The sequence below is a fragment of the Etheostoma spectabile genome, chromosome 17, assembly GCF_008692095.1.
Source record: "Etheostoma spectabile isolate EspeVRDwgs_2016 chromosome 17, UIUC_Espe_1.0, whole genome shotgun sequence".
Classification (NCBI taxonomy): Eukaryota; Metazoa; Chordata; class Actinopteri; order Perciformes; family Percidae; genus Etheostoma; species Etheostoma spectabile.
Genome location: NC_045749.1, coordinates 20,219,677 through 20,359,334, shown reverse-complemented (window position 1 = coordinate 20,359,334; position 139,658 = coordinate 20,219,677). Strand labels below are relative to the sequence as shown.

The 139,658-nt window shown below is 40.7% G+C and overlaps 2 protein-coding genes and 1 long non-coding RNA gene across 5 annotated transcripts; 1 reads left to right on the top strand and 2 right to left on the bottom strand.

Moving 5' to 3' along the window:
- The first annotated feature begins 625 nt into the window (after positions 1 to 625).
- Positions 626 to 26,035, top strand: LOC116705446 (uncharacterized). Its single transcript, XR_004335938.1, has 3 exons — positions 626 to 636; positions 9,648 to 9,653; positions 25,956 to 26,035. It is a non-coding gene; the product is annotated as an uncharacterized LOC116705446 (long non-coding RNA).
- Positions 26,036 to 66,454: 40,419 nt separating this feature from the next.
- LOC116705424 (cilia- and flagella-associated protein 46) lies at positions 66,455 to 124,696 on the bottom strand. 3 transcript variants are annotated; one of them, XM_032541600.1, is made up of 53 exons: positions 124,588 to 124,696; positions 120,864 to 121,010; positions 120,588 to 120,687; positions 120,099 to 120,197; positions 119,474 to 119,664; positions 118,637 to 118,862; positions 118,096 to 118,213; positions 116,060 to 116,189; positions 115,348 to 115,472; positions 115,077 to 115,201; positions 114,452 to 114,564; positions 112,735 to 112,947; positions 111,747 to 111,948; positions 108,750 to 108,893; positions 106,866 to 106,976; positions 105,236 to 105,417; positions 104,722 to 104,853; positions 104,413 to 104,578; positions 103,036 to 103,108; positions 102,523 to 102,658; positions 102,247 to 102,430; positions 101,629 to 101,782; positions 100,644 to 100,867; positions 100,392 to 100,508; positions 99,926 to 100,087; positions 99,278 to 99,426; positions 98,569 to 98,667; positions 98,419 to 98,479; positions 97,771 to 97,923; positions 97,305 to 97,505; positions 97,121 to 97,227; positions 94,784 to 94,966; positions 94,080 to 94,218; positions 92,260 to 92,457; positions 90,430 to 90,618; positions 89,113 to 89,235; positions 85,825 to 86,010; positions 85,296 to 85,469; positions 82,996 to 83,093; positions 82,562 to 82,635; positions 81,775 to 81,953; positions 81,469 to 81,575; positions 81,169 to 81,239; positions 80,118 to 80,291; positions 77,025 to 77,104; positions 76,576 to 76,627; positions 76,416 to 76,448; positions 73,165 to 73,267; positions 72,923 to 73,035; positions 68,067 to 68,148; positions 67,703 to 67,839; positions 67,489 to 67,587; positions 66,455 to 67,265 (listed from the first exon to the last, which is right to left on the bottom strand). In XM_032541600.1, the coding sequence occupies exons 1-53, from the start codon at positions 124,641 to 124,643 to the stop codon at positions 67,153 to 67,155; spliced, it is 7,107 nt and encodes a 2,368-aa protein (XP_032397491.1). In that variant the 5' UTR covers positions 124,644 to 124,696; the 3' UTR covers positions 66,455 to 67,152. The 3 variants fall into 3 exon arrangements, with proteins under 3 accessions (XP_032397491.1, XP_032397492.1, XP_032397493.1); XM_032541601.1 differs by having other exon boundaries at positions 85,825 to 86,007; XM_032541602.1 differs by having other exon boundaries at positions 120,864 to 121,007.
- A 9,684-nt stretch (positions 124,697 to 134,380) lies between these two features.
- On the bottom strand, positions 134,381 to 137,828 carry LOC116705492 (cilia- and flagella-associated protein 46). The gene is made up of 6 exons (XM_032541692.1): positions 137,399 to 137,828; positions 137,141 to 137,265; positions 136,402 to 136,533; positions 135,986 to 136,050; positions 134,994 to 135,155; positions 134,381 to 134,534 (listed from the first exon to the last, which is right to left on the bottom strand). The coding sequence occupies exons 1-6, from the start codon at positions 137,445 to 137,447 to the stop codon at positions 134,381 to 134,383; spliced, it is 687 nt and encodes a 228-aa protein (XP_032397583.1). The 5' UTR covers positions 137,448 to 137,828.
- Positions 137,829 to 139,658: the final 1,830 nt, after the last annotated feature.

The window sequence follows — 139,658 nt, the reverse complement described above, 5'->3', positions numbered from 1 at the left end:
TTGATACAGGAAAACGGGTCAATTTGACCCGAGGACACATGAGGGTTAATCTATCTACATCTGACTTTTTGTCGACCTGTGCGCATTCCCCTTTTGCTGTTAAGCACCTTTTAAATGCTTCTTACCTCACATGCACAGTAGCCCTTTTTGTAGCAGAAAATCTTCTAGAACTTAACTTGTAAATTTAACTTAATTTAAACGTGAATTCTATCAAATTGGAATGCTGTCCTTCTAGCTTTATTTAAATCCTTCTAATGTTAACATTTTACTATTTTGCAGGGTGTACACTATTACACTACTTTGTGGTACCCCACATTGCATCATAGATCTCTTAGAATCTATACCATCTGTTTTCACATATTGGTCTCTCTTAAAAAAACATAAATACTAATCCAAATGTATGCAATTTTGCAAGTAACATGATCAACAGCATCAAATGCTTGAAAAAAGATGCAGGAAAATACCCCATGTTAAGTCTTTTTTTCTAAGGCAGTAGGAATCTTCTCCACTAGCTGTAAATGAGCCATTTATGCCAAGTGATTTTTGTGGATTCAAGTAATTGTTTAGGTTTTTAAAATGGCAACATTTCCAAGAATTCTCTGCTTTCTATTTTTCAGATTCCAGATCAGGGTTATTGTTCTTTTCTCCTTTCAAGTAATTGTGTACTGAGTCTGTTTTATGTTGCCAGACTGTCACACAGATAAAAGGGCTGCTCTGTGGGGGCACTGACTGAGCTGTTCCATGGAAGTAGTTGAGATTTAGTGCCTTGCTCAATGGTCTTTGTTGATGAGCAACTCTGCTGCTCTCAAGTGGTCTTTCTACCTCCCCTACCCACTGGAAGATTTCAATCCCTCCTTTGAAGCCATAGTGACACCAGTGACTCCATATCCATCATGCAGATGAAATATTTACAAAGATTGTCAAACCACAAGCCATGGATGACAGCTCAGATGAAAGTGTTGGTGGAGGCAAAAACAGAGCAGAGGAAAGAAGAGGATGACACAACACAGTAGCAGAGGTTACGATCTCAGAGATACAGGCAAATGTAGCCTAACTGAGAGGTCTAGCAGGACCAATATCACAGGGCTTTCCAGATGTTAGCTAGTGATTTACATAGGTTACCACTTGACTCATTTATAAACTGGAAATGTAAACTAAATTGAAATTCTACACTGAAAAGCACAAGATGAATTACAAAATCTCTACTTACCTTTCTTTGACATGCAAATTCAGTGTTTTTTTTTTTTTTTTTTTTTTTACACAAGCATACTGCCCACTGAAAAGTACAGACATGTTGGTGTGAAGCTTTAGTGCAGTTTTTTATATGAGGCAAAGATGGGAAGTAACAAAGTACAAATACTGTGTGTGTGGCATTCACTGGTCCACACAAAAGGCCGGTTTGGGCTACACAAGTGAGTGAGAGGGGCTACCACCACAGAAAAGTTTCGGCAGAAACATCGATAATACCCAGCCATTCCTAGGAACCGCCGAAGCTCACGTCTGGTCGTGGGCACAGGGTAAGACAGAATGGCATCCACCTTTGCAGACACAGGGCGTACCTGCCCTCCGCCAACCTGCTTCCCAAGATAGGTCACGATGGCCTTCCTGAACTCACATTTGGCCAGGTTGAGGGTCAGAGAGGCCTGATCTAAACGGGCAAACACAGTCATTAATGTGGCCATGTGGTCAGACCAACAGGAGGAGTACACCACAACATCATCCAGGTATACATAGCAATTAGGCACATCACCAAGTACCAGGTTCATAAGCCGTTGAAAGGCCGCGGGCGCGTTGCACATTCCAAACGCCATTACTGTATACTGGGAGAAATGGACAGGGGTGACAAAGGCAAAGATCTCAGATGCTCTAGGGGTCAGCGGAACCTGCCAGTACCAATACTTGGTTACTGTACTCAAGTAGATTTTTCTAATCTTTTTATTTTACTATTCTTTGTGGCAACTTTGAACTTTTACTCCTTACATTTTAACACGAATATTGGTACTTTCTACTCCTTACATTTTAAAAATGTGACTCGTTACTTTAATTTTGTAGATCTTATTAACCCTCTGAGCCCGAGACACTCGCCCACGAGTAAAAAAGTACCTCTGATTGATAGATTAATAACTTTTGAACCATACGAGCGATTTACTCACTTTCGGTTTCGTTTGAATCCTGACGTTTTCGGCTTTACGGCGGTCTTTCTAGCCTCTACAGGGGATTTTCTATCCAGCCTCGAACTTCAGCCTCTTTGGGCTTTAAATCCATACTGTTATATCCAAGATTGGTCCACTTTATATCCATAATTCATCGCGTTTTGGCTCATTTTCTGCCGCTTATCGCTCTTCCGTCTCTCTCTCTGTCTGTCCTGTGTATTTTTCAGGAAGTACATGCCCATATATGGGAGATAAAGTTACCCCTCTTGTATGGAAGGCCAGAGGGGACAAAAATGCCTATAGACTCTATGGAAGGCAAAATAATGCAATATTTAGACACATATTTGCTTGTATAACATTGCTGTGGGTGTAATATCAATAAATATGACATTGTTATTATTGGCATAAGTAAATGTCATGAGAGCAAAACGTCTTGACTTTTTTGGAAAAAATGCATGTATTTTGTCAACTGTATAAGTTAGGGTTATTTCTTCACAGTGTGACTCCCAAGACATATGAGAAGTGTTTTAGAAAGGAAAATGGCTTAGGTTTTACTTATGTCTGTGATATCAATACATATCTGGAAGATTCATTCATTTATTTATTTATTTATTCATTCATCTTTAAGGCCCTACAACCATTTTTAACATGCAAGTGACCTCACTGCAACCCCAAATATTCCAATAACCCAGTTTGTCCTAAAAAAAATGATGTTCATATCTTGACTGTAGACAAGAGGGTTGATGTTTTACAGGCTTTTATATAAAATAAATCCAGACGGAATTTAAACTGTAAAAATGGCCTCAGGGCCCAGAGCGTTAAGCTGGAGTCCCAGTCTCTGTCACAATAATCATACATGTGATGTTTTAGGCCAATTGGGAGACATCCATTTAAAAAAGGTAGCCATGGCATATAAAGAGCCTTTTTCCATGTCCCCTGAAGTTTCTCAGCTTGCACTCTAGTAACATGTGTGTAGTCCAGGTAGCTTTGCATAAACAATGGCTACTTTTACGCTTTAAGTAGATATCCAAACCTGTGCTTAGTTACTTTTACATGAAGAAGCTAAATCAGTACGTCTACTTTTACCAGAGTATTTTTAACACAAGTATCTGCACTTCTTGTTATGGTTTAAGGAAGGACGACCCAAATGCAGAGTGGTAGGAAGCTTCAACAAAGGCTTTATTAACACAGTCCACAAACACAAGGAGCCAAGTGCGGAATCCAAAAACACTGCACAGTCAAAGAGCAGGAACTGGAGAGGGCGAGCCAAAACACAGGGAAAAATATGCGGGGAAAAACTCACAGGGAATAACTGGACTGCAAGCAGGATGACAAGGACGGAGGGAATAACAGGACACGCTGACGAGGCACGCAGGATAGGAGGGCTGGTAGATGAATGAGAAATCACGACATGAACACAGACTGGAAAGACAGACAGGAACACTGCGACTGGACCGCCAAACTGACAAAACGATCTGACAAGAGACAAAGGAAACACATGGGTTAAATACAAGAGGTAACAAGGTAATGAGGAACAGGTGAGACGTCAGGTGAATCACATTAGGGCGGGGTAGGACAATCAGACAAACAAAGTAAAGCTAGACTAGACAAGACAAGACAGGAAGCTGACTACCAAAATAAAGCAGAAAGCAGAACAAACAGACACAGGGAAACATAAGACAGAATCTACAACACCAGGGGCCTGTTGCACGAAAGTAGAATAAAGATATCCAGGATAAGTGAAAAAGCGCAGCTTGACTTAGTGTGACCTGCTCATCCCGGCTTAATCGGTTGCACGTTTGCCGAGCCAGGATAAACAGGTGGAGCTATGTCAAGCCAGGTGTAGATAGCCAGGATAAGTGCACGTTCACTGCTTTCTCAAATAGACCACGTTATCGATCACAGATTTTTCTGATGCAGAGATGAGAAGACGCATGCGCCAAATGTTTCACCCAATGAGCAGCATCTTCTAATGGAAAATAACGAGGAGGGAAGAATATAGAAAAAGGGAAATACGGCTCTTATCAAACGGAGAAAAAAAGCCCAACATGGCGGACCCTACTGAATGTGTGGGGGGTTTAAAAATATCTACTTTGCCTCAAAAGTGAGCAGAGGGAACTAATGTTCCTCGGGAAATGGACCCTAGGGACTTTAGGCTTAATTTCAAACCCTTATTCACAACGTGAGAACATGTTTTACAACCATGCCCAAATCTCTATAAGCTATATCTAATTCTTTGTACAATTAATGTTCATACAGAACAATCAGAAAGGGACAACAACTAGAAAAAAAAGTAAGTGACTTCAATACACGCTGTGAGCATATGTAAAACAATATTCATGTTTTTTTATTCTTCTGACAAGTGACCGCACCAAAATAAAAGCGATTAAGAAGCATTGTGGTGTTCCCAGTGTGATGAATGTAAACTACACTACATACGTGCTGTATATCGACCACGTTATTAGTCCGGTGATGTGAGACTTATTAGGAAGGTTATGAAACCAATGTAAGCTATAACAAAAAACAATAGGCCCACTTATTAAGGAGTAACACAAACTACCCTTTATTAGAGAAGGACAAGCAACAAGAAAATGAATCATGAATGTATTGGTCTCTGACCAGTCTGCCATTATTATCATCTGGGAATATCGCTACATCAATATCGTCACACTTAATCTCCGGAGCGCGTCCTGCAGAAACCTGAAGCTGAGACCACGGACGCTGCGCTGCTCATCTCTACTTTTACAGAGAGAGTGGACACTGACACAACTCGCAAGTCTGCTGGCAGGCAATAGGCACCGGGCAGCAGCCACCGGGCAGCGGCCGCACGCCAGGCAGCCTCGACACAGTACCGTCCCACCGAGAAAAGTCCCACTCCGCATCAGGGTGCCAGTGCAACCATTTCTGACCATCTAAACAGCTGTAGTAGGGTTTAAATCAAACTCGCGAAAACAAAAGTGACAAGTAGGCTAATGTATGTTAATAAAAATAAAGCAGAACACATGCAGAAGACAACGGAATCACTGTTAAACACGTTTATGTTGGATCAGACGGCAGCTGATTTGACACATGAGACTCCAGGATTAATCTTAGCCTGGCTGTTAGCCTGCTCTGGACCAGGCTAGCCGCAAAGAATAAATCTCCATGGTAACTTGGCTGGGCTTAATTCAATCTGGTTTCGTGCAACCGAGTCCAAGCTAAATTCATCCAGGATAACTTGAATATCCCGGCTTAATCCCTTATCCTAGTTTCGTGCAACAGGCCCCAGATCAGGGAGACAAAAACACAGGGAAGGCCAGACGGGAAAATAACCCCAAACAAAAACCCCAAACCACAACACTTCTACTCGAGTACGGGGAGTAAGTACTTTTGCCATCTCTGATATGAGGTAAGTAATGCGTTTATATTATGCGTTTCATATTATACAACTATAATGTCATAAAACACAGCACAATTATTGATAGACAAAGCAAAAAACAAACAAAAAAAAACGAAGATGTATAAAAACGCTTGCCTCCAAATAATTAATCTACTTTTAAACCTCTGATAAACCATTATAGGTGTTCTTGCTCTCATTTAGTAAAAAAGATGCATTTCAATCACCTGTTTTATGCGCATTGTCAATTTGTGCATAAAACAATCCGAGTGGAAATCCCAAGTTGCTAAATTTGTAACTAGTCACTTTTTGAAATAACATTGTTTATTGGGTCTGAAAAGTCACTAAACCTAGCGTCAAAGTCGCCAGGTTGACAACACTGCACGACTACACTGCTATGTTCAGGAGATATGGGGAGAAAACATGCACAAGGGCATGGGCTTTTTTACAGGTCAAAACATTTGACACACAAGTATTCTCTTCTTGGACTGGATGCACCCTTGAGTCTGTCAAGACCCAACATCAAATACCTCATCATTGAACAAGTGGACTCCCCCTGCACACAAACTGCTACCTATTTTGTGATTGGTCATCCACCATGAGACCAAATTGGACAGCATGGAGAAGTCAAAGAGAAAAACGGTATATTTAAACAAAATCCAGCCATGGTGAGATCATGGTGTTGCAAAACTGGGGCACTTAGCAATAAAATCAAACAGTAAAAGTGGAATGTTGATTTTAGGCAGAGAGACAGCTTTACATTGATAGCCCAAAGAGAAAGAAAATGACACATTGTTACAGGGCTTTCCTATAACAATGGACTGATAGCTCTATCAAGGCCTTTGTGTGTCATCATGCTCTCAGTGGGAGCCCAAAACGATCTAACTGAGCGCGTCTCTAATGGCATGAGCCCGGATGCCGCATACCTAGCCTTCCTTGTAGCTTGCAGGGATTTAGGATCCCTTTTGTTCCTTCTTTCTCCAGATTTACCCTCTTAAGAAACTGACAGAGGACAAATGGAGCTCAGAGCAAATTCTTTCAGGAAAACTTCTAAATAACTTCAATATGTCTTCTTAAAACTATTCAGCTGTTGAGGTGTTGTTTTTCAGTAAACCAACAAAAATTCATGATCCAATCCGAGCACGACATCCTGCTTTAAATGACTTCTCTTCTTGGCATCAGCTGTCTTTTCAGGCAAACATGCAACCCTCCCCCTCCCCTTCCACTTCTGGTCATCATCAACCATGGCAACTTGAGTGTTTTTCCGGCTGACAGTTCCTTCGTTTGGTCTTCGGGTTCCTTCTCCACCATCACCATCGGGGGAAATATATCTGGATTCTCTACCCATTTAAATATCTATGACGATGAAGTCTAATCCCCAAAGACTGTACATTTCATATTATGCTTACGTACAATAAATATTTGCATATCTGCAACAAAGTCTCTCCTGACTGAAAGTGTATTGCCTCCTCTAGTGCTGTGAAAGCACATTCTTCCTTTTCTTCTTCTTCCAATGAGGCACTTGGGGAAGTGATGACAGAGTGCTGCTCATGTGTCAAGGAGGGCATCACTCACAGAGCAGCAGAACTGTGGTGACTAGTGTGGAGAATGAAAATTGGGCCAGTATTAAGACTGTCAGCTGTAACAGACAATGTGCATCGTCAATTTGGTCCACTAAAAGTGCTTTTCATGCCACTGACAGCGTCAGATTATTATTGTAAGTGGCTGACAACAATATGGAAAGGATCCCTACAGAGATAGGCCTTTTCAAAACCTCCAACCTGATACAGCTCTGAGGTCGCCATTGAAAAAAGCTAAAATTTTAGCATTTCTAGAGCCAACTAATTTTCCATGTAAATCGGTCAATTGAGTTTTTATTTCAACCAAATCTAGAGTTGTGATGATTGGAGAAGTGGAAAAATGACCCCAAAACGGCTTTTGTTTCTGCCAACTTTGAATGAAGTTCGCTCTTCTCTTGCGCCTGTCCGCAGAAGAATCCAGGCTTCCCTCGGCGGAATCGGACGCTCCTTTGAGAGCAACGTAACAACAGACTATCAGACACTGGGAACTAGCGGCAAAGAGATCGGGTCCCAATTCTCAGTGTTTAACTTTCATTACTTGCGTTTTTTTAACAGAAGAACTGCTTTATAACTTTCAACTTAAGTAGAATATAGTACTAATTTACAAACTGTCTGGTCTGGTTCCATTTCTTATCAGTGGTAAGGAATTTTGCTGGTATAGTAGTTTGTAAAACTGACACACCAGCTCCCGGTGTGTGACAATATTACTTGGAATAAATGAACAGATATTAAAGTATACTTGGTTCTCTCTTTACTTGTTGAATTTAAAACAAATGAATGGAAATTATTTCTAACATTCTTTTATTAAACTATGTGAACATTGGATTGGCAATAACAAGCACCACTAAAAACAATGACAGTTACACTTTATTGTGCAGTTCTTTCAACTAACACAAAACAATCTTGTAGGGTCTGTTGAAATATGTTATCTACTGTATTTGGCACCAGTTAATATTGCGATGACGATAAAAAAGATCTATTGTGCAGTCTTACTATAAGTGCAATAATTTACTGTAGTCAAGTTTGAACAGTCTTAAGGAGCAAAATTCAGCCACAGCAAATGGATCTCACTTCACCGCTAGGTCAAAGTGACAGTTGCAATGATTTTATTTCCCACGGTGCTCTTCGTGACTTTTTGGCATTCTTGTCTGTTTGTCTCCATGTAGTGAATGCCAAACACTTAAACTGGGCCTACATTACTGGCAAATTACATTTCTATACTAATGAGTACATTTATAAATCACTTTATTTTTATAAATGTAGGCACTAATGGTATAATTACAGTGGGGCTCGAAAGTTTGGGCACCCCAGGTAAAAATTTGTATTAATGTGCATGAAGAAGCCAAGAAAAGACGTTTCTAAGCTGTGATACTTGCCAAAGAGGGCAGTGCAAGGTAATAACTCTGCAGGGTGCCCAATCTTTTGAAGACGCCATTTTTTTGTTTTCTGTTATTTTGAAAGTGTAAATGATGGAAATAAAATCTAACTTTGTGACATATTATACAGATGTCTAATCTGTCATTTGATGCCTTTTGGAGATTTCTTGGCTTTTCTTATGCACATTATTACAAATTTTTACCTGGGATGCCTAAACTTTCGAGCCCCACTGTATGGCCAGCTGGCAAAATAGGCCTCTTACACTCTTTTCTATTGTGCACACAACTCCATCCCTTTTCAGATGTTATGTATAGTACAGTATAGAACAATCCAACAAGCATCCCAAACTACAGCTTCAACTATTTAATCAGCACCTCTCTGACACAAACTTGAAAATGGTGAGCTTCACAAATATAATATTTATTACAGGGGTACTGCACATTGCATTCTCTTAAACAGGTGTTGCATTTATTTTGTCAAGCACTTGTAGTTTATGTCTAATGTTAGGATCACATTCCCCTAAATCATATGCATACATAAAGCAGTACAGTTTTATATGGGGTCATGTGATGGTCTTTTAGTGTAGTTCCAATAACTAGCAATATCAGCTAGTGATGCATTCATTCTGATCTCATTTTGGACAGTTTGAGGTATAATTGTAAATATTAGTGGTTTTAAAGGAAATTATGCAGGTCCTGTTAAAAACGTACCGGTTCAGCTTTCTCAAGAACTTTATACTTGATACTGTGCTTCCTTGGGTCCTGAGCAATACAACTGCCATGACATACTGTAGTTGCGTCCCATAGCAATGCTAGCTACGTCATTTGCTAACCGCTAGCTATTTGGGACCAGGCTATTTTCAGGAACAAAAGTGTTCCTTCCAAAAGTTACATTGCTGATGCTTAAAATGAAGCTTATTCAGGAAGTCTTCTATGCTTCACAGTTCTCTCTCTCACAGACTGATCAGCTGCATCCTCATCAGCTAAATGTGGGCCTTTGCTCCTTCATTTAAACCCTCCAGATTTGCCACAATCTCTGCAACCTTGTTGTTGCATTCACATTCCAAATCTGTTTAACTCTTTGCTGCTGTCAGTTGTCATTCCAGGCAAATCAATGCAACCCTCCTCCACCCCATTCACATCCAGTTCTCATTTCCCAGAGCCCAGGGTTCCTCCATCAGAAGTCCCGCTCCACATCACATGCAACCAGGTCTTCACGCTTCCTTTCTGCCTTCATCACCACCACCAGTGTCTAGACTCGATCTGGGGGGGATGGGGGGGGGATTCCAATACAGCCACAGCCTCTATTTCTGTTATAATTTAACATTGTGAGTCTCGTCCCCGTTGACTCTAACATATGAAGCTATCATGCACCGTGTTCATTAAACTCATTTTACTCTTAAATGAAGTCTCTCCTATTTGAAATGTTTGCGTGTCACTTTATTAATCTCCTCTTAAGTGTACTGTAGTGAGTGTTGAGTCACTCTCCATCCCTGTACCCAGCATGCCGCTCAGCAGTGTAACAGTTAATAGGGGACCCCGTTCAGTACACTACACATTGTGTACGGTCATGGTAATTTACATTTTTCCACAGTACATAATGGACTACTAATAAATATGTCCCGCAGATCACAAGAGCTCTACACCCGCCAAGTGTGAAGTTGACTGGATGAACGGTTATCAAGAAAACAAAGGACATACAGACAGATACTCCTTCCATTTTATTAGAGTTCACCCAATTAAAATTTTGGCTTAGTGTATCAGCTGAAACCCTGTCAACACAGCACAATCAACATAACACCCATCAAATTGTCTGGCACAGTTCCATGTCAGTCTTCTTAACACAGCTGCAGTGAGTGTAAAATGGATCTTCTGAGCTCTAATACGAGTTTTAAAGACATAAAAAAGCACTATAAACAGAACCCAATGAATAACTTACATAACTCATGGTAACACAGAATACATTATGTATTTCCTTATGTGATATGTACTCTTGAATCTCTCTTCCCTTGTTGATTAGCTGCCTTCATCATGCCCATGGAGATGGAGTAACATTTAACTGCAGAACTGTTAATTGTGCATTAACTTTTTGTTTTTTTGGCCACCTGGAGGCAACAAGGGGGAGACACAGCATTTAAAAGGACAAATTCGGTGCACTTCCTAACTTCCTAATAATCCTAGTCATCTGGGCATGGGCAAAGTAAAAAGAAATCCCTATTTTGATTACCACTAGCAAATCTCAAAAAAAGAATACCCCACTTCCACGGTAGTATAACGAGGGTCTCTGTATTCAAACCGAAACATTGAGAACTTTGTAGGTGTGCAGAAAGTTTATTAAATATAGTTTAGAAAGACACGTCACATGTACAGGCGGGTGTCGTCTTGGGAAGAAAGTGGAGCTGCAGCGATGTGCAAAACAAAAATATGGTGTACGTTAGCAGCTGTGGTATTTAAATCTGCTTTCAAATTCAACAATCCATATTTGGCCATTTGGGGCAAAGTCAGGAACATTAGCAACAGAACTGTCAAAATCTTGATTTTGTTTTCTCCATAACTCCACAGTAGATATGGACATGTTGGGCATCCTTAAAAATGTGAGTAGCTGTAGCATTTGAATCAGCTTTTAAATTCAACGGGAAACCATATTTGGCCAAATTAAACCACATGAACTTATTCTTTTACAACCTCTAAATACAATTTTGAACCGTAAATGAGCATAATATACTGTAAGCACTTTAATATTTGATGTTTATTTAAGCTACTTCAGGGTGAGTGCCTTACAAAAGATAAGTGAAACATGGGAATCTCTTTGTGCAAATTATGTCATTTCCATAAGTCAGAAACGGAGATAGCCCAGCTGTACAAAACAACACTATGAATGCCGTTTTCACATGATGATTGATTTGTCGGAGCTGGTACTCTTTAAAAAAGGCTGGGGTCTAATTGCTGGTGTATAAATATTCCCCATCTTTTCCCCAGATGAAAAAGGACATTAAGACTTTCTATTTCCCCCGCATCTTTAAGTCCATCATTAATTGATAAGATGTCATCATTTCATCAAGGCTTCAGCGTTAATATTTTATTCTGGGAAAAAAGGTAAAATTGTGAACCAGCCTGAATGGAAGGGAGTCATGTTGTTGCTACCTTTGGATGATTCCGATGGAAACTAAAAATAAATCCAAATGTCAGTGATAGATTTTGGGCTGGAGTAGAATTTAACCACTTGCTAAATTGGGCTCCTATAATTAGTGTTGAGAGATTATGTGGACATTCTCTTTCTCCTGTTGGGGGGTGAGTAACACTTTGGCACAGTATTCTACTGGATCAATTCCCATGATCTGGATATATTTGTGAATGTTCCAATCGAGGGATTGCAGAATACAAAGCACATTATACCTGGTAAAACATTTGTTATTCATTTGAGTATAATAAAGTTAAATTATCTTTTTGACTATAATAAAGTTTGAGCTGGAAAAAAAAAAATCTCAAACTTCATCACTCTGAGCACATCATGTTTGTAGCTCACATTTATTATCACCCAATGAATACACTGGCTTATCTGCTTAGACTTTCAGACTGTATCAGGTAGACCTGTTTAAATACCATTTTACAGCTCCTTGCTGCCATTTTACAAGAATTCAAGTTCTCTTTTGCTACGACAGATTTTCGTCAATTTGATTTTAGAAATGCTATCTGAGATTGATGCAGAGAGGGGGTGGGGGTGGAGTCTCTATCACTTTTTCTTATCCTAAGGCAATTACAAATATTAGGTATCTTGCATGAATCTGAATTTTGTGATATTTAATGTTTACAGTCCTAATAGTGTTTTTGAGAACTTCCTGTGTCTCAATTAGTGACAGCTCAAGAAGATGTGTCAGCCATGAGTTTTGCTTTGTTTATACTGTAGCCTAGCTACATGCTTGTCTCATTAGCCTTAAGAACGGTCTTAACGTTTTTGGAGTATAGTGACACAATTGAGATCTCTAGGCCAATTGGTTCCACTAATTGCTGCCTCTATGATCATGCTCGACACCCTCTGCTACAATTCTCCAAGTCTGTCTCACTCTCTTTCTTTCTCTCACCCCCAACCGGTCGAGGCAGATGACCGCCCACCCTGAGCCATGGTTCTGCTCGAGGTTTCTGTCTCTTAAAGGAAGTTTTTCCTTGCCTCTGTGGCCTAGTGCTTGCTCTTGGTGGGAATTGTTGGGTTTCTGTAAATAACATCCTAGAGTTTGGTCTAGACCTGCTCTTTTATAAAAAATCAATGAGATAACTGTTGTTGTGATTTAGCACTAACAATAAAATGTAATTGATCAAAGGTAGTACAAAAACCAGGGAAATCCAGGAAGCACAAAACTTGGCACAAACTGACAGGAGACACGACAGGACCAAAAACTCAATGATCTGACCCAGGACAAGAGGAACACAGAGACTGAATACAGAGGGTCACGACGTAACAAGAGGCAGGTGACACAAGGGCTGGGAAACAGGTGAAAAACATCAGGCAATCACAAGAGTGGGAAAAACCAAAAGACATGTTGTAAAAACAAGACAAAGCAAGACAGAAAACCAGACCATCAAAATAAAACCGGAAAAACAGACAAAAAAAAAGACGAAACACCCAAAACCATAACATCACCAAGGTGGCTGAGGCAACAATCAAGCAAAGATGGTGAGTAGATCTGGGGAAGTACTGAGCTTGATTGTAGATGGCTGGGAGGTGTGCGTGGAGGGAGAGGTGATGGTGGAATGTCAAACAGGTGTGCGTAGTCAGCTGGCAGCAGTAGGCAGGAGGGCAAGGGGGGAAACACAGGAACTAAAAAACAAAAAAACTCACAGCCATGGAGAGAGGAGCTGTAGTGACGGATACAACGACGGTGAAATTGCAAAGCCCAAAAAAATCCAGCAGTTGTCTAACAGAAGTGGGTTTGGGCCAGTCAATTATGGTTTGGATCTTGGCCTGGTCAGTACAGAGCCGCCCACTCTCAATTATGAACCCCAGAAACTGTACGGATGGGACATGGAACTCACATTTTTCTGCCTTGACAAATAACCTGTTCTCCAGAAGCCGCTGCAGCTCTAAACGGACATGTTGGACTGGGTCGCAGGAGAAGATCAGATGTGTTTGTGCTATGATGCACAAACAGCCTTGTAGACTATTTTGATTTCACAGTTACCAAAAGTAGGTTATGACTGCATGTTGATCTAAAACAATCATGCAATTAAATAAACCTTGCTATAAAATGTTAATTAATTTCATGGCACAAAATTCGGAACCAGTTTCCTTGCATATCAGCGTCATGATTTGCGTGCGTCTAATGGTAACCACTCTTTGGCAAGGCCACTAGCCGTCATGGATGCGTAATTGCTAAGCTAAGACACAGACGTGTCTGAGAAAGGAAAAATAAATGGAAATGGGCTTGTTTATTAGAAACAGAGGAGATTGGTAAGCCATACTGCTCATTATGTAAAAAAAAAAAAAGAATGCCAGGGGTTTGCTTTAGTGTGGTTTACTGCAAAAAAACTTTATATGGAAGCAATGGGAAAAAGGTTTTAGCCCGCCACCAGGCTAGCATTCAAGCTCTTCAGCGTACATCATTCCTACCTGGTGCAACTGCCACCGCGTCAGAGGTGCGTTTATCTATGCCTGAGTGTGTTTTGCGCTCAGAAAGTATGCATGCTCTTTCACAGCGGAACACAACCTGTCCCTCACCATATCGCAACCTCTTGTCACACCCTCTCCAGATTGTCATTATCAAATGCACAGACCTCCTACATAAGCACCCACGTCTTTGCTGCTCATTGGAAAACTGATTTGTCTGTCAAACTCCAAACTGCCATGTTGTCTTTAAATGCTGATGAAGCAAGAAATGGAAATATGGACAAGATCTTGAATGTTCTGATTTGATAATTTGATGAGGAAATGGGAAAACGTGTCAACACACCACCTGGCTTCAAGCAAAGTGAACATCGCAGATGCATCAACCCTCACTCACACATTGACTGATATTCTCTAGTCTAAACTGGAATCAGGTTGTTTCCATATTGTTGGTGATGATGATAATGATAAGGAAAGGGTCTGGGGTAGAAACCAAAGTCAGGAGAGAAAACCCATCACTCCTCGACATGGTTCATATGGTGTCCATTAGAGCCAAGGAAATTTTGAATCCTTTCCAAGGATTTGTGGGATTTTGTTCATATATCTACTGACAAATAAAAATTCCCCCAAACAGAGGTAAAGTTTTGCAGAGCTCAAAACTTTACTTCATTTGGAAAAGAAGATTCTAATCTGTCCCATCAGCCGGAAGTTTTATTCAAATGCTGGAATTGTGCAACAAAAATAAAGGACCTTTATCAGAAGAAATTTAGCAATTTCTGTTGCCTTGCTTTTATCTTAATGTGTAGGCTCTTTGTTTTTTACGTACAATGGCTTTCAACCAGTTCTCCCCACAGTACATTTAAAAAAACCCGGATTTTCTTTGAAAGCAAGAAAAAAAAAAAGAAAAAAGAGGAAAAAAAAAGGGAAGCCCCAAACTTTATACTTCACAAAAATTTTAAATAAGCAAAAAAATTTTGATTTTTTTTAGATGTCGAGGTTGTTCAGTTTTTTTTTTTTGAAGAAGAGATTATATGTTTTTTTAAAAGTGTTTTTGAATTTTTCCTCAAAATGAAATCTAAGATAAGGGGGGTTAGAAGTTTTAATTTTTTGAAATGGGAAATTTCGTAACATCTATGCAAGGTAATTTAAATATGCATTTAAATTTTTAAATCAGAATTTAAGTCAGTTTTTAATAAAAAGGAATTTTAAAGTTACGAATTTGCCAATTTTTAATAGAGGCCCTTTGTCTTGAAAAAGCCCTTTTAAAAGTCAAACTCTTAAAAATTAAATAAAAAATGAGAACAAGAGCATGCTTGTCTTTACACTAAAAATTTTCAATAATTTTAGATTTTATTAAAACCTGGTTGGCGTGCAAAAAGGGTATGGTGCATCAATGTACAGTATGTGTCAGGGGACTTTTTTTAACGTTTTTTTTGTGAATTTCGGTTTCTTCCCACTTTCCCGGTTTTCATGAAAGTTTTTCAGCTGAAAAGCCTTGACCATGTCTGCAGGGGAATGGGGCTTGGGGCAGAGAAATTTTTTCGGTTTTATGAAGCCTGAGGCTATTTTTTGGTGTTAAAGCTTTTGGAATTTTTATCTTTAGAAGAGGACCGAGTACCCCGATAAAGAGTCTTGGGGAGGTTTTTAGCTTTTAGAGGGGCCCAAGGGAAAAAAGGCCTTGGGGGAGGGGTTTCAGCTCTATCCGGGGAGCTGCAAAGGGAAAACATTCCTCCCAAAAAAACCCTTCCCTTTAAACAGGACTTTTCTCCTCTTTTTTGCACGGCACCATCAAATTCAGGATCAGTCTGCGTCATAAACACCTGGGCGGCCTTGCCAAAGCGGAGTTGATGGCTAGGTCAAATGGATTAAAAAGGGGAGAGCCAACGAGAAAGATGCAGACTAGGAGGCAATTTATTTTTTAAATGGTGGGGTACAATATTGCCGTGAAAAACACCCGATGGGGGGTGAATTTCCTGTTTTTGGGAAAATTGGTTTAAGGGTCTTCCGTCTTTTTTCAACTTCAAAGTTAAAAATTTTAATAAATCTAGAACAGAGAGGAGGAAGCTTATGGAAAAATGTTTCTTTTTTGTTTAAATGACAAAGTAGATTTTAAAAAAGTAGATTTCGATTAAAAACGCTTCATGTCTTATTGGCTTTTCATTGGGGTTTTTCGCGGGGCTATTTCCCTTTATGATCTTAGCACTTCCTCATTTCCGTTTCTAAAGCCAAAACACTGACGGTATAAAAAACATTATTTCCCTTTCAAAACACATCTTACAAAATAAAAAAATGGGCCCAAAAACCCAACGGTCCTACAATCTTTTCACGCAGGTTGCTTGGTCCCTGATGACTGAGGGTTTTGGGAGGTGCCTCTAAGACTATTAAAATTGCACCCCTTTAGGAGCTAAAAAAACCAAAGAGAAAGGGAAAAGTGGGGCAAGAAGATGAGGACCCCAAAATGTCAGTCATACAATAAGTGGCCCTTGACAATGTGAAATAAATCCCCACATGGCGGGGCTCAGGGTAAAACTCTTTTTAAAATCAAAATAACGAGTGTTTGACTTGATGGAATTCTTTATATAATTTATTTTAGGATCTTTTGAAAGTGGCTCTTATTATAGAGAGACCCCCCCATCTCCCCCCTTCAAGGGACGGCTACCAGACGGCCCCAAAAATAAAAATAACGTCCACAGAGTAGAGCAAATCAGCCCAGGGAAGGCGAAGGCGGTCCGGAGGAGGAACAACTTAAGTCAACCAAGGAAGGGCAAAGAGGGGACAAAGACAGAAGACGGACGCAGAAGAAAGCAGGACTTTGGAACAGAGAACTGAGGGCAACAGGAACCGTGAACAGAGGACGTGGGAAAGGCGGAACCCCTCAGACGGCCAACTAGAACGGCGAAGTAGAATCCTTGTAAACCAGGTAGACGAAGGAACAACTGCGCTGAAGCCAGGCGACAGGTCATCTGGGCTGAAGACAGGTGACGGATCTGTTGGTCTAGAGCCAGGTTTAGGGACAGCTGGGCCAGGGTCTGGCGACAAGGCAACAGGAACATGAGTCGGCCGACTGAACATGAAGAGCAGGAACCAAAATCATATTCGCATGAGCCAACACGGATACTATCCCCGAACACCCTCTGGGTCCGGACCACAAACAGGTCTTAGCACAGGTTCTTCCCACCCCTCCCAACCCCCAAATTCCAGTCAATGTGAGTGTTAAGTTTAAGGAGCCATGGAAACCCAAGGATAATCAAAAATCATATCTCATCATATTATCTTAGTATGTTGATCAAGGAAAACCAGGGTCAGAAAAGTGGACTGATGAGTTACTGAGTTAGCGCTGTGGCCCTCAATGGTGCAGGCAGCGTAACAGTTCAGTCCCAACCCTCTGGCAAGGGAAAAGTCCTTGAGGCTAACATTGCCCCGGAATTCACCATCACCACTTGAGTACTGGAGACCCCAAAGGGAAACAGAGTTCCAGTGAACATGGGGCGAGAGAGACCGCCAGAAACTGCAGCATGGCCCACCATGAACCTTTCCCTCACTTGCGAGTCCCTCCTTCTTACTGACTGATGAAATTACCCAGCTGGCTGCAGTAGATGCAAGCTCCTTCCCGGATTCTCCTCTGTCTCTCATCAGTTGCATATGCTCCTCAACCGTGGAAGCTGGAAGTGAGCTAAGTTGAAAACGCAAATTGATGTCACGCACGGGCCCTGTTCATGTTGCACAGACATTTTAATTGCATTTCGTGTCTGTTGAGAGGCACAAAGGCACTCTAAAACTTGCCCCGACGACTGCCGTTTTAGCTCCGTGGAAGCACTCAGAGGACACCGAGAAAGAATTCCGAAATGGAATCCAAGATGGCTGCGCCCTGTGTGACTTGAAAGTATAAATCATTCTCATCAATTTTAGACCGCTTTGGTTGTTTAAATGACTATTTCAATCACTCGTATTACTGCAATACCTTACTGTGTATCCCTGCCTGTGGGACTGGGAATCGGTCTTGAATACTGAATGAAGACTTGTTTCAAACGGGTGTTACTAAACGTGGCTAGCATTGCTAACAGCAGATAAACTAAAACATGAAACAAGTAAAAATGTCAGATGTTCAAATGGCTACATTTTGATAAGGTGGGGTAAAAGTTATTATCATAATCAAAAAATGTAATGTAAGTGCTAGACGCTTGTAGGATTGGCTTGCACCTAATTCATTTTAACCTAATACCGTGTAGCCTACATAAACAAACTCCGGTTGTACTAGAAAAGTGCTAAGGTCAGCGCTGACGCAACAACAGCTTTCCTGGTGGTGTCCATGTTTTTTTCTCCAACTCGGACGCGCAAAACATACCAGAACATTTGATGTGTGGAAGTGACGTCATATCCGTTTTTTTTTTGTTTTTTTTGTAACTTTGGTCTCCAGCAATTAACTTGCTTCATAGTCATAGTATGCATGTTTACACAAACACCACCGCTCTAGATTATTATGAGTAGTAGTAAAAATAGTTTAGAGTTTTGATTGCCAGCACAAGGTGTGGGACATCTGGCCAAAAATGAGGGACATCTGGCGGACTACCAGTGGCACCAGAGTAATCCCCAAATGAATCATCGTCAATGTGAACAATGGATTGTGTAACCTTTGTGATAATGCATTTTCTTTAAGTATGGGGGTGTCATGTGTTTAGATGATAAAGAAATAAAAAGTTGACAGAGCAATGTAGGCTGAGGGCATACATATAAATCCAATTAGTCTGGTTTAATAAAATTCCTCCTGTGCCAGTGTGACTGTGATTTTTCCTTCGGCACTGCAGCCAAAAAGGCCACCAGGTGATTCATTTAATCTTCAATAATAGTAAATAAAGCAGACAGAGAGATACTCTCACAGAGTAACTATATTTTCTTATTTCTATCTCACTCTCCAACCTTCTCTATCAATTGATTTGAAAAAAAACAACCAAATATAATACACTAATTTAGTTTGGCACTGTACGGCTCTCTGGCCCCCAGACATTTTGATAAGAAATCATGACCCCATTATTTTGTGCTAGCGTTTTGGAAATGATTGCATCCCGAATGACCTACTTTGCATTGCCTGGACCCATAAATAGCTAAGTAAAAATGTAAATGTAAACAGGTAACTCATTCACAGCGTGCTTTCTTTGGAATGTTTAAAGTGTATAGTATATTGAGAGCACAGGGTGCTCCAGATTAGCCTTGTGTCTCCATCTGTTGGGTTCACTCTCTTTTTCAGGGAGTACAATTCCCAAATGTAGATATAGGGCTACAGTTAAAGGAGCAACCTTTGTCCTTGAATTGATAATACCTGGAGCTGTCTGAATACATTTTTACATGTGTTTTTGTACAGCAACTGAAACACACTAGGCTGGGCTTTTTTACTGGTCCAGCTGGAAGAGGTGCAAACGGGGGAATATTTCACAATTGTCTTAGGTTAGGTACACAAACATTTCTATTCAAAAGTGCAATCATGTAACACAGATATACACTATGAGGACCATCTTAATGTTCCGAACAACCCTGCATTCCACTTTGTAAGTAAAAAAGAAAAAGGTGCTTGTTTTAACATAGTTTATATATTCATGGGGGTAATTGCAGCCTGGGGGAAAGCTAGACAACTGGGAAAATCCGGGTTGGTAACTAACTATAGCGCTGTAGCACTTTGAGATTTGTTTAAATGTAAAGTGCATTACAAATAAAATTTATTATTATTATTATTATTATTATTATTATTATTATTATTATTATTAACTAGTGTATTACTTTTTGTTATTTTAACAGTCTCTCAAAGTTTCCCTAAGCAAGGTTTACTTAAGTTTAATCAGGAGCCGCAAGGTTAAAGATATTTTTTAAAAATCAAGACGTTTTACAGAGACTCTAGACAAACAAGGCAGTGTACGCTTGTCTGAGGATTTTATATTTTGTGTTTCTTTCTAGCTGATCATACAGAACAGTTGTTATACAGTCTTACTATTTTTCATTTGTTAGATCGAAAGCCAACGCTGGTTCCAAATAATTACACACACTATTTCCCATGTGTGTGTGAGCACTTTCCACAACATTTAATGGGTTAGCCATGCTCTCGCAAATGTACAAATGCTTGCCTCACAGCTTGCTAGCCGGCTTACCTATGTTCCACGCCTTGTGTAATGCTATCTTACCTTCTCTGTTTCATCCAGGATCTTTCTATAAGTGAAAGAACGAGCAAGACCGGTTGCTTGTGTGAGTAATGTTTAGGGTAATTACTTTTTTTTTGTTTTCTATTTTCAACTCTTATGTCAAACTGAGACTTTCAAAATTATCTTTTAAATTGACAAATACATTCATGGCTCAATTTAATACATACATATTTTCTCCCATGGCGGCCCACTGGAAGGGGAATGACTTTGCCTCTCTATGTGACAGTTCTTTTTTTTTCACACTTAAACAGTGGCTGTATGTTGCCACTGTGCAGCACCTGTGCTGTGTTTTCTTCCTGTGATCTCACAGTAGCTCTGTGTGACTTTCAAGTTGTGTTTGGACAAAAGCAGTAGTGTTTTTACTACACCTGCTGTCGTAAAGCTCTTGTATTCAGGGTGCTTTATTTCCCACTGTATTAAAGAGTTAGTGTTACGGGAGGAGCAATGAATGTTTTGCTCTGACCGAAAATCCTTCATTGACAATACAATAATTAGTTACAGATGCATCGTTGCATTTCAAGTGTTGCATATGGTAACTTAGCCTACTTTGGATGTCTTGTTAGCTAAAGCGGATAACATTACACTGTAAAAAATGTAATGTAAAATTTACAGTAATTTACTGGCAACAATTGTCTAGCAAGTTACTGTGAATTCTTTTTACAGTAAAGGTATTGTACTTCCATTTGCAGTATTTTATGTATTCACTGTAAAATAAAAAACAATTAAACACAACATAAGATAAAAAAGTAAAAATACAGTAGCTTACTTTACTATTTACAGTACTATAGTGGCTGTATTGTGATTTTAGAACATCAATGCTTTGACTGCTGGGATTTCAACTAATACTTAAACTACTGTGATTTTGTCATGTTGACAAGGTTGTAATGTAAACTTTACAGCATTCTACTGTAAAAATCATATACAATAGTGTTACTGCAAAATCAAAAGTAAATAACTGTAGATTTCACAGCCATTAGTTACAGTGTAACACTGTCACTGTGTCACGAGCCAAAGCATCAAGAGTAGGAACGTAATAACTTAGATTAAAGTAGCCCGTTACAGAGGGACAAGGGATAAGAAAATAGTAGGCCAAGGACTAAAAAGATTAAAATATCCGTGTCAAATAGAAGGGGGATGTATTCATCGTTGAATACTGACATCTAACCACATCATGCATTGTAAAGTTATTTTATGAATTAAATTTACATATGACGTACCAGAGGGACAATTGTAGGTGGGTTTTATATCACTTACAATCCCGTAATTGTCTCCATCTGTTGATAGCCCGACCCAATGTGACTTGAGTTATTGCCTGTAATCTAAAATCTCCTGCTTCTTTTTACCTGACTCAACTTAATTCGCTAACACAGGCTTTCCATGTTCTAAAGAAATCTGTGACCCATCAGAATTTGTTTCTTTTGCTCCGTCTGCCTGCCGCAAACCCTGGCAAAGGCCTTACTAAAAGCTATATAAAAATGGCACTCTTTTTACTGTTTGTTGTCACTTAGACCATTGTATGAAAAATTATAGAGCTTCAGAAACATTAAGAAAGGTGCATATAGTCACTTTAATTAATTTGTTATCTGGGTGTGTTTTGGAAGGGGATTGGGTCATGGTTCTTCACAGACCAATAGGACATTAAGGTATGTGAAAGACTGTGAATGTTAATAAATAAGACATGTTGTGCCTCATGCTTGACCTCACTTTTGTCTTACTAATTCACTTTTTCAGTATTCAACTAATACAGTTGCCTATATTAAGCTACATAAAAAGGTTATATCATGCTTTAGTTGCACAACTGGAAATACACACAAAGATACACACTCACATAAGAGCACCTGCTGCAGATTGTTGTCCCATCAATCATTCTGCCATGGAGGAGGGCAACGTTTGACAGTAACAGCAAACACTAGTTCCTAGAGAAAAACAAAGGAAGTGAGGAGAGAGCGTATTGACGAACCACTAACAGTGTTAGTGTCAATTTCCCACCAAATCTGCAATAAAAGTTGTAATATTTCTAAGGACTTTGTAATGATAAAAAAGACAAAATTACCTTTGACTTTCAAATATGCAGATTTTGAAATTCATCTTGCCTTTACTAGTTCAAACGGACCGTGATCCTGGTAATCATTACTAACGTTGCGAACAACAAGCCAAATACAACTGTGAAGTGGCATCTTGTTTTCATGGTGATTATCCATTGAAGTGTACATTTATCAAACGCTGCGCATGAAAGCTCTTTTTATCACACTAGACACCACACAGAATATATTTACAACCTACATGCTGTGTTGCATTTTGGTAAGTCTGAATAAACACAAGCAGAGTAATCCTGTGACCGGGCTGGGAGCCTCAGTCTACACCGCAACGAGAGAAGATACATTTTCTAAATTGCCAGCAATGTGTCACATGCTTTTATTTTATACTTTCTAACACTTATTTGAGCCCTGCAAGTTAAAATAGTGAGAACCTAAAGTTCCCAATGAGAATAGTTTCAGTTTTATTTAATCTTAATACAATTACACAAAGATTAGGTCAGACAAGGTTGAACACCTCAAGGCAAAGTCCTTAAAACAGTGTTTCACTTGTAGGACTGTACAATTTGAATTCAAGTTCATTAAAGTTTGAATTTTTGATGCATTTCCCCATATTTGAATGAAAAATTTAATCAGTACAGTTTGCATTTTTGTTAGAAAACTTATGATGCGTACTTTTTATTATTCAAACTGTTTGCATACGAATGCCATATTATACTGATCACTCTGAACAAGATAACCATGGAGCCATCGTCTGTCCTTGTGAAAGGCCCAGGATGTTTCTGAGGGCAGAGCAGGCAGAGGAGATTCACAGATCCAATGAGATAAACTGACAACATTTTCTTGCACCTTTGATCTAACTGGTACTTTTAAAGTAAAGTCTCATTGGTTGTAGTATAGCTAATAGTAGGATGACAACTCAAACTGGAAATTGACTTAGAACCTTGTTGGTCCTCTCAGGTCCAGGTGTATTTAACCTGAAATCACTTATTGCACATTGGTTGCACAGACAGAAATTATGTGATTTCCTAAAACTGAGGGAAAACACTCGTGCAATTGCAGTCTTAAATCCTTATGGCATTAAATGTCACTGTCATTCATTCAAAGGCACAGCTTTGGCAAGTTAAAGACCATTATAAATACGTTCATTTATCTTAGTCCAACTGACTGTGCTTGGCATTACTGCCTACTTTTGAATGTGCAAAATGTACATACAATCCCATCCAGAAAATGAGCCACCATACAGAAAAAAACTCTGGCAGCAGATGGTGACTATTACCCAAAGTGATTTGCATGATATCTGCAGTGCAAAGTGAAACCAGAGGAGTTGAATTTCAGAGCAACAAGGGAGCAATTTTCAGGAATGAAGACGTGATGTTACCTACTACTTCCCTTCTCACGCTGTGTTCTAGTGACACAAAGCCATGCCTCTTCACAGCTAATGAGGCGCTGCAGCTGTCCAACAGCAATGCTACTGCAGAGCAGGGCAGAGTAAGAAGGAAACATTTCAAAGGACAGATTTAGCCTTTAGTTAGTATTCAAAACTGCCCTAATTAAGGATCATGTCTACATGGAGTAGTATTCAGTAACAGCAAAAAGTCCTTTTGTTTCTGACACTCTATAGCTACAATTTATAAACTAATGACAACATTACACTGTCTTGCTTAAATATACTGACCAAAATTATAAACACTTTGGTTTTTTCCCCCTTTTTTCATAACCTGAACTCAAAGATCTAAGACTTTTACTATGAACAGAAAAGGCTTTGAACATTATTGTTCACAAATCTGTCTAAATCTGTGTTAGTGAGCACTTCTCCTTTGCCGAGATAATCCATCCACCTCACAGGTGTGGCATATCAAGATGCTGATCAGACAGCATCATTCTGCATTAGGCTGGCCACAATAAAAGGCGGGGGGGGGGGGGTAGGGTAGCCCGGCTCCACCCTCTTGCGTACTTCCGCTCCATTTTCATTTTCCTTTAGTACTCAGTCTGGGTTTGCGGTGTATTTGCGGGTTTTCTCCGGCCGAATATTTGGCTGTCCAATCAGCGAACAGAGGAACGATGACGTTCCGTAATAATGTCGGCGGAGAAAAATGTGAGCAAAGCCATTCAAGCTGCTGAATGTCCAGAAGTTAAAGCCCAAGCAAGAACAATCTTTGCTGAGTTTTGTTGGTGGCCATGATGTTGTGTCCTCCCCACGGGGTTAAGGAAAAGTTAGATTTTCCAGCTGCTCCATCAATGGTAAAGGAGTTAGCTAAGGCTAATGCTAGCGATGCTAAGTCGACGTCATGACCAAACTTTAGCAATTGGTTATGGCATATCCAGAGTGGTTCTGGGCAGAGCCAATAGTTATACTTCACAATGTCAGAATGTTCTGGAGGTATGTTCCTTGTGAGAAATGGGTCCATTATCTACTTAGGGGCGGCTGTGGTTCAGTGGTAGAGCGGTTGCCTGCCAATCGGAAGGTTGGTGGTTTGATCCCCACCCCTGCAGTCATTGTCGAAGTGTCCTTGGGCAAGACACTGAACCCCGAGTTGCCCCCGGTGCTGCGCATCGGAGTGTGAATGTGTGTGATGTTTATCTGATGAGCAGGTGGCACCTTGTACGGCAGCCCCGGCCACAGTGTATGAATGTGTGTGAATGGTGAATGTTCCCTGTAGATGTAAAAGCGCTTTGAGCAGTTGTTAAGACTGGAAAAGCGCTATATAAATACAGCACATTTACATTTACATTTGGTGACTATGGGGTGAAAGGATTGCTCATATTATGTGTTCACGTTCACGTCTCCCTTTGGAATCAATAGTCTCGGAGCTGCCGCTAGTCTCCTAAAGATGCTAGCGGTGTGGACATAATCAAAAAATATCCATAACTAAAGTGCCAAAAGAAAAGCTAGAGTCAGTAACGTAGACTGCTATAATAAATACAGCGTGGAAGGACTCTGTTCTGAATAAGTCTAAAAGCATCAGGCACTCGCTCTGTGAAAAGCGTGGTACATGTAGATGCCCGGTGGCTGTCTACGTATTCATATAACTTAATACATCCTTAAACTGGCTGGAATCCTTGCACGCATCCTCTCCAAGGAGTGCACCGGCAGTAAAACTGCCTAAAGGAAGTTCATGCAGCAACTGGCAAAGGACCGGCATTGATGACTCCGTGGAAAGTGTCTGACGATTGCCACTGAGGTGTCAATCCGTGGTCTGCACATCGATAGTCTGTGGCAGGAGCCAAGCATTGGCAGGTGATCTGTGGCACTCGTCGACACCCATCAGCAAACTTTCCGAGCTGAACGGCACCACAGTTTGACTACCTGTCGGCAGTTTATAAATATATTACATATATGCCTGGTTGTCCCTCAACTGAGGGGTGGTCAGCTGCTGTAAATCTTTTTTTTATGGTGAAAACTAAACAGGAAAGCTGCCTTTTTTGTCTCTGCCATCTCCTTCTCCTAGGCTCCACGCCTCCTTGTTTGGGTTTGTTTCACCAACTAAATAAACAAGATAACTATTTACAAAAGAATCATGACAGGTGTGGAATCAATGGTATCAGTAGTGTGTGGTGTGTGTGGATAAATGACAACTGCAGTAGAAGATGTGAAACAAAACCCAACCAGGAGCTGTGGAGCCTAGGAGGAGGAGAAGACAGAGACACAACAATGAGACATGACTTGCATAAATAGTCTTGGTTGAGGCGTACCCAGGTGTCCACCAATTAGCTAACAAACACTCCAAAACTGACAGTCAGGAAAACCTGAGAAGCCAACAGCAGGCAGCAGGTCATAACACTAAAGTAGGCTGAATAAGTTTGATCTGAAACTGAAATGATGGGGATGTAGACAGAAAATTGTAAAAGTGTAAAAACTCTGCACATTTCATATAGGCCTACGTTTAAGCGTGTGCCTTGAGAAATAACGTTAATAACAGCCCAAAAGGAGGGGTCGTAACAAGTCACACATAACAAATGTGTCCATTCGTTCATATAACATGTCAGTTGTAGTTGATGACTGGGTCGGACTCAGGGCTTTCATGTGGGGGGGGGGGGTACAATTCTGAACAAGAATTTTCAATTTAATCTTGTAATCCTCCGACACCTCAGTGGCAACCATGGTCGTCAGACGTCAGAAATCGCCGATCAGTAGTCAGCGCATCGTCGAGTCTGTGGCAGTCTGTTGCAGGAGCTAAGCACTGTTAAAGATTCACGCAACTGACCACCCCCTAGATGATGGACAACCAGGCAGACATGTAATATATTTATAAACGGCCGACAGACCGTCACACTGTGGTGCCGCTCAGCTCGGCAAGTTTGCTGACGGGTGTCGATGAGTGCAACAGATTGCATGCCAGTGCTTGGTTTGGCTTGCAGACTCGTTGATGCGCTGACTGCTAATCAACGCATCAGATCAGACACTTTCATAGAGGCATCAATGCCACTCAGAGGATCTCGGCCCTACTGGTCCTTGAGTCCTTGGAATTCCGGCACTTCAAGACCTTGAGTATATAATTCCATACCTAAGATTTGCACAATTTACCTGCATTGCAACGGTATTCAACAGCAAGTTGCAGTTATAATTGTCAATCCCTCCCTTTTTATTTATCACATGAAATCGTACGAGGTACAATTTCAGTAAAATTTGTTTTTTTTGCGCCTGCACTCCAATTCAGCCAAGTCTCGGCAAAAGGACGCCACAGCATGAAGGCCAGCTCCCGGTCCAACGCCTGCACACATGATGCTCAGCAGCGAAGTGCCAGTTGGTGTTTAACTCCACGCTTGCCTCAGTGCCTCCTCTGATGTAGAGATGTAGATAGTCTTGCTTGTCTGCGTAGTTGGGTTTGTAGTAGTGGTGTGCAAAAAATTGGTATTGATCCGATACCAAGTAAATACATGGCCAGGTTTACTGACACTGATACTTTTTAATAATTAAGGTGGATGCGTCATCAAATTGCTAAAGCTGAATGAATGTTCATGACCTTTAAGTGATCTTGTGATTTTTCCTTTGGATTATCAATAAGTTAAAACCCAGGACCGAATTTTCATGTGGAAAAACTACTGTTTGTTTATCCATGATATCCGCTGAGTTTTTGAACTCAGAGAAAACCTTCATCCTTCAGCCTCCTTTTTTTCCTAGCATTACAGTCACAGCCCCAAATTCTGACTGTGATCGCCGCCTGTGTTAAAATGCATGGCCAGCCAAGGTTTTTACATGACTTCCCATGCCCTCTTAAAGAGTAAGTAAAGGTAAGACTAGCCTGCTTGCCAGCACCTGGTGTCTAAGCCCCAGAGGTGTGCCACAAGTGCTGCTCTTTGCCTTAGGGGCACTCTTACATCCAGTGTGTTTCTCTACATCCATGACTGACATGCTACTAGCTGATCAATAAGTGAGACTGACCCAGCCCGCGGTCAGCAGTGCTTGGGGGCCCTCATCACCACGCTGATGCAATGAGATCTTGTCTGTCTCTCTCTCTCGATTTTTTTTTTCTCAGTTAAAAACATGGTAGAAAGGTTACATTTTCCCCCTGAAACTGGTATAATGGATGGCAGACGTTAATAACCAGAAGGTTACATACAGCTTCAGGACAATCTGGGGCCAGAGATGGGATCATAGACAGGAAACCAAATGTTAATCTGAAAAATTAAGGTAATTCTTTGCTCCATATGTGTTCCCTCCAATTGTGCCACCATTCAATTCCCTGGCTCATTTCATTGGCATTGTTTGAAATAAATCATAGATAATTTCAATGAAAACATGCATTTTGGTCTCCTGCTCGAGAAAAGCCAATTGTGTTTACTTTTTGATCAATCTTGGAGAACTATTCCACTTTTCCACATGGCTGGTCAACTGCTTCCTGCTTTTTGCATGTGGAAATCATTTAATATAGAAGATCAGTTCTCTTCAAATCTGAATCAGATTGGTTGGGATAGATTCTTTTTAGACTTTGATTACATAAGGAGTACAACAGGGGTCCATCTTTGGACCAATTATTTTCCCCTAAAGACAGTATATTACAATTAGGTCATGCTGGAGGAAAAAAACAAAGTGGAATATTTTTGTCAAACCCAATCAGATTGCCTGACCAAAATGACAATACTACAGTTTTCTTATTGACGCTGTCTTTAATAAGGGTCCAAGTGCTGACAGCAGGCCCTGTTGAAACCGAAGGAATTATTATTCCTTTGGCAAATTAATCGCCTTTTTGAGGGGCTTAACATACTCAAAAACTCTCCAAAATTGGCGGTCACATCAAGTTTTGTAAAAAGTTATGTATTTTAAGAGTTTCAGGAATAGGTGCACCAAAATGGCTCGCTAGCACCCCCTACAAACCTGCCATTTTGAACCTTGACCGGCTAGGTTACCAAAGTCAGCAAGAGACTGACAAGTTGATTGTCCACGATGAGGGACTTATAGCCTGATGTTATTACCATCCAACGTTAAACACATAAAGCACCCCTAATAGTAAAATAGACAATTCAGCATATTTTTTGTGGAACTGAGAGGCCACTGGAAAGGTCTGTGGCATCTAGAGCAATATGTACAATATATTTGTTACACTATATAACAGTAGTAATCCAAAAATTGTTTTTTTTTCCCTCATGCGAATCGATTTGACTTTATGATAACTGTTTGTAGTACCATGATATCCGCTGAGTGTTTGAACTCAGAGAAAACATTCATCCTTCAGCCTCCTTTTTTCTCCTAGCATTACAGTCAGAGCCCCACAATTCTGACTGTGATCGCAGCCTGTATTAAAATGCATGGCCAGCCGAGGTATTCACATGACTTCCCATGCCCTCGCAGAGAGATAGGGGTGAGACAGTGGGGTAAGACTGGCCTGCTTTCCTGCACCTGGTGTCTAAATCCCCAGAGGTATGCCACAAGTGTAGCTCTTTGCCTGAGGGCCACTACTCCATCCACATAATGTCGACCACAATCCATCAGTGTGTTTCTCTACAGCCATGACTGACATGCTACTGGCTGATTAATAAGTGACACTGACCCAGCCCGTCGGTCAGCAGTGCCTGGGGGCCATCATCACCACGCTGATGCAATGAGATCTTGGCTGTCTCTGGATATTTTTCTCAGTTAAACACAATGGTAGAAAGGCGTATTCCTTTCCCCTAAAACTGGTAGGATGGATGGCAGACATTGATAACAAGAAGTTTGCATACAGCTACAGGAGAATCTAGAGCAAGAGATGGGACCATAGACAGGAAGCCAAATGTTATTTCTGACCCAATTAAGGTGATTCTTCACTGCACCTGTGTCGCTCCAATTATGCCACCATTTAATTCATTGGCTCACTTGAATGGCAGTGTATGAAATCAAATCAATTTTAATGTGAGATTTCAATGAATGCATTTTGATCTCCTGCTCAAGAAAAGCCAATTGTGCCAACTTTTTAATCAATCTTGGAGATCTTTTCCACTTTATAACTGGTCAACTTCTTCCTGCTTTTTGCATGTGGAAATAATTAAATATGGTCTTTAGTATCCTTAAAAATAAATAGGAAGGGAATAATAAGTTGGTACTGTACTTTTGGGTCTAAATCAAATCTGAATCAGATTGGTTGGGATAGATTATTTTTAGACTTTGATTACGTGAGGAGTACAACAGGGCTCCATCATTGGACCAATTATTTTTCCCTGAAGACAGTATACTACCATTAGGTCATGCTGGCTGAAAACCCAAAGTGGAATATTTTGGTCAAACCCAATATGATTGCCTGACAGGAACGCCAATACTCAGTCCCTCCAGGATTTCGCAGCCTTTTTTGAGATTGTTGCAGCCCAAATGCCTGATTTTGGGGAAACTTTTGTAAAAAATTGCAAAAAAAAAAAAAGACAATGAAGTTGCAGAAAACCTTGAAAGTTGCGAAAAAGTTCTTTTTTTGGTATAGTTCTTTAAAAATAAAAAGGAAACTTATTTTGGGGGGACTAAAACTACTCTGGGCGGAGTTTCCTAGTAACCTCACCAAAAGGCTCAGGGTGCTGCAAATGTTGGCATAATATCAAATTGTCTGGTGGATTTAAGACAAAAAATAAATTTGTTGAATGAATCAAATTTGAACATACATTTTGAACATGCATAGTGGCTTGTTGATCTTTACATTGTTAGTTAATTACCTATCCCAACTTGGGCCAAACCACACATTTGTACAGTTTGATAAAGTACATATTGGACTTTAACTTATTATTGCATAATAACATAACTGTCCTCAAATTAGGTCATCCTGTACTACGACTCATCTCTGTTGTTTTGTGTATCCACCGTGTGTGTGCAGCCCCCGCCCACTGCAGATAGCAAACAGGATTGAAACAGCGGCACATTTCAGCAACTTTAGAGTTAAAAGTCATTAGAACGTACATTGATGGTAACATGTACACAGGTTGGCAGGATGGTCTGAAATGTCTTTCATTGTATGTTTTGTTGCTAAATGTGAGCTGTTCAAGTCACACACGTCTCGTCTTCCTATCAGAAACACAGAAATGAATTTGACCTGTTCTCACTCTCGATTGGTCAGTGGATCTCAGAGTGCATGTGGGACCCTGGGGTTGGTTGAAGTCGTGGGAAATTTGGGTTATTGGACAAATTTGCGGTGATTGGTCAAATAGCGAGTTGCAACAAAGTCACGGTGATTCGTTGAATTGGCGTGACTTGGCGAAATCCTGGAGGTACTGAATACTGATCGATTCTACAAAACCTCTCAGTTTTTTAATATCAAAGCAAGACTTTTCTGTTTGACGCTGCGTTTTATTAAATCCAGTAACTGTTAATTCATTACATTGGACAGTAACGTTTATTCTTGCATGCTACACTTGTCTTGTTTTATTATAGCTTTTTTTTTCTATTCTCTTTACTGGATGCTTTTGATTGTTTGACTTGATCATTAATGTATTATATAATATATATGTAAAGCCCTTTGAATTGCCATGTTGCTGAAATGTGCTATACAGGCTACATAAAGTAGCTTTGTCTTGCGTTTTAAATCATCTCTACTGCAACTTAATGAATGTTTTGCTCCACTGGTTTAGCTAAATGGTTTGTATGGCTATCAGTCTTTCTTCATGAATCAGTGTTAATTACAATTTTATATTGTACATTCTTTCATGCACCCTGCAAGTCAGCATCTGTAGAGCATTACAGAGTAACAAAAATGACCCTGCTGCCTCTCTGATATGTTTTATTTGGATGGAAAATCATTAAAGAAACACATTAGACAAAGAGGCACATATGTCTACATGTCATATGTCTAACATCAGCAGTACTATACCTGCAACCATTAGGGTTTACGGACATACACCACACATCTAGAGCTCAAATGGATAAAATGTAAGGGAAAACACAGCAGACCCCTGCAGCCAATGGGGTACAGTTAAGAAAAATTAGAAAGAAATATCCGCACTAGGCACAGAAAAACTGCCTGCAAATGAACTGATTTTATTTGACTAAGTACTAATGATAAAGATTTAATTTGGCTCAGCCCACTCAATCAGAATCAAAATTTCCCAAACACACCCTCAGTGATAAGAGAGTGGTGCGCTAAATCCCATCCATCCATCCATCCATCTTCATCCGCTTATCCTGTATCGGGTCGCGGGGGCAGCAGCTCCAGTAGGGGACCCCAAACTTCCCTTTCCCGAGCCACATCAACCAGCTCCGACTGGGGATCCCGAGGCGTTCCCAGGCCAGGTTGGAGATATAATCTCTCCACCTAGTCCTGGGTCTTCCCCGGGCCTCCTCCCAGCGGGACGTGCCTGGAACACCTCCCTAGGGAGGCGCCCAGGAGGCATCCTTACCAGATGCCCGAACCACCTCAACTGGCTCCTTTCGACGCGAAGGAGCAGTGGCTCTACTCCGAGCTCCTCTCGGATGACTGAGCTTCTCACCCTATCTCTAAGGGAGACGCCAGCCACCCTCCTGAGGAACCCATTTCGGCCGCTTGTACCCTGGATCTCGTTCTTTCGGTCATGACCCAGCCTTCATGACCATAGGTGAGGGTAGGAACGAAATTGCCCGGTAGATCGAGAGCTTTGCCTTCTGGCTCAGCTCTCTTTTCGTCACAACGGTGCGATAAATGGAATGTAATACCGCACCGGCTGCTCCGATTCTCCGACCAATCTCACGCTCCATAGTCCCCTCACTCGCGAACAAGACCCCAAGGTACTTAAACTCCTTCACTTGGGGTAAGGACTCACTCCCCACCCGAAGAAAGCACTCCATCGGTTTCCTGCTGAGAACCATGGCCTCAATTTAGAGGTGCTGATCCTCATCCAGCCGCTTCACACTCGGCTGCGAACCGATCCAGTGAGTGCTGAAGGTCACAGACCGATGATGCCATCAGGACCACATCATCTGCAAAAAGCAGCGATGAATCCCGAGCCCACCGAACTGCAACCCCTCCCCGCCCCGACTACGCCTCGATATCCTGTCCATAAATATACAAACAGGATTGGTGACAAAGCGCAGCCCTGGCGGAGGCCAACCCTCACCTGGAACGAGTCCGACTTACTGCCGAGAACCGGACACAGCTCTCGCTTTGGTCATACAGAGATTGGATGGCCCTAAGAAGGGACCCCTCACCCCATATTCCCGCAGCACCTCCCACAATTTCTCCCGGGGGACCCGGTCATACGCCTTCTCCAGATCCACAAAACACATGTAGACTGGTTGGGCATACTCCCAGGCCCCCTCCAAGATCCTTGCGAGAGTAAAGATCTGATCCGTTGTTCCAAACGACCAGGACGGAATCCGCATTGTTCCTCTTCAATCCGAGGTTCGACTATCGGCCGAACCCTCCTTTCCAGCACCTTGGAGTAGACTTTACCAGGGAGGCTGAGAAGTGGATACCCCTGTAATTGGCACACACCCTCTGGTCCCCTTTTTGAAGAGGGGAACCACCACCCCGGTCTGCCACTCCTTAGGCACCGTCCCAGACTTCCACGCAATGTTGAAGAGGCGTGTCAACCAAGACAGCCCCTCCACACCCAGAGCTTTCAGCATTTCTGGACGGATCTCATCAATCCCTGGGGCTTTGCCGCTGTGGAGTTGTTTGACTACCTCAGCGACTTCCACCAGGGAAATTGACGACAATCCCCATCATCCTCCAGCTCTGCCTCCACCAAAGAGGGCGTGTCAGCTGGATTTAGGAGTTCCTCAAGTGCTCCTTCCACCGCCCTATTACCTCCTCAGTTGAGGTCAACAAGGTCCCACCCTTACTGTATACAGCTTGGATGATTCCTCGCTTCCCCTTCCTGAGGTGGCGAACGGTTTTTCCCAGAAGCACCTTGGTGCCGACCGAAAGTCCTTCTCCATGTCTTCTCCGAACTTCTCCCACACCCGCTGCTTTGCCTCTGTCACAGCAGAGGCTGCAGCCCTTCGGGCCCGTCGGTACCCTGCAACTGCCTCCGGAGTCCTCCGAGACAACATATCCCGAAAGACTCCTTCTTCAGTCGGACGGCTTCCCTGACCACCGGTGTCCACCAGGGTGTTCGTGGGTTACCGCCCCTTGAGGCACCTAAAACCCTAAGACCAAGCTCGCCGCCGCAGCTTTAGCAATGGAAGCTTTGAACATTGTCCACTCAGGTTCAATGCCCCCAACCTCCACAGGGATGCACGAAAAGCTCCGCCGGAGGTGTGAGTTGAAAGTCCGTCGGACAGGGCCTCCCCAGACGTTCCCAGTTTACCCGCACTACCCGTTTGGGCTTACCAGGTCTGTCCAGAGTCTTCCCCCACCCCCTGACCCAACTCACCACCAGATGGTGATCAGTTGACAGCTCTGCCCCTCTCTTCACCCGAGTGTCCAAAACATACGGCCTCAGATCAGATGAAACGATTATAAAATCGATCATTGACCTTTGGCCTAGGGTGCTCTGGTACCAAGTACACTTATGAGCATCCCTATGTTCGAACATGGTGTTTGTGATGGACAATCCATGACTAGCACAGAAGTCCAACAACAGACAACCACTCTGGTTTAGATCAGGGAGGCCGTTCCTCCCAATCACGCCTCTCCAAGTATCTCCATCATTGCCCACGTGTGCATTGAAGTCCCCCAGCAGAACTATGGAGTCCCCTACTGGAGCCCCATACAGGACTCCATTCAAGGTCTCCAGAAGGCCGAATACTCCGAACTCTTGTTTGGTGCTATGCCAAACAACAGTCAGAGTTTTCCCCCCCATCACCCGCAGGCGTAGGGGCGACCCTCTCGTCCACCGGGTAAACTCCAACGCAGCGGCGCTCAGCCGGGGGCTTGTGAGTATCCCCACACCCGCCCGGCGCCTCACACCATGGGCACTCCGAGTAGGACAGAGTCCAACCCTATCCAGGAGAACGTTCCAGAACCGAGACTGTGCGTAGAGGTAAGCCCCACCAGATCTAACCGGTACGCGCTCCACCTCCCGCACAAGTTCCGGCTCCTTCCCCCACAGAGAGGTGACATTCCACGTCCCCAGAGCCAGCCTCTGCCGCCCGGTTCTGGTCCGTCGAAGCCCCTGACCTTCGCTGCCACCCATATAGCAGCGCACCGACCCCTTTGGATCCTCCCACAGGTGGTGGGCCCATGGGCTGGAGGGAGAGGTGCCACGTTGCTTTTTCGGGGTGTGCCCGACCGGGCTCCGTGGCAACCCGCCACCAGACGCTCGCTCACGAGCCCACCGTCTGGGCCTGGCTCCAGACGGGGCCCCGGCTTCCTCCGGCGGGGGCTCTCTATCCCTTCCGTGCTCAACCATCGAAGTCTTTGAAAAATGCTAAAATCCCAAGGTGAGCAATCTAAAGGTTGCTTTTGGAGGCCATTAGGAGAGTGACCGCATAGTACAAAAGTCTAAAGGCTAACATATTAGAGCATCTGCGCTAATGCAACAGTTCAATAAGCTTCCCTTTCGTGAATTAGCAAGATATATTGCAGGCCATATCATTATGTATTCTCCAACTATACTAATACTGAGGCAATATTTGAGTAAACCTATGTTTTGTTCATTTCTGAAAGGAACTGTTTCCATTTTGTTTACATGCTATATCTCCCATGTCTCACTGCTATTACTTTTTACTGTCTTTTATCCACTGACCATGTGCTGGCAGTGCTCTTATGTGAGCCATCTCTCTGTAAGCAGAGCTAGGGCAGAACAATGCCCGGGTCCTTCTTAAAATGGCACTCCTTACCTATGCTTCTTCGTGCCCAAATTGTGTTAGTTGTCTTTTGAAAAACCTTTAGGGGTATTTAAAGAGCATACTAAGCGCTGAAAGGGGAAATTGAAGTCAGTAAGTGAAAAAACCCTTACTACACTCACGCTACCATTACCCCCTGACAAATAATTTTTTGATGGTGGAAAAGAAAATCGTAAAAAAAAGTGGGAAAAAAGGAGGGGAACTTGTAAAACCCAAACTCATTTCCATTCTATTTGAATGAAAAAAAACACTTAAAGTTTTAACCCCTTTTTGCACGAAGGTTTTAAAAATTTTTGTTTGGTTTATTTTTTTTTGTCAATAATTTCAATTTTGGAAATCCCTTTTCCCCAGTTAGGGAAGGATCTCGTCCCCACGAAAATAACTATTTTTGGGGGCAGCTTTAGGTTGTTTTTGGAAGGACGCTTTTCCCTTTTGTTGGATTTTTGTGAAAAAGGTTTAAATTACCGTTTTTTTTTTAAAACTTTCCCTTATTTTTGTGCCCAAGTGACGCCATTGTTTTTTTAAAAACTAACCAGTAAATTTTATTTTCATCAAATTGGGTACTTTGCTCTTTTTCTTCACGGAATAAATTTTTTTGCACAAGTAAAACTCTCCCCTTGGGCCCCAGTGTGCCACATGTGCAGGGGGAAAACCCTTAAAAAAATTCGCGGGGAAATCATCGGATCCCCCATGTCTGGGCTCCAACCCGATCATCTGCCTTTCCGTTTTTTTTTAATTTGTCAACCCGACACAAGGTCTTCCGTATTTTTGCCCCTTTTTTTAAAATCATAAACAAAAAACAAAAAAGCAAACAAAAAAACTCACAAAAGTAGGGCTGTTTTTAATGTAAACGTGAGTCTTTGGTCTTTTTTGTTGGGGTTTGGGGTTTTGTTTGAGTTCGCTTTCGTTTTTGGCCTCCTTGTTTTTGTTTTTGTTTTCTCCTTGGTCTTGTTTTTTTTTGATTCTGTTTTGGGGTCCTTTTTGTTTCTTTTTGTTTTTTTTTCTCCCTTTTTTGGGGTAGTATTTTCCTTTTTTTTGTCTATCTTTCAGTTTTTACGGGGGCTTGTCTATTTCCACCCCGCCCTTGTGCTTCACCTAGGGCTCACCTTTCCCCATTCCTCTTCCCTTTTTTTTAAAACCCCCCTTTTTTTTTTTCCTTTGTCGACCCTTTCTCCTTCCCAAACCGTCCTGTTGTGATTTTGTTCGCCTCCCTTTCCCCGTTTGTTTGTTTATGCCCCGTGCTCCATGTGGTTGTCCTCCCCGGCCTGATCCTGCTTGTTTCCCTTTTTCCTTTTGTTTTTTCCCCCCGGGTCCCCTCCATCCCCGGTGTCTTCCCTCCCCTTTTTGGGTTGAATTTATGTTTGGTTTTCGCCTTTTACATTTTTTTTAAACTGTTGGAAAAAAAACCCCCTTTGTACTGACTTTCCTGCCCCCACTCCTGCTTTTTGGGTCCTCCTTCCTGTCCCATCACAGTTTTGATTTTTCCCCCCTGTCCCATCTTTAAAATTCACCCCAAAAACCCTTTCTCTATCCTGTTCCCAAAATTAAAAAAACACTAAAACCACCCCTGTCTTCCCTGCCCCTCAGGGAAAAAATAACTGCATTATTATTTGATTTTGGGCCTTTAATTTTCCCCCCCAAGGGATCCCACCAAAAATTTTAAAAAAAAACAAGGCACCCAAAACTTTCGTAAATTTCTCAACAAAAATTAACTGGAGTACAACTTGATCTTTTTTCCAAAAAAAAAAAAAGAAAACAACTAAAAAAAATAAAGGGAAAGAGACCAAGGGACTCAAGCAACCCCAAAGGAATGGGTTTGCAAGTAGGTTTTTTTGTTTCGAAACTTTCGGATAAATAATAAAAATTTAAAAAGGTTTAAAGCGGATTTTTAAAAATTGAGTTTTGTGTAAAATATTTTCAATTGTTCACCCAAAGTCATTTTTTTTTCTCCATTTGAACCCAAAATTAAAACGTTTTCACACTTTAAAAAATTGGGATTTTTTTATCGTACATGATCCGTACTGGAAACACCCAAAAATTTGGGTTCACACAAAGAAAAGAATGTTCTGCGTTTCATGTCAGAATTACAAAGTACAAATTTTTCACTCCTTTTAACCCTTTGATCAAAATTTTTTACTGGATGAATCTCTTTTCCCCCTCTAAAAGTGAACTCTTAAAGAAAAAACGGTTCTCACTTCACTAAACAATTGTGGAAGATGTTTTCTCTTGGGTCAAGGAAGCGACCCAAGTGGGACTTTCCAAAAATGATTAAACTTTTTTTTTATCTAAGGTTATATCATTTATGTTTTTGGGCTCTTGGGAATACCCCCAGATTTGTTACTCCCTTTTCCTAAATGCCCAAAAAGCTTTGGGATTGCTTAATTACGTTTAAAATTGCCTCCGGCCATCAAACTTTTACCAAATTACAAATGGAACACCCCAGACCCCTTTCCCATCCTTCACTGTAAAAAGGGTTTTTTTCTCAATTTTTCTTCTGTTTCCCTTTTTTGGGGCTGTGAGGAGAAAAAGTTTATCTATATATTTTTACTATATGTAATGAGTTTCCATTTTTGGAACCGTTATGGAATTTAAATAGGGGTTTGGAAAGTCCATTTCAATAAAAAATTTTCCCCAAAACTTTTAAAGATTTAAAAAGGGGAACAAACCAGAAATGATCGCCTTTTAAATAAAATTTTTTAACCATTTTGATTTGATGGACCCTTCATTTGGGGCAAATCAAAGGCATTAGCCCCCCTTCTTTGCAGTTCCCATTTCGCTTTTATTTCATGATATTTTTCCATACAAAATTTAAAATCTTGATTGATCTTCTTAATTAATTTGTCGGGTGTACCAAAGATGGCTGGGAAGGTAAGACTTGACAAACTTTTTCATTTTATAGTAAAATTCTCCAAAAAAAGATATCTTTTAAGCCATCTTTTTTTTCTGATTTTTTTTTATTTTTATTTGGATGTTTCTTTCTTTTTTTTAAAATTTTGGAAATTTAAATACCTAAGTACTGACACTTTTCAACTGGGATATTTAAAAATTTTTAATCATTCAGGTCTTTTAAAGGTTTCCATTTTTCCAATCCCTTTTGAGCAAAACTTTGGGGGAAAAAGAAATCCTTTAACCCGTAACTTGTCTTGCATTTTTAAAAAAAAAAAAAGTGTGGCATCATCTCCATTTACTTATTTTCCAATGAATTCCCTGACATTTTAATTCCTTTTTTAAGTTCAATTCATAAAAGCGTTTCCAACCTTTACAGTGGGTTTAGGGGGTTTGGATGTTTGGGTTTTTTTTTACATGGGCTGCTAGACATTCCCCACAATATAAAAACAAAAGGGGCTGTATGTATGGGGAAATGAGAAACCCAAAAACCAAAATGAAAAAGGCAGGGAAAAGTGCAATAAAAATCCCCGGAAACCGGGGAGCAAAAATCACCCAAATTAAAAAAGACTAGGGCCCGGAAGACCGGGAAAAACAAGACCAAAGGGACTTTTTTTATAGCCTTTTTTGCAACAGGGTTGAAAGTGCTTTTCACGGAAAACATTAAACGATAAAAAAACAATACAAAAAGTTAAAATCAAAACATTTAAAATTAATAAAACACAATAAAATTAAAACAAAAAAAAACATTAGACACAAAACACAAAAAAAAATTACAGTGCCGCATAAAAATTTAAAAAAAGACCTTTTAAGAAAAAGGGCAGCATCAAAAAAAGGGCTTTAGCCTTGTTTAAAAAAACGGGGGGGGGGACACGATCCGGTTTCTGGAGTTTTTCCATATGAGGAGGAAGAACGAAACCTTCACCCCGTTTTTTCTGACTCGGGACAGAAAGTCCCCCGTCCCCCCAGCCCGAGAGGTCATGGGTAGTAGCAGATCAAAATTTTTTTGGACCTAAACCTTTTGGGTTTTAAACAAGTCTTTGGAATCAATTTTTTGGACACAGGAACCGTGTAAAGACTTTAAACTGGGTGATGTGACCATCCCTTGGTCTTAGTGAGGCTCGGCGCAGTTTTTGAATCAGCTTAGCTGTCTGATTGATTTTTAGGGGAAAACCTGTAAAGACCCCGTTACGTAGTCCGTTTCTGAAGAGAAAAAATGGCCGTTTTTCAAGTCCTGTTTTCCAAAGCCTTTTCCCTTTTATATATTCTTAGGTGAAGTAGCTGACTTTGGTTTTTTGTCTTAAAGGGGTTGTTAAAATTCAGGTCCGATCCTGACTACACCCGATTTCTGGCTTTTCCGTTTTTAAAAATTTTTTGTTTGAAGCTGAGCGGACTTTTAAACGTTTCCCCTTTTTTTTCCAAAAAACCACCCCATTTTTCCTTCATTTTTTAAAATTCGGCACATCCCCCTCGTTAATTTGTCGTGCCTTATCATTTTTGTATTTGACTTAGTCCCCCCCCGTAAAATTTGTAAAATTTTTGTGGCCCGCATACTATGGAAACTTTTTTTGTTTTTTTTTCCTAATCTGACCGTGGAACATGTAGATTAAACAGAAAGGCCCCAAATGGGCCCTTTTGGGGAAATCCGCACGTCAATTTGTCGCTCAATGCATAAAATTACCTAAGCCAAAGTAATCCCCCATTCTTTAGAAAATTTAACCGTTTAGTACAACCAAAAAGGCCAACGCGTTTTTAACGTCTAGTAATGTCGTGTCGCCTTGTCAATCAGCACTAATCAATATCTAAATTGAAATTTTTCCATTTCCGTGTTAAGGGGGTGTCTTAAAACTTTGACCAAGTTTCAGTGCTGTGGTTTTGTCGTAACCCGACAAAGGGATCAAAATGTTGCTTTTACAAAAATGGTTATTGTTAAAAATATTTTTCAATGATTTTACTTAACGGAAGGTTTATATTGGCCATATTGCTCATTTGGGACTTTTCTAGGGGTTCTTTTTTAGAGTGGGTTGATTACTGCAGTTTTTAGGGCCTGTGGAAAGTTCCTAAAAAAGAATGGTTTCCCCCCCAAACTGTAAAATCAGAAGTCAAACAAATTGGAAAAATTTTGAAAATCCCGTTGGAAATATCAACAACTTTGAGGTTTTTTAGATGTTTTAAGTCCCCCTGGGTTTTTATGGGGTTTCGTGTGAAATTCGTCAATTGGAAATATTTTTTTCTTGAAAACCCGTGACAAACTATCCTGAACTTTTAAAAGGAGGCATGACTGTTTGTTAATCTTTTGAATTTTGTCTTTTAAAAGGAGGGAAAGTCATTGCAGCCTTGGGAATAAAAATTCAGACTACTGGGACTGGAGGGTTTGTTCCCCTTTAAGTAGAAACCCAAAACACTTAAGCAATGCTTTGAAACAAAAAATCTTTTTAAAACCCCCGTAACTTGTTTTTCTTCTTTAAAAAAAAAAAAAGTTGGCATCATCTGCCATTTCTTATTCCCAATGAATTCCCGACTTTTCAATTAAAATTTTTTTAAGTATCATTCTAAAAGTTTTTCCAAGACACTTTCAGTAGTTTGGGGTTGGATTTTTGGGGTTTTTTTTTTACATACGCTAGACATTGGGCTACAATGATAAAAAAAAAAGGTCGTGGAGGGTTGCGAGTAGACCCAAAAGCAGAAGAAAAAGGCAAAACGGGTCAAAAAAAAATTCCAAAGGAAAACCGGGGGAGAAAAACTAAACCAAATTAAAATATAGGGCCCAAAGGAAGAGGCCGGGCAAAAGCAAGACAAGGCGCTTTATTTGTTAGCACTTTCGCAACGGGGCAATTGAAATGTTTTAACCCCCAAATCGTTAAACAGATAAACACAGTCCAACATTTAAAAAATCAAAAACTTTAAAATTAATAAAACAATAAATAGACTTTAAAAACAAATAGAAACTTAGACACAAAACACAAAAATAAAATTACAGTGCAGCATAAAAATTAAAGAAATACCTTTTAAAGAAAAAGGGGCACTCAAAAAAAGGTCTTCAGCCTTGTTTAAAAGAACGGGGGGGGGAGTACAGGGGTCTCGGTTTCGGGGATTTTTCCAATTGAGAGATAAAAATGAATTTTCCCCCTTTTTATTCGACTCTGGGACAGAAAAAACCCTGTCCCGAGCCTAGAGGTCTGTGTAGAGCAGTAAAAAATTTTTTTTTGGCCCTAAACCTTTGGGGGATTTTTAAAGCAAATACTTTTGAAACTTTTTTGGAACACGGGAAGCCGTGTAAAGATTTCAAACTTAGTGATTGACCATTCTTTTGGGTCTTAGTGAGGCCGAGCGCCGTTCGATACTTAGCTTCTGATTGATTTTTTTAGGGAGACCTGTAAAGACCCTTACAGTATCGTCTACTAAAGATAAAAGAGGGACCATTTTCCAAGTCCTGTTTCCAAATCCTTTAACCCTTGATTTTTTTAAGGGGATGTAGCTGTTTTTGGGTTATTGTCTTAATTGGCTTTTAAAAAATTCAGGTCGATCCTCTACCCCAATTTCTGGTTTTGGGCTTTTTTTAAAAATTGTTTTTTGAAGCTGACCCCGACTTTTAATCGTTCCTCTTTTTTTTCCAAAAACCACCACCTCGTTTTTTCCTTTATTTTTTTAGAAAGTTCGGCACATCCAGTCTTAATTTTTTTTCGTGCCTTATCATTTTGTATTGGGCCCATATCCCCTGGGCGTGGGTTTTGTAAAATTTTGTGCGCCGCATAACTAAAACTTATTTTTTTTTTCCCCCATAAACTGACCTGGAACATTAATTTAAAAAAAAGGCCCCAATGGACCTTGCGGGAACCCCACGTCTATTTGTCGCTCAGATGCAAAATTACCTAAACCAAAAAAATCCCCCATTCTTTAGTAAATTTAAACCATTTTTGTACAACCGAAAAAGGGCCAAAGCGTTTTCAATCGTCTAGTAGATTTCGGGGGGCGCCTGTCAATCAGCACTAGATCAATAATCTAAGATTGAAATTTTTTCCATTTCCGTGTTAATGGTGTCCCCAAAACTTTGACAAAGTTTTTAGTGCTGTGTGTGGTCGTAAACCCCCACGAAAAGGACAAACTGTTGCTTATGACAGAAAAAGGTTTTAGGTTGTTAAAGACTACTTTTTTTAATGTTTTACTTAAACGAAGGTTTTAATTGGCCATAGTTGCTCATAGGGACTTGTCTAGTTTTCTTTTTTAAAATGGCTTGTTACTGCAGTTTTCAGGGCTGTGGAAAGATTCCTGAAAGAAGAGATGTGTTCAAAATCTGTAGAAGATCAGAATCAAACCAATTGGAAACATTTTTGAAAATTCCCGTTGTAAATATCAAGGCAACAGGTCGAGGTTTCAGATGTTGAATGTCCTCCTGGTTTGTATGTTGATCGTGTGAAATCTGTCATATTGGAACTATTTTTGCTTGAACACTGTGACAACACATATCCTGAACTTGATATGGGGGCACTGACTGTTTGTCTAATCTTTTGAATTTTGTCTTTGAAGAAGGAGGCAAAGTCATTGCAGGCCTTGGAGATAAACAGTTCAGATGCTACTGTTACTGGAGGGTTTGTTAACCTATCAACAGTAGAAACAAAGCACGTGAATTATTGTTTCTAGAGATAATATCAGAGAAGAAGGACCTTCTTGGCATTCCTCAGTTCCAATTATAAATGCGAAGTCTCTCTTTATAGGTGTTATAATGGACCAGGAGATTTGTTTTTCGCCACCTTTGTTCAGCTTTCCTACACTCTTTTTTCTGTTCTCACCAGTAGGACATTTCTCCATGGAGTCTTTTCTTACCAGAGACAACTTTGACCTTAGTGGGAGCAATGGCATCAAACATTTGTAATTTTACAGTTGAAATTATCTACAAGCTCAGTGACTGAGAGCCCAGAGAGGGCGGGTGTGGAGGAGAAAAGCTGAATAAATGTTTCACTGGTGTTTTCAGTGATATACCGGGTTTTTTGATTATCTTTGTTTGGACACTTTTGGGCACAGAGATAGTGCCGTTAAGAAAACACAGGAATGATCAGAGAGAGCAACGTCAGTCACCACAACCTTGGAAATGTTCAGACCCTTTGAGACAATCAAGTCCAGAGTGTGCCCCTTATTGTGCGGGCTCTGTTACATGCTGAGTCAGTCCATAGTTCTCAAAACACAACAGTTCTTTGGTCCCCCTGTCCTGGGGTTGTCAACATGAACGTTAAATCACCCGCAATGATTACACAATCAAAGTTAATACAGATTATAGACAGCAGTTCAGTGAAGTCATCAATGAAGGTTGCACAATATTTAGGTGGCCTGTAGATATTTAGAAACATCGCTTGAGGGGAAGATCTTAATTGAAGAGCAACACATTCAAAAGAAGCAAAACTTCCATAGCATATTTGCGTACAGTGGAATGAGTCATTAAACAAAATGGCGACTCCACCTCCTTTCTAAAAAACAAAGGCAGTGAAAATTGACAGGGAGACATGGGTAACGGGAACAGGAACAAACATCAAAAACTTCAGTCAGGAAGAGACACGGCAGGGAACAAAGACACACGACTGAAAACAATATGACAAGAGATAAAGGGAACACAGAGGTTAAATACAAGAGGTAACGAGGTAACAAGGAACAGGTGATACGTCAGGTGAATCACATTAGGGCGGGGCAGGACAATCAGACAGGCAAAAGTAAAGATTGGCAAGACGAGACACAACAGGAAACCAGACTATCGACATAAAACAGGAAACAGAACATACCGACACTCACAAGGGGAAACAAGACACACAAAACCGGGGAGGAAACTAAGACACAAACATGAGAAGACAAGACAGAACCCAAAAACAAGCACAGAAACCACCCAAACTATCTCAGGTGCTCTTTTGCAAACTTTAAAAATGCAGCAATATTTTTTTTTGGACAACAATGCCCTGTGGTGTCCTCCCATGTACTCCATTCTTGTTTAATGTTTTCCTTATTGTAGATGTGTCAACAAAAATGTTAGCATGTGCCAGAGATTTCTTTAGGTCTTTAGCTGACAATCAAGGATTCTTCTTTACCTCATGAAGCATTCTGTGCTGTGCTCTTGCAGTCATTTGTACAGGAAGACCATGCCTAGGGAGAAAAGCAACAGTGCTTGCTAGCTGCCTTAACTGAAAAAAGCTGGACTTCACCACAGCTTTAATCTGGCTGTCAAATTTAAGGTCTGAGTCCACTTTTACACCCACATTTTTTGCAATTGGCTTGCGATACCATGCCAAAGAACCCAGATCAACTTGGGAGGAGGTCAGAGAAGTGCCACCAAAGACCATGACTTCGGTCTTTTTTAAGGGAAAATTTAGGGACATCCAAGCCTTAAAGTCCTGTAAACACTGTAGCAGAAGCAAAAGAGGTGTGTGTTTCTAAAGGGCAGGTCAGCTGTCAGCAACACATCCAATATCATCACACTGATTGGAGTCATAGTTTGCTCAATCCTGGCTCCAATTAGCTCTTGGAGAGGTCATTAGGCAAAGGGTTCACATACTTTTTCCTTCCTGCACTGTAAATGTTTACATGTTCAATTAAACCATAGCGAAATCTAATGTTTGTGTAGTATTTTCAGCAGACTGTGGTTTTCTATTGTTGTGATTTAGATGAAGTTCAGAGCACATTTTATGACCAATTCATGCAAAACTCCACGTAATCCCAAGGGGTTAACATACTTTTTCCTTGCAACTGTAATTACCTACATGCACATCAATTTTGGATAATTTTATTATATCCCTTATCTTTTAGAAGGTCTGCATTAAATTTCCAGTAATCCTTTTTTATTTTTGGGCCTACTATCTGGATATAATTCAAAATGTATCGCACAGTGATCAGTAAAAGGTGCACTACTAATCAACACATTTGAGACATTGCTAGAAATTCCATAGGTTGCTAACCATGAGTCTATTCTGGATTTACAACTACCATTGGGTTTGATTCATGATAATTGAATGACCTCTGGGTTCCTATCCCTCCAAATGTCTATTATGCTGTTTGAATTTAGGAAATTACATAGACTAGTATTCCAGTTATTTATATTGTATTTAGAAGGATATCTATCCTGCCATTCATCATCCATCCATCTTCATCCGTTTATCCGGCATCGGGTCGCGGGGGCAGCAGCTCCAGCAGGGGACCCCAAACTTCCCTTTCCCGAGCCACATCAACCAGCTCTGACTGGGGGATCCCGAGGTGTTCCCAGGCCAGGTTAGAGATATAATCTCTCCACCTAGTCCTGGGTCTTCCCCGAGGCCTCTTCCCAGCTGGACATGCTGGAACCTCTCCCTAGGGAGGCACCCAGTAGGCATCCTTACCAGATGCCCAAACCAACTCAACTGGCTGGTGACAAAGCGGAGCCCTGCCGAAGGCCAACCCTCACCTTGAATGAGTCCAACTTACTGCCGAGAACCCGGACGCAGCTCTTGCTTTGGTCATACAGAGATTGGATGTCCCCCTTACCCCATACTCCCACAGCACCATCCACAGTGCCTTCCGGGGGTTCCGGTCATACGCCTTCTCCAGATCCACAAAACACATGCAGACTGGTTGGGCACACTCCAGGCTCCCTCCAAGATCCTTGCGAGAGTGAAGATATGATCCGTTGTTCCACGTCCAGGACGGAATCTGTATTGTTCCTCTTCAATCCGAGGTTTGGCTATCGACCGAACCCTCTTTTCCAGCACCTTGGAGTAGACTTTACCAGGGAGGCTGAGAAGTGCGATACCCACGTAATTGGCACACACCCTCTGGGCCCCCTTTTGGAAGAGGGGAACCACCACCCCCTTCTGCCACTCCTTAGGCACTGTCCCAGACTTCCACGCAATGTTAAACAGGCGTGTCAACCAAGACTTCCCCTCCAAACCCAGAGCTTTCAGCATTTCTGGACGGATCTCATCAATTCCTTTCGGCTTTGCCGCTGTGGAGTGGTTTGACTACCTCAGCGACTTCCACCAGGGAAATTGACGACGATCCCCCATCATCCTCCAGCTCTGCCTCTACCACAGAGGACGTGTCAGCTGGATTTAGGAGTTGCTCAAAGTGCTCCTTCCACCTCTCTAAAACTTCTTCAGTTGAGGTCAACAACGTCCTATCCATACTGTACACAGCTTGGATGATTCTTTGCTTTCCCCTCCTGAGGTGGTGAATGGTTTTGTTATGGACAATCCATGACTAGCACAGAAGTCCAACAACAGACAACCACTCTGGTTTAGATCAGGGAGCCCGTTCCTCCCAATCACGCATCTCTCTCCATCATCGCCCACGCGTGCGTTGAAGTCCCCCAGCATAACTATGGAGTCCCCTACTGGAGCCCCATACAGGACTACATTCAAGGTCTCCAAGAAGGCTGAATACTCCAAATCTTGTTTGGTGCACATGCACAAACAGTCAGAGTCCCCCCCCGCAGGCATAGGGGGGCAACCCTCTCGTCCACTGGGGTAAACTCCAATGCAGCGGTACTCAGCCGGGGGCTTGTGAGTATCCCCACACCTGCCCCGCGCCTCACACCATGGCCAACCCCGGAGTAGGACAGAGTCCAACCCCTATCCAGGAGTACGGTTCTAGAACCAAGACTGCGCGTAGAGCTAAGAACCACCAGATCTAACTGGTAGCGCTCCACCTCCCACACAAGTTCCGGCTCCTTCCCCCACAGAGAGGTGACATTTCGTGTCACCAGAGCCGGCCTCTGCCGGTCGGGTCTGGTCTGTCAAAGCCCCGACCCCATTGGTTCCTCCCACAGGTGGGCCCATGGGCTGGAGAGAAAGGTGCCACGTAGCTTTTTTGAGCTGTGGCTCCAGACGGGGGCCCCAGGCTTCCTCTGGGCAGGGTCCCTCTATCCCTTTCTTGTTTTTACACTAGGATCTTTGAACTAACTTTGAACTATTCTTTGTCTGGCCCCTCCCCTGAGACCACTTTGCCATGGGAGACCCTACCAGAAGTACAAAGCTCCAGACAGCACTGCCCTCAGGTTCATAGGGGCACACAAACCTCTCCACCACAATAAGGTGATGGTTTCCAGAGAGAATTCATCAGGTGTCAGATTTAAATCTCCACCAATCAAAATAAGTTTGGTATGATACATTTCCTTATATTCAGTGACTACATCCGTAGCTTCTGATAACATAATTGTGTTGTGATTACTCACTCACAGAGAAGTCCTCACCAAATTGTGCATTAATCAATGTCACCCACAAGTTACATTGACACACACACACACCCTGGGCTCTTTTTTAATATGCATCCCTGCTTTCAACGATTATCTACACTGGTATCACAAAATCCAACAGAATCCTCATCATGTACATTTTTATTCTTCAGAGTGTCTCTACGGTCTCACAGCTGTCTGAAAATCTCCCAATCTCCTCACTCACAATCTATTCGTGCTAGCCAGCACTTGTCACAGGTTATAGTTGATCATAACAACAGCTATATATTCAAATTCCATTTTAACTTTTTTGGAATTTAATAAATGTGTGTAACATTAAGTTTAGCAATGACCAATTATCACTTTCACAACCGAATCCTGTCTCCATCATTTCCGTCCCCACCAACACAGTTCTTTCACAGAAGAGCATCAAAGGGAGCAAATTTTCCTTCAAAAATAGAATAAAACTCACCTTTTTGCTGGTTCTGCATGTGTTTCATGGCGCCAAATGTAGCTCTTCCAAATCAAATCAGCTATTGGAGGCATTCACCTTCCTGTTAAACCAATCAGAATCGGCCACAACTTTCAAGGGCCATTGTGCTATCAGCTGTCTTTTCAGGCAACGTGGTTTAATGTGCCTAAACAACAATCATCACCATATTTCTTATGGCCATATGTTGTCATGAACACTCAAGTCTGTCAATAAACTAATCTGAAATCCAACAATTATAGAAGTTATCTTACATTAACGTTTTCTTCTTCATTGGTGCATGTAGTGAGGAAAAAGCTTAACGTGGAGCCAAACAATGATCAATGATAACCAAATTTTCTCTCTCATATTGCTCCTCATAACCAGTAAAAACCTTCAAAAAAATCTAACCCAAAGTCCAATTATTATGGACGTTATGTGACATTAAGTGTTTCTGCTTTAAGGAAAAAGCTTAATGTGAAAAAGCTTAACATGGTTTAATGTACCTAAACAACAACCAATTATTACCATATTTCTCTCTCATATTGCTCCTCATAACCAGTGCAAAGCGTTGGTGAGGTTGGCTTGTTACCCTTTTCCGACTTACAAAATGCATTCAGTCTGCCGTGTTCCTCTTTTTTTCTTTTACCTTCAGCCAAGGTCGGCACTCAAGGCGTACGGCGTCCCTTGGCAGAGGGCTTTGCCCATCAATCCTATTCGGAAGTTATTTACTGTGCAGCCTAAAAACTGTGGTATGGTATCCAGACCATCAGCAGAGTCACAACAATTTCATACATAGGTCATATCTCTCCCCTGTGAAAATGCACCACATACAAATAATTAACAGCCCTTTGTGCACTTTCTGCCTGTTGGTCAGTATTGGAACAATATTGCATCCAAAGCCATCTAAAGCCAAATTGTGCTGTGTTTGCTGGACTTACAGCTGCTAAGAGGATGATTGCGACCCGCTGGAAGCCACCTCATGACTTATCTGTTTGTTCATGGAGCCTTTCTTTTTTGGATGTCACGTACGTGGAACTCTCTGCGGCTCGTGTGGGTGGAGCCCGGGGGAAGACTTTGGAGACTTGGCACAGCATTGCTGAGTCCTTGAAGTCAATGCTGTAGCCTTTTCTTTTGTTTGTGTGTGTCTGTGTGTGTCTGTTTTTGCACGTGTTGTTTTGTCTCCCTCCCCACCGTTTTTTTTTCAGATTTTGTGGTCCTGGGATGCGTTCCTGTGTTGTTTGTAACTCTTCATGAATATAACATGTACATTATTATTTTTTCTGAATATAAAAAATAAAAGAAATTTGATCGCAAAAAAAATCTAACCCAAAGTCCTATTTTTATGGACGTCAGCTGTCATTAAGTGTTTCTGCTTCATTAAGGGATATTGTAAGGAAAAAGCTTAACATGGTTTAATGTACCTAAACAACGATCAATTATGACCAAAATTCTCTCATATTGCTCCTCATAACCACTAAAAACTGCTATTTAATCAATCATTTATAGCAGCTTATTTTATAGAATAGCCTCTAAGGCCTATATAATTACAGTTAAGCCAATAGGTTATTTTATCTAATACATATATATTGAAAAAAAAAAATAGATACTCCATTGCTCAATTGAACAATTGAACCCCCGTACTATACGTGTTGTTAGGAGGTTTAGTTAATAGAGAGTTCTTAAAGTCATTGTCAAATTTGCAAACAAGTTCTTGTTTTTATTTTTTCATATTACAATTCAGACAGTATTTCAGAAAATCTTTAGAAGGGTCAAGGCTTTCATGCAGAACGAGTCAGAATTTAATTTGGGTGAAATAGAGGCCATTCTGTGTTATGCTGAGAAGCACAGACACAGTATCTTGCACAAACCGCCCCTGGATCCCAAGACATGGACTTTAATTTTAACCAAATGTCATGAAAGCAGAAAGGGTCAAACTACCATAAAAATATGGTGCTTGAGTGCCGAAGCGGTACTTTCACATTAGGACAGCACAGTTTAACAAGGGTTTTTCTGAATTCAGAAAAAAATGTGTACTGTCTTATGCAGCAAGGTGAAGATATTAATTTGAAAAAAAATTGTATGTGATCCATTATTTGGGAGATGTGTCCATTTACGTGCCAAAGATGCATAGTAAGGCAAAGTCAGATCGAGTGTCATTCCAGTCTAAAAAAGAGGTATTTTCAGAAATCCTTCAAAATAACCATGGGCAGACACCATCGAACATCTAGCGTTCAGCCTTGTCTGGAGCCTCCATTGGTAATGTGGAGCACATGCCTGTGAATAGCCCACGGAACCTCAAACAGGTCCAAAACACTGTGTGTGCTAGCAGAAGTAAAGACAGAATTTCACATGATGAAACATCTAGTCTGGGGGTGGCAGTAGCTCAGTCCGTAGGGAGTTGGGTTAGGAGCCGGATGGTCACTGGTTCAAGTCCCCGTATGGACCAAAAAGTAGGGAGTGTGGATTGGTGGCTGGAGAGATGCCATTTCACCTCCTGGGCACTGCCAAGTGCTCTTGAGCATACCCCCGTACCGTACCCCCCCAACCGCTCAGGGTGCTGGTTTGGCTGACAGCCACTCACTCTGACATCTCTCCATTAGTGCATGTACAGATCCTGAGCGTGTATGTGGTTCAGGACTGTGTGTGATAACTAACAAAGTGTGGACACAGAGTGTGAATTGTAATTTCCCCATTGGGGATAAATAAACTGATTAAAATTAAAAATTAATTAAATTAGTCTCCATGACCTTAATTACCAGCTTCCAGTTTTGTCTGGCTCATTTCGAGCTTTCCTGACCTTCTGGTTTTTGCAGGGATGCCATAAATGATCGATTTAGCACGCACCAATCTGGACGAAGCTATCAAATTCAGCTGCTCTGGGTTATGACACCATAGTTCAGATGGGTGACTTCTATGTTTCTGTGCTTGCGATGAGGAACACATCGCTTGTTAATGACCTTGTGTTCCCTTTTGGGTTCATGCTGCATGAACAAAAGTTCTTACAGAACATTCTGTCAAACTTGGGATGGGAGTGAAAAAATTCAAAAAAGTGCCCATCACTGTTGACAGGGAGAAAGGAATTTTGGGGGCCTTGAAGAGCAGGTTTCCTAACATTAGCCTTGTCTTTTGCTGGAATCATGTGATGCATGATATTGAGGACTGGGTAAAAAAGCATGGGGGAGGAAGAGATGGTGTAAAAGTACTCAAGACAAATTTGAGGCACAATGCTGCAGATTGGCGAAGGGGTGGTCCGAGGAATTTGTCAAATACTTAAACCAGCATTTGAAGGCAACATGGCTTCCTTATATACGAAACAATTTGAAGCATTCAAATCCAAAATCCCAAACAAACATTAGTGAGAGCATAAAAGAAAGATAAAATCTCAAAATGAGTGGAAGGAACTTCCTATTGATGCAATGGTTTTGTCTTTGTACTACATGCAGTCCTACTTCCTCTATGAATTTCAAAGCCAGATGTGGGTTGGGGAACTACACTCTGAAGCGGGAGGGAGTTCTAGCCTGACCAGGCTCCTCTCTTTACCCTGTCTCTCTTAGTTATGCTGTAATAGTTTTAGACAGCTGGGGACTTCCTTTGATACACTGAGCTCCTCTCTCCTCTATCTTCCTATCATTTCATTTATGTGCATCCATGTCCCAGAAATGCGTGTTACTAACCTAGCTCTGGGGAGTCATTCCCCGGAGTCCTTATGTTCTTTTTTCCCAGCATGTTCCCTCGGATCACGGATGCTCCAAAATCATGGTAGCAGCTGTCGCCATGGTCCCGCTACACGTTCTGCGGTGCCATGTTCATCTGCTACACTCTGCGGTGCCCAGCTACGTCCTGCTGTGCCTTGTAACGCCGCACAGTGCCCTGCTATGCCATGAACTACTACAAAGAACTGCTACAAACTACTACTTTTTCTTTTTTGTTATTTCCACTAACCCCAACCGGCCTGTCAGACGCCGCCTACCAAGAGCCTGGGTCTGTCCCAGGTTTCTGCCTAAAAGGAAGTTTTTCCTCGCCACTGTCGCACTGTTGCCTGCTCTGGAGGAAACTACTAGAACTGTTGGGTCCTTGTAAATTCTGGAGTGTGGTCTAGACCTACTCTATCTGTAAAGTGTCTTGAGATAACTCTTGTTATAAATTGATACTATAAATAAAATTGAATTGAATTGAGGGCCCTGTTGCTCTGAGGGATGTTAAGATGCCCTCATTCTTTCCTTTAGAGAGAATATTGGAACATCAAGTCCAGTGTCAAAGATGAGCAATGTAGTGTTGAGAAACCTACAAAACCGATGTCACAGACCTCCCAATATTCCTTAATGAAGCAGAAACGCTTAATGTCAGCTAATGTCCACAATAATAGGACTTAGGGTTAGATTTTTTGACGGTTTTCACTGGTTATGAGGAGCAATATGAGACAGAAATTGTTAGGGTACACGGGAGAGGATACAGATGCGGACACCCACAGTAAGGTGAATAGGCCGAGTTTTATTCGAAACCACAAGAAGAGTCAAACAGGTAGGAGGTGCCATGAAGTCCAGGTATAGAGGAGCCAGATGAAAGTGTGCTGGGGAGTTTGTCAGGGCGGACAGATAGGCTGGTGTACAGGAGCAAACAGGCAGGAGAGTCTTAAGTGATGGTAGGCAGGCAGCGAATACAAGCGAACTGTGGTAGATGGAGAACAGGGGCCTGTTGCACAAAACTAGGATATGCGATTAAGCCGGGATAGTCAAGTTATCCTGGATGAATTCAGCTTTGACTCGGTTTGCACGAAACCAAATTGAATTAAACCCAGCCAAGTAACCATGAAGATTTATTCTTTACGGCTAGCCTTGGCCAGAGCAGGCTAACAGCCAGGCTAAGATTAATCCTGGAGTCTCACGTGTCAAATCAGCTGCAGTCTGATCCGACATAAACGTGTTTAACAGTGATTCCGTTGTTTTCTGCATGTGTTCTGCTTTATTTTTATTAACATCCATTAGCCTACTTGTCAATATTGTAGTTCCGAGTTTGGTTTAAACTCTACTACAGTTTTTTAGATGGTTAGAAATGGTTGCACTGTAGAGGATGGATACCCGACCCGAGCCCGACGGGACCCGACGGTACCCGACGGGCCGGGCCGGGTTCGGACAGATTTTTAGAAAGGATGTTCGGGTTCGGGTCGGGCTCGGTCACATCAACGCGATAAGGCATTGAACATTTTGAATTTAAAACAGCTTATAATGTAGGTAATGGCGCTTGTTGCCCCGTGTGCATTGATGCGCTCATCTGTTGACATTTCCGAATGCCTTCCTACACTTGCTTAATAAAAGCGGGCTTCCCACACAAACAAACGTACATGTGTCATTAGTATGAGAAACAAATGCGATTTTAACTGTGTCGGGCTCGGGTCGGGCTCGGACATAAATATCTTAATGCCTGTCGGGCTCGGGTCGGGTTCGGTTACTGCTCTGTCGGACGCGGGCCGGGCTTGGACAGAAAAATCCGGCCCGATCCGCACTCTATTGCACTGGCACCCAGATGCGTAGTGGGACTTTTCCCGGTGGGACGGTACTTTTTCGAGGCTGCCTGGCGTGCGGCCGGTGCCCGGTGCCCCGGATTTGAACAAGGGGCCAATGGTGTATTTTTTTGAGTGACCACAGTATATGCATTAGGCCAGTATAGCTGCATAGAGTAATATGCATTGTAGCCTAATACTGATTCATTACACACAACGCAGAATCATTATTTAATAGTATTACCTAAAGGGAGTAATATCCTTTTTTCCTACCACATCTAGGGACATAGAGTCAATTTACAGTGAAGCAACTTCTATATTATTTATGAGTGCATTTTTCTGTCTGAAAAGGTTGTTCATTTCAAGAGTTGAACTTTCAAGGCAAGCACGGCCATTGAGAAGCCAAACAGCATCCGTGCAGCAAAAGCCCTGTAATTGTTTGACTCAGTTACAGTTCCCTCTGCTTTCCAGCAATGAGAATAAACTTCCCATCTGACTTCCTGCCTCAAGGCATTCAGGGAGGAATGTGGTAGGAATACAGATTATTCAGTATGTCTTGATACTAAAGAATAATATAGGACTTCAGTGTGAGTTGGTGATGTACTGAATGAGTGCCTTTGCATCTTTTTGAACATGTTGGACAACATGGCATTGACACGGCATATGTGCTAGTTACCTCAACGTGGGCGGTCACAGTAAAACAAGTAACAAGTATATGGAAAGCAGCCTTAAAAATATTCAAGAAGCTTATCAGAGCCAATAGCTCTTTAATGAACTGTATATTGAGTTGCCTAGACATGGTTAGGATGTACATGAGCCACAGTCTTTATAGAAATGATGACATAGTGTGTTGCATATGGGAAAAGGGATTGACTTACTCCGTGGAATCAAACCTCGCAAACATCATTAATGTTCAATAATATTCTGTTTCTAATGTGAATGGGCAAGAGGATAAATTCTATAATTCAATAATGACTTTGGGGATCTTCTCACTAGTGCCACCAGCAGAATGCTTGGTCTGGTGCCTTTGGCGTTTTTGTTATTGTATTGACGCAAAAAAGTCTACTGTAGCGTCTTATTTAGAGGTGTTTGGTCAGGAGTCTTTGCGTCACTTTATGACACTGTTGGGACTCTTGGCGTCACTTTATGACACTGTCGGGACTCTTGGCGTCACTTTATGACGCTCTTGGGACTCTTGGAGTCCCTTTGGAGGCGCTGGGTCGGGAATCTTGGAGACACTTGTTAAATGTAAATGTAAATGTGCTGTATTTATATAGCGCTTTTCCAGTTTTAACAACTGCTCAAAGCGCTTTTACATCTACAGGAAACATTCACCATTCACACACATTCATACACTGGGGCCGGGGCTGCCGTACAAGGTGCCACCTGCTCATCAGATAAACATTCACACACACTCACACTCCGATGCGCAGCACCGGGGGCAACTCGGGGTTCAGTGTCTTGCCCAAGGACACTTCGACAATGACTGCAGGGGCAGGGATCAAACCACCAACCTTTCGATTGGCAGGCAACCGCTCTACCACTGAGTTAAGGCTCCGTGTCAGGAATCTTGGAGTCACTTTTTGACGCCCTGGGTCAAGACATATGTTTAACTGACATGCGGCACAAGAATGGGACAGTTAGGTTCAGGAAAAGATTGTGGATGACACGCAGGACAAAAAAATAGGACACAAACCCCGGTCTCTTGGGTAAAAGACCTGTGTTGTTTGACCCATCCACCCCCCCCCTACCAACCTCCCTACGCGGATGTTCGATCGTTCATACTACTCGCTACTGTTGTCGCTTTTAATACTGTCATCTTACAGCGCCGTGATTAAGCTACAGCTATGCCCGATGCGTTTCATACAGAGGCTAAAGGGTGATTTTTGCGTTGGTATCTGACGCTGAGAGCCACTGACCAAGCGTTAGTATATTATGGAGTGAGAAGGGGTTGCAACACATGGTTCCTAGACAATGTGTTCTAATTTCTTTGGTGATCCCCTAAAATTTCATCTAGTGCCAACATCAGGTCCAAGTTTCAATACTTGTCTGCTGTTTGACATTCAAAACCATTGACATCCCATCGGCCTCGGCTGCACTTTGTATTTAGTGCCAATGAGCAAATGTTAGCATGCTAACATGGTTAGACTAAACCTGTTTAGCAGGTTAGTGTTATCTGCTTAACATCAGCGTGTTAGCATTGTCATTGAAAACATGTTGGTATACAATTTTCTCTAAATTTGAATATGGGCTAGATGCAATATCCAAATCGCGGGGGGGCAATATTTGTTAAAGCTAAATATCTGCCAAACCATTCTGAATGAAGTATTGTGGTGCTGCAGAGACTTCCCAGCCTACAACTCGTATCCTACAGACTAAAGAAAAAAACATTTGTTTGGTAAAGATTCTGGCAAAAATCACACTATAATCATTTACATTTTTTAAATTTTAATATTTTTCGGTAAAGTTAAGAATAATGATACAAAAATTATCATTCCTTACAATAGTGTGAATCATATTATGGAGCCCTAATGCTAATGTTAGTGTTTGGATCAAAGCGTCAAGAGACCAATTAACTGATTTATTTAGACCATCAGGGAAAAGCAAGAAATATATTTTTAAATTATATATGAATATATACTGTATATATATTATATATGCATCCTTCTTCAAAGGAATTACAGTCCACTTCTACCAACTTTTACTTAATAGATACAACAAAATACAACAATAACAGACCCAATACCGGATAAACGGACAAAGATGGATGGATGGATGGATTAAAATACACAATATACAAAATATATATGTAGTGAGTATTATTTGACTTTAAGTAATCTCTCCCTCACTGTAACTCACACAACACTAAGCTTTATGCAAATTACATCACTAATATGAAGATGAGCGTATGACTTTTGGAGCTAGTGCCATGTTGGCTACTTTCTTTGGAAAAGAGTTTGAAACACTGAAAGCTAGGGCATTATTTCAGCAATAACTTTATAAACTCAGAGGGGAATGGGTCCTTGAAACACACCCAGACCTGCAAAACCCAGCACTGCACCAATACCTGCAGCAGAGCAGAGCCTTCACAGAAAATTGAGTGTGATAGGTTGTTATGGGGAATGTAAATTAGATGCAAAATGGAGAGTGGCAATATCAGATCCTGCTGAATACCATATTGTGGTTAATGACAGCTAAAAGAGGAAAGAGAAGTAATAAGTAATAAGAGCAGAGATGATAAAACATATTAAAGAGCAATCAAACAGTGAAACAAGAAAACGAACCCATAAGAGACAAAAAAATGGTGTTGAAAGATACATAGGAGAGAAGGGGAGAGGGGGATAAAGTTATGAAATATAAACCCATGTGAGTTGCGCAGTAGCATCTGCATTTTCCTGCTCTTGCTCTTGACATGTTCTACTTCTTGCCAATTCTCACTGAAATATCTCAGAGCTGCAGCTAAACAGAAGAAAGTCAAAGAGTCAGTTGTTGTGTAGATGACAGTACCAGTTTACCAGCTTACATTTACTAATGTTTAATTGCGTTGTGTTTTCTAAATGAGTTTTCTGTCAATATTCTGTTCATGTTTTATCTTTTGAAGTGCATAGTGCAGCAATGCCTTTCCTAACATTCATAGTTACACACACATTTGTAACTGGGAGCTTTTCAGTAATACATTTGTTAAAACCTGAGCAGCTCCGACTGGAGCAGCTATAAGGGTTTAAGTGCCTAGCTAAAGGGCACATCGGAAGTGTCACACACCCATTTTGTTTGTTAAATTGCACTTTTGATTTGCAGTTCCGGTATGCACAAGTATATAAAAAAGGTATATAGTTTACTCAGACAGCCCTAAACACAAAGGTTATCTCATTTTGTCTCAGGCTTGTAATTTTTTGCTTTTAGTCTTTTACCTTCATTGGTATTGTACTTGATTTTTGAGGTTTATTTTCTGTTTTTTGCAAAAAGCAGATTACGATCATGTAGCTGATGTAAAGCAGCACAATGGTCATCCTATATATTAGATGTTTCTGTTTCTGTTTGATAGATCTCTATTACTTTCTTTCTCAATTGTTCCTGAATTTCTTTGGGTCTCGGCATGATGTGTAGCTTTTAAGGATCTTCTGGTGGACCTTACTGTGTCAAGCAGCTCCTATTTAAGTGATGCCTTGATTGTGAACAGGTGTGGCAATAATCAGGCCTGGTTGTGGCTAGAGAAATTGAGCTCAGGTGTGGACAACCACAGTTATAGTATGTTTTAACAAGGGGGGCAATCACTTTATCACACAGGGCCATGATGGTTTGGATTTTTTCACCTTTAATAAGAAACACCTTCATTTACAAATTGCATTTTGTGTTTACTTGTGTTGTCCTTGACTATTGTTTAAATTGGTTTGATGTTCCGAAACACTTAAGTGTGACAAACATGCAAAGGAACAGGAAATGAGGAAGGGGGCAAACACTTTTTCACACCACTGTATTTGGAATTCCACCTCCACTGATTCATGGCTTATGTGAATTTACAGCACTGTCAGTGGGCCTTTTCCATCTGCAAAAGTCAATGTTATTGTGCTGCAGATGTTTCATCATAGCTGATATTACTGCAGTTTACTGGCTATAAATGTGTGCGTGTGAACCTGAAGAAAAAAACTGACATCTATGACTGAAAATACAAGCACATTTATATTTGCAGACAATGCAAATAATCTACAGAAACATTACATCCTTGTTCAGTAATTAAATTATATCTGTCTCGGTTTCTGAAATGTGAAATAATGAGACTTGTAATGTAACAGTTTCCTCTCTACTGCCCTCCACCTCTCATGTGAAACTTGGATGGCCATAGTCCTGTACTGATCGACATAAAGTCATCTCACAACACATTCAATTAAAACATTTGCTCAGGTGGAGGGTTGCTATCCTTGCTCCCTCTAATGGTAATTTTTTAGCATGGATAATATGATATGAATACTGACATCAAATTGAATGAAAAGCCCAAATCTTACTAGACTTTAAAACTAGGGGGAATTGTTGGTAATAAAATGACTACTGGCCGTTTTCCTCTTCCAGTCCAAAGTGAAGATGCAAATAAATTGTGCAATATCAAGAGCAATAAATTCAATGATTTTTGATTCAATGCTCTCTTACCTTTGGGTGCTTGCAGCTGTGTTAGCTTTGTCAAAGGACTGAAGTAAAGGATGCTGATGGGTTTTTGCCTGCGTTTATTTCTTCTTACTTTTTTAAATCTTTACGTGCGCTTTAGAAGTATTCCAAATAGCAAGTTTTTTATTTTATTCTTTTTATCTTCTCTTATTATTATATGTTGGTAGTTTAAGTTGCTCGCGCTCATGCTACGTTCACGGTCGTCATAGTAAACACGGCACCCTATCGACAAGGCTCATCGGCAGAGCTATTCATATTTACTGATGCCGATGATAATAATTTTAAGCTATTATCAGCCGGCACCGATGCCGTGCTGACATCAACGTGCATCCCTACAAATTATAACCTGGACCAATAAATCCGGTTTTGTTCAAAATACTAGTGCATTATTTGATTTTTTAAATCTGTATGGATCCTAGTTTTGTTATTGCAAAGCATCTGAAACCAAGGTCCCTGAATATCACCACTGGAATTTCAGGCCCTTCCAACCTGCAGCACCTTATGGAGAGGAAAGTGATCTCAGAACCAATTTAGATCAGTTTACATTCATGAACTTTGAGTGAATTAAAGATTTTTTAAGGACAATCCACTTTCACCAGGTGCTTTCCATCCAAAAAAAAAAACAGAAAAAAATCATAATGTCTTACTAACTGAAATAAATGTTGTGTTTAATTTAAATTTAAAAACCTTTCAATGCCCATCTATATTTATTATCAGAGCACTCACATAACTCACCTAGGCACCTAAATATATTTTTGATATTTGACAGGAAATGGTTGTTTGCAACGTGCAGCTGGTTAAGCTGTATTGTGAACTCACTAAGAAAATAATAAGAGCATCTGTCTTAAAAAAACAAAAAAAACATTTAGGATGTTACATAACAAACCCCTAAACTTTGTAAGGATTGTCTGGTCCTAATACAAACATGCACTTGAAAAGAGCTTGTCTGGGCACAATACCACAACCTGCTGCCGGCCTTGAATAAAGAAGAGCACACCTTCGGATTCACAGGGCTCACATCCAACCTTGCTTCGAATGGCACTGTAGTTACAGAATGACCAAATCATCTTTTGACAGATAAGATCAATAGATAGACCAGCTTCATAGCCATACAGTGGCTTGGAATAATGTTTACAAACCCATTCTAAAAGGTGGACTAAAAGAATGAAGTTAAAAAATCATCTTTTGGAAATTTGATCTTAATGCCTTAATTCAAAAATTAGGAAAATCCAACCTTTTAAGGTCATCTTTCTTTGGAATAATAACCCTATCTGAATAATTCACATAATAAATCAGGGGGTTATATAGATACTAATGTTAATTCTAGAGGCAGGACTGTTTATTTTAAAAGGGCCATTATTTCATCTTCGGAAATTCATCCTGATAAAGTTCCCTTCATGTTTGAAAAAAGATTCACCCCCCTATGATCAACATAACCATTCACCATACAAGAAAGCTGGTGTAATTTCAGTTAGCTTAAATAATGGTTTGGTTTTGGAGCATTTGTTAAGAGTCTCATGGAAGTGTCCCTACCATAGCATGTGTGTTTAACATTCAGCCACTGTACCTTACATGGTTGAAAAAGCGTAGTGATGGGGGTTCCAGTGTACCTATGCAAAGAAAACACTCTACATTAAGGAACATATCATTCAACAATAGCCGTGCAGAAATTCTTATACAGGTACTAGAACAAAGAATAGTATTGGGTTTTGCATGCAAGCATTTGCACAAGGTCAGTAAGAGGATAGCCTGGGTCCTACCTAGACTAGGTACATTCATGTCCAGTAGTTGGCACTCCCAACTCGTTGGAGACACCTTGAAGCGGCTACCTCGTTGAGTTTAAACCTTAGTGGATCTGTCAATAATATGATCACTAATCATGTTTGTGGATGTAAGTAAGTAAGTAAACTTATTTATAGCACTTTTCACAGCCAGGGTCACAAAGTGCTGCACAAGTTTATAACGAAAAATAAATTAAAACAACATACAGGAACATAAAAACACAGTATTGAACTAAAAACAGTTTAAAGTGGTCTTTAGTGGTTTCCTAAAAGTGTCTATACAAACAAGAGAACGAATGGTACAAGGTAGCTCATTCCAGAGGCGAGGCGCCACAGCTTTAAAAGATCTGTCTCCGGGTCTTAAAATGGGTCAGAGGAACCATCAGCAAGTTCAAATTGGACGACCGGAGGTTCCTAGTGGAAACATAAGGCTGAATGAGGTTCTTAATGTAGTCTGGTGCCTGTCCATGAAGAGCTCTAAAAGTCAGTACCAGGATTTTGTAGTGCATCCTGTAAAATACAGGCAGCCAGTGCAAACTTTTGAGAATGGGTGTAATGTGTTCCCTCCTGCAAGTGAGCAGGCGTGCTGCAGAATTTTGCACAACCTGCAGACGCGCAAACTCCCTCTTGTTAAGACAGGTGAACAAACTATTACAATAATCTAATCTCGATGAGACAAAAGCATGAATAATCCTCTCAAGCTCATTATAAGTCACCATTTACGGAGTTTAGAAACGTTCCGAATTTGGAAAAAACAGCTCCTAACAAGCTGATTTATGTGCTGCTCCATCGACATCGCTCCGTCCATGAAGACACCCAGGTTGCGCAGGTTGCTTTTATGTATGTCATGCGCATATGCAACAAGAGAGGAGACCAACCAGGCTTGAATTTACCAAAAGCATCGCTATCGTTAGGCTCATAGCGTTAGCCTTAGCCAACTCCTTCACCACTAATGAAGCAAGATGGAAAATCTAACTTTTCCTGAACCCCGTGGGGAGGGGGGCCGCAACATTACGGCCACCAACAAAACTCAGCAAAGATTGTTCTTGCTTGGGCTTTAACTTCAGGATATTCAGCAGCGTTGCCACAACGGACCAAATGGCTTCGCTCGCATCTTTTTCCACCGCCATTAAGGAACTACAGCTCTAGCGCACTGCCTCAATGTCATTTTTTTTCAGCCACTCCCTCTGTTCGCTGATTGGACAGGTTGAAATTTGGCCGTAGAATACCCAAGAATATACTGCAAACCCAGACAGAGTACTGAAGGAAAATGACCAATGAGCTGAAGTACGTAGGAGGGCGGAGCCAGGCTAGCAAGAGGAGTCACGAGTATTAGTATTCCACATAGGGGTGGAGAGTAGAAACAGTATAGAAAGTACAACGGTATGAATTTGCCTTACTACGGTATTATTTTGCCTGTACCGTGCTGAAGAGTCCTCCTTTTGCTTGACCCAAAACTAAAAGATGCAGCAAAACTCACTAAGTCTTTTGCAGCGGCCTGTGTTTCCAACCCCCATCTCTCTCCCACTTTTCCTGTCTATCACTGTCACTATCAAATAAAGAGAAAAGCCCTAAAAAACAATCTTTGAAAAAAAGAAAATTATATAATTTTGACATTACATAACATTTCATTAAGCGAACGCTTTTATCCACGACTTCCTTGATTATATACAATAAGTGACCTAGGCCTCTGCTGTAAGTGACCATGGGTGTCTTCTAGATATTAAAAGGATCCAGGATGAACATTGGCACATAAAGAATACATTCCTCTTTTTGCATTTAACATCATACATCAGACTTTCTTTGTAGTTGGGATAATAGGGCCAATTCAACTAATTGGTCAACCAATAGAAATTATTTAAAGGTTATATTCAATAACAGATTCATCACTTGTGTGCTATGCCACACATTTTCCGTTTCAGCTTTTTAGATGAGTTGGTTTACTTACTTTTCTAAGAGTTATGTTAATGTGAATTAAGCTTGTAATTCCAGGAGGAGGCCATCCTATTGTTTGCAAAATGACCAAAATGCTCTCGTCATCTCAATCGTTTGGTGTGAGGTGGGTCATAAAACTCAGTCAGTCAGTTTTTTTCCCGTCTGGACGTTCCGACAAAATCAAACATGCTACCAAGTCTTGGTTGTCAAGTTAAATCAACAACACTGTCAACAACCAATGGGTGAGCTCCCTCCAGCGCCGGTGTTGTTCATGGTTCCTATGGCACTGTGCTAAGCTAAACGCAAAAGAGGGAAAGTTACTGATTGTCAAGCACGTAATCCAATGGGAATTTTACCAGCGGATGAACACAGACCACAGGGTACTGCCGCTATCCATCTCCATGTCAGGCAGAAAAGAAACGCTAGCAGTAGCTAGCTACCTATCTTGGTTAAACTTTTCAAAACAAATCTAGTTGTGGTCTTGCAATGTGTGGTCCTGCAAGATCCCCAGTCTTTACAAACTATGACAGTCTGTAACGTCAGATGTGAGATGATCGACTTTAGCTGTGAAATGATGTCAGACTTTAGTCTTTTCAAAGTCTGTTTCGAGTCTTCTAGTAAACGTTAGAGAGATTGGTTGGAGTCTGTCTAGTCTGCTTGTCCCTTTGTCTCTAAATGAAGGTTTGTTCAAGTTTAGTGCTGGGATAAAGCCTGACATCAGACACGTGATGTCGCTGCATCTGAGCCGCCGCCGAGGACGATTGTGATTGGTTAAAAGAACTACAAACATGCCAGTGCATTTGGTTTTCTGTATCGATAAGCGGTGTAGCCAGAGAATATCAGTAGCCTAGCTTTGCTGTTTATTGATAAATCCATGCTGCTGTCCGTGGTGCTGAATAGCAGACGGCGGTGGGTAAAAATAATTGATTCACGTATGAATTACGCTTCTCTATGGTTCTGAATCGATTAAAAAAATGGCCATTTTTATGTTGACGGAACAAAAAACTCAACCACGAGCGCACAGTGCAGAACCCCGACAGTGTAGAGGGCGCGTGAACACACACACACACACACACACACACACCATCTTCAAAGAAAGCAAATGTTTGGGTGCATTTTGATTTGATAACTTATCAAATTAATAGACCAAACAACGTTACTGGAGCAGAGGACTTCCACCAACTCCAATAAATAGTCCATAGTTAAACTTCAAAAGAGTGTAGTTAAAAGTGACTTTCACTGGTATTGGTGTTTCCTTTTCCACTATTTTGACTTTACTATTTTATCACAGGCCTAAAGGCAGCACACATCCAAATGAGGGCAGTTGACTTTCAAAAACATTAAGCTGTGTAGTCACACATATTCAATCAAGAATTGAGATAAAAATGCAGAATCAATTCTGAATCCACTCATGAAACAAGGATGCATAATTAAATCCAATTGTGGGATTCCCAAAGATACCCACCCTTGAGGTTGTATTTAACAAACAGTATGTCAAGTTTAACTATAGAAAATGAGAGCTGCACAGTGCACTCACTGCAAAGTGTCATGGCACAGGTAGAAATGGAGAAACTATTTATGTCTAGGGAATTTAGCTCTAAGCCTTTCAGCTATTTCAGCTAACAGGCCACAACGTATACTGCTCGCCAGTGGTTGCAGATGCAGTGATGATGCTTTATCCTGAACATGTTCTAGTACCCTAATCTCCAGCGCCTCTGTCTTCTTTCCTCCTGTCTGCTGCTTCCAGTGTGCGCTAAGACGGCTGCACAGTGAAGAGCTTTCTCTGACCTAGGTTACGACCAGGCTCATTGTAAATACGGACGTAACATAAAGTGGAACAATTTAGAGGAACCATGGCAAAAAGGGAGCAAAATCACTGTACCAGAAGTGATTTTAATTATCAAGTAGCAAATTACAGAACTTAAAATGGACTATATGGGTGCTGGCTGTTTAAAAATGTACTTTCCAAACACAACCAAAAGTGCACAGCACCCATTAGCCCGTGAAAAAACAAAAGGACTGCCTGGTAGCACAACAGTCTCTAACAAACTCTTAAACAAATCTTATCAGCCTCAAACAAATGTTAGACAGACAGCATGGCAGACTGACCTTTATTCTCAGCCACCTAGACTGATGAATCCAGGAGATTTTTAAGCTCCAGCTGGGCTGATTGCAGGCAGGGGATTGGAAGGATCCACACAGACCGCACCAATCAACAACGCCGATGGACTGGAACAGGGAAGTGGGCGGAGCCATCATCACATGGGCCAATCCTCTCGGGCAACCACACAACTGACTTTCCATACACACATTTTCAAATGCTCTGGCCAGAAGGATAAACTAACCTAAAGGCAGGGGCCATAACACCTACTTACATATAAATAGTGCATAGAAAGGTCAGAAGAACATCCTCTAGCTGTAGTTCTCCTTCTCTTTGGTCAAAACAAATGCAATGTTAATGTGACCCCCAAACCTTGAGGATATAACGTGTATAAAGACTGTGTTAGAAATAGTTATATTTAGTAGAAGTAGTGTGCTCTACATGCCACGGTTTTAATAGGTCATCAGTGCAATTCTTCCACTGCATGTCAATCAAAAAGACATTCATGAAACTATTAGTTTGATCAACTGACTGATGGCAGAAGGACTTTAATTAAAGTTATCAACTTTCATGATGAAAAAAAAAGGTAAATTGTATACATACCATTGCATGTCAGATTAAAAAAAGAAATTAAATTCAGCGACTCCAGTATGATGTTATTATCCATACAGCATTTAAACTTGGAGGCTCTCATTAAGTGAAGCTCTTAAGCGCGAGTATGTTGGACTGTAGTAGCACAACCGCAACTGAGAGACATCTGTTGGCTGCCCAGAGGGGTGAAAGGACAGACAAGCTGCTGAGTTAGCAGCAGTTATTTATCAAAATAACAAAAAAAAAAGCTGTGCCGAAAAGTGCTCTGAATGTCTTCAGCTAAAGAAAAAGCTATCCAGACATCAGCAATGCAGGTATGAGATGAAACTGCTGGATTTCTCAGCAGTTAGGTCTAAAGGGACAGTTCTCTTCATTAATGAGCACCACCGCAGCACTAGAGTCAGTGTGTCTGTGTAGTAGTGGCTCTGAAATCTCATCATCATCTCATTGGGGACTTAGGGCAACATTTGGGCCTGATACAAACAAATTAGTTGTATGAGTCTAAATGTTGCTTAGGACAGAGGGTCTGAGACAAGTCAATACACAAGGTAACAACTGCTGCTTTCCGCTTCCTCCAAAGCTCCCCTATTTTATATCTTGTTTAATTCTTGCAATACTAAAGCGTAAAAACCTTCACGTTGTGTTCTACAAAAGGTTATGTGCCAGACTATTTCTCGGCCAGGCAGGCACAGTAATTTCCTAAACTTTCCACTGGTTGCCTAGCAACCACACAAAGAATATTGCCACATAACACCCTGTAGAACTGCTACATTGTTACTATAATGCTTAATTTTGTTAACGGATTAAACAAACAAGATATAACATGTTAATTTTGGGTATTGGTAGTAGACAGACAGATTTGTTTCTCCGTTTCTTGACTTGATGCTAAGCTAAGTTAACCATCTGCCGACTGTAGCTTTACATATACAAAATCTATCCATTCTTACACACATTCAGGTAAAAACTGATATTTTTAGTAAACGTACAGACCCAAATCTATTGAGGACTGTGACTACCTCTCTTGACATAATTACTAAAAAAACAGGGCAGCATTTAAAACCTCAGGTCACACCGTTCTTACAGCAAGAACCCTTTTTTCTCAAGGGGTGTGTTTACCATACCATTTAAAAAAAAACTAAATTAACATTTAGTTAAATACAACAAATATGAGGATTAAGCACTGCAATGTCTGATAGAGGCATTTTCTAAATTAAAATGAGCAACACACATTTAATTTGAGCCTCATTCCCATGAAAGGAAGAATCGAGCTTCTCTCAAATGAAGTCACTGAAGCGAGTTTTTGTGGTTTTCATCTTGACGCAGTGCGGCACAGCATGTTCAAAAAATGAGTGCACTCTATTTTGAGTTCAATGTTTGAAATTGTTTAATTAAAAGATAATTTCATGTCACGAGTCAAGACAACATAACTGAAGTAAATACTTTCAACAAGAGACTAAATCAGCTACCATTAACAAGGATTGAGTAAATAGACATTACAAGCAATAACAGAACTTCAATTACAGCTGCAAGATAAAGCTGCATCCTACATGCAAAGCATACCTCACTATGAGCCTTTGTTTTGCAGCTCAGTCATCTTATTGCAGGATTTCTGTTATGTTAGAGCAGGGCTGCTGGTCCTGTCAGAGTGTTTACTGGCCCTGAGATTCATTTCTCACGTTTACACTATGCACTATACTGAGTGCGATCTGCAAGGCAGAGATACCAAAGGTACAACTTGTCCGGACAAGGTAAGCAGTAACATTGGCATTTAATCCAAGCCATGTACTGTATAGATGAATATCTATAATCTACCCTCTCCCAGAGCCCTGAGAGCTTCAGCCTTTTTTATGGAGTTACGTCTAACGTAAAAAACGTAAAAAAAACATCAAGTATAAAATCAGTATTGTTAAGAAATGACAGTGGAAAACGTAGAAGTGAGGATCACTTTTGATGAAAATCTAACTCGCTCATTCTACAGTAGCTTTAGTGTTTTGCAGAGAGTAATATCTTCAAAGCCGATATGTATTCCTGTAATCATATGAAAAATGAAATGAAATAAAATTAGGATAAACAGCATATTACATGACAGTTAGGTTAGGGAGTCCATAAAGAATGCAGTTGAAGGCTGATGGTGTGACAGTCGTTTTGTGGTGAACATCATCTTCCTTTGAGTCAGCAAGGAGCACTTGATCTGCAGAGGAAAGCCACAGAAAGCAATAACTATATCGGAGTGTTGAACTAAATCCAGATTAGTTGGATTCATAATTTGAACTGTTTTGAATGACATTCATTATTTCTCTTTGCTTTCTCAACTGTATGGGTGTCTTTGATGCTATTAAAAAGACGTGGTATTTACAGTAAACAGAAATGCAAATGTGATGCGTTATAAGGGAAGTGAGTAGGATATACAGTACCATATGATCCTGTAAGCATATGATGTGGTTTCTCTGAGCTGTCCCTTCTCCTCAGGGCATGGATAGTCTGGCCAGAGGTCTGTCTGACCCTCAGTAGATCTGCAACACATGGCAACAAACACAGAAGTATAACTGCAACTCCTAATGATTCCCACTGGCAAAAAAGTTCATATTTATAGAGGTTAAACTACAATGTATTTGTTTGATAACCTACTGTCTAGGACATTGGCCATCATGTGTGTGTTCTGTTGAAGGCTGCTGTGCCACTGGTTGAGTGCAATACAGCCAACACCATCCATACTGAACAGCAGAGCAGTCTTAAGGGGCTTTTCCAGGTCAAACTGTCCTTCACTGAAGAGGAGAGAAATACTGAGATTATCAGAGACAGAGAGCAGGGAAGTCCTATTTTTAGAAACTATAACCAACCAAAATAATCAAATTCTTTCAAAGGGCAAAAAAACAACATCAGTAGTTACTATATTAGTTAAATCCAGTAAAACACATAACATAGGTTAAAGAGACGACAGGAAGGTAAGTGAAAATTTATTTGACAAACTAAGTTAGAGCTATTGTGTTACCTCTTGTGCAGGTCAAGGTTTGATTGGCGGAGAACACTGGCATTGTTCTGAACCAAGTCAAAGAGCAGAGCCATGTGACATTCTGAGGAGAGTAAACATCATTATCATTACCTGGAAACAGAATAAATCGAAGTTCTCTAGAAAAACAGAACTCCTTACAAGCAAAATACACAAAAACACAGTACTAGGAGACTTAGTGGTCCCACAGTATGGGTGGCTCTCTCTTTCATGCTGCAGAAATGCACACTGCTTACACAGATTTTCTTATATGTTTCCAAATGAAGCATAACCCCCAGCTTTGAAGACGCTCATCATGTTTTTCCTTAAACAACAAGAGCTTTCCTCATCTCTCCCAGAACACATTTAAAGTTAAGTGGTACATTAGGAGGTTAAGGCCAGTGTCTGTAAAGGCAGAAGGGGTATAGGAAAGTACAGAATGTTGTTGAAAAGTTCTAATAAAAAATATCAAAGGTGCTTTGAATAACCATAGTTCTATTTTTGCATTTACAACCGTATCAAAAACCCCCAAAGTCCAGCATTACTTTCAGGCTAACTTTTGTACATTGTATTTTTGTTGTATTCTTTGGTTTGTTACTTTAGTTTCGTAAAATGACAAGTAGCTATTTTACAGTATTATGTACCCATTTAGCTTAAAATATAGACAAAACACCCATCACCCAATCATTATGTTTCAAGCACAAAGAATATTAAAAGAGGCCCTCTTTTGAAGCAGCTCTCTATTTAAAATTACAGTACATCATGGAGCAGAGGCGTGGAAAAGGGTGGGACTAAGAAACATACACTATTCGTCAAAAATTCGGGGTCACTTCGAAATTTCTATTGCACTACATTTTTAGACAGAATACCAGCTGAGATCAGTTGCATTGTTTTTTTTTTTTTAACCAGGGCAGCAGTTTTCAGATTACATTATGTGCTAACATAGTTGCAAATGGGTTCTCCAATGTTTTCCCAGTTAGTTTTTTAGTTTGGTTATCAGGTTAGTAAACAAAATGTGCCTTTGGAACATTGGATGAATGGTTGCTGATAATGGGCTTTTTTTTTTTAAGATTATTTTTGGAGCTTTTTCCCCTTTATAGTGACAGTGGATAGACAGGCAAGGGTGGGGAGAGAGTATAAAATAGCCTAAAATGATTATAATAACTCCACATTAGTACTGTATTGAGTATGAGTACTAAACACAATATGTTGTCCACGATAGCCATTTCCCTGTGATTTGACACAATTAAACTGTCATCGAAAATTGAGCAAACACAGAGAGGCAAAAATACAGATGCTGCACATGTTATTGTTTGAGTAGTTTCAGTGTATACTTTTTTGAATTGAAGAACTATGTATCAACTGTGTTCTCTTTAAACTTTATAAATAAAGTAGAGTTGAGTTGTGTAAAATGTATATGGGTATGAGGTTAAATGTCTGAACTGTTGAATATTAGTGGCACTATTGCTACTTTAGGTTTTATTCATTTTCTATGGTTTACTGGAAGCTCTTTGAAGCTGAAGAAAGAGGTGATGCTTTTCTCTGTAAAAAAAAATATAAATGGTATGCAACTTTATTTCCGAACTAAAACATGACATTTTAGCCAAGGACCTTTTATCAGAAGCTCAGTATACTTTACACAAAGAGAAGAAACAAACATGAAATACAGTTCAGAATATTGTGGCCATTAGTCACTGCCACAGAGCCAAAGAGACTTCTAGCAAGACTCCCCAGCACATAACACTGTTACTTCAACACATTTACACACTTATTAGTACACAAAACAGGCTTTTACTGTACAAGCACTTAGTCTAAACTCGTGGGTCTGAGGAAACTTGTGCTTGTGTCAGTGTCACAGTCAGACACTGACGATGTGCACAAAAAAACAACTAGTACTTACCAAGGAAGCATGTGCGAAAATGTGCTCACCTCACGTATACTTCAGACCATAAATCTTTTAAGCTAAAATAGCTGCGGGTGTTATAATAAGTAGGAAATTGAATTTAAGTTGAGTTTGTCCATTTTACTGATTGTGTTATTATTTATTGCAGTCTACACAGTGTTGCAAAAAATGTCAGTCAAAGGCACATACGTATATAAACTTAATTTCAAACTATTTGAAATTATTTTTATTTACATTTGAGCATTATATGTATGTATATATCAATTTTATTGATCGTTTAATTTGATCCTGAATTGTGAAGCACATTTTAAAGTCAGCTTCAATATGAGCATTATGAATTAATTGTATTGTAACTGTATATTGATCATCTGTCTGACATATTTAATGTTGATGATTTAGATTTTACCCGGATAATGGTTTGCAGAAACATGTGATGAATTAAAGGTGATGTGTTTAATGACGGCTGCTCTAGCCCCATTGGAAAACCTCGCCGATGCGACATTGTTGGTGAAATTGCACCAGGTTGGCCATATTTCTCTGGTCTAATGAATGGTGGTGCAGGGACACGTATCAATATGCAAACAGTTGTTTAGATTTATTGTGAACTTTGGGAGTGGAACAAGGCTTGTGCATGTGTGCCCAGCTACAAATTTAGGTGTAGGATTAGGTACATATTTCTATCTTTGTGCATACACACTGTTTTAGTCATGAATCTACACAGAGTTGTATGCATCTAGCCCCAGGTGTGTGTCAGTGAGGTCATCTTACCATCTTCTCTGTTGCAGCAAGGATAGGCAATGCCTTGCAGCTATACACATGTCTGTGCCCCCCCCTTGCTATACAAATGCCTGGGGCCAGAACAGCAGCCCATTCTGATGTAAGTCTCAGTCATCCAGTAATTGTCAAAACAGTGTTAAAGTCATAAAGCTTTGTCCCTCAAAGAGTCATGCTAATAGGTCATTTTATTACTTAAAGCTGGGGTAGGCACTTTTTGCGGGGCGTAGTTTGGCAAAAAATGTCATATGCATTATGTCTGTTTAAGTGGTCTGAGAGAAAACTAGACCTCTGCATCTCCTCCTTGGCTCTGTTTTCAGGCTTTAACATCGTGACAGGAGAGTTGGCAAGTCACAGGTAAATTCAGAGAGAGAGAGAGGGAGAGAAGAAAGAGGAGGGAGGAGGAGAGAGAGAGAGGAGGAAGGGAGAGGAAGAGAGAGAGAGAGAGAGAGGAGAGAGAGGAGACGAGAGAGAGAGGAGGGAGAGAGAGAGAGAGAGAGAGAGTTCCTTATAACTATTCTACAAATAAAGATGCACGTGCACATACTGCTAACTGTGGCAGGAGTATGACATCTCAAAAAGCTTTACAAAGGACAGGACAGGACAGTAATTCTCATTGAATTGCTGCTATATAATGGCAGTGGGATGAAATGAATGACTAGTACACAGGTTAGTGTATGAAGCCTGTGCTTGTCTGATGGGAGTTGCTGGATAGAGATGGGAGAGGGAGAGATGCAGGAAGAGGTCTTTTTCTACTTCAAATTATGCCATGTCTTTGCTTTCTACCTTGCAAAGCTTTAAAAACAATAAAGATGCAGTGATAAAATAAAAAATTCCAGATAAGAGATAAATGCAGCTGGTGCCGCATGCACTGCATGACACCTTTTATTCTGAGAAATAAAATGGGCCCTCGCCTAATCATATCCTGGCCAATTAAAGAGGAGTGGTTTGTTTTGTTGTTGTTAACAGCTGGAATTCAGACCATGGCGTCACTATAGTTAGCAGCAGGCCAGGCTAGTACATATGTCTGGCCTGGGGCGATGTGGAAGGACAACCTGACACTCTGTCAATCACACTAAGTCCACCTATTCTCCTGCTGGTGAAAGAGGGAAAAGAAGCCATGAAGATGAAGCCATATTGGTTTTGTGAAAATATTTTTAAAGGTGTGAGGAACTGAAAGGTCATTTGGAGTTATCATTTATTTAAAGAGTATTAAGGGAGGGATAAGGCATCATATAATAATTAAGAAGTGGGAGACGGGTTTGGAGTCTTGTTGTCCCTGACTGGTAAATCAATTATGACCAGGGGTTCTTAAAGACTACTCAAAGAAAAAAAAGGCTGACTTGGTGACTTTAGGTTGAAATGATTCAGCAAATATCTTAAAGTACTCAAATACAGATTTGTTATCTTGGATGACTTCATGGCATTATCCACATTAAAAATGTATCTAAAGATTTTAAGAAGGCTAGTCTTTACTGGAATAAATAAGAGTTTTTGGTAGGACTGACTGACTAAAATAATTATAGCTTTCTTAAGCAATCCTGATTAGATTATCTCAGTTAAATAATTTTTACAGGCACTTGTGATTATGTTATAGTAGGCATCTGATAGTAAAACCTCATTGATTTCTTACAGAATGCAGAACAGGGTTATTTCTATATATACCCACACAGAATGAAAGATTGATGGGTTTGAAGAAATTAAGCCTACTGCTCCATTTACTGTTCACATAATCCGCAAACAGCTCTGCTCCAAATGTCATGCAGTCATTGCAGTTTTTGACGCCAGTTTTTCTTCTGCTGTGATTTCATGAAAGCTGGTACTTTCCAAGGACTCAAGACATTTGATGACATAAACTGGTTCTCTATCATTATCGTAATTTTGCGTTTAACATGATGTCATAATGTTTATATTAAATTTGTATTTTTTGTAAAGTGCCTGGATGCAGTAAATTAAGTCAGTCTGAGCAAAACCAAGTGAAATTTAAGTTTTCTCCACAAATGTTGCAAATGTTTTTTTTACTGACCACCCAATAGTAATTGCCGTCAGCCAAAAAGCAGACAGCAGACTGGTGTCATTAACGTTAAATGCAGGTTAGTACTAATTCTAATGCTGACATCTAACATTTTAAAAACATCATACATTAATTCAAATACAAATGCTGTATATGGGTGTAAAGTACCAGACAGATTGAGGGCTGCCAGTTTGGCAGGTGGAATGTTTGCCATGAAGCGCTCCATCCCCAGGTAAATGAAGGCACTGCATCTGCACAGCAGCTGCTCCATCTTCGACAGACTGGATACATATTGAAGAAGGGTTAGCGGTGTAGAAATAAGCAGGTGTGTTGCAATGTAACAAATACAATAGAATTTTAGTATGCTCAGTGCAAAGACCAAACAAAGACATGCTGCACTGCATTCTAACCTGGGCGTTTGTTTGCTGCCCATGAAGCCCTCCCACAGATGGGTAAAATGCTGGCTGTGGGTTTCCAAAAACTCCTGCATCCTCGTGCATAGACTGGTCCCTTCTGTGCCAGATAGACAACAGCACATAATCATTATGAAACCCTCCACTTGCCTAACTGGGAGCTGAAATGTGAGTCATACAGGCCAACAAAGGTAGAATTTGTGTTACATATTATATAAAAGAGCGGATGCTATGAGAGGCTACGAGCTGAGAAGAGGACATGCACAGCGAGCTGTCTGCAATACAGTATAAAGAAGACTTTAATCACATCAGAAATTGGCTTTTTCAGTGTCAAAAGTACTCCCAGCACTCCTATTCTTGACAAAAATGCACCATCCCCACAGAACCTAAAAGAAAAAACGCTAGAGCTAAACTGTAAAGGATTAACAACAAGAATTTTATTTTCTGCCAAAATGCAGTACATTTCTGCCCTTCATAGTATCCTATTTTTTAAAGGGAAGCATTGGTATTTTTGAAACTGGACCCTATCTTCCCACATTTTAGTGACTAATGGGGACAACAGTAGTTGAAATTGGTCCAATATTGAACCAGAGCGCTGCAGCCAGCAGCTGTGAAACGGACTGCAATGTAATCCTCAAGGGCAATTACGATATGTCAATCTGAGTCCGTTAATACAATAGAAATAGAAGTAGAATGCCTTTATTGTCATTACACACAAGTGCAGTACCTGCGCAATGAGATTAAAGCAACCCCTTTGCAGTGTCGACACAAAATGTAAAAATTTAAAATAAAAGAATATAAAATCTGTGTAGGTAGTGCAGAGAAAAAAAGAAAAAAAGAGCTGGGGGGGGGGGCTGGTGCACAGTCTGAGTCTTGAGAGCAACTATATACAGATATAAAAGAGCTTTGTAAACACATTATGCGAAAAGTAGTTAAGTGTTAACAACATATTAATACATTTTGCACTGTAATGAAAAATGGTTAAGTACTAAATAATAAATAAATAAATATTGCACAGTACTGAAATGAAATGGTTAAATATTAAATTCCACCAAATTCCAGTGTCCTTTTAGGTATTATATAACAGTATTGCACAGTAGGAGGGAAGAAGAAAGTCCGGGGGCCGGGGGTAGGCTGTGGAGTGAAGTCAGTGCATTTGTAAGTTTAAGGTGATTATGGCTTTTGGGAAGAAACTATTCTTGAGTCTGTTAGTCCGTGCTCTGATGCACCTGTAGCGCCTACCTGAGGGTAACAGGTCAAAAAGATCAGACCCGGGGTGGGCGCTATCCTTGATAATGTTTGCTGCTCTGCTGAGGCTGCGGGAGGTGTAGATGTCCGTCAGGGAGGGAGAGGGCAGCCAGTGATCTTTTGTGCTGACCTTACAAACCTCTGCAGCCTCTCCCTGTCTACTGCGGTGCAGCTGCTGTACCATACTTGGATGCAGTAGATCATGATCTGATTATTATCAGCGGGCTCTCATGGACGAGCGGTAGGAGGTCAGCAGCAGGTTGGAGTCCAGGTTGTACTTCCTGAGGAACCTGCTGGGCCTTCTTGATGGCCGCTGTGGTGTTGTCTGTCCAGGAGATGTCACCGGAGATGAGGACGCAGAGAAACCGGAAGGCGTGGACCCTCTCTACGCACTCGCCGTTGATATACAGGGGGGCTAGAGTGCTGTTCTTCCTGAAGTCGACATTGATCTCCTTGGTTTTCTTGGTGTTCAGAGCCAGGTTGTTCTCCAAACACAAAGCTGCCAAGTTCTGGACCTCCTCTTTGCAGGCTGCTTCGTCCCCCTTTGAGAGGAGTCTGACCACTGTTGTGTCCTCAGCAAATTTAACAATTAGGTTGTTGCTGTGGGCCGGACTGCAGTCGTGGGTGTAGAGACAGTACAGGAAGGGGCTCAGCACACAGCTCTGTTGGGAGCCGGTACTCAACGTGCTAGTGGAGAAGAGGTGGGGGCCCAGTCTCACCGTCTGGGGCCAATTGGTGAGAAAGTCCTTTATCCGGGCAAATGTGAGAGGGGGGGGGCCGAGAGTGACCAGTTTGGAGATGAGAATGTCCGGGATGATTGTGTTAAAAGCGGAGCTGTAATCGACAAAGAGCATCCGGACATAGCTCTGCTGCGGCTCCAGGTGGCTCAGTGCAGAGTGGAGAGCTACGGCGATGGCATCCTCTGTGGATCTGTTTGCGCGGTATGCAAACTGATAGGGGTCCAGGTCTGGGGGGAGGTAGTCCTTGATATGTTGGAGAACACATCTCTCGAAGCACTTCATGATTATTGGGGTGAGTGCCACAGGACGGTAATCATTTAGGCTGGTGATGGGAGACTTCTTCGGCACATTTATGATTGTGGCTGATGTTTTCTGAGGCAGGGCGGGATGACTGCCTGGTCCAGGGAGAGGTTGAAGATCCTGGTAAAGATGAGGGCGAGCTGGTGAGTGCATGCCCTGAGCACCTTGCCAGGTACTCCGTCTGGGCCGGCAACCTTCCTTGGGTTCACTGCCAGGAGTACTCGCCCGACGTTGTGCTCCTTTACGGTGAGTGGTGTGGTGCAGGAACTAAATGTAGATGGGGCCAGGGCTGGGGTAGGGCAGGAACTAGGTGGGGGTGTAGGCAGGGCTGGGGCGGATGAGTGGTGCTGTAGTGATGACTCAAAGCGACCAAAGAAGCAATTCAGCTCCTCTACCAGTTTCGCACTCAGGTCCCCAGATGTTGCATCACAGCCTCTGTAGTTTGTGATGCTGTGTATGCCCCGCCACACCTCCCGTGTGTTGCTGGTGTTGCTGGACAGGTGGGACTCTATGCTCCTCTTGTGGTACGCCTTGGCTCTTTTAATTCCACTTTTCAAGTCAGCTTGAGCAGCCCTGAGGTCCGTCTGACCTGAAGGCAGCGTCGCAGGCTCTGAGGAGTGTGCGGACATGGCTGGTCATCCAGGGTTTCTGGTTAGGGAAGACCCAATGATTTTGTCTACAGTCACATTTCCAATGCAGAACTTGATGTAGTCCAGTACTGTTCCTGTAAATGTTCCCATTTCCTGGTGTTCAAATAAGTCCCAGTCCGTCTGGCTAAAATAACTTGTTTTTGTCACTGACTGGCTCAGATTGTTATTATAAGTTTTGACGGTGTGTAATTGCCCCATAGGATTACATAGTAGTTCACCAAAGTTCCCATTTATTTCTGTAAATATGTAATGTATGCACTGTAATCTAATCTCTCAAATTATTTTTTTTGAATCCTCTACATTTACTTACCAAAGTAGCCTTCATTGTGAGGGTCAACAACATCTGTGGGGGTATGTTAAGAATAATAAACTATGAAACAAAATGTATTGTTAAACTATATGTCAAGAACACATAAAACAGCTATTTTAGACAACAGAATTGGGTATAATATTTAACAAAAAAAGGATACATTTAAGTTTACGTATGTCCACTGGGAAGGTGTTAGAAGGCAACACTTGATTCTGAGTGAATAAATCAAAGTCATTACATCTCAAAGCAAGAATAGTTACAAACAAAAAGTGTGTAAGCAACATGCACATGCAAATATTGTCTCTTGCACATATAGTACATCTGCAATCACAAGTTACAAGAAAGAAGATGATAGTAGATTTTAAGAAAAATGCAAAGTAAGTAAGTAAAAAGAATGGGATTGTTGGGAAAAATAAAAGTGGTGCATGACCAGGATAAATGCACAGAAGCAATAAATAGCAACTCTATGAAAACAAATGATGTCACTGATTGAAAAACCACACTTAAAAGAGAGGCGAGAGGAACTTAAATAATTGTCATTGCTGACAGCAGGTAAAAGTAATATTGCTGTCTGTATCTGGCAGGCCCAGATTAATTTACTGAACTCACCACTTTGATGGCTTGGCTTTGATCTCCCTTCCCCTTAGTTCCCTTGCCACCTTTGGTCTCCTTTTTGTTGTCACTTTCAACTGCCACAGACAGGAGGCAGAATTAATACATATACTTGTCTGCAGGGTAGATTACACAGTTTTTGGACTGGGAGTAAAAAAAAAAAAAAAAAAACTTAGTATCTGCCAAGTCAATGACATTTATGAGTGACTGAAGACCAGTTCTAAAAGTTTCCTCATGGCTGCAACATACAGTATATCACCCTCTGCAAATAAAACAATTGAAACTATTGATTGAGCATGGCTTTATCAAGTTAATTACCCGATTCCCTCATTTCTTATTAAATGAAGAAACGTAATCTTTTATTTTATGTAATCTTTCTAAGTTCATTTTATATCATTATTTATCAAATTTTGCATACAATCTCAATAGTGAATGTGAAGGATAGGAACCCACTACATCCCTACACCGCATGTCGGCACATACTTGTGTGTAATATAAAAAACAACAACTAAAAAACAAAGCACTTGTACTGTACCACTTCAACATGTTTTTAGGTGTTCACTGAGATTAACTCAAACTATTGAGTCTGAATGCACACACTTATAATGTGTTTTGGACAAATGTGTTAGCCAAACAACATGCAATGCAATATTTACTGTATATATAACTTGAGTTTTAATTGATCACCAGCAGCAAATCCAAATGTTCACTTATTGCTCTTTATTTCATAAAGGTTTGCTTTAAAAACAAATAACTCAACTGCTGAAAATATGCTGTTGAAATTCAATGCACACATAGAAGGAATCAATGATTCTCCTCACTCTGATCTCAAACCCTCTCGAGCACTCTCCTTAGGTTTCCAACTGTACAGTAAAATCATTCAAAATCAGAAAAAGCAAAAGCACCTTTGTAGAGTTTTAGATCTCTTGAAATGACCCAGGCAACTTTCCACTACTATCAACATTAAATGCCAAGCTCAGGGCAATCTTTTCAGACCTTTCAGTCTATTTTGTGTCTGAACCTTTAGCTGGATTATAGTAGTTACTGCCTGTGAAGCCCTAAGACTGCCACAAACCACTGTATGCTTAATATAGGCCTACATTTTTCTTCATTTTACTTAGTGTCATCGAGATTGGGAATTCTTAAAGCCTAATAAAGTAGATGACTAGGTTAATGTCTACAAGAAGCAAAGTGTTTCATGCAGCCATGAGCCTAATATTTCTGTGCACATTTATGACTCAATGGTCAACCCCACATGGTTGGGTTGATAACATTTTTTTAAAATGACTGCTTTGTTTTATACTATCATAGAACTCAACAGTGACCAACCACTTTTTTAAATGGTTCTAGTTCCAGAAGTGATTTTCCCCAGTCAATGGCTCCAATGGCTTTTCAGAAAACGCTTATAAAAGAGTTTGAAGCCCAAAACCCAAATCATGATGCCATAGAGATAATGAAAGCTATAGGCACATTGCAAATTACAGCATTTTTTTTATGTGGAGTGTGCACCCCATGTAGGCTGAGTCCTTGGCAGGGGCCTTCGCTTACGCATTACTTTTTGGTGGACGTTATCATTAAAGTAATTATGTTACTTTTTAAACGAGCCAACTATTTGTAACTAATTACAATTTTTCAGTAATGCTGATTGCCACTACAACTAAACAAGTCCAACCAACATTTGTAGTGGCTCCTACAGTTTTTGTTATTTCACTAAATACCTGTGAATATAAAAAACCTTTTAAAAAGGACAAACAAAACTGCAAATGTAAAATTGGTCATGAAGTCTGTGTAGTTCACAATTTAAGAACCACAATTTAAGTTATATCACTCAATTACTCTGTCAAATTTGAGCTGGTAAGAAAGTAAGTTTATATAAAGGCAAACATTTCCCGCCTGAAGGCAGGGATTTTTTTGTGTGCTAAATTGTCCTGTGTATACTTCATGCAATGCACTGCACAGAATAACAAATAGCCCTTTCAAAAGTTGTTTCAGACACTATATCTTCTTGACACCATGGTAAACTGTAGATGTCAAAATTATGGTAATGATGATCCAGAAAAAGATCATCTTTTTTTCTGATTTGATCCAGGCATTAAAAGATGTATTAGGAAAAATGTTCTTTTTGTTTCCTGCCTGTGGCATATGCAATTGCCAAGTGACACACACACACACATTCACACTAGTAACAGTAACCTTTGAACATTCACTCAAATTATGCAAATGATTCAACCTTTAAAAAGGTAAAGATGTCTGCAGCATCAGATTCAGTGCTCTTTCTACTCCCTTTTTGTTTCTTTTCAAAATATTACATTGCATAATTTCCCAGAGAACTAAAGCATCACTGCCAAAAAAACAACTGGATTTTACACTCATAGGAGACCTACAAAATAACACCTTAAGAGACTGGAGAAGGACACAATGTGGTGGATAATATTAATTAAAGTGATGAAGTTAATACTTTTTGGTTGTTATTGTTTATTTTCACTTGAAAAAAAACGTTTTAAACTTGATTTAAACTGACTTTTTAAATTAGATTCTGTCCTCACACATCCAAATGTTTTTTTGTTGTTTGTTTCATGCTCCAAGAAAAAACTGTTCACCATAGTTCACAGTGATCAACCAGAGACTATCTTGTGAAGGGATCAAACCAACTGTGGTGACGAATTGGGCCACGGGCGTAAACTTGGCGTTGAAATTAATCATGGCGTTGCAGACCTAGACAATTCTGCATCAATGCCGTGACAGACCATAATTAATCATTGCCTACTGATGTTACTTGTTGATTTTCCTGTTGCTGCTTTTTTTAAATTTTGCCTTTTGTGTAGACTTTGCTACATTCAGGAAGGATCTTTTTAAGGGCAGACAGAATAAAAAGGGGAGTTCATACATACATCTGACTGCTTTGTCAATGGAAAACCATACGAAGCGATATATAACCTTTAGGAGGTGACGCATCGTGATATCTACTGGATTTGAATTGTTGACAGGGAAAATTGTAATTGAATTGAATCGTGAAACCAGTGTAGATTCACACCCCTAATAATAATCCATAGGCGGTGCTTGCAAACATTTCTTAAATGTCTCTGGTACCTTTGTCTGGTTCTAATCTGTTCAGGCGACTGTGGAGAAGCTGGAGGGAGAAGTCTCGTGACACAGAACTCAGGCTTTCGTCCTGCAGAATGGACAAGGCTTCCAGTGGCAACTCAAGTAACTTCTTGTCTGCCAGCAAAATTACATACTCCCCTGGTTCTTCTGGTAATTTACCTGTATACATACACACACAAGTACAACCATTTTTGCACATATTGTATGCTTTCTGACAGTAGAACCGTTTAAAAAATTAGATGTTGCTGAACAGCAACCTTTAAGGAACTATTGCTCCATTTCTGAAGTCCATTATTTCTAACTGGTAGTGGTTGTTCCAACAATTTGGTCAGTAACTATTATAAAACAGTTTAGTGGCATTACAATTCCCACAGTGCTTTGTAAAAGAACTGAGTCATCAAGTAGTGTTTTGAAAATCAACGTCTATGACATTCACGCTATAATGTGTTATTTTTGTTGGTTGGCATTTGACACACAGCAAGTTGTCCCCTCCTCCCTAGTGCAACGAGCAAGAGGGAGAGAGAAAGGGTGAGAGAGCAGTGGTGGTTGAGGAAGCTAGACAGTGAGGAAAGAGATGGAGCATCATTAGCAGTGAATAACAGTTACGTTCTACAGCACAAATAAACACAGGAGTGATTGAGTGTAAATGTACTGTAGCTTATCCTGTCTGCTGTGCCTCTCGACTCTGTGTATGGCTCACAACCGCCCTCGACCAAACTGACACCGATAACGTTACACAGAGAGCAGGGGAAACACTAAAGTACACAGCAATATAACAACCTAGTCTCATCCCAGGTCGTCAAATAAGCCGCTTTGTATCATGCAGATGCTAAAGGGTGCTTTGTGCCTCAGTATCAGTCGCTGAGGGGATTAATAAAGCAGTGGTATTCAACAACACGGGAATGAGAATGTGCTGTTATTGGCTGGGGTTTACAAACCCATCTAGGGCTCAAAGACTCTTTGCTGACACCTATAAAATGTACCAAACACAGCAAAATAAGAAATCAAGCTCACTCCCAACATAGTCTTTCTTTACCTGAACTCCCTTTCTCTTCTTTATCTTTGGCTTTGGTCATCTCAGGGACTGGTAGTGATGCCGCCTGGGGCCTGAGGGAAGTAAGGAGAATCTAAGGATCAATAAGGCGACACTGCCTTCTGTCTGAAAAGGACATAGTATAGAACCAGAAGTAGAAATAGAGAAATGCAATACTCGCTTTGTGTAAGCTTGCTGCATGCATTTGTGAACGCAACAGGTACAAACTTTATTTTAACAACACACATGAAAAGACTCTTCCCACAGTTGTACTGTCAGCTGATGACATATAAAGCACTTCACCTTAAGCATGAGAAGTCAAACTGTGTGAGAAGTGGATTCAAATAGTCTTCCATATCTTGTACAATTTCTCTGAAGTGGGGTCCTAACATTTTTTCTGCAGCAGTATTCTGTATAGGAAAACAGGAAAAAAAAGAAAATACATTGTTTTTATTGTTTCAGGTCACTGACTACTTTCATGTATCCCCAGCAATCAAGATAGAAGTGGCATGCAATAATAATAATTGAAGTTGAGTGAGCCTTTTTCTAAGGCTTGCAGTGGATATTGTTTATGAGTGAAATAAGAGCAGAGGTCTCAACAAGACATACACGGGGAAAAACATGATGCTCCTCTGAGGCCTCCAGCCTGCCCTCAGCACTGTGCCAACAGGCTTGCTTGAGGAGAGCATGTCTTGTCTCCTGGCCAAAGGTCCGGGTTTGCTCCCTCAGTGCCAGCAGAGCCTGTGGGTAGACTGAAACCTTGGCCACCCTAGAACACGTCAGGGTACCTGCAACAACAAGATTGACAATCAATCAAATGCGCATAGACAGACGCATACAGGCCTTGTAATTGGTCCCCATGAGTACCTCCAACCCCTCCTTCTCCTGGACCTTTTGTAAGATCCCCGGCTCTCTTCTTCTGTCTCATCTTATTTTTTTTCTGTTTCTTGTCCTCATTCTCAGACAATGAGTCGAGATGCCAGCCTAATCCTTTTTCCTCCAATTCCTGCAACTGCTTATGTCAGACTAGCTGTAGGAAAGGTCATGCAAGCATGTAATATAGCATGCTAATAAACTGAGATGACTAATGCAAGCTGGTGTGCCATGCCAGACCAGCAGCAAAAGGTGAAAGGGAAGTTCAGCTGGCTTATTATACGTCTTATCTTCATTAAATCTGAACTTCATGACCTCATTTGGTTCCATTTGTGAACAGCAACGTATATGTGTGTGTGTAAAGACCGTATTTCCCCGGGGCTATGGAACAAATTAGATACAGTACAAAAACACATAAATGCCGTAAATCTTTTTTGAAATGAGACACATCTCTCATACAAGTAGAAAGCCTGGCAGCTCTTTGTATTATGAACATTGGTTGAAAGAAATGCCAAATCCTAACCTGTAACTTGTGTAGTCTTTCCCTTTTGATTTGGAACTTTGGTCATCTCATAGAAAGCTCCATAAAGTTCTGACCTAAAAACAAAACAAACACTCAAAAAACACTTTTTACATCTTACCTGTAGACTGTACGCAATGGTTCATGTGTATTTAAAATACCTTAAATTTAATAAAATTAAAGTAAGAAATTCCATATCTATCCACAAATACAAATACACTACATTAGTTCTGTAATGGGAGATGATAACACACAACAGGGCCCCTCTTCTACATGTACAGTATTACTTTAGCCTATATCTATTGTGACTTGCATGACCTTTTTTAAATCATGTATTCATGTACAATTAAACTAGCAGGGACAGATAAGGACAGCATTTACAGCATGGCAAAGAAAAGGGAATAGAAAGTAAACAGAGGACAACAAATAGAAATTACCCATCTTCAGAGTGCTGAAGCAGCAGGATTTTCAGGTTAGGCGGGAGCTCTGCAAGGATATTTAGGTGGCTGGGACAGATGGTCAGGTGGCTAAAGGCCTGCAAACCAGAAAGTAATTTCAAGAACACAAATTTAACCGAATATTATACAAACTAAAAGGTCCCATGGCATGACAATTTCACTTTATGAGTTTTTTTTTAAAATTATAATATGTGTTCCCTTAGTCTGCCTATGGTCCCCCAGGGGCTAGAAATGGCGATAGGTTTACACCGAGCCCTGGGTATCCTGCTCTGCTTTTGAGAAAATGAAAGCTCAGATAGGCCGATCTGGAATCTTCCCCATTATGAGGTCATATGGGGAAAGGTTACTTACCCTTTCTCTGCTTTGCTCACCCAGAGAATTTGGCCCATCCTTGAGAGAGCAAGACATCATGGGTTTCAAACAACCCCTCCCCCACCCCCTCTCCTCTGCAATAGCTACACACACAGAAATGGCATGTCTTAAGGAAAGATCATTGTGGGACTGGCTCTAGTGGCTGTAAATTCTGCACCAAGGCTGAATTTTGGGAAAGAGACTTCAGATACTGTATTAGGGGCCAACTGAGGTCTATATAAAATAGACTTCAGATACAGTATTAGGGGACCACTGAGGTCTATATAAAATCATCCAAAAAGCACAATGTCATGGAACCTTTAAAGTGCCTTTAATTTTTTTCTTCCTTATGTGAATAAAGGAGTTTTTAAAGAATAAAAGGTAGTGTTATGATATTAGTTTAGTGTTTTTCAGTAGTTAGTAGTTAGCTGATAGGCCAAGTGCTGACATGTGACATGAGGGGGTGTGTTTGTGTGACGATGATAACTCTATAGTCTATTGAAGCTGTATGGGATGAGATTCATTCAGGAGATTGTCTCCGGCGGGAGACAGTCACAGAAAAGGCACGCTGACGTCTGCAAAACCACACGCTTACCACACAGTGAACACTACTGAAGAAAAAGATGCCTAAAGACTATTCTGGTTTTTGGACAACTTTTGTAATTACACCTTTTAAAACCAATAGTTACACCAGAGATACTGAATATGAAGAGGAACAGAGAAATATTCATATGTCTTAAGGTAATGGCAATAGGGATATGTCTCTATCAATGTTGAGGTGCTACTAAAATGTCTCTATCAATATTTTTTACATATTTCAAAAGATCTTGTCATTTAAACTGACAGTAGCACTAACGTCAGAAGAATAAGGTAAGGTATCAGGTCATTTTTTGTTGAGTTTCAGAGAGTCAGGTTTTATATGGTTTACAGCAGCAATTGGTCCAAACAGAGTAACCAATTATTTAAAATTATTATTATTGTTTATTGTAAAACAAAACTATCACATAATTTTGTTATTATTTATTGATTTGAGTCTCAGATTTACAGTATATTAATACAATAAAATGAAAAATATGTGTTTAAAATCAAAGAACTGAATAAATACAATAATATATATTGAATGAAGTAAACATTTTGCAGAGAGAAGCTATCTGTGTGTGTGTGTATAAGTGGGTACACATGTAGACATATGAAAGAGAAAGATATACGCAGCTGTGCATATTGGCCATCCACCGAAATCTTCCTTCCAAAATTAAAGCCAACTTACGCCCTTTATTTTGAAAAAGGCTTTGCAATTACCATGCATAAAAACAACAACAATAGTGGAGGATTTATTTATTACCTTAGTTAGCCAAAACTGATTATGAGAAGTTTAAAACTACCAGGTGTAATTTTTTCTAAAAACATCACAGATAAAATGATAAAAAAAAAAGGTTGTCAGATAAAAGTCAGTTTTTAATTTGTCATGTCAAAAATAAAGAGCATTTTGTCAATTTTAAATTGCTTCTGAAGACATACTGTTTGTATAGAACATGATTTCCCAATTATAAAATATAACGTTGCAATTATTGGGCAACTATTAATTTGTAATAATGTAATGGTAATGTTAATACATTAACATATTTCTGTAGTAAGATTCCAAAGGATTTATCTGCCTTACATGCGGAAACGTCTTGCTGTATTATGTTTATTAAGCTGCAGATGCCACAAAGTTGTTCCACATACAGTACCAGCTACTGCACATGTTGGTGTAACTAAAAAGAAGTGTGTTTGAAGCTCCACTACTCTGTGTGGTTTTGGAAGTGCATTTAGAGCAGAGGCCATAACAGTACCGATAGTGTCGCCCATCAAGGGAATTTTCCGGGCTGAGTATGACAGCATCCATAAATCATGAGTGCGGAGGGAATGGGAGAGTTGGTGACCGGTACCTTGGAGAGGCTGTTGAGGGAGTCTTCCACTCCCTTAAGCATGCTGCTGGGCCTCTCCTCCTGAGAGAGGAGCAGCTTCCTGTGAAGGCAGAGCAGAGCGGAGAGCTGGGACACTCTAGTGCCAGCACAAGCAGAACGTAGGACCTCGGCCATCATAGCGGCAGTGCAGCAGCTCTGGGAAAAAACAGAAGATGGATGAAAGAGTTGTTGGTGATAGCACAAATTATAGTGGGCAACGATATCCTAAAAATTATTACTAAGTAAGCGAAGATAATGTGTGGGTAAAGATGCAAGCGACTGTATTGGGAATAGAGCCACCTGCCTGCAGTCGGACAGTGGCAGCATATGGAACCCTGTTTTAAACAATGTACTCGATTTGGACCTTTCAACAGTGTGCGTGGGCATAACAGTGATGAAAATGACAGTGAAACCTGATGATTAGCAAGAAGTTTTTACACATTAAGCAAGCACTGGACTCTTAAGACAATGTCTGCACACTCAGATGCCCATATTTTCGGATGCACAATACCTGAAACAGGGCAATATATTGACCTGCCACTGCAGGGTCAGACTGGCCATGACACTCCAACATGTTGAGAGAGGCATCAGCCAGGATTGAGGAAGGCAGCTTGTGTTGGAGACACAGGTTGATGGCCTCAGCCAGAGCCTTACTGGCCCTTGCCAACAGCTGCTGGGCTCTATGCCTCCTCCCCTGGTACAGACATCACAAACACATAGAAAATACAGGCAGATTTAAATCCCTGTGCACGATACATCAATACAAGTAAGTCCACAGTCCTCTTTTCTGGCAAAAATCCATTCCAACATTTAGCTTAAGCTGATATGAGGCTTACTATTGGCTTTGTAGTTCTTTTTTATTTCCCGGGCAGTGTTTCTTTGGTGAGCTGAGGGCAAAGGATATTAACACAAAGAGGGAATCTTGGATTAAAAAGACTGTATACTAATTTGTCTTACCTAAACTGCTGAAGCCTCATTTCAGCTCCCATTGAATTTGAGAATGCATTTTTAGGAATGTGGTTTTTGTTTCCAGTACTCTAGCAATGGAATTAGGACGTGATCTCTCCACATCCAGTATAGTACAGGCGAGGAATAATTACAGCAACCAATTACCCTCAAAATGTACATACTGACATGCAAGTATTGTTTTAAGACTGACTTAAATATGTGAGCCTATACTTTATATCCAACTCCAGCAATACTCTGTAATCTTGTAGCTATCTAAGTAGCTTTGTAAATGTAGCTATCTGTACATTTCTGTTCTTTGCATTACATTTTATATCAATGTCAGCACCACATTGGGAGTAGGGATGTATTGATTACCAGTGTAACGGTAAACCACGGTAAAAATGTTGACAATAACAATTACTGTTTTCATTTAAAATATCATTACTATTACGGTGGATTTATACAGTGTGGAAACCCTGTGTTTAATCCTTCCCAGCTTCATCAAAGTCTCCTGAAGTTGCCGTGCAGGCGCACTGCGCTCAGACAGGAGAAGAGCAGTTGTAAACAGACTTTTTTTGTTATCATTCCTTTCCCGTTTTTGGACTTGTTGAAGTGACGTAATTTTTGTAAATGTCAAAGCTACGTTTATTCATATTATGTTCTGTTACCCTTATAGAACTGGCTCAGGTCTGCCCTGCACCAGCTCTTAATTATGCTGTTATAGTTTTAGACTGCCGGGGGACTTGCTCAGACACACTGAGCCACCTCTCTCCTCTTTCTTTCCATCTGTGTGCATCCATGTCTCAGAAATGCTTGTTACTAACTTAGCTCTGGGGAGCTTATTCCCCGGAGTCCATATGTATTTTTTTTCACCCAGAAGTTTTCCTTGGATTAGGGTGGCACCTAAATCATGGTTGTAGCCGTTGCTGTGACCTTGGTCAGCACCCCGCTACACCCTGCTACGCTCTACAGTGCCCTGCTACGTCCTGCTACGTCCTGCCACGCACTGCTATGCCCTGTAGTGCCCTGCTATACCCTGCTACACCCTGTAACGCCCTGCAGTGACCTGCTATGCCATGAACCACTACAACTAGTCTACAACCACAATTTCTAGTCATAGTTCCATAATTTTTCTTTGTGACTATAAATACCCCGACCGGCACCGTCAGAAATCGCCTACCAAGAGCCTGGGTCTGTCTAAGGTTTCTCCCTAAAAGGAAGTTTTTCCTTGCCACTGTTGCACTAAATGCTTGCTCTTGGGGGAATTACTGGAATTGTTTGGTCTGTAAATTATAAAGTGTGGTCTAGACCTACTCTATCTGTAAAGTGTCTGGGGATAACGCTTGTTATAAATTGATACTATAAATAAGATTTAATTGCTGCAATGTGGAAGTTTAGCCCATGTTACGACGTGACATTTATTTGGAGAAAGATATTATCGCCTTGATAATATTGCCGTTGCTGTGTTTCTTATTCCATAGCTGATAGATGTGGAAATTGTTTAATATTACTTGTGCAGCCACGTATTGATATTCAGGTTGTGTAAGGGCTATTTGCTAGCAACGTGCAATCGCCAGTAAACAGCGCTTAGCTATTAACGATGTATTACACTGTTTGCTCAGTTAGGATTACGTGTGCTGTAATAGATGTTGCTTATTCTGTTTGTGTTTCTGAGTAATATGTTACATTTTTGTTAATCTTTACAGAGAAATTAATGTAATTCTTAGTATTTTTTCTTGTTATATGCTGGTGGCTATAACATTTAGTTTTGGTAAATAATGTTCATAGTAAGTCAAATTATTATTTGCTTATATTTCAGAACCACATACAACTTTGCATGTAACGTCCAATACAACTTTATAGATAGATCATAAATCTTTCTGGATCTCAAAGTTAGACATCTCTGGTTCAAGTTTTTACCGGACCCCCTACAGCAGGCCAGTGTTTCAGTAGCCAGTTTTCAATTGTTTTACAAGCCTATTGCTTCTTTTTTTGTAATATAAAAAAGACTGTTAAACTTATTGCAACTATTTCAGCTTGTGTAGGCCTATCAGTGCTTTCTGAACATATTGAACACTAATACTGCGATAATACCAAAAACGTGATACTTTTTGTCACTAAAAGGTTACATTTTCATACCATTACATCCCTAATTGGGAGTGCATTAAATAATTACAGCTTGCCTATAGCTTCAGTAATTTCATCTGACCTCACTATCATGCTTACAGTGCTATCCACACCATAACCTAACTTTCTAAGCATACAATGAAAGTGAAAGCCACATTTTTAACATATTTTCATTCTTTAATTTCTTTCAATGAAACTACAAGGAAAATTAAATCTTGTATTTGTATGTTAATTAAGTCCAAACAGGGGTCTGCTACCCACACCTCTCTTCATCTGCATCAATGTGCAGTTTAGCCAGAGATTCATTGTATCTTATATTCTTATATTTGTAGGTAATCACATTTATGTTTCTACATAACAAGTCATACACTACTTCAAAGGAGGTCATTTTGACTGGCAACAATAATTGTAAGTCCCACAATGACAACTAATGAATTGAACAAAGCTGTCTGTCTGTCAAAACTGAGCCATTCAACATTACCAATTGAATTTTACTTAATATTCCAAAATGTTGCCACATAAATAATACATTGGTCCCATTTTATTCTGCACAAGTTTGATGTGGACAATAGATCTCTCTGTGCTGACTTTCAATATGAGAGCTCTGCAGAGCGCCCAGAGATTTACCTCTGGGGGATTTAACATGTGAGGTGATCTTCAGTTTAAAGGCCTTAGACTAGAGATGAGTCAGAAAAGATGGGATCACTTGTCAGGAGGTATGTACCTGCAGCTCAGCACTTTTGGCAGAGGTCACCCTTGGCTCTCTTTTGCTTGATTCTCTGTTTTTCTCTTTCTCTGATTTTTCCTCTTCCATGTAAATAGCTTTAGGGTAAGCCCAGGCCTCCTTCTGCAGAAAATTAGTTCAAGATCACAGAACAATAATCATGATTAACATAAAATCCCCTCATGATCACAAACCATGAAGACCTGAGCTTTTCTGTCTTAAATTATGTGAGCGGACATCCATCTCTCTAATCACTATAAGCTTTTCACCTTGTGTAGTAACTTTTTCCAGGTTATTTGTCCATTGGTGGGTGGGTGTATATGTGTGCACACACATCTGCATCAGGATTGCCAAAAAGGCCTGCAAGTTAAAGCTACCAAGGTTGAAATGACTTCCAACACTTAAGCAGTATTGTGTTGAAAACTTGACAGAAAAGTTATTTCTTTCTGGTTTGTTGTTTTTGTGGTCACAACATTTCTGAAGGCATGGACAGTCTGGAGTAGAGTTACTTAAAAAAAGAACAGATGCAGAGTTGCAGTTTCAAGATTTTACTTTAAAACACAGGACAGGTATTACTCGTAGTACTGCTTGCTCCAATTAGGCTGATGATGTCACATGCCTACACTGCTTAAATTAAACATCAACAAATATCAACACTCAATGCTCCAATTAAACAAATTCAGTGCCTTACAAGCTTTAGACTACTATGGAAGGGTTATATCTGGGAACTTAAAAATGTTGTATTGCATTTTAATGGTTGAAAGTAAGCAGCAGAGACTAAGCTATCCTGAATTGTATTTCCTAGTATGGGTCTACAAAATCTACAAAAACAATACATCCTACATTTCCAAAAAAACAACTGAATAGCATATTTCATTAGCCTCATAAAATTCCTCCCAGAGCTACATAAGACATTATACAATTGGTCCCTTCAAGACAATTTTGTCATGATCTTTTTTTTTTATTTAATGTTTTTCAAGGACTTCATTCCATACCATAAAGCTCTTGATACTTCTTGAATTAAAAGATTAGAACCACAAAGCATGTAAATATGATGGTAACCAATTGGGCTATTTAGACAGCAACGTGGAGTTCGCGGTAAGCTCGCAATCTGTTTTCTGGTCTATTTTTGCCACATGCCACATGTGAATCTGGCAAATATATACACTCTAATCTATTCTAAACTATATCAATATATAAATGATTGGATTCTCCAGATTTGATTTTCCCTATAAACCAAATCCTATCCACATTGTGTATCAGACATATGTATACATGGGCATTGTGTGTAAATGTATGAACATTTGTGTTGGCTACCTGTTTGTGTCTGTCCCAGAGAGCACACAGATAAATGGGGTCCTCTTGCACAGCCAGCAGTCTTAAGTACTTTCCCATCAGACTCAGGCAGCATGCTTTGGTCTCCATGTTGTCCAGGGAGTGAGAGCTGACTGTAGCCAGCTGGCCCAGAGCCACCTGCCCCAAGGTACTGACAACACTCACCCATTCCTGGACAAGACACAAGAAAGTTTAGGTCATATGAGTAGATGGATGGAGGAAAAGCAAAGCATTTACTTGCAATATCCTCTGACAAACAAATTCTCAATTTGACTGGAAGTGAAGTTCAGTACTTGGCTAAACAAAAGCTCATTTTGGAAGCAAATCGTAACATGTTTAGACATATTTACTTTTCCCTTTTTTCATCAGGAAAAGATGTGACAAAAGCTGTTCAGAAAGCCTGGAAGAGTGGAAATAGGCTTGGTGTCTGTGGAGAAAACATGTAAGTAGTCTATTTTTAAGTTCATTACAGTAGCTCAGTCCATTAGGACTTGGCATGGAAACCAAAGAGTTGACAGTCCAGCTCGGACCGGGTGTCAAATTGTTACCCCTGTAAGTTACCCCAAACTGCTCGGGGTGAAATCCCTTGAGGCATTTCTTAAGTGCCTTTTGTAAGTTATTTCAGGTATTACAATGAGTTAGAATAGTAACACATACAATATTTTGTAATAATGTATTTTTTTTTTTGCGTTAACATCCAAATAAATCTATAGCTGCTAGGGGCTCTTAACCCCAGGCCCCCAGACAGTTGCCTCCTTGCCTAGTGGTAAAGTCTGCTCTTGGAGTTTTTATTCCTGTGAGCCAGAGTGTACTTGAGTATGAGGCAAATGGCAGGTGTATTGCTCAGGACACATGGAAGCACAGTGTTCAGTGTGATTAGTAAAGTAGTAAAGTTGTTTGTATGAGCAGTTTTCAAGAAATCAGGCACGTTTTTAATGAGCACTGCATCAGGTAATATGAAATTAGTTTTAGTTTTTTTTTTGTAATGCAATAGGCTAACCATGCTTATGTTGGCTGTTAGTGTCCCCAAACGGCAATCATAAGCAACCAACCTTCTGACCGACATAGTGAGCCAGAATTTATCACCATGGATGTTTATCTTGTTGGTGTTTAGAGTAATATTTTGTATTCTTTAAATTGTAAATTTGTCACTTCCTGTGCCCTAAGGACATTTATTCCTCAATACTTGAAACTTGAAATAATTTAGACAGGGCAAATCTGAGTTACAAAGGATGGAATGTTTCATTGTTTCAAGCCCTAATTTGTGTATGTGTTTTCTGTGTATTTTTTTAATTTATATATATATATATATATATATATATATATATATATATATATATATATATATATATATATATATATATATATATATATATATATAGTTTAACATCTATAAACCTAAACTAGTCATGCATATTGCAATGAAGAAATATTTGCCCTAAAGCAACGCCCTTAAAATCTTTTTTAGTTTTTGGACAACAATAGGATTCTAAGGGACACAGGTATACGCTGTATTTCTCAGTAGAATAAATAGTTGGTATTGGTCTTTTTATTCATTGATAATAAAAAGATAAAATAATTAATAATCCTTCGACATAAGATGCTACACACTAATAATAAAAGATGTCAAGGTAATGCAATAGGTTGTTATTGTGAAAGTGCTTTGGCATAATCTGTTACTTTGCTACATTGGTTGGTGTTATAGGGCAAGACTACAGTCTACATCATTACCGTGCCAGGTGATTATATGTAGCAGTCATAGATTATATCTAACAGTTAACCCATGTTTGAGGTATTTGTGTAATATCTAACCTGTTTTATAGAGTTTGGCTCAGGTGTGCAGCGTGTAAACTCCTCCAGTGCTATCTCAGCAGAGGTCTTCCTCTCGCGGGCCAGAGCTTGGCGTTTCTCTTCAGCACAATGTTCCTCCAGCACGGCCAAACAAAATTCTGCCAGGGCCACTCGCAGACGCAGCAGCCTCCGCATGGCTTTCAGTGACAGTCCATGACTCTGGCAAGAATAAAAACACCAACATAAAATCAAAAAATGCAGCCAACAGGGTTGTTCAATTAAAAAATGCCAATGAAAGGAGAAGGTACTGTGTTTACTATATAAGTGCCTGTCTAATGTATATGAAAGCATGTTTGTGTTGCATGTGAGTTTGTTATTATTATTTTATGTATTTTGTGTCTTTGTAAAGCTGCAGAACAGAGTCCAAAACAAATTTCCCTTTGGGGACAAAAGTAAGTATATATTTTCTTAAAAGAGAAAATGTACTCAAAATTGTAGGCACACACGCAGTAAAGTAACTCAAGTTTAAATGATAAAACACCACAGCAGTCTATTTGCTTTCCTATTTCAATAGGCTGCCAGCTTGAAATCAGAAGCACCTTTTCTTTATAAATATTAAAAAGTCTAACTGCAATGAAAATGTTAATTTGAAACACTTCTCAAGTGGCAGGTTAGGGTGCAGGAGTAGGCTGTGATGATGAGTTCACAGACAAATAGCCATCTTAGACAAGATGTGTGATCACATATTGTGAGACAAGGCAAACAAGAAATTTGGGCAATGGTCTGAATAAAAAAACACTAATTTAAAAGATATAGCTGAATATGGTCCAGGTCATGAAGATTTAATTCAGCTTTTTCTCTCGTTTCCAAAGCAGATTGGAAATGAGCAGACTTACCAGGGCAGCAGCACCATCTGCTGAAAGCACACTGCTACTATTCAGCCTCCAATGGCTGAGTCAAACATCCACAGACAATTTAATCAAAAACTAAATACAGCAAGCAGCAGGTGTGAGAGTTCAATCAATCTTTCTTTCATGATTATATCAACATGTAAATCAAGGCTGCAGCCAGTGTAATGCCAGGCCATCTCTAACACTGAAGATAACTTCATCTGTATGACAGCTTCCATAGTGTCTGGATAAAATAAGATTCTAACAGCCATCTGCTGTTGATAAGTTACAGTAATGGAGGCTTTATCTGTGTCAAAACATCTCTAAGATACACACAACTATTTAGCTAAGATATCACACAGTCAAGAAGCCCAGAATACGACAGTGGCACAACAGGGCCTTATTAACCTCATCAAGCAGATTAACTGTGATCCGGTCAATTAGACTCTTTAAGAAATGAGATTCGGAAAGCAAAAACAAGGCCTCTCTCTCTGTCATTTAGCAATAAAAAGGGCTTTTCACTTGAAAATCCTTTTTTTTCTTTCTCAAAACAAAAAAAAGAGCTCAGATTCAAGTTCTCTAAATAGGATCAAACATTTTGCCATCTGCACATCCTTAATGGGCCAGCAACTTCAGCCAGAACTCAGCTTCTGAGCTAGAGGGTAACAGCTGAGCAAATACACTTCCACACTTGTCCACAAAATAATTTGATTCTCAATTTCTGGTGTTCATTTTCAGCCACCTTCTGTGCTGATCAGTGTCCTCGAAGGAAAGTTAAGTAGAGTCAGGGGTGTTGGACTGTGCTACACCCCTGAGACTGGCTGTGACTGGTTAAAAGTGGAGGTAATAAACGATGCAGTGCTTCCCAGAACATGTGAGAGATGAAATGCCCCCCATGGTTTAGCACAGTGAAAGACAGATTTTTAAGAAACATGCATGCCCTTTCTTTACCTCCTCCTGTGAGGTGAGCAGTCTCTGAGCATTCATTGCCACATGTTCCTGCTCTGCAACACCTAGCTGCATTTGGGAAAGGCCATCAAGAAGGAAGCGTTGTTTGTCTTCTGTGTAAGTAGTATGGTTGGCTAGGATTCTGTAAGACGATATTGTTAAGAGTGACAAGACAGAGAAAACAAAGTATCAGTTTGTGAGTGTCAAAAAGACTATGTAAAATCACATTGGGCCTAATACAAGAACCACTCGTACAAACAGTTCTTAAGTGGCAAGTATGAGTAATTTATTAGAACTTGAACGTGGCTTTCACAAACTTTGTCATAGTTAGAATTTTATCTTGAAATTTACAAGTGATAGGACCTGAAATAATATTGCCTTAATCTGTATACAATTATTCTACTGCAACAGCTGCCTCCACGCGTTCATGCAGGTAGCATCCTCTGTTGCATTGACAGTGTAGCATCCCCCACTCATATTAGGCCCTTACCTGCTTTGTTTCCGAAAGCATTTTTTTTTTAAATATCTAATTTCATGTTAAACCATTCACTTTTCATTTGTATCAAAGTACAACACTACTGATTGCACATTGTCAAAAGCTTGATTATAAATGTTTTGTAATTGTTGAACGTCCCCTAATATGACTACAGACACTGCTAAACATATCTGTTTATCTGATTTGTTGTTCCATTTGCAGATGCACTAACCTCAGACCATGTGCGAACTCTACACGTGCCTCGGCTGCATGTTCTCTGTAGCTGAGTTTGGTGAAACCACTGGCACACTCTCTGAGTGTATCACAGGCAGCCATTATCCTCTCGACAACCTCGGTGCTGAGTGGCCCTCCAGGTTCCCCACCAGCAACGGATCGTATACATTCGATGGCACCTCTAGAACACAACACATCTCATCAAATCAGGTTTACATGACTGCCCGTTAAAGTCAAAACTTTGTCTGAGTTTCTGGCTAAACATTTGAACGGGGACATTTTAAAAATATTTAAGGACTTTTCAAGGACACATAATAAAATGTACATGACCATTAACTCCAAACTGTTATTATTGTATGGACATAAACACCAACCTTTTCTGAAACCAACAGGTTATATTCAAATTCACTTCAAATACTTCAAACTACAGGCACAGTCAATACACTTTTCTATATTTTACAAGCAATTATATCAGTCAGGCACTGGCATTCAAACATATGAGGAGAGGAAATGAACCAATTGTACTTTAAGTGTATTCTTAGTCTGGCATTGACAGACCTTTCTCCACAGTGCTGTGTCAGCACTGGATTATGGCCTGGCTACACAGCTTATCTATTAAGGGATAGGAGAAATAAACTCTCTGACACATCTTCATTTCTTTAAACTACTGCTGTCAGTTAAACGCGTTATTAACGGCGTTGAGGCAAACTCATTTTAATGGCATACATTTTTTTATCGTGCTATTAACGCTCTTTTTGTCCTAGCAAACTTTGTTTGTTTTTTTTAGTAACAGTGAGAAAAACTACAACACCACACCGGATCTAGCCAGACCGAAAACAAAACAACAGGCACGCCGCACACACGCCATTAGGGCTTGCAAGCCGGCCAAAGAGTAGTAACGTTACATTTGAGTGGATGGTGAGCGTGAGACGCCAAAATGGACACGAATAAGATTCTGAATGGAAAGTTTACTTCTTAAAAGTTGCCAAATGTGCCATTGACAAGAACAAAGTGATCTGTGTGTTGTGTCGTTGTGAACTGAGCTATCATCACAGCACGTCCAGTCTGAAATACCACTTAATGGCCACCCACACAGCTGATGCCAATTAATGCGATTATTCGCAATTAAATATTTGAATCGTTTGACAGCACTACTTTTAACTAATCACAACCGTCCAGGCCAGCGCTAGAGATAGTGGGAGGGGGAGGAGGATTGTAAACTAATTTTTAGATGCAAGTCTAGAAACCACAACATAACTATATGTAGACAATATATTTTCAGATAATTTAATGACAATTTATTTAGGTGAAATTGTATTTTTAGAGCTATGAAATGTAAAATGTACACTTTTGCTGCATTTTTTAAAATCATATCAGAGTTAAACTCTATTGAAACATCTAGCTAGCTAGCATATATGGAGGGAGAGATTAAATGAAGGGAGAAAATGAAGAAACGTACGTAATGGTTAACAAAAGGTTTTGAAGCATGTTAGAGCTACATTACATCAACAGCTTATGTTAAGTTACATGGAAGGTAACGGAAAATTGATGTAAGAATTACGTTCATTAAACTTGACAAATCCCATGGCATTTTTAAAACTTTCAAGGATTTAAGTAATTCGATGACTTTTCCAGGTTTTCCATGACCGTGGGAACCCTGTTTATAATAGGACGTTGAATGGATGTTTAAATGCATGCAGTTACTAAAAGTAGGTTTCAGTAGGTAAAGTTTACTTTTGTTTGAGTAAAATATCCATATTAAGTTTATTCATGATACATTAAGACACAGATTTTACACCTTCTTTTTCCAGACATTAAAGGAGGAGGTGGGTCTGGCTGCATGAATTATCATTCTGGTATGGGGGGGAAAAAAAGGCTCAGGGTTGTTTTTATTTCTTTAAACTAATCCCAATCGTCTGGGCAGTGCTAAGCTCCACATACTGAGATGGTGCCCTTGCAAAATAGATAAAAGTGACAGCGGAAGGGAAAGAGAATGCCTGACATCGGGATGTTAGGCTTTATACACAAATTGTAGATACGGTAAGCCCGACTAGTTATTTGGTAAGTGTGTCGCACTGGACTACCAATGTGACATTTGAAAAAAATCAAGACACAGATTATAGAGTTTACTTTTCTAAGTCACCTTGTCTAAAAGGTTTACAGGGTGAACTTTGAATATAGAGCCAACATTTGCTGATGCTTAATGTGCTTAAAAATGGATAGTGCAGCTTTAAAATGATAGGAATTGTAATCAAAGATAACACATCCCAAAAGATCATTTTAACCAGGAAAAATGACACATTCAGCAGGATTGAACACAGAAGTTTGAGGTTACCTCATCTCTAATGAGGTGATCAGGAATGTGATTCCTGGGACTCTGTTTACCCTCTGCTCCATGACCAGCTTCAGAGCACCACAGCCTTGTTTTATAATCTGATCAGCCTGTGATAGAAAAAAGACATGATGGGATAAGTATGTATTGTGGAGGGCTGTTGGAAGGTAGTGATTCTACTGTATACCTTGGTGTGTGCGTCCTCGTCTCTCTTGCCCACTACAGCTCTGACCTTGGTGAGGGTGAGCTGGTACCAGAACTCCTCATCCCCACCGAGGGCTTGGGCTTTATCCAGCAGGTTCAAAGCCTGGGCATTGTCCTCCTCTTCACAAGCCAGAATGGCCAGACTGAGCAAGCTTCTAGCCATTGCTTTCTGGTCTCCAAGCTCCTGAACAGAGACAAATTAAAAAAAAAAAAAGAGTTATATTGAAGCAGTAAATTAACAGAACGATTATAATATTATTTTAGTGGGCATAACTTAACGTCCAATAGTAAGACTATCAGTGCTTTTGTCAACATTGCAGATGTATAAATTGGATCAGTCTGGTATGTGAAATATAGTAAAACAATGTTGTTGTTTTTTAATAAATTTAATGTGAGCAAGACTGATAGGTTGGATTCTGATACTGTGGTCTTCCTGTGTAAAAACTCACCATAGCCACAAAGTGGGCCTCTGCCAGGAGCTGCCTGGCTGGTTGGAAGAGCCCCATGCTGAGGCAAACCTCAGCTTTGTCCAGCCAGATGTCCTGAGCACACACATCCATACTTTGCTGCCCAGACGCAGCCTTTTCATCCACCTTACCTTTCTGAAAAATCACCAAGATAGATATATGACAAGTCACTCTTTCTCTAAATGGTGACTTAAATGGTAAATGGATTATGATTTTTAAAACTGCAAACTTGTTAACAGGTTTAATACATGCAATGCAAGACACTGTACACACACACACACACACACACAAAAAATGGGTGTAACTCAAGATAAAAAAAACCTTCCTTATGTGCCCCCTTATGTGAGAAAGACAAGTCATAACTATTAATAATTTTAAATGAAAAAATCATCTTACATAACTGACTTAAAAACTCCAGTGATTAGTCTGTTGTGACCCTCATGTATTAATATGCCTTTACTCTGTGTTTACATTATAAAAGTACTAATTACAGCTCATAATACATTCGCTGCACCATTACAAGTCACCTGTGAGTGCTTGCCAATCTTTAAAAGTTGTTAATTTTAAACACTGTGGAGCATTTGATGCCAAATTTTAAACGTATATTTATTTTATGAGAAGCAGGCTGACCTGATTGTAAGCTTTGAGAAAGCCTCTCCTCTCATGTAAAACAGCAATCGCTTTTCGGCACCTGGAATCATAAACGTAATATCGTAAGATCAGTCATTAAAGCAAAATGTACAAAACTGTAATATTTTTGCTATAGCTAAGCTGACATACCCCATCCGCTCTTGTTCTTGGATTCTACTCAGATTCAGGAGCTTCTCCTGATATGGTGAATGTGTCTCCAAACCCAGCTGACAACAAGTCCTTAGAATTCTATCAAAAACAAAAGTCACTACATAAAATGTAACTCCTCACTTGCACAGTTTTCTCTGCTTTCATGGGACTTGACTGTCATATAACAGCTGACTTTAATCAAATCATTATCTTGCAGTGGCACACAATTTAAACTAAGTATGATGGAAACAGTATGTACTCTAAAAAAAAACAAATCTATCTGTTGAGATTCCTGTGAAATATAAAAGAGTAGTTGTCGAGTAGTAGTAGTAGTTTAGTAGTAGTAACTTTCAGACTTGTGATGTACAGTGAAGAAAAAAGATGAATAGATCAAAATTGATGCAGCAGAACCAGAGATGTCTTTTACATTCCATGTATTTGTCAAAACCTGGCATCTAGATAACCCACAATGCAACTGGACTGCTGACAGTTCGGTTGGAGATTAGGTATCATATAGAGCTAAAAAAGCCGGGAGCCACTAGCCTCAAGCAAAGATGAGGAGCGAGCTGCAGAATGAAATCACAATTCACCAGATTTTGTCCATTGGGGGCCACAAAATGCTTCATACAACATTTATCTTCAAGACTTTAACATGTACAATCTATGGAGTTTAATTTTAATTTGAAGTTTCGTTTTTCAGGGTTCTTACCTAAGTCGGTAGAGGTCGGAGAGGCTCCTCCTATCCAAAAGGTCATTAGCAATGGTCTCAGCTAGATGCATTATCGGTAGGGTCAGGTGGTCGAGTGAGAGTGAGTGGAGCTCTTTATCCAGAAGGTTGAGATAAAACAGGCTTTGAGTCTATAGCAAAAAAACAAATAAATTAAAAAAATTAAAATATTTTTACAGCGATTCCCACAAAATTGTAACACAATTATACAATATCCAGTGTATTATATTAATAGTAAATGGCCCATGGTTTCACCTGTTGGCGCTATTTCCTAATTAATTAAATTCTATCATATCAATCTCTCTCATTCCTTTATCCCTGTCTGGTTGGAGATTCACTAATGAGTTCGTTACAACACATTGAATTTGGAATACTCAGCTTTCAACCTTACATCTTAATTTGAGCCACACAGATCAATAAATGTACATCCTCTTGAAAGATGAATGACTAGACTTCTCAGAGTGACATTGATAACAAGTTGATGCTTTAGACAGCTGAGCCACTGATCATCTATAACTGCCAAATACATTGCTGCTTTGTTAAAAACAAGACTGAAATCAGTTGCAATACCATCGACGGTAGATGGTTACGACACTTAGAGAAATGGTGAGGAAAGATATGGAGTCTTGCCTGCTTTGGTATGCTCTGTGGATTGATACAGTGGAGGTTAATGTTGCTTCTGAAGATCTGCCTGGCCAGGTCAGGACAGACGTAGCGAGCCCAGTCCTTTGGGCTGGAAGGAATTGTCGGATCCAAGGAAACAGGTTTAGGTCTCTCTTCTGACGGGGGAGGCTGGTCAAACAGATTAGACACAGAAATTATACTGTATTACTAAAAAGCAGTCAGCATTTAAAATTAACCACAATTAAATTAAATCTGTAAAGAATATTTTATGTATGATCATTTATAAAAATAATATTTTAATCATTTTCATATTGTGTAGTGTCAGGTATTTTGTGAAAATGTCCAAGCTCATTTTCAATAATAAAAAAACTGACAGGGTGAAAAATAGCTGACAGTTACTGACAAACAAGTAACTGCATTGTTTTTCAAAAGTAAATACTTAGTACTGTATGTTACACATTCAAAGACTTACCTCTTTTATTTTTTTGCCTTTGTCTTTGTCTTTTTTGGATCCACCAGAGGGAGGAGGCTGGGGTGGCTGGCTCTTTGCCATCTCATTGGAAATCTCACAAGCCACTGCCATGGACACCTAGAGTGACAAACAGCGCACATTGATGTCCCATACTCAACCTAAACATAATTTGCATGTAAAGAAAAGCCTCATCCACATTGTCAGAGTTGTGTGAGTTTAGGACAATGTTGTGAAGTTGTAAGGACACAGTACCTGCCATATTTGAAGCACAAAACTGTAGGCTCTGAGCAGGTTAAGCTGGTGCTCAGGTGAGGTCTTGTCTGCCATGACAGCGAGCAGAGTGTGTGCTCGTACTAAGCTGTCAAGGTGCCGCACCTCCTTCAGATTTGACAAACTTTGTGTGAATAACAAGCCCTGGACTCCCACCAGGGACTCACATTTCACAGAGCTTAAATCCATTTTTTTCGACTTATCCTCTGGAGAAAGATAACATATAACATTTACTGTGACAAACAGGATAGATATGTACAATAATCTGTAAGCATATTTGAACAGCAACCTTACGATTACTTTCAGGAATTATAGAAAAAAGTAATACTATAGAGGCACATATCTATGTAATTAGTGTTCATTTTGTCTCTCTGGGAATAGTTCACGATGCTCATAGTAGCAGGAGACTAAAAAGACTTCTTGCAGCAGGCTTTTAAATAGTGCTATGCAATTCTCAGCGGTACCCACAAGGGATGTTAAGAATTCAGTGTCTTTGTCTGGTCAGTTCCTTTTCCTCTAAACAACTTTTGCTTGGTTTAATGTTTACATAGGGTAAACAGTTGAAATGAAAGTAAAAACTGAATTCCATTGCTGATGCAACAATGAAAAAGCTGTGGCACGGCTCTCTTCTGGTTCAAGACAGATTTGTTAAAACAAACAAATCAAGTTGAAGTTGCATAATTTGTGAAACAATGCAAGTTTGTGTTTTACAAAAAAATCTTTACAACCATACATTCCCCTTGTTGTAACACTTCAGGGATTTTCTAAAATAAAAGTACACAGCCACAACTGAATCCATGTGGCATAAGACCCCTGAGATTTATGCGTTTCATGCCCAAATATGTGTGTACGTTAACGAGAATTCTCTAAATATATTAACTTTTCTTCTAGATTTAAGCATAATTAACAAAATTCCCAAGCCGTTCACAAAGTTTTGTCATGTTACAGTGAACAAAATGATTTGTACCTGCTCCTTCTGCATGTTCAGTTTCCAAGTGTAGAAGGATATCTATGGCCCACTGGACCTGGTGTTGGGCATTGTCTTTGGGGAAGTTGTGACAGTACAGCCACTCTCCAAACTCTAGTAGAAGGTTGACCTTCTGCCACTGAGTCTCTACATTCTTTTCACAAATGGCATCACAAAAAGTCAATCAAAACATCTATTTTTTTTTTCATTTTGCAAATGTTTGATAGTTGACAGAAAATAGTCGTTTTTATGGCCTGGAGCTTTTGGATGTTTTGGAATTGACACCTATTGATGATATAACACATTCATTTTATCCTAAGCCTCACTCTTACACTAAACGTAACCTATTCCCAACAGGGAGGCTCTCCTCTGGTATTCCTAGTCATCGCAATGTGCACGTGGAAACATAGTTGCAATGACACAGTGGCTGCACATGATGGTGCTGGAGACCTTGCTAGAAATATTGCGTTTGCTCATTGTCAGGCTACACAGCAGATCAAATTATGAACTTCACGACTACAACTTTCTAAAATGACAGATTCCAACTTAATCTATCTGCATGAATCTGCTGATGTAGCAGGTTTGGGTAAGGATGTAAGAATGGAACATAGGTATTACCAACAAAGAGGTGATGGATTTCTGGTAGCAGGTGAGCTGTTGGGTTAGACTGCCAGCACACAGTGCCACCTGGTGCCACATAAATGAACAGCACTGCTCTCCTTCGTCTTGTAACATCTGCATGTCTGTCAGTACATTTTCTCCCAGTCGTGCTTTTACCAGAATTCGGTGTTTCAGCAGAGGTCTGGTAAAACACAGACAGACAATATGATTTCTTTCACTCTATCTACGTTGCCAGCCCCTCTTGCCCAACATGTATATTTTTTTTTAACTCACAGTCGGTGTTTGGTGATAGGCATGTCTCTAATTGCTTGGTCCAGCAGCTGCAAAGCACTTTTCCAGGCTGATTTATCAATGTGGTTGTGGAGCAACAAGCTGTAAATGGCTGCTTTCAGGATTAGGTCCTCTTCATCTATGGATACACAGAAATGCATATTTAGATAATTAATCAGTAATCTAATGTAGACGCGTCGTAATAATGTAACTATCAATGTAGATCTAAGAAATTCAGCTGTCCAAATAGCCTGTCCAAATGCAAATGTCACAGGCACCCAAGCTTAATTGTTTGTTGTGGAATAAATACATGTTTTTGTTTTATCCATAATTAATTCCAACAGTCTACTTTGGATTGCTGTTCAGTCCCATTTAACTCAACTTAAGTTGGTGTTAAATGCAGACTAATCCAAATTCATGTTTTTTTTTCAAATGGAAAAAGTTAGCATATACTAATATATAAAAATGCAAAAAGAAATCTCAGTTGAAACATGTTAGTGTCCTTTTACCACTCACCTGTTGCTTCACGTTTAGAACTCCCGAGAGGCAGTGCTGTCGAGGTCAGCAAGTCTTTCACTCTGCCCCTTTTCTGAAAAAATGGAAAGGATAAATATTTAAGTGGCTACAAGGGTTATGAAAGAGTGTTGGATAGTTAGTTGTACTTAAAGCATACAGTATACTGTAACCAAAATTGCTATCTGGCCTTGACCTGTACAGTATATCACTGGGTTCAACTTGGGCATCCCATGCAGAAAAAAAAAAAATCACAGCTGTATGGGTTAGCTCTTGCTATGTTTATTGGGATTCGCAGCATTGCTGAACTGTGATAAGTTGGAAAAAACACCACAGATGAACATCATTCTCAATTAATTATGGATGTTAACTTATTTTGCATTTGACGAGTGTTTATCCCCCTGGCTAGATTGCTGTCCGCAGGCAGGATATTTTTTCTCCCACTTCTCCCCTGTAGCACCCTCATCATTTTTTTCATCAATTCTATCATCAATTAAATATGACTGAGCAAGTTTAAGAACTTTGCAGCATATTTTACTCAGTTTAATAGCAACTACACTACAGTTGTTAAATATAGCCGAACATGAAATGCCAGTTTGGCTGTCATTCAATTCTTGTTTTGCTCACTTGCTATTCATTTTGTTGCTCGTACTTTTATAGCGGAACTTTTGTCCTGTCAGCAGTTGGCAAGACTAAAAATTGAAAGTGTTGGGAAAGACTTGTCTGATGCTGGTGATTGATAGGGGCTAAACATATCTAAAAACAGAGGGTTGGACTTTGTGTCTCTATGGTTTCTCTTGCTGATGTGCAGCTGCATTGCTCCTGCTTAGGAGTGAAGTTGCTCCACTAATGAGACTTAGATGATAAACATAAAAAAATGCAAAAAGGTAGTTATGTGCTGTCCTATATTTAAGCCAGTTGTTGAATAACAGATTCAGTGAAGGAGAAATGGAGGACAATAGAGAAAATGCCTAGAAAATGCTGTACACTTCTTTTTAAATATCTCAAATATTTATAAAAATATTGAAATATTGTATTTACATTTTGCAATTCATAACACTGTTGTAAAACTATTTCAATTTTGTGTGTGGCTGTATATTTCTTGTCAACTTGGCTATGACTACACCATGTAAGTTATCCACTGTGTACAGTACATTGTCAATCGTCATGTTGACCATTTGACTGATAAAGACCTGGGAGGGTCCAAACATCATCAAAATGATTTAGTTTTGCTTTTGTTCACAATAAAACTTAGAGTATAATATATATATAAAAAAAAAAAAAAAAATCAACTCTGGCTCCTGCCTATACATGACACTAAAATAAATGATAAAATGACTTAAAGTGAATGTGTTAATATGGCTAAAGAAGGCTCCATACATTTGCATGTTTTGTGTTAGTGTGAACCAGAGCAAACAGAATCTTCTCCAGGGACTCTTGGAGTTGCCATCTATCCTCAGGAGTCTGTGTCAGGGGTAAACATGTGTTCCAGTAATGCCTGGCAGCAGTGACACACATTGCTGGATTCTCAGCCTTCTCTGCATAGCTATAGACATGAAAAGATAGCAAGCACATATAAAAGGTAAATAATATAAAACGGAGGGTTAGACGATTAGGGGAAGATCTTTCAAAACTAATTTTTAGCTGCCCAAGGCATTAGTCAATACATAAAGTGACTGCAAACAGCACCTGACACTGGACAGAAGCACCCTCAAAGCCTCTCTGTAAGTGTGTAGATCTCCATTGGACTCATGGACTAAACTTAAACCCCTCAAACAACAGGCAATACTCAGCATCTCATTCACCGCAGTCAGGCCATACCTAAGGATATAAAGACATGTATTAGCTGTTATTCAAAGTGACTCACTCACTCAAAATGTTAAACTGGCATTACCTAGAAAATTGACACTTTGCATATTTATGAAATTCAAACTTTGGGACTTCATGTTCAATGATTTCTCATTTATATAAACTGCAATACTCTTGAATATGCACAAGATGTCACCTGCAGCTCAGAGAGTAAAAGTCTCAACCACTTCTAACACCTACTTTTAGTGCTTTCCATAACAAAGTGCATATATTCATATCAAGCGCATTGTCTCTTGCCCATTTTTAAGAATTAGAAAGACAGAGCTACACAAGCATTTCTAAAATTCTCTCATTGTTGAAATAATTTTCAAACTTATCAGCCAACTACACTTACAAAACACAGGGCATGGTGTTGAGGCTTTTTGCTGCTGCTTCTTCCAGTTGCAGAGCGTTCTTGGTGCAGCACAACACCAAGCTGTGGTTCTTGGCATTGTGGCAGAAGGCAGCCAGCTGGCACAACACATGCAACTTCACCACAGCGTCAGTCCAGCTGCATTCAGATGCCATGCTCACCAGCTTTAGGTGAGGAAAGAGAAGAAGGGAGGGGAGGAAAATGTAAGTGGTGAAGGAAAAGGAGAGAAGGAGAGGCGGGGTGTGGGAAAAGAAGAGATTAGATTAGATTAGATTCAACTTTATTGTCATTACACATGTACAGGTACAAGGCAACGAAATGCAGTTTGGGTCTAACCAGAAGTGCAATAGCAGTAAGTGCAGGATATACAATGGTTCCGTAAGTGCAAGACATGGATATGTAATGAATAAATATAGAAAAGAATACTATTATAAACAGAGTTTTACAGATGGGTTTGTCCTATGAATACAAAATATAGATAACAGGTATTGTGAGCAAGATTTACAGCTAGGAATTTGGTGGATATTACTATAATTGCAAATTTTTTACAGATATGTGCAAACAGCATAATATACTAATGAAATAAGGTAAAGTTTGGGCAGAAACTATCCGAATTAAAGTGCGGTGGAAAGTAATTGCATATTACAGTTAAAGTACGGTAGTGCGGATGTAAATGTAAACAATTGGTACTGTAAATAAATAAACAGTCAGCAGTGCAAATGAAATGTAAGTGAAAATGAGGAGGAATGAGGAGGAATGAGTGAGAGAAAAGACAAGAAGAGAAAGGGTAGGGGAGGCAAGTAGGAAGAAAATGAAAACAGTGGAGGGAAACGTGTGTGTGTGTGTGTGTGTGTGTGTGTGTGTGTGTGTGTGTGTGTGTGGGAGGGGCAATTAAGGCAAGCAGGGAATGGAGAAATTGGAAGGAGTGAGTGAAAGGCAAAAGAAAGGCAAAAACAGTCATGGAAGTCAAAAAGAAAGAGGATAAAGAAAGGATTGCCAAAGAAAAAGACAGGGGGCAGTAAGCAGAGGGGTAATTTAAAAAATTAAAGACAAGAGTGGGAAAAAGAAATAGCAAAGAATAAAGGTGTAAAGCAAATGTAGGAGGTCATCAGGGATGGAGAGAAAGGTAGCAAAGGAATGACAATGGGGAATAAGGGTACACAGAAAATGAAAGATGAGATGTAAGAAGGATTAAGGAGAAGTGGAAAATAAAAATAAAAAACAAGGGAAAAAGGATGAGGAAAAGGGGAGGTAGAGAATGATGGGAAGATTAATGGGAAAAATGGTACAAGTGCAAAGGATTCAAAAGAGGACAGGATGCACAGATTATGTGAAGAACAAGAAGGAGGAAAGTCAAGAAAGGATGGATGGACAATATAGGTGTAGAAAAAGAACAAAGGGCCTTCAGTGTGATGCTCCACAAATTTGCACAGCACATCTCATGTCAAGGACATTCTTGATCCAACCAAAGCATGATGATAAAGGCAGCTAGAGGATTTTGAAGACACATGATGAGATGCAGAGAGGGTCTGAGGACTAATGCACCATCTTGGCATCTGTTGTTGCCATCTGGGAAACAGTTATTGTAAGACATGACCAAAGAAGTACATACTGTTGAGAGACTGGGAACAGAGAACTCCATATGCCTCGGGTCCCTATTGCACTGGAGCATTTCCACTCCAACCAGCACACGCGTCATCACTGACACTTCGTCATTCTCACTCTGCAAATGGGGAGAACAATGCATACTGAGCAATGCAGTCCACTGCTGAACATGCACCAAGACCTTCATTTTAGTTTTTCAAAAGATATATAGATGTATTACTATTTGTTTATAAATTATACATGGCCCTGCAGTATAATTATCATTCTGTATGATATAGTGTGTGTCCCAAATACCACAAAGATAACCTCATTGATAATGTATGACTTGCTATTGTGTGAAAGTTGATGAATGATTTATTGAGATTGGAGACAACCCCATTTATACTGTATTAACACTGGATGTCTTAATTTGCAAGAAGTAAACCCCATTTAGCTGGGTTTCAAAGCACATCAGGCTGAAGGGACTAATGTAGGGCAGGAAATTCTGGGCTGACAAATGGTTGTGGGATTCTTGTGACTGTTTCTGACAAATTGTAAAAACGCCCACATTTCTGTCCCACTGAAAATATGTACAATCAGGAAATAAGACAGCTGAAGGTGATTACAGACCAGTGGATACTATAATGTAATGTGGATACAGCGGAAGCTAAAACCTACCCAATTGAAAAGATTAATAAAAATGTCAGGCATCATCAGTCTACAATATTATCAACACATTATAAAATAACTGTGACCTGAGACCATAATACAGAATACATTCTGAATGTAACATGATAATGTTGTGAAAATCCGCTATACAGTTGTCTCAGCAGGTATTCAACCTCCTTTACACATCACATATGTTGTAGTGCAATAAATTAAGCAGACTTTTTAATCTTAGACAAAGTATACATAGAGGATACCAGCCCCTACTTAATCTATCTCACAGTCAGCTGACAACAAACCATTCAGAGGCATATGTGCAGCTAAAAGTATCAACATGCAAACCAGACACAGTACAACTGAGCAGCGAAAGGCAGGGCCAGGGACCGCTATAATTGGTAAGACCAGTTTATATTTTACTCAGCAGCTGCCTAAATCACAACATGGCTTTAAATGTGTGAATGAGTATCAAAAAAAGGAACCCTGTGCAAATAATTTGCCAACATCTCTATAAATATTATAAACAAGTTAAACCTTCTAATAATAGTGTCCCTATCTAGTAACTCTAGCAACTACCAGGGCATAAATTGAAAGTAAATTACATGCTCGATAACAAACACTACTGACACACCTGTCATATTTGTTAATTGACAGTAATCTAATCTAATCGGTTGCACCCATTATTTTTCAGTTCAAACTTAGCCTAACTCTAACATACAGTAAGCGTTTATTAATTGGAGTTTTACACATCAATGGATTATGACCGGTTGCTTTTTACGTAAAGATTAAAGATACTAAATAGTTCCTATTTAGTGATTTAACTATTGTGTGGTTAAAATGAACCAATGGACAAACAGCTTGCTAATATATGAGTGAAGGGTAAAAGAGGTAATAATGGAATGAAGTTGACATATCAAAGCTGAACATTGACAAAGGATTTCCTGATATCAATCTTATAGATTTTAAATTACATTTCACAAAATAATCGATGATTTACACCTTACTAAAATCTTTGATAGCTAAGACATTTCTTACGTTCCAATGGTGCAACCTGATTTAGTAAATCACTAGCTAGTAGTTACTATGGGAAGGAGCTTGGGAAGGACTTTTTATTTAAACATAGTAATTAATTTATTAATAACTAGTGCAACCTAATACTGGACTAAAATGTTATGAACAGTGCTTTGCAGTGTTGACTATGCCCTAAAAATGGATTAGCAATCTAAAACAACAACACAGAGAATGGTACCTCATCCTTATTGTCCATCTTTGAGCCAATCTGCTGTTGCAAGAGCCTCTTGATCTGCACCCATGTGGCCACTACCTGCTTCCTTGCTGCGATGGGAACGGTCTCCCCTGGGATGTTGGATATGCAAAGGGCGTAGTCACACAGCTAGGAGGAAGTGTAGAAATCAACAATGAACTTGCATTCTATTAACTTGATAGAGTACTTGGACGGTATTAGCAGTCTGAGAAGCTCAATAAGTAGAACATGACATTAACGCAGTCAAGATTAGGCATAATCCTAAATCATAATATAAATATTAACGAAGATCAAATAAGCTATCAAATTCTATACATGATGATACACATCCGTAAGACTCTGTGCACCCTGATTTTGCTCTAGCCCAAGGCCCTCTGCCAGCCTATCAGCTGCAGGGACACAAAACAAACGAAAGACTCAGAAATCAGTAAAACTTTGTTCAAGTCAGACACTGTATCTGACTCTGTTGTACTGAAGACTATTAATAAAAAAATGTACTGGAATTATACTTTTTTATCTTTCCTTCAAACGGGAAACAGACACAATGAAATTTAGTTAATAATTCACTGATAAAGTGCCTTTCATCTGGAGTTAGAGCTGATGTTCAGGGTAGATCCTTTGAATAGAAAAGGGGACAGGAAATGGTTTAATTGGCAACTGCAGCACAGTAAAAGAACAGAGGCATCAGACTTCAATGGCATAAAGGCACTAAGTCATGGAAGCTACATGAGACTGTGTATTTATGTGTGTGCATGCATGGAATAATGTGTGTCGATGGATGAGAAAAAAACAAAGGAATGTCAACAACATCTGTCAGACAGAAAGGCCTCTTAGTTTTTAAATACAGATACAAGTGCAATATGTAGCCTCAATTGCTAAGCATCAAGATATACAAAGTGATTTTTTTTCTTTGCATTCTTGTATAGTTTGATGAACCCCATTACCATTATGACATAGTAATAATGACATATTAATATTAATTCTAATAAAAGTGTAAATGTAAATGTGCTGTATTTTATATAGCGCTTTCTAGTCTTAACGAATACTCAAAGCGCTTTTTACATAGTACAGGAAACATTCACCATTCACACACATTCATACACTGTGGCCGAGGCTGCCGCACAAGGTGCCACCTGCTCATCAGATAAACAGTCAAACACATTCACACTCCGATGCGCAGCACCGGGGGCAACTCGGGGTTCAGTGTCTTGCCCAAGGACACTTCGACGTGGGACTGCAGGGCAAGGGATCAAACCACCAACTTTCCAATTGGCAGGCAAAAGTGCTGAAATACAGTACATTCCAAGGGATATACTAGAAGTTTACTTGTTAGCCACATTTGGAAATAACGTGAAAAAAAGCTTCTTATTTATTCTTTTAAACATGTTTGAAACTGGTTTCATAATTCATTAAATTACAAGAGAACATGTGGAAGGTTGAAAGCAAGCTGTGATGGTTTGAAATGTAGTTGGAATAAGGAAATTTGAAAGTTTAAAACATTCAACGAGCTGTCAGCGTGTAAACCATTTTATACATAACTGTGAAAACGATTCAAATTTGAGTTTCTGAACACAGTCTAGCAAAGATTAGGCAAACTCCTAGCAGAGTAGTATACACATTCTCCTTTCAGTCACACTCAATTCAGCTTTTTTCCAGAGATTGTGATCTGTTCTCAAGCTGACATTTCAGACATCAAAGTAGGGCTGGGCGATATGGAGAAAATCAGATATCACGATATTCTTGACCAAATACCTCAATATCGATATTGTGGTGATATTGTAGCATTGACAACTGATGCTTAGACAAAACATTTTTAAACTTAGATTTAACATAAATAATCTTCAGTAATGTGAATATAATGATTAAATGGTTAAGGGCAAATAATAGAACAGCTAGAACAATCACTTTACTGTAATGCAACCTTTAAACCAGGAAAAAAAAAAATTGTCATATTACAATACTACAATATCCAAAATCAAAGATGACATTTAGTCTCATTTTACAATGTCAAAATAATATCAATCTATTGCCCAGCTCTACATCAAACCACCACATTTAGTCTGGGAGGGATTTGACAAAGGGTCAATCGGGTTTGCTTCAACAAAATACAACCAATCAACAAACTCCCAACTAAACATGTTTTATTTTACTTTACTGTCTGATGTTCATGTAGTGCCCAGAAAGGTTTTCATGATCTGCATACTAATTGGAGGATTCAAAACCCTCTCAACCTCATCAATCCTTCTTTGGGATTGATTATTTCTTATGTTCTACATAATTTTGGGCAGAATTAGTGGCCGTGCAATTACCAATGGACTCTTACCAGACAGCTGCTATCTAAGTAATTATCTGTGTTTTTGTGTTTTATCTTTATGTAAATATGGTGACTTAATGAAGTGCTTTTCAAATTAATGTTGAGTTTTAATATACAGTAAATGTATTGAAAGAGCGGGGATTTTGATGCAAATGTATAGTTATATTAGCAGCTTTAATGCAAATGTATTGTGACATAGGAAGTTTGTATCCAACTGTGATCATGACTTCATAATAATATATGGAGTCAAAGAGAATTCTATGGAAAAATAGGGTGACCTAGAGTAGGTAGGTTTTATGCACACGTTGGGGACATAGGGACATGAATTGGTGTAGGTGGTGGTTTATCCCTGCTACAGCATAACAGGCGGATTTGTTTAAAAAGGCCTTTTATGAGACCAATAATGCTCTAATAATGTAATTGCAACTTAACAAAACTGAAAGTTGCTATTTGTCACAAATACTTCTATGGTTCTTATTAAATATAATAATAAGAACACACACACACACACACACACACACACACAACACACCACACACACACGCACACACACGCACACACGCACACCACACACACACACACACACACACACACACACGCACACACGCACACACGCACGCACACGGCCCACATCCCCCCCACACACACATACGCACATACTGACATACCTCTGATGCCTTGTGGACATCCTGAAGGGCAACAGGGTCTAAGAGAACCCCACTGACAGCGGCAGCCTTCTCCATCCCCTTCTTAGGTTTGTTTATGTCCTTGTCTCCTGGCGGGGCTAGCTCAGTGCTGTCAGGTCTACAAAGAGGCTGGATCAACCCTCGGGCCACAGCATCACACAGCAGCACAAACAAAGCACGATTCCTGAAAATACAAGTGAAGAATGTTCCAAACCGACATTATCTGGAAAAACAAGGACTGAAAGTTGGGCTTGAAGGCCAAATATCTTTGTTTTTATATTTTAGTTCATCCTTGAAGTAAAATCCCTACCACAGTTTTGGACTGCAAAATGTTTGTCTCCTTGGCCACATTATTACATAAGAATATCACTGAATCACTGAAACATTCACATAATTATTTGTATGTGCTAGGACAGTTTTGTCGGTTTTCATGAATATTCACTGCTTCTTTCTATAGCCAAAATAAGAACACAGCTAGGGTATTTTTGTGAGTTAGCTACAATGCCATAGAAAAACATTTTTAGTCAACTTCTGTGCTTACAATGATTTTCTGAGGACAGGTGTATTTCTTGGTTACCAGCTGAAAATGGAATAATTTTCAAGTTTCAACTCAATTGAGAGACTATATTGGCACAGTAATCCACTGAGGGTTTAGTAAATGACTGCTGGGCTGATGAAACACTTTCAAAACTCACTAAGTAATTTAAAAAACGTACAGTAATCAGTCATCAGTTTTATGAAAATTAAATGTTGACATTTTATGAGTTTTTTCTCAAACACGTGATATTCTGATTTAGACCTGTTTATAAAAAACACACAACGCCTGCATTTGTCTTTCATTCACTGTTTGTGAAGCAGCTTGGCTCAAAATAAACTTTGCAAGAACTCCAAGCCAAACACCAAAACTATTCTTCCTAAAAAGTTTATACACTGTAACAAAAACTGATACTAATTTATAGACCCAGCCTACCCAGTGAACTTAATCTTTTGGAGCATTGCCACCAGACTCTGGAAGGTGGGCAGCAGGCATTGGTACTCCCCAGCTGCCAACAAGTGGCTGCTGTAGTTCCACAGGTAAATGGCTGCATTAGCCACCACCCACGGCTCTCTGATCTCTACTCCGAGCTCCGCTGCCCGCAAGAAGTTGGAGGTGCCGTAGGCAGACAGAGCTTGGATCCAGTCTCTGGGTGAGAGAGGTAGAGAAGTACAGTGGAGAGTGGGAAAGGAAAAGAGAAAGTTGTGTGTTTTGTTTGAGAGAGAAAGACATCCTGGCCCCATAGTGTTGTCTCTAGTGACCAATTAAACCAAAGTTAAAAAAAGTTGATGATTTTTTAAAACGTTGCTTGTTTAAAATTATAATGCTTAGGATTTTTACGTACATAAATCCATTTGCTAACAAGTTCACTGCATGATGCACAAGGCAGAGTGGAACTTAACTATATAATGTAAGTTATATCTAATGAAGCATTCAACACCAAATTGTTTGAGCTGTTTATAGCTCTCAGCCTGCATTCTGTAACAATGTGCTGAAGGTAAATTTAGTTCATTAGTTCCTCTGCTTAGTGTGAAATCACAGGTCAGGTGTTGTCAATTCAGTACAGAAAATAGGCTGTTGAGACTAGGTGTGATTCTGGAGCTTTATGGTTTATATCTACAACGTCTCGGTCTTTAATAAAGATAATCACACCAGGAAGGAAACAAATACCTCTTTAAGTCAATGGCTTTGTAGTTCAAGAGATTGTTTCATAGCTGTCACTGCCTGTCATTATGCAAATGTGTGCTCACTGCCACATTAAATGAGCCACTGTCCCTAGAGTACAAGTTATTGTCCCTTTATACACATTTTATTTAACCACAAAAACTGACTAATGCCGCTATGTGCATTATCAACTCTAGCTGTTCATAGTCTGTGTTTTGGAAGCTCCCAGTTAACAAGAGCTAGCTCAAGTTCAGTTCACACAGAACTAGTTCACGTTTATAGCTTATCATTTTGAACTACATTTTTTTAAGCCGCTCCGAGACTGGTCAGATGAATCCATTGCCGATGTGGCTAACATTCAAGTCTGTCCACCAGTTAAATTATGTTTCCCATAGCGCCCCCGTCTGGTTAAGATTTGGTTCAGATTTAGCTGTGCGTGAACGCCCTTGTGCCGTTCACGCACAGCTAAATCTGAACCAAATCTTTTTCAGTTTCAGTTCATAATTTGCAAACAGAACAGTTCACTATTGACCACAAATATAAGCATGTTAAATGAACGGCACTCCTTTGGTGCATTATTGCACAATACTGGCATTAGTGAAGGATTATAAAATGATGTATAACACACTAACAATATTGTATCACGTTTACAAAGTTACATTTTGTGAAACAATTTTTTGATGATTTTGTCAAATCTACTTATCTAAAAATGACATTGAAAACAAAAGAAAACAAAAAGTACAATAATTCTTAAATCGCTGTTGATATTGCTGCTATAGCTATTAATAGTCATAAACACAACATAAATATTATCGTGTACAATGCAAAAAAATGTAATGTTACAAATGTGAACTTAAAAATTAATAAATAATCACATTTGTGGTATGTAAATAATAAATCAGAAACATAGAGTGCATAGACAAAAGACAAAATACGGACACAGTATTCTAGTTTCATGATTCTAGCATGTGTGAGCATAGTTTTTTACCTGTAAACAACCCAGTGTGGATCCTCTTCAGACAGGCACAGCTCACTTTCCATTGCAGGTACAACAGGGCTGTTAAGCTGCACCCCCTCTGTTAGCAACTTTTGGACGGTGGCCTGAATAAGACAGACTACATTAATTTCTCAAGCACAAAATAATATAAGAGTTGACATTATTTGATCGCTTCATAATAAAAAGGAAAAGAAAAGACCACACAATACAGTATGGAAATGATGGTTGAGAGCTGTTAAAGATCAACTGTAGTACATCAAAGAACAAAGAAACGAATGGTGAGCATTTTACTCTTGTGGCGGACAACTCAGGTAAGACAAGAAGAACTTATCTTAATTATCAGACTGAGACTTACTTATCTTTAAAATTAATGAATTATGAACCAATTCTCAAAAAAGAATACCCATCATGTCATGAAACAAAGAGAGAGATACTGGGAGGAGTGAGCATAGAGGCTACAGTGCTAGTCAGTTTTGACAAGGTCATGTAGTTGCTGGGGATTTTCTTCAAAGTGCTGTCAAGGTTATATGTATGTACTTAATATTGATGATTAAACAATAAGACAAGCTCATAAGAAAAGCACAACAATCTATGACACGAGTTAGCAAGCACGCACCTCAGCACTGATGAAGCAGATTTCAGCTAAAAGGCGCAGAAAATCCCTCACACAGGTTTGGCGTCCATTGCAACTATCAAGACATTCTGCACAGCTTTCTTCCTCCTTGCATCCACATTCTGGATCTAATTGACAAAATCTGTGATGTGAATTATTTCAATTAAGGAAATCCCTTCCTTCTTGTATTTTGAATAATACAACTTGGGTTACTACTCCCTGTTCAATATTCTAATATTAGAGGAATCAGTCTGAGGATCATTCATTATCTTACGGTCAGTCTTGGAAATCTTCCATCTTCCATCATCGTAAAGCAAACAGAATCGGCAAGCAGCTCGGCACACATCCCAAACTTCCAGTTTCCTGGCTGTCTTCACCAGTGTTGCCCACAACATCATGCTGGAGCAGCCAAGACATAAAGAACACTTCGAAATGATTCCTTTTTGAAAAGGTGGAGGTCAAGGCCAGGGCACAGCAGCACACCGTATATAATTTACGGTTGTTTGTTTGCAGGGCTATGAAAAATAACATTTTCCTTTGGGGAATCTTCAAGTCTCAAATCCCTGCTAACCAATAAGCCTGCAATTTCGGATGATTCAGTGCACACACTTTTTACTGAAATTATATTGGTATCGGGGGGACTCAACTATGCACTATGAATAAGGAGATTTAGGAGAAGGTTGCAGACTCCTAGTCACACAATAACTTCAACTGTAGAGAGGACCAGCAGGTCAAACATATAGTATATAATGTTCAGTAACAGCAAGGAGTAATAAATCCAACAAATCATAAAAGCATGATTTTATAGGCAACTTTCCAACTGGGTTTCTTGGGAGCCTGACAACCAAAACATAATTACTAAGAAAAATTTACACTGGCAAGAAGACAAGCTTTCACTTGTATTCATACACATACATGTATAATCCCTAATAATACATGTTAATGTACAAAACACACACACACACAACACACACACACACACACACCTCTCTGTGTTGTCTGTGTCATCTCCTTTTCTGGCCAGGTGTCCATCGACCTTCTGTACACATGCAGAGTGATGCTGAGCCTTTGCAGAGAGCTGAGCCACTGGTCCAGATCCATGACTGCCTACAGGAACTAAACAATTGTTGGAGGACTAAATACATAAGTCGATCTTAATAAATGTTATTGGAAAAGCTTCTGTATTTTCCAAAAAAAAATTAATCAATACAATTTTCCATTTAGTTTGCACAGCAAAATATTTAGTCATTCTATTACACAAACCCTTGGGCCTAAATCAATGTCTATAATTCATTGAACATTGAATAAATGTGCACTAATATACATAGTTACAAAATGATTGTTAGGTCATTTCAACGTACGCAAAAGGAAACTAATACAAGTAAGGGCCTACAAGATTAAACAGCACATTTCCAACATTACCAACTCTTTCAAACAAGGATGTTACTGACTGACTGTAATCCAATTAGACATGAAGGACCAAAAACAGAAAACTAAACTCAAAGAAGCATGTTCCAGATTTTTTTTCAGACCAGTCTCCAGCAACAAGGGTTTATGTTTAATGGACTGAATCATAAATAGAAGTCTGGAAATTTGACTGAAGTGTTTTAAATAGGCAAAATGCTCCAGTGCCTGTGTGCTCACCCTAAAAATACACACTCATGCACACACCTCTTGTTGATGACCATCTGTGGAACAATACAAAATTGTGCCAACAATACATGCTAAAATTAATTAAACCTTATCTCAAGGGATATTTGGTGTGCTGGCTTTGAAGCTCCAGACACAATGGTTAAGTGTCATTATCTGCGGAGGCCTGAGGTTTAAAAAACAAGAGGTGCCCCTACGGACCGAACCTTTGTGAGTTCTTTCCAACGTTATTAAGACTGCTGAGTGTTCATTTAATGCTGTGGACCAAGGAGCCTGGAATAAGTCTGAGATCAAAGGCACTCCCGGAGTTCAGGCCCCTCTCCTGCATGATCCACTGCACACAGTTGATATTGCTTTGCAGTAAGCTCCACTAGAAGACATACTGATTCTCTGAGACATTTGACAAAACCTAGCAACAAAGTTTAACACTGTCACTAAAAGACCTTCTGTCCAGACTTGAAGAACAACGGACAAATTTGCATTCAAGACAGTGCACGTCAATTTTGCTCTGTGGCGTTCATTCAATTTGCATTCATAATGCATATAAATCAGTGCCTACTTTACTGAGAGAGCAGCCCATTACACAATCAGCGCAGAGGACTGCAGGTGCATTCTGCAAGTAAAGGAGCGCTAAATCGGCGCAGAACAGTGGGATTTGTCTCAGATCACAGAGCTCAGAAAAGAAATTATAAAATAGTCATGCTGCATTGAAATTGTCATTAATGAGCTAACAAGATTCCAAAATATTTATCTGTGCAACCTAATAACCTAATAGCAATGATTGTTGAATAATAAATGAATATTTTTTATCTCCTGATCTGTAAGCCTATTATCATTAACACAGCAGGACTCATTAAATTAAACTTTTTAAAGAAAATGACAAAAAACAATGTACCAAACTCACTTTAATGTGTGCAGAGAAAGCTAAAATAGAAAAGCAGAGAGAGGGAGAGCTGTGTGGGACCGAGCAGCTGCTTCAACAGAAGCTTAAAACAGAGCAGGTGGAGAAAATGTACACCATAAAATTAGAAGCCTAAAGTAAGTTTACATTTGACCAAATGTTAAGTTCAGGTATAATGAGCAGTAAAACACCAGTTCTTGACCCAACTTTGTCTGATGCCATAGAGTAGTCAGATACTTATCATATGTTCTAGTTTCTCACTTAAACGTATTTGCATAAAGGAGAAATGTGCACTTTTAGAGGAAATTTTAGATAAGAGCTTTCCCGAGTATATTCTTCTAGGCCAAAGTAAGTAAAATAAATATGGATGTGTGTTTCAAGCTATCCCAACAATCTTGCAATGACGAAATGCCTTAAGAAAATGATATTGGGTCTTAGTGAAAACTGAAAGCAATGAAGAGGAATATATACTTTTGGAGGTGTTGTCAGCATCCAGCACCATCTGGAAATCATCAGGGGCCAAAAGAAGACCCACAGCAACCAGGATGGGACGAATGTTTGTCCTGTCTTGGGGCAGCATATCCCTGGCCTAGAAAGAGAAGGAAGGTTTAGATCAGAAATACTTGTTGCTATTGCTTAAATACTCTAAGAAGGCACACTGCCCTGTGACTTCAAGTCTAACAGCATACATAAAAATAACACTGACTGTTTGTCTTATGGCGTACAAATTACAGATACTCTTGTCTCAATGAACCTGCACACTGCTTGTAAGTTAATTGTTATAATTATTTGACTTTAACCCCCAAAAATCATGCTACAGCAAAGTTCTAGGGAAATGGATGCTATTTTCCTTCAGTGCACCTATGTATGATTGCTGTTGATAAGCCAAGTATCTTTTATAAGATAAAGTATCTTTAATCTTTAATCTTTCTTTCAAGCCTTGACTTGTTAAGTTTTAAAGAACGGTTTCATTTTGTAATGTTAGACTGTCTGACACATATGGGCTGACAACCTGCTGCATAAGCATAGCGGCTTTGTCCTTGGTCCGGGAGGGCGTTTGGTAGAGGGTTCCTCTGAGCTGCAGGAGGCGGAAAGCAGACGACAGGCGTTCTCGTTGTGTCCCGTTATCCAGCAGCATGGCTTTCTGAAGGTGAGTCAAAGAAGCCTCAAGGCGTCCGTCCTCCTCTTCAATAACTGCTAGCTCTGAGTGGACTTGACAGCGCATCTCCAGCAACGTACTGTGAAAATAGCCAACAAACACTTCCACCATAAACTTCTACATTCAAAAGTAATACAAATATGTAGGTCTCATAACATAGTTTAAAATAGGGAGATAGTAATGAATTTATGTAATCTGGAAAAAAAATACCTAAAGGTTGGCTTTCAGTAATTGTAAAAATACAACAGAGAAGAAATTAATTCCTGTTTCTTACAATAAATTCTAATAGCATTTTTGTTGATCCAAATGTAAAACTCTTAATGCATTTTAAAAAAGGTGTTTATTTCTCAAAGCTCTAATATACACTCAGACTCTGCATTAACTCAAAAACCAAGGAACATTATGAAAACTATTCATTATTGCATCTAATGCACAAGTTGCATAAGTTGAGCTATAGTATAAACACACACATGATACCATGCTGTTTACTGTGTGTAGTGTAAAATAGTGCCCCTTTTAGAGAGCATGTAGAATTAATTAGGACACAACCTGTTTGTCTGCCACTTTTTGATAAGGTAAGCTACAGTGCACAACCAAATATATGTCCAGCAAACAACAATAAAAAAAGGAAAAGCACTGAGACATTCACACATAACCAAGTATCACGATGAGTTTAGAGAAACTGGAAACCTTTGCATGTCTTCCAGTACTTGGGCCACCCTGAGCAGAGGTGTCTTGATACGTTTCCTGAGGTTGTGCTGCAAGAGGGGCAGACAGAGGCTCCACTGGGTAGCACAAACTGCCTGCATGGCCTGAGGGTCCCTCTCCCTCACTGCAGTCTGCAGCCACTGATCCAGCTTGCCAATATCCTTCAGCCGGGCCTGTGGAATACCAAATACAGATTCAAGATCTCTCTTGTAGCAAAGAAAGCAAAACACTTTCATCATTTGGCAAGTATACTTGGATTGAATTGGACTGGATTGAATAGGTGGTGCCAATTTTTAAATGTAACAGTTTTCACAACAAAATATTATGTACAAAAGGAGATGACATAGTTCTACTTCCATCAACATTTTTTTTTTCTTGTCAGAGAGGAAACATTCTTGAACACACAGTATATTGGGCTTATTATATGATAATTAAACTTCTACATTATAGATTCTAGAAAAGACAATTCTGGAATTACTGCTTTTAAACAAAGAATGAGATTACAGAAACTATTATTGAACAGTTAATCAAGACTCTGCCAAAGGGTTCACTGCCTGCATAACATGCGGCAGAAACACATGGCTCATAATTTAGACTGATTGAGCACCTCCACACTGGATTTGGAATAGTCGTTCATCTTCGCCTCTCTCTTCAGGAGGTTATTCTCACAGTTGATACATTCCATAATTATGTGTTGGCCAATACTCTAAAAAGACAAATACATAAACATGGGATTTCAAGAGTCAGCATTTAGCAATGCATGGAAGAGAGAATGACACATTTACAACTAAGTAGTCATATTTTATACCAAAAGTTCTTGCACATGCAATGATGCTAATTATGTCATAATTTCACACAAAAGTGTGTATGAGAGTTTCAATTTCTGAAAAGCCTACACACCTTTCTATAAAATAAATTCTACATTGCTGAAAGTAATCAAAGATGCAGCAACCTCTTTAGCTCTTAGGCATGAGCTCAGCTAATCAATATCATCTCTTGTCAAGAACCTACTTAAAATTGGATGTCAAAATACCATGCACACATTGTACAGCATGCAGCTACTTCCTGAGGTTTTAAGAGAATACCGGACACTCACAGCCTCTCCCGACGACTTTAGCTCTTTCAAACAGTCATCAGCTAATTCCTTATGCTTCACTTGCAAGGCCAGCAGAGCCAACTCCAGGAGGAAGGCAACTCTGCAAATCCCAGATAAAACATAATTTATACAATCCACAACACTTCAGTACTGTAATCTGAGCCATGCCCTTGGGGTATTCATATGTGGTAGTGGAAGGTTTAGGAAAAGGACAGGGAGTAACAAAGGTAAGCTTGTTGGATAGGAGATTTGCTTAGGACACTTTGGGTCACAGACCTGTCAGCTGCTTGGATGGGTGTTGGGCTCTGAAGAGGACTGGAGTTCACAGGCATAGTAGATGCTTTGGTACAATCCATAAGAAGCTGAAAAATCTGCTCAAGCTGCTCTTTTGTTAGCTTGTCCTCCTTTATTTCTTCCAAACTGCTACACAAAACACAAAAAACCTGTCTGTGTAGAATAATATACAAACACGTATGCATTCAAAAGTATGCATGCATCCAAACAGCGCATAAACCTTAGGCAAAATAACTTATGACGCCGACGATGGCGGGGTCATACTGAGTCTTGCTGCTGACATCTATAACTGTGCTGAAGAGCCATAAGGAGCTTTGACATGTTGAATACATGGTTGTGGAATGGGGGTGGGGGCTGGGTTTGTACTATGCAACACCAGAAGCCATGTTACTATACCATTACTGTAGGGCAGGCATCCAGATAAACCTGCCCACTTTTCTCTTCTTTTTTTCTCTTAGTTTCTTACATTTCTGCTCCTTAATGTGCTTGGACTTGTAAATAGTATCACAATTGGAATGTAGGCAAACTTAGTGTGTATTTACTTGTATACATTATTATTATTATTATTATTATTATTATTATTATTAATATTAATATTGTGATTTTTTTGAATTTCTTTGGTGTTGGAGTAGTTAGGCATGGGAGTAGTATGTGAATGTGTAAATGTATAATGTGTAAACGTGTAAAAAAAAGAATGGTAAAACTTTGACCACTAAAAGCAAAAATTAAGCAAGCAATAAAGCATTTTCTACTAGTTTGCTTTCATAATGAAAGGCAATCAAAGAATGTTTCTCAGGAAAACTCCAGCTACAGTACAACTTCTTTATCTTAAAGGGGTGATAGAATGGTTATATGGGGAATTTCATACTGGTTGAGCTGAAAATGGCCCGGGTGCTGTTGTATGGGCCCTAATGCAAGCCTGTGAAATGGCCCTAGTTGAAACAAGAGGTTTACTGCCTCATATGCTATTTCCATGAATATTTAGATGAGCTGCGCGCAGATTGGTCGCACGCACGCACCCAAGCACGCTTGCACGCACGCACCCGGTGATTCTTCCTGTCACTGCCCAATGTGAGGCAAGTGTAGATTTGAGTTACAGCATAATGTGTCATACCCTATGAGAGTGAGGAAGGAGGCCTATGACCAGACGGTGTGTGGATGAGTGAGGGAGAAGCGGTACCAAGTCATTAACCACTGTTGTGTCTTGTGAAGTAATGCAATAACGTCTTTAAATCAACCTAACCTTACCTGTATGACATAACTGCGATACTCAAGGTGTAGCCAAAAGACTCAATCCTTTTTTTTCATTTCAAAGAACCCCAGTTTGCTATCTATACTACCTGAGTGAGTTTAAGCTTTGCCAACTACAAGCACCTTCTCTTCTCTCATTACTTCTGGCATTCCTCTCCATGGTTTTGAATAACTTTTGGAAGTCGATAATATTCCAAATGTTTTTTCTCAGTCTGACCTATTGGTACAACCTAAAACATGGCAATAATAACCACTGTCCTTGAAGATGTTCAGGATCTACTTAGTAGACTACTTAGAGTATCTCCAACATGGGTACTTCCGGTCTGATGACGCGTTATGAAAACTCTCTATAGCCTCCTCCAAACAAGACCTCTCAAATTTAAAAGAATGCATTAAACTGAAATCGGACAAAAGTGTTAGCTTTGTAAGACCTTAGGGTAACTGTGACATAAATGTGACGAAATTCAAAGTGTAAATATACTAAATTTATGTTAAAACTCATAGTGGGTCTGTGAAGGAGGACAGCCCAGGCGGCAAGGCAGCAACCACGGAGCTCCTGAACTTCGACAGAGTCGGACAAAATTTGCAATTAGCTGTACATTTTCGTAAAATGGCCCATATTTGAGCTCTACATAGTTGATTTCTCTCACATAAAAAGTCTCAGAAGTGAATATAGTAATGAAATAGCAGACGAAAAACATTATAACGCAACCCACTTTATAACGGAACCTACTGATCTGGGACAAACTGGTCCCAGATCAGTGGCCTATGTAAATTTTGGGATGACATAGGTAGAAGGTAGAGCCAAATAAGGTACAGCCACCACCCTCAACTTTTAGCTGTGTTGACATTTGCTCGTTTTCAACAGCAGTATCAAATTGTGAGATTTGCATAGGAAAGAAGTGTCAATGGGACTTTTTACCAACCAAACTGTTGTAAGTCAACTATGACAAGGTAAACTCGGTTTTGTATTCTATTACCCTTTTAAAGGGATACTTCACCAATTAACATTAAGCTTTGTATCAGTAGAAACTCAGTAGTATTTTCAAATGGCCGTGGTTCCCTCCTTCATGTGCCCCTGAGACTAGATTTCTCTGTATCGTGGGTCTGGAAAAAAAGCCATTTTTGCTCAGAGGCAGTGGACTACAAGCCAGGTAGTTACGCATAGGGGGTTGGACTTTTTACCCGAAGCGAGTCAAGTGTCAGCCACCTTGGAGCAAAACAACAGATCTCTCTTTTCAGCAGCAAACTTTTGCAGCAATTATGTTCATTCAAACTACCGCACATACAGATACAAAGGAACAGATCGGAGAATATGCAGGAAACTTTATTACAGACGGAATACTCGACACACAACGCAAGGTTTGCCTGCAACAGAGACCATCACCACAGCCGGCGGTGTCGCCCAATCCCGCTAGCCAAGTAAGGGATATCGACGAAGGCAGGAGTTCCACCTAGGTGGAAAGCTAACGCTAGATGGCCACAAGTCTGATCTATCCGGCTTGCAAGTGGCCGATCATTAGACAACAAACTGGACTACATCCAACTTCAACGAAACTCCCAATGCGAGTTCAGAGACAGCTGTGTTTTGGTTTTTGTAGAAACATGGCTGAACAACAGTATACCGGACTCTGCTATCTAACTACAAGGCGTGCTAGCCTTCCAAGCGGGTGCTGCTCTGGCAGGTAAGACTTGTGGAGGTGGGCTGTGTTAACATGGACAGGTGCAGAAATGGGGTGCTTTTATCCAACTTCTGCTAACCGTTGGTGGACTTTGTGACTGTTAAATGCCATCCATTCTACATGCCACGCAGATTCACGGCTGTGTTTGTACTCAGGGTTTACATCACTCCAAGAGCTATTGCTAGCAATGCATTAGGTGAACTTTACGGAGCCTATAATGTGTGCGCACTAAATGGAGCCTGTTTTGTATATTGTTTTTTATACAATGTCGTTTTCATATATTTTAAATGTGTAACACCACTTGAGCCACGATGAAATATTGTTTCGTGTACAGTATATGGTTGAAATGACTATAAAAACACTAGAGTTGAGTTGAAGGCCTCACGGTCTGTCAATGTCTGTAAATGGTAGGCTTGGCATGGGGGTGGACTCGTAGAGCAGAGAAGCCAGTGCATTCTGGGATTTGGTGTCTTTCATCCTCATGAGCCAAAAACACATTTTCTGTCTTTTCTCGGCCTAGAAGGCACCAATTTAAAAAAAAAAAAACTAAAAAAACATGACATTTCTACTACATAAGTAACCCAATTTAAAGATATATTCATCTTTCCAATGGTGAAATATCCCTTTTAACTGCAGATTGATAAAAGGTGCTTTCATCATGACAGCACAATACAATGCTTTTTGCAAAACAAATCCTCCAGTAATTTCGGAGCAGACAAAAATTAACTTTACATAAATGTAACTAAATAAATATATTAAAAAAATGTCCTTACTTTTTTAATTCCTGTATTTTGTAGATGACTGCTAAGGTAGTACACTGCCTGCTCATTTCAATGAGGACATCCCTCTCTGTCAGACTGTGTTGTACCTAAGAAGTGAAGAGTAAAGTTAGAAGTTATCACCACAAAATCTTTCACTAAAAGGTTTTTATTTAAACAAAAAAAACAAAAAAACTCTATTAACTGCATGAAAAGTAGTCAAAAGACAGCTGGTGTCCAGTCTAGTATAGGTAAGAGGAACATTTCATAAATAGGTTTAAGTTAACAATGTGTTACACCTAGGGTCACGGTGAAAGTAGGGATAAAGTCAGGATTCTGATTACACAATCTATGGAGATGTACTAAAGATGCAAATGATTATTGGTTGTTAGTCAAGTATCATCTTAGTGTAAGTGTAATCTTTCACCAGTGATTTTGTTGTTGCTGTTTACATTTCTAATGATGCAAATTCAAAAAAAAAATGCACCAGAGGAATACATTACTGTTTTGGTTTTTCTTGTGTAGCATAAAGGGACTACTACTGCATTTTGTTGTGCAACCCTGTGTTATAAAATGACAACACTTTCCCATGATAACTATGTATATATATATATATTATATATATATATTTGGTGAAAATCACCAGCCCCCAAAAGTTTTTCAAATTTCAGCAGTCAACTCCCCCTTCTCATCCACATGTTTTTTTGGCGGTTGTAAACCCGTACTAATGGGATCTTGGTTTTATTTTCCAGTTTCCCGGCTCGGTACCAACTTTTCGGAAAAACCGGGTGCCCCCCCGGGGGGGAACAGGCAGAAAAACCGAAACGGGAGAAACCAACCCAAAAACTTTTATCAACACCACCTTGTCAAGTGGAGGGGCAAAGGCAGGGAAACCCGACCCAAGCCCGACGGTCCCCCGATACCGGGTGGGTTGGACAGATATTTAGTTTAGGTTGGGTGAAGGGGGGGCTGGGCCCACATCAGGCAAAAAGGGCTTTGTTGTAAAATGAGGCTGCGGCTCCTTTAAGAGGCTCAGTGGTTTTGGGTCTTGGGGTGAAAGGAAAAATTGGAAAAAAGAGAGATGGGAAAAGGGACAAAGAAACCCTTTTTGTAGATTTTTCCAAGCAAGATGCTGGAATAATTTTAATTTTTGTGGGCTACACAGGGGGCCCGCAAAATTAATCAAATTTTAAATCGCATAAAGTTTTTGGATTCCCACGAAAAAATTTTTGCGTGATCGAGCGATTTTTTTTTTAAAAAAGGGTTAATTTCATAGAACCCCCGGGTTTTTTTGCAAACCCATTTGCTGTCCCGAAAAGCCTTGATCATAAACCAGCAGAGTAGTTCATGCACCCCGCGCACAAAAGTTTCTAGAGTGGGGAAAATCCCAGAGGAAAGAGTATTTTTGGGGGAAACTAAATTTATAGCCGGATTATACGTCGGTCTAAATTTTACCTTTTCCCCAGAAAACGAAAATTTTTTTCCCCCTTTGTTTTTTTTTTCCCCAAAGAAGGGACCAGTGCTAGTGGGTGCTAGTAAACCCTCTGTTAGCTGTTTGCAAATAGCGTCGTTAGTGTTGGGTAGTAGCGTCTGTTAGTTTTCCCCTTCCTCTGGGGAACGCACCGGTGCTAATGTTTCCGCGCACCCGTTGAAATGCTGTTTATGATAGGTTTTAAATTTTGGGGTTACGGGCCCCCTTTCGTTTTAAAAGCCGGCCTGTGTTGGCCCTTTTCTCCCCTCTCGTCCTTTTCTCTCTCCTCTTTTCCCTCTTACTCTCCGCCCCCCGCCACAGGGGGCCGCCGGTCCCCCCTTTCGATTTTTGGGCTCCCTTTTAAATTTTTTTTTATTAACAAAAAGCTGTATATTGTTAAATAGGGGGGGGGAAAAACCCAAATTTTTTTGTCCCAGGGGTTCCGCGGGTAAACCGGCTATCGCGGCCCAGGGCGAAGAACACAGAAAAAAGTTATGAAGCAGCTAATTAGGGGGTTAAGTAACAGCGGGGGGAACGCAGTTTTCGGACCGGGGAACCGGGCCCCTTGGACCGGGGCCAAAAATGTGCCCCAGGGCCAAATACATAGTTAAAAAAATTCAGCGCGGGGAAAGAAAACAGACTTTCCCTCCCCAAAAGGGGGTTTTTTCCCCGAACGACCCGTGGGGCCCCCGTTCATAATGATCACCCCGTCTCTCTGTGATAGCGTCCACAAAAACCCTCTCGCATTTATAAATAGCCTAGTGCCAAAAATTTTTTTTGGTTAAAATAAACAAAAAACGTGAAAATAATCCCCGATCAGTTTTTGATCAAAATAATCGTGATTTTTGTTTTTGGAAAAAACCCCCCCCCCCCCGGGGCCCCCACCCCCCTACTACACAGGGGTGGCGGTGCCCCCAAAAAAAAAACCCCTTACTGAGCGCCAAGTTCTTTAAATTTTTTCACCCAAAAAAGGGTTTTTTAACCCCCAACATTATTGTTTTAAAACACCCCCACCCTGGGGGGAACCCGAGGCTCCCCGGGTTTTCTGATCCCGGTCGGGAAAAAAGCAATCGGGAAAGGTAACTTTTTAAAACATTTTTAAATTAAACGCTTTTTAAACGGCGTTGATGCCCGTGGCTCTGATGTCCCTCATTTTTTGACTTTTCCCGGGAAGGGCCTTCCCTCAGTTGTTTAAATAAATGGGCTTTCCACAAAAAAACGTCCCCCTTTAGTTATTTGGGGTAACCCCAGATTCTTTTAGTATAGGCGTGCCCTCTAAGGGCTAGGGTTTTGGGGTTTTACCCCTTTTGCCAGGGCCCCGCCGTGAAGTTTTTTCTTTCCCGCCCTACGCCCCCAACTCGGGCCCAACTACGCCCCATTTTACGCATATATACGAGCGGACCCTTGTTCACCCCCAAAAAAATCACTTTTTCTTCAACAATGTTCTAGGAGGGGGGTGGCCCGGGCCCTTTAAAAGGGGGCAACCCCTATTAATGAATCGGGATTTCCCAAAGTAAAAACTTCTATTTCGATAGGCTTGGGCCCTAAAGGGGCTAAGCTTTTGGGGTTTGGGGCGAAGTTGTGTAGTAAAACCCCACCTGGGGCAAAAGGGTCCAAAAGCCAACATACCCACATTCCCCCAAAGAAACAAGAAAAGGCTAGTCGGGAGTATTTTCGGGAAAAACCCTGCCCCCCAATGGGGGCCCGGGAAAAGGGTTTTAAATGGGGCCCGAAATATGTTGCGTGTAAAATGTTTAAATGGGGTTTTAAGCGGGATTGATCCTTCGCGATAAAAAACGGAGGGGAATGATTACCCCCGTCCCGGGGGAAACCTGATTAGGGCCAAAAGGGGTAGGAGATAAAAAACTTTGTCTCACAAAAAAATACCCCGGGTACGGAAAGGGTGAGACGCAGAGCGGGTCATTAAGCACTAGGGGTGAAGGAGATTGGCAAAAAATCAAGGCCCTCCGTTTTTTTTTTTTTTTTTTTTTCACATTCGCGGGGGCATTACCTCACTGACTGTGGACAAAACCGTTTAGAAAAGGGGAAGATCGACATATCTCGAGATAAAACGGATAAGGGGGCGGGGGAACCCCAGGGGGGCGCCGGGGAAAAGGGCGGCTATTTGCCACCTTTTAAAAATAAGCCGCGGGGAACCCCCGACGGGAACCCCTCGTAGAGTGCCCCGAAGTTTGGGGGGGGCCCTTTTTCCCCTTCCCAACTATAACCCGGGGAAATACCCCTTGCACAGCCCAGTGAGACGGGCCGCGGGTTTTGGAGGGGTTTTGGGGAGTGTTCTCTTTAATGCAAAAACCAGCTCCCGATTTTTCCTGATATTTTGCCGGCATAAAATGTATTGTGAAAAGAGCGCGCAGGACAAAACCGGGGAAAGCCTCCTCCGCCCTTGCTTGGGGGGGGGGGAAAAAAAACCCCGGGGGGAAAACCCCCTTGCCCCAAAAACTATTTAAAAGCCCTTGGGTTTTAAGGAGGGATTTGGCGGAAAGGGGCTGCGCTGTCCCCTCTAATGGAGACGGGGAAGGAGAAGGACATTTGAAATTTAAATCCCCCCACTTTTTTGGCCCGCCGTTGGGGCCCGGAGAAGTGCTTTTCTTAAGCGCAGCATTAAAGCGAAGCCTTTTCAAGGGCTAAAGGGGGGGTTTTCCCCGGGCCCCCGGACCCGAGCTGGGCCCCCATTGGGGGGCGAGGGGGCAAAACCACCCGGTTTTTTTGACGCCTAACCCCCTTCAGGAAACCTTCACCGGGGAGCGAAAAAAAACCCTGCCCATCCCCGAAACCTTCGTGACGGGATGAAGGCTGCTGCTATGCTTTGACTGTAGTGGAGCCAAATCATTTTTCCACCGTTTTTTTGTAGGTCGCCCACCGAGAGGTGGGGGGACAGATGGGGGGGTCTGCTCCCTCTCTGTGAAAACCAGCGCGGAAGGCAGACCAGCGCCCTGCGGGCCTTTTGGTTTTAATGGTAGAGGGGGCTCGGGGCCCCCGGGATAGTCCTACCCCGGGGGGGGAAAACCCTTTATTCTCGGGAAGCGTTCCCTCCCGAAAAACCAGCCCCCAGCCTCTGTTTTATCACTGGGGATACGTTTCGCCCCGTTCGTGGATAGTCCCTTCTCCCCCCCAACCCAATTTCCGGGGGGGAGCCCCAAAGTTGAACGAGGGTTGGGAACCAGGCCCGCTCTTTGCGCTCCGGTCCCAACCAGACAAAAAAACCCGATCCCCTCCTGGACCGCTCCAGGAGGCGAGGGATCGGGGGGGGGGGGGGAAAAGGGGCCTTTTTAGGGGGTTTTTTGGGCCGGGGGGTTGTGGGAGAAGGCGTCTCGCCGAGGGGGGGGTTGCCCCGGGGTCAAGGAAAAACCACAGGTGCACTGTGGGGGCCCTCTCGTAAAGCAAACGTTTCCCCCTCTGTTTCCCCCAAACCTGTCCATAACTTTTGAACGATAGTGGGTCAATCTCCATGTTTTTGGGGGGGGCCCCCCCCTCGACATAAAGTCGGCTCCCGGTTTTAAAAATCCCGGGGATATATACTGTTGGGAGAGACAGCAGGGGGCCCTTGCGCCCACAGCGGGAGGCGTCGGTATTTTTTTTAAACACCCGGGCTAAAGCTTTTTAACCCCGGGCCCGGGGTTTTAAATCCCCGCCGTGATTTTTGTCCGCCCCGTACTAAAAAGGGGGCCCCCCCCCGTCACCAGGTTTAAAAAGTTTTTCCCCACCTTAACACCGTGGACAGCTCCGGCATTTTATGTGAGGGAGGGGAGGACCCGGGCCCCTCCCCCACCTTGACTCCCACATTCCCCCCCCCTGTGAGGGACGGTCCGTTACCCCGTCACATATCTCACTCTGCCCGGGGGAAACCCCCGGAAAAAAAGGGGGTTTGGGGAAAAACCCCCCCAAGATGCAGGCTGAGGGGGGGAAATGGGGGAAATTGGGCCCGAAAATTCCCCATTTTTGGGGGAATGGATCGAGCCGCGGGGGGGTAAAAACCCCCTCTGGATTTTCCTCATGTGGAGGAACCCGGGGGGGACCACCGTTTTGGGGGGGGAAACATCATGCCCAAGAGCCGCATAACTGAACCTTTTGAAAACTGTCGGGGCGGGGGCCTGAAGGGGGGACAACAGAGAAGCCCGGGTTTCCCTTTCCTCGGTCGACACCCGGCTTCTTTCCTGATCGAGCTCAGTCTCGCCCGATAAACTATCGTTTGTGCGGGACTAGGGCTCTCTTTTTCCCAAATTTTGGAAAAAAACCCAGCTTTTTGAAAGGTGCTGCAGAACCCCTTTAGTGTGCAGCGGCCCCCCTTCCCGAGAGGGGGCTAAAATTAGCGATCTTCCCCAAGGAAAAGACTCTGTTTCCCCCTCCCAAAAAGGGGGCTGGAGCGCCTTTTTCCCAGCATTTGGGAAAAAGGTGCGGGGGGCTATTTGAGTATCCGAACGGAAACCGGTTGAACTGGAAACGGGCCCCTTGGGAAAGGGGAAGCGCAGGAATTTCCCTTTCCTGGGGGAAAGATTTGGTGTGAAAGTAAAACGTCTTTCAGATCCACGGATGTAACCATTCGTGGGGCCAAAAAAATTCCCAACCCCCGTGCCCGATGGGACATGTTGGGGGGGCGAAAGGGCATACCCCGGGGAATTTTTGCAGGGCGAGGATGGGGCGCAGGCCCCTGTTCTTCGGGGTGAGAAAAAAAAACGAGAGTAAAAAACCCCCGTTTTCCTCCCCTGGGGGGACCGGGGGAAAAAGCCCCTCGCACACCCCTTTTTAACTTGGGCGGAATTTCCCCTGACCTCCCGGGAATAAACCGTCGTCTCCAAACACCCGCGAAAGGGGGGGGGGGAGGGAACGGAGGGGGTAACCCCGTTTTATCACTTTTTTTCATCCCCGAGTTTAAAGTGTGGCAAGCCAATCCCTGCCGGGGGTGCACTCTGACAGTGGGGAAACACATGTTCCGAGTTTTTGTTTACCCACCCTGGAAAGGGAGGGGGCGCAGAGCCCAACCCGCCGCTGGGGGGAACGATGATCCTTTGCCCACCCATGGTGGGGTTTTTTTTGAAAGGGCCTTTGGCCCGGTTGGCCCCCCGTGTGGGGGGGGAGCGGTCACTGGGTTAAAAAAGACCCCCGCCCCGGGCACGCCCGGGGGGGGTGGGTGGACAAGGGGTCGCGGGCCCCCCTGGGAGGACGCTCATTTCCCCTGCCCGCGCAACGGGGAAGCCGTTTGGGGGGGCCCCCCCTCGCGGGGAAGGCCCGGTGGTTTCGTGTGTTTTTTTGGGGAAAAACCCGTCATAAAAAGTGCCCGTTTAGGGGCAAAAAGGACTGGGTTTGGGGTGAGGGGGAAAAATCTTTAATGTTAGGGAGTGGCCCTTAAAAAGGGGCCCTTGTGTTTCCAAAATTCAGCTGAAAAGGGACAGTCGTTCCCCCCTTCCCCCTCATTGCCACCCCCCCGCTGTGGGTTGCTGGGGGGCCCCGGGGGGCGGGGTTGGGCCCGGGGGGGGCCCCTCTCATGTCCTCCGGCCCCCGTGCAGGTGGGCGGGGCCGGGGGGCATCGGGCTGTCCTGCGGGGGGGGGACCGGGTTTGGGGGGCCCCCACCCGAAACTTGGAAGACGCCCCCCAGCCGGGTTCTGCCGGGGGCCTTTCCCCTTTGGGCGGTTGGGCCCTGGGGCCCGGGGGTGGGTGTTGGGAAAGGGGCCTTCCAGAGCCGAGCCTCCCAAGCCGCTCGGGGTCCCCCCCCCGCTTTATGGAATTGGGCTTTGGGGCGTAGGGGGGCCAAAAAGTCCCCTCCGGGGGGATGGGACCTACAGAAACCGCGTTAATTTCCGCTTGGGAGTTTGGGAAAGTGGAAAAGAGTTTCCCCTGGGCCACAGTTGCCAAGCCATCACCCCGGGGCAGGCCACCCGGGGGCCCGTGGTCAGGGGAAGGATGGGGGGGTCATAGCCTTTCCAATCTCCGTGGCAAACTCCGAGGGGGAAAGGGGGCCGGAGTAGTTTCCCTGCGGAGACGGCGGGGGGCCAGTAAACATGTGTTTTGTGGGGCCAGGCCCCCGGGGGGGCCATTGGTGGGCCCGGGGCAGTGACTTTACGAAAACTTGTCCTGGGGGGGAGGGGGGCGGGGCTTCCGGTGGCCGAAAAGTAAACTTCGGAAAACAAAATGGAAAGCCCGGGTCCCCTCCAGGGGGGGGACTGAAGGAAAACCTGCGTCCTATCGCCCCGAACCCCCAGGAAAAGGGGCATAGCGAGAGCGGGGGCCTTCATTTTTCCCCCCGGGTGGGAGGAAAAACCCCCTCCCCCAAAAAGGCCGGGAAACTCCGCGAAGCCGGGCCAAGGGGGGGCCCTTTAAGCGGGCCCGGGTCCTTGGGCAAAAAACATCACCGCTCAAAAGGGGCCCGAGGGGGCTGGCAGCTCCGCCGGGAAGGGGGCTATGCCCCAAAATCCGCCGCCCTCCTTATGATTCCGGCAGGTGGCGAAAGAGCCTTAAGGGGGAGGTGGAGCCGGGGGGGCCAAAAGGGGGAAGGGCCCTGGGGGGTGCCCCCCGTTCGGGGACGGAGAGAGCTCCAGCGGGAAAGCATCAATGCCGTCTCGAGGCCCAATCCCCCCCAAAGGGGGGGGGGGGACCCCCCCCAAGGGGAGGAGGGGAAACCGGGGGAGGGGCGCTGTCAGAGAGAGGGGAGTCAGCGGGCTCATGTCGGCGAAAACGCCGTCGCCCGGGCCAAAAATGGGGCCGGATTCCCGTCGGGCTCCCCGCGCCGTTTTTCCCTCCCCCCGCCTTGGGAAACCAAAAACTTCCGCCCGTCGAATTTAGCTCTTTTGCCCCCGGCGGGCGCAAAAAAAATGGCAGGAGGGGGGGGGGTGAGAGCCTTGGGGCCCGGCCCCTTAAACGGGACCCAGGGGAGCCCGCAAAAGGGGGGTTGGGGGGTCCGGGGGGAAAGGGTTTTGCCGGTCCGGGAGGGGGGCAAAACACGGCACCCCCCCGGGAAAGGGGGGGAGCTTGACTTTATATGCGAAGTTGGAAAAAGGGGGAGTCGAACAAGGGTCCGCTCTTATTAGTAGTAAATGCGGAAATTGTTGAGGGCCCCGCTGGGCGCTTGGGCGGGGAAAAAAAATCTTTACGACTGCCATGCGCGAAGGGATAAACCCCCAAACCCTATCCCCTTTGAGGGCGAAGTAACAAAATAGAAATACTTGGGCATTAAAATTAAAAAAAAAAGAGATTTTAAATTGTTGGGCTCGAAAATAGGGCCGAAAACTTTTCCAACTTAGTGGGGGGCTAGGCCTTTCCACTCAAAAACCCAAAAGGAAAAAAAACCCGGGAAAAGTTCCCCCAGCATTTTGTGTAGTTGTTTTTAAAAAGTATGTAAAAAAGAGTCAACAGAGTCCCTAAAAGATATACTTAGGTTTCCATTAAAGTGCTTGGGTTTTTCCTTTGGTTGCTAGTGAAAAAAGCCCCCTTGGGGGGGACATTTTGTTTTTAATATGGGAATTTAGTAATGCGTAGATTTGTAGTGGGGCAAGTGATTTAAAAGCGATTTTGTTTAGCAACACAGCTAAAAGTTCTTTGCTGTAAAATTTTGGGGGGACATCTGTAAAGCTGAAAAATAGTTTAAAAAAAAAAAATTTTTTCTGATCCAAAAACTCTTTCGTGGATAAAAAAACACTAAAAGATTACCCATTGGGAAAAATCCCTTTTATCCAAAAGGGTTTTGAGTAATTGTTTAAATAAACCCGTGTTTTAATATTGCCAAAAAAATGTTATTATTTTTTTTTCCCAAAACGAGGAAGCCCCAGCTCGGACCTAAATATCTTTAAAGCCGGGCGGGGGGGGGTTCCTCACGGCTGGGCGGAGCGGGGCCCCGATTTGGGGTTTAACTGGGCACGGATTGGGTGTTCCCAAAAGAAATTTAGTGGGTTTTAAAGGACATGTTTTTGGGTCCCCAAATACCTGATGTCCCTGCATTACCAACATTATATTTTTTAAGTTTGAAAAGTTCATTGTTGGGCCCTTTTTACTTTTCATTAATAAAGAGGGTTTTTAATATAAAATTGCAGAAAAATTCTCAAAATTTTAATTTTCAAACTAAATCTTCATAGGGAAAGGAAACCCCCCGACCCTCCCTTACTGGTCCCCCCCCCAAACACCATTCTTTTCCCAAAGAAAAAAATGCTCTTTAGCGGGGTTTGACGGAAAAAAATGTTTTTAAAAGCTTTAAAAAAAACTGTGTTATATGGCCAAAGGTTTAAACAAAATGCCCATTTGTTTAGTGAAAAATGCCATTTTGGGGCTACATGGTTTTTTAAAGGATTGTTCTCCCCAAAATTTCACTAAAAAAAACATTCAATAAGTCACAAAGAAAAATTTTGTTTTTCCCTATTGTAAAGGGGGTCCCCCTTGGTAAAAAATGGGGGGATGTGCCGATTTAAAATCTTCTGTAACTTTTGGGACAAATTGCAGCCCCGTCCTTTTTTCCAGAGTCCCCCAAAACTTTTTAAAGATGCCGGGAAAAGAAAAAGAGAGTAAAAATGGGGATTGCAATGAAATAGGATTTCTAAAAAAATTGGCTTATCATGAAAAGTTGAGCACAATTTCAAATTTCCAGCCTTTTGGGGAAAGAAAGAATTTTAGACATAATGACCCAACCTATTAATACCTGGAAAACTGACAATTTACAACACTGTTGAAATGGTTTCTAATGTCCTCCCGGGAAAAAAAGATAAGAAAAAATTTTACCCTGAAGTTTCATGGGAAATCCCTGAAAAGCAAAAATTAGAACGGGTTTTCCACTCCTTGGGGAATTAAAGGCCCTAAATTAAAATAGGGAACCCGAAAGCTCCCGGGTCACCCCGGAAAGGTTAAATTCCCCCCGTGCCTCACCCCATGAACCCCCTAAACGGGGGCAGAAACAGGGCGGGCTTTTTTCCCTGAAAACTAAGAGAGCATTCCTGGGCAAATTTGGGAATGAGTTCAGCCCTCCAGCTGTGGTCCTGGTCTGCCACATCCTCCAGACTTTGAACCACCTGCCTGAGGGAGGGGACAAGGTGGAGGCATCGGCCTGGCAGCAGAAGAAGACACACTGTCTGGAAGTACAGCACTGAGGCATTGAACACTATGAAGTGGTATCTGTGTGAAAACAAACCACATGCAAAATATGTTGACAGAGAACACTAAATTATTTATACGATGCCCATGCAGGCCATTTCATCTCTTAGTACAACTAAATTCAGACCATGTGTCAACTCTGTATGGAGAGGTTCTGTGAATTGCAAATGTGTGTGGATTAACCATCGTCCAATGAGCCTCAGGAGAGCATCATATATACGGCTTTCTACGTAAAATGAGGAAAATTTATGAATTCAAGGCACTATTTTAGAAGAAGTTGTGTGAACGGGCTATTTGAGTGCTGCTAATTTATTCACCAGAGAGTGTGTTGGGCATTAGTCTGGGCTGGATGTATTAGATATGTATTCCCTTTAGTATTAATTGGAATTGCTCATTGAGTTCTTTTATTGACATATTATGAGTTCATTAGCAAAGAGATTCAGTGCTAATTGCTTTTAAAGGCTAAGCCGCTATCTCCCAACACATCTTTCAGAGCAAGGAACAGCAGAACTTATCTTTTACGATTTATAATATTACATCTGTAGTTATTATGCTCATCGTCTTGCTCACAGATACATCCAGTCAGTTGTTAAATGTATTAAAAAACATGCAGAATATCATCCAGCGGCGAATAAGGGGCTGGGGTGAAGCATAAACAATCATGTTATATTTCAACAATGTTCTTTTCAAATCAAACCTTTGTGTCCCAGAATATATTGTATGCTGCAGAATGAACCATCATAACCTATCATAGCTAAAAGATTAGAGATGATAAACTGTACATGCCATTAATGGGTCAAATTCATTGACAGTTGACACAAAGCCAAGCGCACTTCTGAGAGGTAACATACCTTGGTTCACGCTTTGAAATTTCAATTGCTTTAAGAAAATAAAGCACAGCCTCTTCAAAGTCTTCCTGAAATAGAAAATAATGCAAAACGGGAAGTGAGACCTTGTCACTTCATGCAAACATACAAAGATCAGGCAAACCAGGTATTCAATAAAGACCACAGTTTGATGAAATACCAAGGAAAAACTTGTAAATCAACTAAACAGTAAAAAAGGCAAAGGCCATTAGTGGAAGAATTGTTCTTTACGAAGCTGGAACATCTGCTCCTTTTTTGTGCAAATAAGTAAAGTATATCTCTACAGTAAGTGTGTGTGTGTGTACGTGTACATGTACATGTGCGTGTGCGTGTGTGTTTGGCAAAGACACACAAATACACACAACCCCCTTGAAGAGACGTGCCCAATTTACTGTCCTCACCACACTCCCAGTTGCCGGTGGAGACTTCAGCTGGCCCTGGCAGAGGTAGGCTCGACACAAAAATTGATTAGCCGGCGGATTCCCTTCAAAGTACATCTTTAGACACGCTGTGCTTATCTCCAAGCAACCCAGCTGAAAACATAGAAAAGGAGACGCAAAAAGACACACTACACATGATTCTATATGAACCTAGTGGCATAATGTATAAGTCTATGATAGGAATTAATTTAAGTCCTGTCTATTGAACTAATATTTGACAAAAAACATTGTCAGACGCAGATTAGAGTTAAAAGACATTGCTATTGGTATGACATTGGCACATTTGGTATTAGGAACTATAAGTTGCATATTACTTTCGTAATTGAAATTAATAACTGTTAGTTGGTCATTTTTAACAGACCAGACAAAACCAGCCCCTCAATAAAAGCTGTATGTTGTACATTCTGTGCTGTTGCTGTGACTATATCATTCTTATTCAGGAATAATATAAGACTGACATCATTATTGACATAATTTTCTAGGAACTCGTTGTCTTAGAAATACAGTATGTCCTTTAGCAGTCTTGTACTCTTGTCCTTAGTCACACACTCAGATTCAGAGGCTTTTTATCCAGGGGCTGCAACTCATGATGACCTAACGTTATGTCTAAAATCCTTGTTTCGACCTTCTTAACGTCCTATGACTACATCATCAGTCATATATAACAATAACTCATCCCTGCCTTAGCTAAGTCTCTCACCTGAAGAGCTGCTTCCGCACAAACAACGTACAACTCTGGGGCAATGCATGGAGTTCGTCCACTGGTTCCAGCTACTGCAATACTGTCCTTAATTAATTGGTAGGCTGACTGCAGAGCTCCAGAGTCTACATAAATGAACGTTAGATGACGTTAAACAGTAAAGGCATACTTTCCGAACTAGTTAAAACTGTAGCTAACTAGGATAATGATAATTGCTCCTGAATTAACGTAAATAACGTTAGCACGTTAGCTACACACCTTGTTGTTCCTTTGCCTTGGTGAGATACTGGCGAATATCCTGGTCCATGTCAGAAGAAAGCTAACGTTAGCGAATACGTTGAAGCTAAATAACGAGTTGTGTCTGTTTGCTAACGTTAGCTAGCTAGCTAACGTAACCGTAAAACTAAAGTTAATTAACGCTAACTATACGACAGACGGTTTGAACGCCAATGTTAGCGCTAACGTTACCCATTTGAACTGTGCAGGCGTCAACAACAACGCAAATTTTTTTAACCGTTAGAAAAGCAACACGTCCGTACGTTAAATGTGGTGTTAAGGCAAAGATGCCACTTATTAGTTTCTTTGACAACTACATTTAACGTTAAACCAGTGTCGACGGAATACTAACGCTAGACATTAATCCAACCACCCGTGTTGTAGTTAGGGAGCGTTGCTAAGCAACCGAAGACAGGGCACGAACTACCCAAGAGTGTAAACAAACGGGAGCAAGAGGGTGACACAACTATTATATTCAGGTATTTATTGACTAATCCAAACTAAACTAGTTTTTTTTCGATCAAATCAAATACACTTGTTTAGTAATAACATGTATGTCACATCTACATTTCAAAATTCATTTTCATTTTAAAAGAACATACAGTGGCTTGAATAAGTTTACACCCCCATGCTAAAGTTGATTAAAAACAGGACCAGCCTTTTGGAAATTGATCTTAATGTCTTAATTCCAAAAAATGGGAAAATCCAACCTTTTAAGGACACCAATCAATTCACAATTCTTTGTGAATGAATAATGTGATGAAAATAAATAAATGTTCTTCCTTTAAATACAGGGGGCATAAGTAGGCTATACACATTCCTATGTTAATTCCCATAGAGGCAGGCGGATTTTTAGTTTTAAAGGCCAGTTATTTCATGGATCCAGGATTCCATGCATCCTGATAAAGTTCCCTTGGCCTTTGGAATTAAAATAACTCCATATCATCACATACCCTTAACCATACCTAGAGATTGGTTTTATTTCAGTTAACTTAATAGCTGGTTTGATTTGCATTGAGAGAGGATCTTATGGAAAAATTCCCCATGCCAATCTCTAGGTATGGTGATGATGTGGGGTTATTTGAATTCCAAAGGCCAAGGGAACTTTGTCAGGATGCATAGTATCTTGGAACCATGAAATAACTGGCCTCTAAAAATAAAAATCTGCTTGCTTCTATGGGAATTTAACATAGGAATGTGTACACTTATGGCCCCTGTATTTTGAGGAAGAACATTTATTTATTTACAATAGATTATTCATTCACAGAGAAGATTGGTGTCCTTAACAGGTTGGATTTTCCTAAATTGTTTTGAATTAAGGCATTAGGATCAATTTCTAAAAGATGTTTTTTTATTCCTCTTTTTAAATCAACTTTAGCATGGTTGTGTAAACTCATTCACGCCTCTGTAGCTATAGACAAAATACATTAGACACTACAATGTATAAAAAATGAAAGATTACATCTCTCTCACACAATTGCCAATGAGATACACACACACACACACACACACACACACACACACACACACACACACGTGCACACACACACAACTACGAGGTTATGTGTGTGGCTTGCCCAATGCTTCTAAACTTCAAAGTTTATCATTATAAATCAGGCCCCTCAGTGTGCAAACCTAATTTACTTGGTCAAACCAAATACTGCTACTGATGTGACAGAGGAGAAAGTAGTGAGGCAAGGCAAACTAAAGCTCCGGCTCTCCCTATGATGGACTTGGGGTTTCTAGTTTGAGGTTTAATTGACAGAATCATGTATTACCTGCCAGAATTTCAAAGCAGCAGATAGCTTCTCAGTGGCCCTCAAGCAAATGTGTTAAGCAGTTTACCGTGGCATCTGTCTAAATATACACACAAAGAGAATATTCACCCTTGGGATTGCGTTTAATGTGAAATATATATTTATTTCCTGGAAGATATTTTTTCTCTTGACCTACTTAATGGTTTAAGTTGGTGCTTTTATTTGTTGTTTAAAATTTCACAACTGTTAAAAGGAACCACTGTGTGTTTTCCTGATAAATGGGAGCTTAACTGTATGGTCACAAAGTATGCTTTAGTCCTGGACATTTCAGAGAGGGGATGAACAAATCACTGTTACTGGACCTCTAAAATTGATTTGGTCAGGTGTAAAATTCAAAACATGTCTCTTACGTACGTTTTTGTATCAGTGCATTGTGCATGATGCATGCAATTGCAAATATTAGTGATACAATTATGGGCATGCAA

Excerpts from the sequence above, each read along its gene's own strand:
- LOC116705492 (XM_032541692.1), bottom strand. The coding sequence starts at position 137,447 with ATGGACCAGGATATTCGCCAGTATCTCACCAAGGCAAAGGAACAACAA. Across the intron at positions 136,051-136,401 it reads CACCGGCAACTGGGAGTGTG|GAAGACTTTGAAGAGGCTGT; the intron begins GTGAGGACAGTA and ends TTTCTATTTCAG. Across the intron at positions 134,535-134,993 it reads AGCTGGAGGGCTGAACTCAT|GGCATCTTTAAAAAGTTTTG; the intron begins TCCCAAATTTGC and ends TTTTCTTTTCCC.
- LOC116705424 (XM_032541600.1), bottom strand. The coding sequence starts at position 124,643 with ATGAGCAGGCAGTGTACTACCTTAGCAGTCATCTACAAAATACAGGAA. Across the intron at positions 118,863-119,473 it reads GTACTGGAAGACATGCAAAG|TACGTTGCTGGAGATGCGCT; the intron begins GTTTCCAGTTTC and ends CTATTTTCACAG. Across the intron at positions 77,105-80,117 it reads CAGATTAGAACCAGACAAAG|TTGAAAGTGACAACAAAAAG; the intron begins GTACCAGAGACA and ends TGTCTGTGGCAG.